The sequence below is a fragment of the Microplitis mediator genome, chromosome 1 (genome assembly GCF_029852145.1).
Source record: "Microplitis mediator isolate UGA2020A chromosome 1, iyMicMedi2.1, whole genome shotgun sequence".
Taxonomy (NCBI): domain Eukaryota; kingdom Metazoa; phylum Arthropoda; class Insecta; order Hymenoptera; family Braconidae; genus Microplitis; species Microplitis mediator.
Window position 1 is genome coordinate 9,118,328 of NC_079969.1, and position 144,179 is coordinate 9,262,506.

The 144,179-nt window shown below is 29.5% G+C and overlaps 15 protein-coding genes across 21 annotated transcripts in view; 7 read left to right on the forward strand and 8 right to left on the reverse strand.

The window, feature by feature from the left end:
• Positions 1-2,064, forward strand: part of LOC130677054 (protein lifeguard 2-like) — a 2,606-nt gene extending 542 nt beyond the window's left edge. The window contains exons 2-7 of the mRNA XM_057483628.1: positions 1-139; positions 212-265; positions 336-426; positions 1,428-1,553; positions 1,623-1,772; positions 1,849-2,064. The exon at positions 1-139 is cut by the window's left edge and continues 103 nt beyond it. Coding sequence (XP_057339611.1) covers positions 1-139; positions 212-265; positions 336-426; positions 1,428-1,553; positions 1,623-1,772; positions 1,849-2,001 — 713 coding nt within the window. The 3' untranslated portion in view covers positions 2,002-2,064. The remainder of the gene's footprint in view (positions 140-211; positions 266-335; positions 427-1,427; positions 1,554-1,622; positions 1,773-1,848) is intronic.
• A 1,738-nt stretch (positions 2,065-3,802) lies between these two features.
• On the forward strand, positions 3,803-9,309 carry LOC130677044 (3-hydroxyisobutyryl-CoA hydrolase, mitochondrial). Of its 2 annotated transcripts, none has more exons than XM_057483613.1 (6): positions 3,803-3,848; positions 4,555-4,648; positions 4,729-4,793; positions 6,974-7,215; positions 7,839-8,080; positions 8,681-9,309. In XM_057483613.1, the coding sequence occupies exons 2-6, from the start codon at positions 4,603-4,605 to the stop codon at positions 9,217-9,219; spliced, it is 1,134 nt and encodes a 377-aa protein (XP_057339596.1). In that variant the 5' UTR covers positions 3,803-3,848; positions 4,555-4,602; the 3' UTR covers positions 9,220-9,309. The 2 variants fall into 2 exon arrangements, with proteins under 2 accessions (XP_057339596.1, XP_057339589.1); XM_057483606.1 differs by lacking the exon at positions 3,803-3,848 and adding an exon at positions 4,005-4,482 and having other exon boundaries at positions 8,681-9,308.
• Positions 9,310-10,468: 1,159 nt separating this feature from the next.
• LOC130677105 (GTP-binding protein SAR1b) lies at positions 10,469-14,519 on the reverse strand. The gene is made up of 5 exons (XM_057483704.1): positions 14,210-14,519; positions 13,541-13,704; positions 11,925-12,044; positions 11,538-11,839; positions 10,469-10,727 (listed from the first exon to the last, which is right to left on the reverse strand). Exons 2-5 carry the CDS (start codon positions 13,581-13,583, stop codon positions 10,611-10,613), a joined length of 582 nt encoding a protein of 193 aa, XP_057339687.1. The 5' UTR covers positions 13,584-13,704; positions 14,210-14,519; the 3' UTR covers positions 10,469-10,610.
• Positions 14,520-20,005: 5,486 nt separating this feature from the next.
• Positions 20,006-36,043, forward strand: LOC130676948 (intermembrane lipid transfer protein Vps13). Of its 3 annotated transcripts, XM_057483459.1 has the most exons (8): positions 20,006-20,317; positions 21,401-21,487; positions 21,576-27,718; positions 28,924-29,148; positions 30,882-31,097; positions 31,408-31,446; positions 31,640-31,702; positions 32,296-36,043. In XM_057483459.1, exons 1-8 carry the CDS (start codon positions 20,218-20,220, stop codon positions 35,143-35,145), a joined length of 9,723 nt encoding a protein of 3,240 aa, XP_057339442.1. In that variant the 5' UTR covers positions 20,006-20,217; the 3' UTR covers positions 35,146-36,043. The 3 variants fall into 3 exon arrangements, with proteins under 3 accessions (XP_057339442.1, XP_057339447.1, XP_057339452.1); XM_057483464.1 differs by lacking the exon at positions 31,640-31,702; XM_057483469.1 differs by lacking the exons at positions 31,408-31,446; positions 31,640-31,702.
• LOC130677060 (carbonic anhydrase 9-like) lies at positions 36,040-40,006 on the reverse strand. 2 transcript variants are annotated; one of them, XM_057483644.1, is made up of 6 exons: positions 39,639-40,006; positions 39,091-39,129; positions 38,555-38,719; positions 38,322-38,484; positions 37,816-37,921; positions 36,040-37,756 (listed from the first exon to the last, which is right to left on the reverse strand). In XM_057483644.1, exons 2-6 carry the CDS (start codon positions 39,122-39,124, stop codon positions 37,355-37,357), a joined length of 870 nt encoding a protein of 289 aa, XP_057339627.1. In that variant the 5' UTR covers positions 39,125-39,129; positions 39,639-40,006; the 3' UTR covers positions 36,040-37,354. The 2 variants fall into 2 exon arrangements, with proteins under 2 accessions (XP_057339627.1, XP_057339623.1); XM_057483640.1 differs by lacking the exon at positions 39,639-40,006 and adding an exon at positions 39,196-39,554.
• A 554-nt stretch (positions 40,007-40,560) lies between these two features.
• LOC130676960 (unextended protein) lies at positions 40,561-60,327 on the forward strand. Its single transcript, XM_057483474.1, has 12 exons — positions 40,561-41,727; positions 48,248-48,518; positions 48,919-49,059; positions 49,136-49,480; positions 50,007-50,180; positions 50,907-51,078; positions 54,589-54,780; positions 55,161-55,307; positions 55,402-55,542; positions 56,221-56,493; positions 56,582-56,820; positions 57,584-60,327. The coding sequence occupies exons 1-12, from the start codon at positions 41,132-41,134 to the stop codon at positions 57,989-57,991; spliced, it is 3,099 nt and encodes a 1,032-aa protein (XP_057339457.1). The 5' UTR covers positions 40,561-41,131; the 3' UTR covers positions 57,992-60,327.
• A 3,479-nt stretch (positions 60,328-63,806) lies between these two features.
• On the forward strand, positions 63,807-75,563 carry LOC130677031 (free fatty acid receptor 4-like). Its single transcript, XM_057483563.1, has 6 exons — positions 63,807-63,973; positions 68,774-69,288; positions 70,920-71,147; positions 72,650-72,832; positions 72,910-73,104; positions 73,840-75,563. Exons 2-6 carry the CDS (start codon positions 69,172-69,174, stop codon positions 74,479-74,481), a joined length of 1,365 nt encoding a protein of 454 aa, XP_057339546.1. The 5' UTR covers positions 63,807-63,973; positions 68,774-69,171; the 3' UTR covers positions 74,482-75,563.
• Positions 75,564-75,647: 84 nt separating this feature from the next.
• Positions 75,648-78,161, reverse strand: LOC130677006 (uncharacterized). The gene has a single exon (XM_057483527.1). The coding sequence runs from the start codon at positions 78,159-78,161 to the stop codon at positions 76,263-76,265; it is 1,899 nt and encodes a 632-aa protein (XP_057339510.1). The 3' UTR covers positions 75,648-76,262.
• A 318-nt stretch (positions 78,162-78,479) lies between these two features.
• Positions 78,480-82,441, forward strand: LOC130677042 (protein farnesyltransferase subunit beta). Its single transcript, XM_057483591.1, has 7 exons — positions 78,480-78,611; positions 79,866-80,025; positions 80,109-80,228; positions 80,667-80,905; positions 80,979-81,279; positions 81,578-81,822; positions 82,120-82,441. Exons 2-7 carry the CDS (start codon positions 79,906-79,908, stop codon positions 82,307-82,309), a joined length of 1,215 nt encoding a protein of 404 aa, XP_057339574.1. The 5' UTR covers positions 78,480-78,611; positions 79,866-79,905; the 3' UTR covers positions 82,310-82,441.
• A 1,683-nt stretch (positions 82,442-84,124) lies between these two features.
• Positions 84,125-85,483, reverse strand: LOC130677119 (V-type proton ATPase subunit e 2-like). Its single transcript, XM_057483731.1, has 4 exons — positions 85,168-85,483; positions 84,960-85,007; positions 84,797-84,884; positions 84,125-84,336 (listed from the first exon to the last, which is right to left on the reverse strand). The coding sequence occupies exons 1-4, from the start codon at positions 85,263-85,265 to the stop codon at positions 84,313-84,315; spliced, it is 258 nt and encodes an 85-aa protein (XP_057339714.1). The 5' UTR covers positions 85,266-85,483; the 3' UTR covers positions 84,125-84,312.
• A 2,617-nt stretch (positions 85,484-88,100) lies between these two features.
• Positions 88,101-92,450, reverse strand: LOC130671256 (uncharacterized). Its single transcript, XM_057475035.1, has 2 exons — positions 91,100-92,450; positions 88,101-89,905 (listed from the first exon to the last, which is right to left on the reverse strand). Exons 1-2 carry the CDS (start codon positions 92,355-92,357, stop codon positions 88,290-88,292), a joined length of 2,874 nt encoding a protein of 957 aa, XP_057331018.1. The 5' UTR covers positions 92,358-92,450; the 3' UTR covers positions 88,101-88,289.
• Positions 92,451-93,290: 840 nt separating this feature from the next.
• LOC130665305 (neprilysin-2-like) lies at positions 93,291-96,722 on the reverse strand. The gene is made up of 7 exons (XM_057465637.1): positions 96,568-96,722; positions 96,170-96,309; positions 95,830-96,096; positions 95,108-95,313; positions 94,044-95,022; positions 93,729-93,976; positions 93,291-93,652 (listed from the first exon to the last, which is right to left on the reverse strand). Coding segments are annotated over exons 1-7 (2,175 nt in total). The 5' UTR covers positions 96,570-96,722; the 3' UTR covers positions 93,291-93,319.
• A 3,761-nt stretch (positions 96,723-100,483) lies between these two features.
• LOC130673824 (uncharacterized) lies at positions 100,484-120,202 on the forward strand. Of its 2 annotated transcripts, none has more exons than XM_057479036.1 (9): positions 100,484-101,102; positions 101,769-102,106; positions 103,616-103,738; positions 106,036-106,131; positions 107,867-107,969; positions 108,110-108,347; positions 113,401-113,482; positions 113,578-119,879; positions 119,959-120,202. In XM_057479036.1, exons 2-8 carry the CDS (start codon positions 101,933-101,935, stop codon positions 113,722-113,724), a joined length of 963 nt encoding a protein of 320 aa, XP_057335019.1. In that variant the 5' UTR covers positions 100,484-101,102; positions 101,769-101,932; the 3' UTR covers positions 113,725-119,879; positions 119,959-120,202. The 2 variants fall into 2 exon arrangements, with proteins under 2 accessions (XP_057335019.1, XP_057335026.1); XM_057479043.1 differs by having other exon boundaries at positions 100,484-100,919.
• Positions 116,180-117,230, reverse strand: LOC130673834 (uncharacterized). Its single transcript, XM_057479048.1, has 2 exons — positions 116,936-117,230; positions 116,180-116,522 (listed from the first exon to the last, which is right to left on the reverse strand). The coding sequence occupies exons 1-2, from the start codon at positions 117,038-117,040 to the stop codon at positions 116,241-116,243; spliced, it is 387 nt and encodes a 128-aa protein (XP_057335031.1). The 5' UTR covers positions 117,041-117,230; the 3' UTR covers positions 116,180-116,240.
• A 15,306-nt stretch (positions 120,203-135,508) lies between the features above and the next one.
• Positions 135,509-144,179, reverse strand: part of LOC130674671 (protein artichoke-like) — a 196,061-nt gene continuing 187,390 nt past the window's right edge. For both annotated transcript variants that reach the window (XM_057480082.1, XM_057480074.1), the window contains 3 exons: positions 139,120-142,236; positions 138,030-138,406; positions 135,509-137,712 (listed from right to left, as the gene is read on the reverse strand). In XM_057480082.1, coding sequence (XP_057336065.1) covers positions 136,999-137,712; positions 138,030-138,406; positions 139,120-142,236 — 4,208 coding nt within the window. In that variant the 3' untranslated portion in view covers positions 135,509-136,998. The remainder of the gene's footprint in view (positions 137,713-138,029; positions 138,407-139,119; positions 142,237-144,179) is intronic.

Here is a 144,179-nt window from a genome sequence, read left to right on the forward strand (position 1 = left end):
GAGGCACCCAAACTGACGAAGATTATTTTGCCGAATTTAAAAGTTCTAAAATACGCCGAAATTTTATAACTAAAGTTTTTTTTATATTATTTTTGCAATTTTTATTTACAGCACTCTATGTATCTTTTTTTTTATTCTAGTAAGTATAAGCCATTATTTACACATTAATTATCTAATTAATTGATTAATTGTTCAATTTATAATTTAAAAGTCCACCTGCACGTGATTTTATAAATCGTTACTGGTATTTATGGGTCATAGCAATGTAATTATTAATTTAAATTATTTATTTCGTAATAGTATTTTCTGCTTAATTAAACAATTTATTTTTTTAGGACGGTATTTATTTGCTCATATTGTAGTATTTCGATAACCGATTGCGGAAGAAGACAATCAGGATGGGGAATTACGTTATTGTTATTACTGGTAATTATTGCTCACCCTTTTCACGAAGTGTACCTCTATCGCAAAAGTCTATATAAGAATATAGTGGCATAGATTCTTCTGTGGATTTTCACATGACATTTTTTGGTAGAATTTTTACCAGAGAATTGGATCCTCACATGTCTAATTTTGTACTGTGAGTTCATAACGCGGTCCCACGATATCTCTCCCGATAAAATCTCTAGTGTTATCGCGAGACGAAACGAGACGAGAACACGTTTCCTCTAGTCTCGTCTCGTTTTTTGGATTTTTTGGACATTAAAAATCTTCACACGACGGAAATCGATGGAAATCTATGGCTGCAATTTGACGTCAGGTCAACGGCACGAACATGAAGTAAACTTTCTGTCAAGTTGATCGAAATCACTGAACGGCAACTTGTTGAAGAAAAAAAAAATATGACTATCAAAAATTTTACTATAAAAAATAATTTTGAAGAGATTTCATCATATGGAGATTTTGTCGGGGAGATAAAGTCGTGTTACCCTTAACATTTAAATCTCCATTGGAAACTTGGAAGCCCCTCAAAAGCGTTTTGATTGGAACCCAATAATTTCCTATCGGAAACAATCGGTTTCATAATCAGAATTTTTAATCAGGAAGACGCTGTATCTCATCTCAGCCACGTAAAATTTTTTTTGCTTTAAATTGTACTTTTTTTTTTACTTATTCTCACACTTAAGGTAAGAGACCCAATACCCGATCAGGGAACTAGTATTCGATTACTCATGTATTTGTATATCTGTACTTACTAAATATAAATATACAAATCGTATATTAGGTCTTTTACCTTAGGGATAATTCAAAATTTATAAGGTCAATTTATCTGCAAAAAAAAATTTTGTGCAGGGTCAGACCCTCATATATCTAGTTTTAAAAAGAGAAGATTAACAGCCAAGTTTACTTAGACTCATTAAAAACTCACAGTCTCCTGAAATTTACCAAATTATAAATAAATAGATATTATTAATTAATTATTTTAGACACTTGCTGAGTCGCATTTGGCTGCCTACATATCAATTCGCTTTCAAGTAGAAGTGGTCTTGATAACCGTTGGTACAACCGCGGCAGTAGCACTCTTAGTTTCGATCGCGGCGATTTTTTTCAAAGTAACCCATCACTTATTTGATCATAATTATCACTAATTTATAAATTATTAATTAATAATTTTCTTTTAGTTTGACTTCACCATGTGGGCTGGACTCTTAAGTATTCTAGGCGTCGTTTTATTAATGGCGGTCGTATTATTGACAGTGTTAATGATGTACACTAAAATTTCAGTTATTATCACAGTTTTTGGAGTAATCGGTGCTTTGATATTCTCATTGGTAATAATTATAAATAATAATATATTTTAGACACTTACAATAAACTACGGTACTTAAATTATTATATTTATTCCAGTATCTGTACTTTGATGTGCAGACAATAATGGGTGGTAGGAAAATTCAATTATCCCCGGATGAAGTTATATTTGCCACAACACAACTTTACGTCGATATTATTGGTCTTTATCGTTATTTATTGCTCCTAATTGGTGGTTCTACTAGAACTTGATCATTTATGAGTTTTTATAAACATTTTACACTATTTTTTATATCAATAAATGTTTTTTTTACAAAGATGAATTTCTGATGTTTACAATTTGAAATTTTTTAAGAACAAAAATAATCATTTATTATTTTGGTTACCATATTCGTGCAAACTAACTAATTTCCGTTAATTTGAGTACCCATATGACCAAATTTTGATTTCAAAAATTATTTATATAAAATTATCGATTTCTTTTATCAAAAAAAAAAGTTGATTAGAACTTTGGCTTGTGGGTACTCATTCAACGCGTTGTTTTGTTCTCTACGCGATGGACAGTTCAAAAATAATTTTTAATTACCCAATTTTCGAAAAAAAAGTCAAAAACATATAAATAGTCTTTTTTTCAAATTCTTTGACACCAACTTATTGACAATGAGCTTAGTAATTTGAATTTTGAATCATATTCAAATTTTATTCATTCATAATTTAGACCTCTAAATTATCCATCGATTCGAAAGGAACAGACAAAGAAATCGGTGGTTGTAAAATATGTCTATCCTTTTTATTTTATTCCGACTTATCTTTATATGTCCTTCGCATTTCGGGTTGCCGTTGCTACTAACACACCCACATATATAAATGTAAATATATGTAGTATATCAAATATCAGTGTGTGGTGGAGACTGTTAGAGGTCACAAACTTTATGTCATTCATGCAAATACACATAAAAGTTTTCAGCTGTGAAATCTCTTTCGATATTAAATGTGATGACTAATTGTGTTGTCTCTTTCGCTATCAACTAATCGATGGAAATTTTTCAAAAATAATTTTTTTTTAATCATTTCCCGTAAGCTATCAATAGCAGAGATTACTAATTTTTTTTTTATAAAATTTTCTTAATTTTTTTAAATTTCTCCAAAAGAAATTTTCTTTCACAAAAAAAACTTCTTACTATTCTCGTAAATTAAACTTCCATACTCTGATAGACTAGAATATTCTTTACCGAAATAAAAAATCTTAACATAAAATATCGCACCCCAGTTTTAGAGCGTAATTTATATTTCCGGTTTATTCTTCTATTCAAACTAAAACCGACCAATACAAGACAAAATGAATCAAAAACTTTTCCTATCGGAAAAATTTAAAGACCAGCAAATTATTTCCCACAAAAATTTAACTAAAATACAAATTTCAAATTTCTCTCTCATTACATTTAAAAATTTTCTTATATATTTATCATTTTCATTTCGTATTCATTTATACTCCAAAAATTTTTTCTTGATTCCAAAAAATATTTTACAAAAATTTTTAATATCTCCTGTAATTTTTATAAATTAGACCAACTTTTTTATTTAAAAAAAAAACAACAGCAGAAAAAAAGTTTTTTTTTTTTTATAAAAATAAAATAATATACCAGAGGTAAAAGATTTTAGTTGGTTTTATTTTTAGTTATATACCCTCAGTATATATATTTATATATATATATACATGCATATACATACATATATATACACATATATAATATATATATATATATATATATACATATATATAAATTCCTTTCTATATATGTAGATATATATTATTTCCCTCTCTATTTCTTTGTCTCTCTCTACTTCAATACTATATATATATATATGTATATATATATATATTCATATATATATATCTATATATATTATTGCGAGAGAGACCAAGAAATATATATATATATATATATATATATATATATATGTATATATGTATATATGTATATAAATGTGTATATATATATATATATATATATATATATATATATATATATATATATATATATATATATATATATTTATATTTATATATATATAAAATATATTCTAACAGTGAGAAAGTAAGTAATGAAAAATTTAACAAAATTTTGTTATCAATTAAAATAAATAAATTTTCAAATTTTCAAATTTAAAAAATTCGCTCGCGTCAAACACATGGTGCATTACATACACACAGAAAATAATAATAATAGTATTTAAATCAATACCCAACACAAGCTTATTTTAACGTCTTATATTTATCGTGACGCAGATACGTCACTGGGTGTTTTTTAAAAAATTCAAAAAAATATATATTTGATAAAAATATTGTGTTATTTATTGTGATAAATAAAATGATTTTTAAAATTACACTGGGGCTCGCAAAATCGAAATTTTTTTTTATTTAGAATTAAGAGATAAGATAACGAATATATAACCGTCCTTCTATCTGTATTTTCATACTTGTGTCTTACACATACATGTTTAAATATTAATATATGTATACATATATTTGTATGTGATAGATATATGTATGGGGGGCACATAATTTATTAAAACTCAAGGCTGTTAAGACTTTTTATATTTTTTTAAATTAATTTATAAGTGTTGACTTGCTTTAGATTTTTATAACCACAAATATCTGTTATATATTTGTATTTATATATATAATATATTTTTTTATATTGTTGTTATAGATAATAGTCATAAAAAATGGTAAATAATTGTCGGCTTTGGGTCATAAAAGTATTTTATTTTTTTATTAATAAATATTTTTATTTGTTGCAGTTTGAAAAAATAACCTTACAACCTTTAGCAACATTGTTTAAACAAACAATGAAACATGCTCATAAAAAACCTTCTTTGTTACCAAATAATTATGGTAAGTATTTAATTTATTAAAATTTGATTTATTTTTTTTAATAGTCCCAATTATGGATTTTATTCATTTTTTTGTTTCAGGATCTAAGATAATTAAAAAAAAATACAGCACATCGATTATTAATGATGATGTTTTATTTAAAGAGGTAATATTCATAAATATATCTATATCTGTATATAAATACATATACATATGTGTATATAGTATGGGAGCAACTATTTTTTAACTCCACCAAATTTCGTAAGAAGTAAAAGAAAAAAATTATCATACCTGTTTAAATGCTTTGGGCAAACCCTAAAGGAAAAACGAATTTTCTGATTGATTTTTATCAAATTTATTTAAAAATGAATCAGAATTTTATTTATTTTTTACAAGATTTTAAAAATTGTTGTTAATAAAAAAATGATTTTTGAGTTTGGATTAATGACAGCTAAATATTTAATTAAAAAAAAAAAAAAGTTGCTCCGAAATAACTTGTTATGATGTATATTTTATGTGGGAGTAGTGTTTGAATTAAATCGAATATTACTATACATAATTTGAATTGTATAATCTGTATTATTAAGAGAATAAGAAAAATTTTGTGTCCGGCATATCTATATGATAGAATTAGTTAATGTTATTGAAATCGGTATCATTAGATAAGTCTTGACTTGAAATTGTGCCTTTTCGTAGTTTAAACTCTTTTTAATTGCCAAGTATTGAGATAAATAGATTTATCTATATCATTCGAAATACATTTAAATTACGCGGGAAAAAAGACGATCGTATTTATTTTCTTTAAATAAATTAATACTTTAATTATTCTGTCACTAAATATGGCTGAATGTCACTGAATATATAGCTATATTATTTATATCGCGTTACTTATTCCAAAATGACAGATTTTTCTACTCCCTTTTGGTTTTGGGAAGCTTCTCAAAGCCAAAAAAGTCTGCATAGAAAAAAAAGGATTCATTGACACAAAAAATCTTTACTCGCCTAAAGAAAATTTTGACTTACCCCAAGAAATTTTTTTCATTGTGAATTGAAAACAAAAATTTATGTAGAACTAGAAAAAATTACTAGGTGCAAGGAATTATTTCTTGACCAAAAAAATCTTTCTCGTCCCGAGTCAATTTTTGTATTTAATTGATAACGCATAAAATTTCTTGGTGCAAATTAAAATTTTTTGCGGCAAGAAATCCTTTTTTCTGCGTATTCTATAAATTTAGTAGTGATATTTGGGCAGTCACGCAGTGACTGCAGGTGGCTCGTCCAAATTTTTCGTAAATTTTTGAATTTTTTGAAGTATTCGTAAAATTTTAAGACATTTGTTAATTTCCAAATAATCCGTGAATTTCAAAATATTCGTAAATTTTGAAATTCGTTAGTCTTTGAATTATTCGTAAAGATTCAAAGCATTAGTGAATTTTCAAATTATTTTTTAGTTTTTAAAATATTCGTGAATCTTCGAATTTTTTCAATATCTGTGACTTTTCGAATTATTGTGAGTCTTCAAATTATTCATGAATTTTCGAATTATTAAAATATCTGCCAGTTTTCGGATTATTCGTAAATTGTCAAAGTATTCGTGAATTTTTTAAATATTTGTGAATTTTCGAGTTATTCGTTGAGTTTCCAAATTATTCGTAAGTTTATAAATTCTTCACGGAGTTTGAAATTTTCGAAATCTTCATAAATCTTTGTATTATTAGATTGGAATTGCAATTTTTTATTCAAATTTAAAATGTAAAATTTTTTTCTAATCCGGTAGCACAGAGACAGCTTTAAGATGTTTTTTAAAAGGACAAGACAAATTTTTTTTGTCTCAAAGCCAAGTTCTTCTATATAAATAAGACATATAGATGTTGGTTCTAGGAGTCATAGAAAATTTGGGTTCTTTTTTCTGTCCCAAAAAAGTTATTTCAATTTAAAATTCGTTTAGATGATGACAATCATTTGTAATTTAATTTTTATCATCAGTTGTATTACGTCTTCTCAGCAGACACTTTTTCGGTGACATAAATTTTCGATCGCTTTGCCCACATTTTGGTGCCTCATCGATAAGTCAAAAGCCAGCCTCAAAACTTCAATCTTATAAATGTCACAAAGCCAAGTATGCTACTAGGGAACTTATAACTTTACTTATACTTTTACAAAATTTATGAATAATTCAAATATTTGAATAATTTGAAAATTTACTTCTTCAAAAATTCATGAATAATTCAAATTCTTTTAATAATTTTAAAACATGAGTATTTCGAATTATTCGATTCGAATTATTGGCACACTCATCATCAATATAAATGAGTATGGTACTAATTAAACATATATTTGATTTAGATTGATGATAAGGGAGTCGTGATATTAAATCGTCCAAAGCAATTGAATGCGTTGAATTTATCGATGGTAAATAAAATATATCCAAAATTAAAAAAGTGGGAGGATAGGAAGAATCTTGTTATCATCAAGGGCGCTGGAGACCGAGCATTCTGTGCTGGAGGAGATGTTAAATATTTGACAGTCGCATTGAATGAACCCAATGGTCACAAAGCTGGCCATGATTTTTTTCGAGCTGAGTATGCGTAAGTTTTCCTATACATAATTGAAACCGTATGTGAATTTTGAGAATGGGTAAAAAAAGTTGTGAAACTTATAGAAAATTTGATGATCTTTAAAACAGGTCCTGAGTAACGAAGTGATAAATTTAATATTTAAAAAGTAATGATCAATTGAAGATAATAAATGATAAACTAAAAAATTATTTTTTGACAGAATGTGAATTTCGTTAACTATTATTACTTGTATCTTGTAAAATAATAGATCTATGATAAAATTGACAAAGATCTTTTTTGTAGAGAATTTAATACTCTTCAAAAAAGTTCTTCTTGATTTTTTTAATAAACTTATTATTTAAAAAGTTACAGGTAATTAATAATTATAAAATTATTGAAAACGATTTTTTAAGAATATTCAACTCTATGTCTTATAATTGAGTGTAACTCTTTTAATTTTAAATTTATCGTTTAACTACTAAGGACCTTTTTTGTCGAGCGTTAAATTCTCTACAAATTTGTTCTGAAACTTTTTTGTATGGAGTCAAAATTTTAAGAGTTATGAGAGATTTTATTAAAAAATTTCTTAATACATAAACAAACATTTATTTGATATTTATTTAATAGTTTTTATTAATTTAATTAATTAATAGATTGGACCATTTAATTGGTACATATGAGAAGCCATTTGTCGCCATAATAAACGGTATAACGATGGGCGGTGGTGTTGGACTATCAGTTCATGGTAAATATCGAGTCGCCACTGAATCAACTTTATTTGCGATGCCAGAAACCGCGATTGGACTATTCCCCGATGTCGGCGGTACTTATTTCCTACCTCGATTAAAAGGCAAACTTGGTTTATACCTCGGACTCACTGGACAACGTCTCAAAGGTAACGAAACTAAAATAACTAATTAATTCATTTTTTCTTAATTTTAATAATTGTTAATTTTTTTTGCGTAAAATGGACTAAATATTTGAACAGCTGACGCGATTCCGCGTAAAATGAGTACCGACAACGATACTTTTGGACGAAGTCATTATTGTTAAATTATTTTTGATAATTAATAAGAATTTTTTCAAAAAAATTTTCTTTTAGTACAATTACTAGTAAATTCTGTTAGCTGATAAAATTCCACTTAAAATGAGTATCCACATCATTATATTACAACAAAAAGTTCATTCATTAATTTTACAAATATATGAGGCAGCCATTTTGAAAATTAAAATCAATTGATCAAAATATTGTCATGCGGGTACTCAAACGACCGGAAATTGAGCCAAGAATCCAACTGTAGCAATAAAATTTTCCAAAAAAAATTTTTAGTCACAATGATAATTTTAATCATGTAATTTTTTTTTTTTTTAACATATCGATGTGGGTACTTAAACTAGAGGAAAATGGTTAAAAAATATGACTATGAAATTTATTTTTATTTTAAATTGAGTAGAAAAAAAAAACAGTAAATAATTAGTAAATTTATTTTTATAGGCGAAGATGTAAAACATGCTGGAATAGCAACTCACTACGTGCCATCATCAAAACTCGAAGACCTGACACAGGTATTACTCGAGTCAGATGACCAAGATGTCGACGAAATACTCGAAAGTTTTGAGTCGACAGTAGAAACCGAATTTAGTCTTGACAAATTTTTGCCACGGATAGATAAATGTTTTTCTGCGGATACGATTGAAGGAATTATTGACAATTTAAAAGAAGACAATACGGAGTGGTCAAAAATAGTACTTGAAAATTTACAAAAAATGTCACCGTCGTCATTAAAAATCACGAAGGAAGCGCTGGACCGCGGAAAGAATTTAACTTTCGACGAGTGCCTAAAAATGGAGTATCGACTTGCCTGGCGAGCATGTGATCGTTCAAGCGATTTTTATGAAGGCGTACGTGCGCTATTAGTCGACAAAGATCTCAATCCCAAGTGGAACCCGCCGACTCTTCAGGAAGTTACTGATAAATACGTTAAGAGTAAATTTGAACCTTTAGCTCCTGAACATGAGTTACAACTCCGTTAAATATTTTAATCATTATAGTTATTAATATTTTTAATTTAATGTAATTATATATGAATGTACTGAACTTTTTTTTTTTTATTAGAAATAAAAATTTTAATTGAAAAAAAATTTTTTTTTCGAAATGTAATGATGTGGGTACTCATTCCAGAGGAAATTTCATGAATTACAAGACCCATTGATCAAAATTAAAAAGTTTTGAGTTTTATTTTTATAAAAAAATTAAAATTGTAGTCTTGTAAAGGACATAATTCTGCGTTTAATGAGTACACTAATCATTTATAGTAAGTTATTTTTTTTTTTTCTAAAATTTTTACTTTGAATTATGAAAAAAAATATTCTAGTCCTAATATACTGATGTGGGTACTCATTTAAACGGAAATTCATCTCACTGCATTAATAAAAACTTAAAATTTCAAATTTTTTAAATTATTATTTTTGATTTTTTTTTTATTAGCTCAGTAAATTTCTGATTACTATGGATATTATAAAATTCCACGTAGAAAGAGTACCCACATCCCTAGGTTTCAAAGCAAATATTTTTTTCAAAATTTTTATGTAAAATTTACAAAAAAAATTTCTAGTCTGAATACATCGGTGTGGGTACTCATTTTAACGGAAATTCAGCTCACAACAATAATATGAACTCAAAACTTCTAATTTCGTAATTTTTTAAATCATTATTTTTGATTTGCTCGGTAAATATCTGATTACTATAAATATTATAAAATTCCACGTGGAATGAGTACCCACATCCCTAGGTTTCAAAACAAACATTTTTTTCAAAATTTTTATATTAAATTTACAACAAAAATTTTCTAGTCCAAATATATCGATGTGGGTACGCATTTTGACGGAAATTTACCGTACGATTTGAATGTGAAGTCAAAAATATGAATTTAAAACTTTTATGTTCCACAACTCACGATTTTATTTAAATTAAAAATATTTTTCTTAAAAATTAATTGAAAACTCTAATAATTTTATCAAAATGTATTTTGTCATCGGCATTACACATGTTCTATTTTATCTTTATTTATAATAATTATCATTTTTTTTATTTTGTTTATTTTTTTTTTAAATAAAAAAACACAAATAGCATCTTTTAAAATATATATAAATTTACTTTTGAGTCTCATTAATAATCTAAGTTATTTTGTTTTTAAGAATAATAAAAATTAAGAAGACGAATTAAAATTGAATGAATAAAATCCTGATGCGATGCGATGGGATGCAATTAAATTAAATAAAATTAAATAATAACGTTCATTTATTTAATTATTTTTTTTTTGATGATGATAATTTTAATTGTCGAATCATCGAGTTATTGTTGAAATTTAATTTTAATAATGATAATAATTGTCATTATTATTATTATTAATAATTAAGTGCGTTCAGTCGATGTACTGGGCGAGCCAACGGAAGCCCTCGCCGTAGCCTTGTCTCTTTAACACTGAGCACATGAATAATTCTAAGGGACGACCGGGAATATCACTTCTTGGAATTTTTCCCTGTTAAACAAAATTTTAATTCATTATAAATAATATCAATAATTTTGGTAATAAACAGGACATTTTATGGTACAATTCAAAGATAGACACGAATAAATATTCTTATCTTGTAGAGCAGACGATTTCCAGTAAAATGAGTACCCACAAGCCTATATTCCAAATTCAATGATTTTTTCAAAAACCAAAATTATTAAATTTCGAAAAAAATTCATTTTTTTAAACATAAGGATGTGGGTACACCATAACTCGCAATGGTCTGCACCGTAACGTAAAAGTCGTTATTTTTCTCGTATTCAAAGTGACAAAAAACAAACAAGTATTTACCAAAATAATAATAATTTTTTTTTATTTATAATTATAACAGCAATAATAAAGTCTTATTATTTTTATTGAAAATTGACTGTTATTGATGTATTTATTGACGTAAGAGAAATTAGTAGTAAGCTGGTATAAAATAATTAATATATCGTATAATTGACACGGTTGTCGATTATTTTTAGTTGCAAGTTAAAAAGAAAATAATTTAAATATTCCTAGCTTGTAGAGCAGACGATTTCCGTTGAAATGAATACCCACAAGCCTATATTTAACATTCAATGATTTTTTGCAAAATCAAAATATCAAATTTTGAAAAAAACTCAATTCTTTTAAACATAACGATGTGGGTACTCATTTTACGCAGAATCTTGCGCTCTATAACTTGAAAATATCTTCATTTGTCCCACTTTAAACGGCAACCAAAAAAGTTTAATATACTTATTTCTTTTTTAATTTAAATATTTAAGTTACGATATAAATAATTGAAGTTACCTTGCCAGTCGTTTGACCGTATAAATTAAAGAAATTTCTTAATTCATCTTCAGACGCAGCACCAGGTTTATCAATTTTGTTTCCCAGCACAAGAACAGGACATGTGCTCAATTGTTCATCAGTAAGAAGGGCGTCAAGTTCAGCACGTGATTCTGGAAGTCGCGTACGATCACTAGCGTCTACGAGAAACACAATAGCATCGACTGCTGGGAAATAATCTTTCCATACACGACGTGCTTGCGTGTGACCACCGAGATCGAATGTCGTGAATCTTATGTTACCAATTGATAATTCTTCTGATGCTATTATTTTATAACAAATAATTATTATTAATGAATAATTAATTATGAATAAATAAATAAGTAATATCAAAAATAAATAAATTACTTGGATGTAATGTTGGCACATGTTGTGCTAGACGATCATCTTTGAGCATATGTAATAATGTTGTTTTACCAGCATTATCTAATCCGAGGAATAATAATTTACCAACTTTTTTCCAAAGGCCTATTAAAAACATAAATATACATATATACATATTAATTTTTAAATTTTTTAATCTTACTCTAGTGATGTGAGTATTCATTCAACGCAGAATTTCATAATCTATGGATCTATGGTATAGATTTTATAAAATTAATGACTCGAAAATAAAAATTTAACAAAATTCAAAATTTGTTAATTTTTAATTTTGACTTCGAAGTCTTATACAGCAGTTAATTTCCGGTGGAATGAGTACCCACATCAATATTTTTGGAATAAAATCATCTTTTCTTAATATATATGTACATATTTATACTTCGAAAAAATTCTTTTGATCAGAATCTAGTGATGTGGGTACTTATTTAACGCGAAATTTTATAATCTATAGATCCATGATATTTATTTTATCAAATTAATGAAAATCAAAAATACGAATTTAAAAAAATTCAAAATTTATTATTTTTGACTTTGAAGTCTTGAAAAGCAGTAAATTTCCGGGGGAATGAGTACCCATATCGATATTTTTTGAAAAAAATTATCTTTTTATAATATATATGTATATAATTTCGAAATAATTTTTTTGATCAGAACCTAGTGATGTGGGTACTCATACGACGCAGAATAGAATACACTGAGAAAAAAAAATACTTCTATCAAGAACATTTACTTGAGACAAAAATATATATTCTTGATAATTTTCAAGAATATAAAATTTTATCTCAAGAATTCGTAGAATTGAAGGAAATAATTTTTATTTAATTCAAGTAAAGCTATTCTTTTGTTTACTCATAATATAATATCAAATTCATATAATAATAAAAATAAATTTGATGTTCTTTTCTCAAGTAATTGATAATTAATAATAATATAATGAATATTTTGAACGGATTTCTTGAACCAAGAAATTCTTGTTTGGAAAATAGTATTTTTTTTTCTCAGTGTACACTGTAAAATTTTCATATTTTTATATATCTCAAATAATCAATGGACATAAAATTTATAAAAATAATGATAACCACCCAATACACGTAATTAAATTAACAAAAGATTGTTATATGAATCACCTAGTTCTACATATTTTATAATTTAGAATAAGTCTATAAAGAACATGATTCATATGTATTCCTAATAAAAATTTCTGTCATACTCCAAAGTTTTCATTAATCAAACTTTCATAAAAAAATATAATATCAAGTCAGATATAGTTCATATTTTTAGAATTCACCCCAACAATTTATTATTCCAACCCTTACTACACATTGAAAAATTCTAACCTTGTCTCTGATTATTTCCCCACAAATGTCAAATCAAATAAAAAAAAAGCAACAACGTCATACTTTCGAAAATAACTTCAATACATTTTTTTTGCGTCTTTAATTTATGGTATAAATATTCATCTATATATATCACTATCAACTTCAATCATCAAAAATATAAAAATAGCCAGCTGCCTGCTGTCACTTTAACTCCAAAGTCTTAATTCCCAAACAAAGAAAAAAATATAATAAATGAATACATACCCAAGTAGCCAAGTACTCCAGTAAACCAATCAAGAATAAACATATTTATTAATATCAATTATTATTACTAATATAAATTACAAATAATCTATATCCAGACTGCGATCTTTTTACAACAAAAATTGATATTTATTTTTTAAATTCTCCTTGATTTATAAATGACTCTGCAATAAAAATCAGTATCTATTATAATCTACAAGTCATACCACATACATATATATACATGCATACATACATATTTATATACATATACATATATCTTAAAATCTATTAAATTCTAAGTTAATTTTAAAATTAAATTTTCGTGCAACCTTGAAAATTTTAAGCCCAAAAAAAAAATTTTTGAAAAAATATATATACATATATATGTATATATTTTAAATATAAAACAGCTGGTAATTATAATTATATTTACTAAGTAATTGATTAATTAAATTTTAATTACCAAAAAAAATTTATGACAAAGTCAAAGTCTACATATTTATATATATATATATAACATATATCTATATATATATATGTATGTATCCATATATATATATATATATATATATATATATATATATATATACATATATATATATGCATAGATGTTTTTTTATATATATAAATTTGTATGAAAAAAAAAATATATGAAAAAATAAATATAACAAATATATAATTACTTACATATGAATATATAATTATCAAGTGTTTACGTATGTTTAATTTTTTTTTGTTTAACAATGATAATTAATTGTTGATCTAATAACGTCACAGCCTGGTAAAAAAAATTAATTTCTTTGTCAGATTTATTGTTATTGTTATTATTACTGTAGTTATTATTATTATTATTAATTGTTATTTATATTAAATGATGTTATAGTTTATTTAAAATAAAAATATAAAATAATTAGTGGCTAAACTTTCACTTTACAAAAGTATCGTAAACTTTGCTGAGACGAGAGCATGGACGAGCTAGCTGACGTTCGTGAAATAATTTGGTGGCAGTTGGCATTGATGACGTTTATTTCCGGTTTTGTTATTTATATATAGATATACAAGTGCATACTACTTCTTACAGGTTAGTTTTTTTTTATTACTGATAAACGATTTTGATAAGAGAGGGCAGGCTGGACTTCCGCTGATTTAAGTTTCGCGGGAATTTTTAAATTTTTATTGACAGCGCAAATTATTGAATGTAGCAGACGTACACAAATTTTTTAATAATATATAGAAAATATTAATTAAGTAAAATAATGAAATTTAAAAAAATGCGTGTACTGAATTTTGAATTTTAATTTTGTCTGATGTCTGCTACATTCACACTCATAAATAAAATGTCAACTTTAAATGTCACTTTGTCATCAAGATAACATTTGACCACTTATGGCATGAAGAATAGAGAATTTTTCGATAAATTTAATTTTTCGAAAGTTATTCGAGGTCAAAGTTGGATTCATAGTAAATTTTAGTATTAATTGACTTTTTCGGCGAAACTATCAGAATTATCTTAAAATGTGATAGTCTCTTATGTAAATCATTTTACTTCCTACAACTTATTTTTCACAAAGTAATACAGTTCACCAACCAAGAAATATAATCTTGATACAAGAAATTTTTTTTAACGATTCAGAAAATTAAAATTTTCTTGCACCTAGTAAATAATTATCTTGAATCTGAATTTTTGTTTCCTCAAGTCAACATATTTTTATGCTTAAACAAAAAAATTTTTACTTGTTTTAAGAGTTTTTTTTTCTAAATATGAGAGATATTTTTTTTTAAGAAAGATGTGCTAGTTTTTTGAAGGAATATTACATTTTTTTGTTTAAAGACAATAAATTTTCTCGGAATAAGTACTATTTTTTAAACGCAAAAATTTTTGTATGCTCTAACCAAGAAAAAAATGCTTAAACTAAGAGAAATATAACGTGGGAGTAGAGTTATATATGTATATATGTAGGAGAGGGAAGTCACCAGTGCTATAAGCAGCAGCGGAAGTAGTTCGATGCTTGCCACGAGATCGCGCCCACTAGTTGTAGTGTCCCTGGTAAGAAACTTATTTCAGAAGTGTCATATTCCATCGTTGGAAGCAATTTTGGCACAAGTACACCTCTCTTGTTTGACAGAGTGACAAGTTTCCTTCCGATAGTTACATAATATATTCTATTACACATTGTGGCATTAGTATTTTTTTTCACTGCTTCTATGAATGATTATTCATAGAAAGTGAACTTACACAAGAAAATTATTTCAATTAATTTCTCATTGTAAGTGGTAATTTTTTTTCAGCACGTATTTCTTTTATTAATTTGCTAAGGTCTGTTTCACCCATCTCCAAAACAACATAAATTTTTACACCAATCATTTCGTAATCATACATTTTAATGATATATGGAGCTTGAAGCTTCCGAAGCATGTTTGCTTCTTTTACTGCAGGAATTTCTTCTAAATCCTTCTTCCATTCGTGAAATGTCTACGATTTTAATTGCTCTTATTTTAAATGACTTGAGGTTTTGTGCATGATATACTTTCGCACTCATGCCTTCATCTACAAGACCTAAAATCGTAAACCTTTCATCGTTCACGGTACGCACTTGTCCATGCGGAATACTGTTTGTCCTTGAGGAAACTGATTCTTGATTTCCAATATTTTTTTTAATTTCTCGATTATCTGAATTTAGTTTTGTTATTGTAGATTCCGATTTGTCAAAAGTGCAATCAACCTTACTGCCGACCCATATAACAATTTGTTTCAATTCTTGAGCAAGTCTGCTCTCAAGATCGATAGGCGCTAGTGTCTTTTTCTGCGTATGTGTCTTGCTGCAGATACTTGTGACCAGATTTAAATTGAAAGTCTAGTACAAGCCTTACACAAGAAATTTGTGCCAGATTATAACTCAATTCTGGAGGAAGACTTTAGTTGAAAATAGTTGCGCATGGCTTGCTCAAGATCTGCTCAAGGCTCAAAATTGACCTTGACAAGCCTTGAGATCTTGAGCAAGCCATGCGGAAGTACCTACTGTAAGTTACTGGTGCAAGAAATGCGTCAGACACTGTTTCTTTACACGTGTTCAAGATATCTTTAATATTCTTGCGTACGTTACCATGAGCAAGAGGTACACAAATCTTGACATAGGTTTCTTGACACACGATCTTGCGAAAGACACATACGTAGAAAAAGACAATCGCAGCTAGGGGTCTTGCTCAAAATACTTACTCCAGAATCTTGCTCAAACACGTGTTACTAGGGGAATCGACTATCTCAACCGTCGTCACCAAATTAAGAAGACTAATATTGAGAAAGAAATTATTTATATTACAAATTGTAATGATAAATTATTTTATAACTTATTTAAAAGTGATTATTGTAAACATCTAAGTTGATTTTTAGATAGTTTGCATTGTATTTACAGTTTATTAAATATGAACAGTGTTGGTAGACGAGTGAAACATTAGTATTGTATCAGGGCCGTAAAATTATTGTACTTTCAGTAAAATTATTGTACATCTTAAATTTATTTCTTATTTTTTTTTAATTACGTTAGTTACGAAGGATATAGTATAACTATTACCCTAAATACTCACTCTCAATAAACTCTGAAATTAATTAGCGACATTTCTTAAAAAAGTTAGAAATTTTTTTTATTTAAACTTGACATCTTATTTGGCCAACATATGACGCGAAATTCAATTAAAAAATTGAAGTAAAATTAATGACATTACTTCTAATTAATTTGTTCTTATAGTAAAAATAAAGCAGATCGTTCAGATAATGTTAAAACAAGTGAAAATTTGATTTCATTTTTATTTTTAACATTTTAACATTTTATCATAGCCTGATGTCAAAAAAAACTACTGGTAGGCTATCTTACCATAATAAGAAATAATTACTATCGATACGTGGCGGGAAAATACATGGGACTTAATGAAGATTTTTTTGAAATAAGTTTATTATCGTATACGATATTAAAAATACTTCTTGAAATGAATATGAAGATCTTAAATTTTTAAATTAAAGTGAAATATTCTAAGTTAATTTAGTATAAACAAAAAAAACTATATTTTATTCATAACATATTGTAGAAACACTGATTATACTACTAACGCAATATATATGTCTAAAAATTATTGCTTTCATATTTTATGTATTATTTTTATTTTGTTTCTGTATTAAGCTTATTATTTTCTTAAATGTAGATTTCAACGTAGTGTCATAATTTAGTTATATGTATGAACCGACAGAAAGAAAAAAAAATTTCTTCATTATAATTATATTATTATTTTATAAACGATGAATCTAAGTTTAAATATAAGTTTATTCATACGTTTATAGAGGATGTACTTACAATGCAGAGAGTATTTGTTTCGTTTTCCTTATTTTTAGAATATCAATGAAACATAAAAGGTTATATAGCTTATTTTATATTGGTTATTTCTTGCTCATGAAAAATTTGATTCATATCAATGAATGAGAAAAATAAGAAATGCATAAAAACACAATTGATTTTCTAAAATATGATGCGAATAGTACTAAAAATCACGATACTATCAATTATACTTACCGGATTGTTATAATTTTTTTTTGCCATTAAAATGATTAAGTAGTTTGAATTATTCATTAGCACACCAAAATAAAATAATTATCATTTTGATAATTAAAACAGTTTTTCATTAATATCCTACCTATCCTTTTAATTTCTTAATTTATTCAAATGAGTAAATTATTTAATGTTAATTGTAATATAAAAAAATTTGAATAAATTATTTACTATTTTTCAAATTTTTCCAGAAATTTTTTTTCCAATTATTGTAATGAAATTCTTCATTTCAATAGATTTATCTGAATTATTCTAAAAAACATTTTGTATTGCCATATGAAAACTTTTGCTACGAGTTTTAATAGGTCTTGAAGAATTGCCAAATTTGACTAAATATTGGACTTTTCAGGACTTAATATAATTTTTTTTGACTTTCTACGAGTTTTTCAGAGTTTTAAAGAGAAAATAAGATTTTTAAAACTGTTATTTTCAATTTGTAAGAACCATTTTCACTTTCTGCAGAGAAAAATTTCCACAAGGGTAAGCATGGCGATCATTAGAAATTATTGTATTTCTCGTTGGATTGTACATTTAGGATTGAGGATTGTACAATTCATCAAATTATGGTACGTGTACAATAATTGTTGTACGTCTGCTCACACTGAATATGAACGATCCAAGTATGGAATATATAAACTCTGAAATAAGTATCCTACCAGGAACACTACAAGAGGGTGGGCGCCATCTCGTGGCGAGCATCGAACTATTCCCGCTACTACTGCCTAGCATCAGTGACCTCTCTCCTACATATATATCTTTTCTCCCAAGAAATTTTTTTCTTGGTTTAAGCAATTTTTTTTCTTGGTTGAAATATAAAAAAATTCTTACGTTGAAAGAATAGTACTTATACAGAAAAATTTTATTTTCTTTTAACAAAAAAATAAAATATTACTATAGTTTGCATGTATATTCGATATCAGAAAAATAAAAAAATTTTACAGAATATTAAGAAATTATTTTTAATGTTAAATTTTTGCGCGCCATCGAACGAGCTATGATGCTGCCCTCTGGTCCTAGTTTGACAAAAACGAAACCCCATTTGACCCGCAGTCGAATATTTGAACAATCGTTATTCTAAATTACCACTAGACAGCGGTAACAGTTAAAATTAAATTGGCGGGAAATTCAAATTTCAAAAATACAAAATATCTAAAATTTTTAAGTATTTTATTAAAAAATTATAATTTACCATTAATTACATCAAAGTTCTCTTACAAATTAAATTAATTCAATTTTATTCAAAATAATTTGACTAAAAAAATATATAAGTTAAATTTTTTTTTGCACAATTAAATTTTTATTTTTATCATTTATTTAATTATTCATAAATAATAAACATTACTATTTATTATTTATTGTCTTTATCGTAAAATATATGCAAAACTATTTATGTACACATATATACATATATATATAGGTATATATATATAGCGGCCTTGATAGAAACATGTGTCGCTATAAGAGTTTGTTATTGTATCAGTTTAAAAATTTTCTCATTCATTAAAATACGTATCGTTACAACATTATATATCTACAATTAAACATATATTTATATATCATTTAATTAATTAAATCTTAATATAAACATATATACATCTACATATAATTTAATAAAATTAATAAATTAAATAAATCAGTACAAATAAAAAAAAAATTTTAACAGTAAAATTAAAATTAACCTCAAAATTAAAATTAATTATCAAATATGTAAAAAAAAAACACAAACAATAAATAATAGTTATATATTTAAAAAAATATGAGTAAAGTTATAAAATATGTCAGTGGGTTATTAATTAATAACTTGAAAATGATTATTATTTAAAATATATAATAATAAAATTAAAATGACCATGATTACTCGATAATTAAATATACATATATAACAAGTACATTTAAATATATATATGTGTATAAATTTATAATTTTTTATTTTTTAAATGTCAATTAAAATATTTTGACACTTCGAGGTTATTAAAGTTTTTTTTTCTTATATATTTAAATAATTTTTATATTTTTATGTGATTACTGGTAAATTAAATGATGAAGTGATGAAATAAAATTAAAATTAATTTTTGAAAGTATAAATAAAAATATAAAATGGTTTTCGAATCGATAGTAACAGAATTATTGAATAAAATATTGGGAGAATATGTTGAAAATTTGGATTATAAACAATTGAAACTAAGCCTGTGGGGTGGTAAGTAAAAAAAAAAAAAAAAATTACTTAAATTTCTCAATACAAAAGGTAGATGATTATTCATATTTTATATTTATTATTTATAATGTCGGCTGGTCAGCAGTAATATCTGTAGGATGATGTCATCGCAATTATTGTCATGAGTTATTTATAGATTTAATATAACGGACTATATAATATTTATCAGATGACATAACTAGTATTGTTTTTTTTTTGTTAGCTCTTCATTTAATCTAATGGAAAATTAAGTCGTGTTGAGTAAACTTGTCGATAATTAACTGATTATTGTAAACTCGAAATTATTTATTACTTATGTTAAAATACGAGATAAAGTTAAGATTGTTTTTATTTTTTTATCACTTTGTAAGCTGACCTATTTCGCCTCACTTGAAAATTCGTTATGTTTGTTATCATTTTTTTTTTGTATTAAATGTTGTGATATTTTGTAATACAGATTAAACCAGTCTTTAGTTGGCCCATTTTACCCCGTTATGAAAAATAAACATAATTTTTATTAAATAATACTGTTAATTATATTTATATATCAAAAAATACAATAGTTTATTTTTTTTTTAATATTCATTATTTAGGCTACCCATCTTACCCCCTTTTCCCCCAATTTCATTTTAATTATCCTATTAAAAATTTCTACAAATTTAATTTTTAATACACATAAATTTTTGTATTTACACGCCCATTTTACCCCAATTATTATTTCACCTGACCCATCTCGCCCCATTAAGAAAACTTAAATTTCAATTTCCCATCAATATTTTCTAGAAATTTAATTTTTAATACCCAGAAATTTTTGTATTTTTACGCCCATTTTACCCCATTTATTATTTTACCTGACCCATCTTGCCCCATTAAAAAAATTTCATTATAATTATTATTATTTTTATAATTAATCAGAAATAACTGAAACAAAAATTTACCTCCCTCTGAATTTGATCATATGAGCAGCCCATCTTACCCCGCACTGTTAATTTTTTTTATAAATAAAAAAAAATCCCAATTAACTTATGGTTCAAATTCATAACAAAACTCCCCGATAATTATTTATAAAAAAAATAAATCTTACAGGCGATGTAGTCCTCAAAGATCTTCTGATAAAAGAAAGTGCTCTAGATGTATTAGATCTTCCAATAAAACTCGAGTACGGTCGACTAGGTAAGACCCCAGTAAATATTTAAAATTTTTCTAAATGTCCCTAGGAGTCCTTCATTTTATCGTTGACCCTTTCTGTCTATTTTTAAAGGGAAATTGATACTAAAAATCCCCTTCAAAGACATCTGGAATGGTCAAATCGACTGCATAATCGAGGAACTTTATCTCTTGATAGTACCCGCGAGCCAGGTTAAATATGATTCCGAAAAAGAAGTTAAAGCTTCGCTGGAAGCGAAGCGAGCGGAGCTTGCGCGTATTGAAAAGAACAAGCAGCTGCTCGAGCAATCGAAGCTCGCGGAAAAAATTGACGATTCAATGCTGGAAAAATTACTTGCACGTATGATTAAGAACATTCATGTTGAAATAAAGAGTATCCATGTCCGTTATGAAGACCATGTGACCTTCAAGCAGCATGAATTCGCAATCGGGCTGACGTTGAACCGGTTAGCGCTTGAGAGCTGCGATACCAACTGGACAGCCGCGGAAAATCAGAAAGACATGTACGCGATTCCTCAGATTTACAAACTTCTCACCATGGACGGGTTCTCAGTTTACTTGAACCCCAATCTAATGCAGTTTAGCAAGCAGTCATCGAGTAATTACTTAAGACTCTTTCATGATTCGATAGCGACCACCGAAAATATTCCTCCGGACTATCAGTACCTCCTGGGGCCGATAAATGTCAAAGCTAAATTGAAACTAAACCCGAAACCAGAAACAGATGGAAGCAATTATCAGATTCCCAAAGTGTGGCTGGATCTAGAAATGGAGAAACTGAGAATTGGGTTGACAAAACGTCAGTATGCGACCTTGCTACAATTGGGAGAGGGTCTAGATCGTGCTAAAAAGGCAGCCCCGTTTCGTAAATATCGTCCGGATGTCCCAAGTTACCGCGGATTTTATCGCCAGTGGTGGCAGTTTGCTTACAAATGTGTCCTGGAGGAACACGTGCTAAGATGTAGACGGAATTGGAACTGGGTGCACATGAAAGAGCACCGAGATCTCTGTCGTGAATACGCGGAAGTTTATCAAACAAAACTTACCTGCAAAAAAACAGCTCCCGCCATTGAAGAACGGATTACCCACTGCGAGCAAAACTTGGATCTTTTTAATCTGGTGGTGATTCGTCAGCAAATTGAGTTAGAAGTCGAGAGACTCGCGGAGAAAGAAAAGAGTTTGAAAGCTAAGCGTGGGTGGTTTGGGTTCCTTTGGGGGTCTACTCAGCAAGAGGAAGCTGAAGATTTGAATTCTGCGGCTGCTATAATGAAGCGATTTCAGGACGCGATGACCCCCGCGGAAAAAGAAAAATTGTATCGAGCGATAGATTATCAGGAGAACAGCGCGCCTGCGCATTACCCTGAATCCTACGAAATGATTGACATGGTTTTCTATCTGCATGGTTTGCATATCATCATTTCGGACACGGACAAAGAGGACCCAAATGTTCTAGACATTTCACTGAACGGCGTTCGCAGCGCGTTTAAATTACGACCAGCTGCCAATTCAATCTACACAACCCTTTCCCTCAATGAAATAAAAGTTCTAGGAGTCAAGCAGAACAATGAGATCCCTTCGCTTATTCAAAATGACGTAGAACGTCAAGATGTTCTTTTTAGCGTGAGCTATGAAAAGAACCCTCTTGATAAATCTTGCGGTGACAGGATTATTGTTAAGTCCAAGTCGGTCCACTTTGTTTACGACGCGCAGACAATTATCCAATTGGTAAAACTTTTTAAAGTATCCAACCAATCTGCGTTTAATCAGATCCAGCAGGCAGCTGCTGAACAGCTTGAAGGTCTCAAAGAAATGTCGGCTCTAGGACTTGAATACGCGATTCAAAAACACTCTCAGCTAGACATCCAAGTTGATTTGGAAGCTTCCCAATTGATTGTTCCGCGAAATGGTTTCTATCGCGCGCGAGAGTCTATGATTGTTATTAATTTGGGTAGCTTGAAAGTGCACACCCTGGAGAAACCGCGAGATGAAATGTCATCGCAGACAGTGCGTCAGTTGGTCAGTATGGGTAAAAGCGAGGAAGATATCATGATGCATTTGCGTGAGCATTCTTACGACCGGTTCGCATTGAAGATCGTAAACTTCCAGGCACTTGTTGCTACCAAAACTGAAGACTGGAGACTCGGGTTGTCTATGTCATCAAGTCCGATGGTGATTTTACAACCTACTACCCTAGAAATCCAGTTCCACAAGTGTCTGGTCACTGATGATCCGGTTCTACCCAAGATGCGTATTATTGGACAGTTACCATCTTTGGCACTTTGTATCCCGGATTCAAGGCTCCTAGAAGCCGTGTCTATAATCCAGAGTATTCCGTTTCCTGAGGACGAGTCCGAGCTCCAAGCGACTCCATTATCTAAGTCCTTGTCTCAGTTATCACTAAATTACGTAAAAGAAATTTCCAAGCCTGTCCCTGAAGTTTCTGAGGACGGGGTCGTCCAAACTACTGATCTAGAAGCTAACTTTGTCATGAACGAATTCACATTGACTGTTTTTAAAGCATCCGATGAAGACATGCGTCCATTTATGAAAGTTGAAGTACTGAAAGTCGAAGCGGAAATGACGACACGAAGCTACGAGCAAGATATCAAGTTGCGGTTGGGTGGAATCCAAGTCACCCAGTATCATAAAGACGAAGAAATTTTTATGATAAACACGCCGATGACTTCTGGACATCAGGTTTACTTGATAGTGGTTCACTTTGTTAGTGTTAGCAAGCGCTCACCAGAATTTACGACGCGGCATGGATCGGTGGTCAAACTACTGCAGCTAGAATTCACTACCCTAGATGTTCTGCTGCACCAAGAAGCGTTAATCAATGTTATGCGCTACGTAAATGAAGTCCAGGATAAAGTAACGCCACGCAGTTCGTTAGATTCTAGAGTAGCGACCACCAGAGGATTTTCTCAGCTATCCACGATCCAGGAGGATACTTCGACGTTTTTCAAAGATCAGCTACAGAAAAAGACTAAGAACCGTAAGAAAGTTGTTGTCGAGTGTATTGATTTGAAGATAAAGGCAAAAATTGGGACGATAAGTTTAAAAATAGCTAACGAGCAGCAAGAGATCAGTGCATTCTTCATTCAGGGGATCACTGCTGGTTATATTATGAAAGTGTCTTACTCACAGGCTAACGTCAATTTGACGTCGATTCACATCCAGGATTTGAATCCTAAGACTATTTATCAGAGCATTGTTTCTGTGGAGAGCGGAGAGTCGCTCCAGGTACAAGCTGTTATTTATAATGTGGAAGCGCATGAAAATAAGAACAACATGTCAGTTAAAATAAGCATGGGTTGTCACCGGGTTGTATTTCTCAATGATTTCGTGTCTAGAGTGATGAAATTCTTGAATAATTTCCAAGCAGCGCAGCAGGCAATAGCTGAAGCCTCAGCCGCAGCAGCAGAAGCCGCCAAGACCAATATCAAGGACGCGCAGGCTTCGGCCGCACGAATTGAGCTCTCGATAAAATTAAAAGCCCCAGTGATTTATGTTCCCATGAATTCTAAATCCGAGCACTGTTTGATGCTTGACATGGGACAACTTACTATTTACAATAATTTGAAAACTTTGAATACATCTGAGGATGGAGAGTCTCCGATTGTTGATGAAATGAAAATCGAATTAGCTAATTTGAAATTATCGCGCGTTAGGTTGACTGATAACTTCCAGACAGAAAACGAAATTTTGCTGTTGCAACCGGTCAGCTTTGGGCTGCTCATAAAACGCAACTTATCTTCCTGGTTCACTTCAATTCCGGACGTTGACATGTACGGGCGACTTAAACAGATTGAAGTTCTGATGAGCAAACAGGATTACGCGATGATTTTGAAAGTCTTAGAAGAGAACCTGAATGAGTCTGATGACCCGCAGGTTCAACCTGCCCGCGAAAAAAAGCTCGAGAACCAGAGGCCCAGTGTCAAAGAAGTTGATGTCCAGGTGACTGAACGTCAAACTTCAGAAGTACAAAAGTCAGCACGCGCGTCAGTAAAATTTGAATTTATCATGGACAGTTTTATGATAAATTTATTCACAGGTGGCTCTAAACTGCTGCAAAGCAAAACTTCTCCGCTACATTTACCAGAAAACGGCCTCGCGCAATTCGGTCTCACACATTTTGCAGTCAAAGGCACAGTTTTCGCAGATGGATTACTAGCAACTTCAATTTTGCTGATGAACTGCACATTGGATGACAAGCGACAAAGTCGTCAAGGCCAGTTGACACGAATCATGGAACGGACCACTCCCGTGCCTGTTTTGGAAGCCACCGAAGATGACCAGAACTCAGAAAGACGTAGCATGCTAGACGTAACCATCCGTCAAAGTGTCAATGATATTTTTGTAGATGTCCGCGTCTTTTCTTTTAGTATCATCGTGTCAATTGATTACCTTATGAAGATCAAAGACTTCTTCAATGTCCAAACGGCTCAGCCAGCCCAGCCACAAGTTACAGTGCAGAAGTACAGCGAAGTAAAGAAAAAAGCTGCTGCCCAAAGCCAAGCGATGATAACCTTGAATCTTCATGTAGAGAAACCAGATATCATTCTGATAGAAGACATGGACAATATTGACTGCAACTGTGTTGTTATGAACACCGAATTAGTGATGAAAGTACGATTGATTGGTGAGCATCAAGTGATAACTGGTTCCGTCAAAGACTTGTCAGTTTTAACAGGGATTTACAACCCTGCAAAACGCGCTGACAGCGTGTACCAGGTCCTAAAGCCTTTTAGTGTCAGCATTGCTGGTTCGACGCCCGAAAATAAGGGCCTGCATGTCGACGTCTGTTGCACGGACATCCATGTATCGGTATCACCTGGAGTTATTGAAATTCTGAATCGCGTATTACGTGGAGTCTCTTTGAGTGACCCGGAAACAGACCATGAGGTCAAGGCTGATCCTAACCATCAAGGGCTTTGGCTCATAACACCGTACGAGGAAACAGACTACTGGTTCCTCAAAACTGAGGTCGCTATGGAAGCTGTTGAAGACATTGCTTTCGTGGATGACAGCGTAGTAGCTTACAAACCGGAACTAGCGATTATTTCAGCTCCAACTATTCTATTGACATTGGAAGCAGGCGTAGGAAATAAAACCCTGCCAATGTTGCTGCTAAACGTCGGGTTCCAGAGCAGTATTAATGACTGGAGTACCAGAACAATGAGCATCGACGCCACCATGTCTGTAATAATGGCTTACTATAACAGCCGACTCGCGCTTTGGGAGCCGCTGATCGAGCCAGTTGAGGTTATTCAAAATGGCGAACGGTCTTCGAATTCTTGGGAGCTCAAGACCAAAATTCAGTTCCATGATCTGGCACCCGATTCCCGAGGCGCTAGTGCCATTTCCCCGGGGTCGGAGAGCGAGCCCGAAGATTTCAACCAGTCCCGCATGTCGATTGACATCGACTCTGTTGATAATTTAGAAATAACGGTGACGAAAACTTGTGTTGAGGTTATGGAGCAGCTCAGCAAAGCGTTTACCAGCGCAATGGATGCTACGGACTCAGTTCCGAGGCTCGCGCCCTATGTCCTAAAGAATGAAACCGGTTTGAAACTGACCTTAGACTTGGAGGCAAGTAATTTCGTGATTCTTGATAAAAATCTAGAACCCGCGGAACGGGAGACTGGTAATGATGGTAAATACAAAGAAGTAGTTCTAGAAACAGGCGCCGGGATCCAACTAGCGCCATTAATCGACAAAAGAGATTCTATTATGCTCGAGCAAATGAGAACTTCCGTACAGCAGGACAGTGATTACAAATTTATAATAAATTTCCATGGGATCAGTAACCAGCTAATGATTCCCGTCCTCAGGGCGGACAAGAGGTTCTTTTCGTTGAAGTACCGCAAGGAGAGCTCAGAAGAGTGGGGAATAATTTCTGATATTATCGTTGAAAATGGCAGCACTATTGTCACCTTGAGAAGTATTCTACAAGTCCACAATCACTTCACAGAACCCGTTTCCGTTTATTATATGACCAAGCGCGGGAATGAAGTCGAATGTGTGGGAACTGTAAAACCGGATGAGAAACTCTGCTTACCGCTAGATGCCGTCTATACACCGACTAATATCTACTGGCTGTTCTTCAGCGTCGATGAGTATATGGTTTCCGTTGAGCCCTTCATCTGGAAGGATTTGCAGAAAACTCTGAGTATGACCAAATTGCTAAAATGTGAACCAAGGAATAAACAGTCCAAGGAGCCATTTTATATACAGGTTTGTTTTTTTAAATCCAATCAGAAAATTGACCCACGGAAAAAGTAGTCAGGGGCCATTCATAAAATACGTCACGCTATGTTACATTTTCTATGATCCCCTTATCAATATTGCGTCACAAATGATAGACCCTCCCCCCCCCTCCGTACGATGAAAATTTATATACAGTTAAGTCTGCAAAAGAACAGGTTTTTCTCCCACCATTTTTCTACAATCAAGTCATTACTGCGCATGCGCATTAGTGTAAATTCATGAACCATTATAGCGAAGTAGTGGGAGGAAAGCCCATTCTTCCGCAGATTTAACTATAAATAGAAATATTTATATACTTATAAATATGAAACGAATGATTTTCTAATGATCCTGAAGTTAGCAGACAATTAATAATTTGCGGATTTTTTTTTCTAACAAATTAATGAATTATAAAAAAAAAAAAAAAAAATTCACATGTAGAAAAGTAAAAAATCTATAGGTGCAATTTTTTAAAATATTTTTTTATTATAATTTACCCTTTTTAAAAAAAATCAAAAAGTTATTAGACGTTGGTTAACTTGCGTATCGCGACTTTTTATCGTAACAAAAAAATTAAATTAAAAAAAATCGAGAGTAAAATTTTTAAAATTGTTTGATGAGCTGCGAACGTCACGTTTCCTTAGACCCTCGACCCGCCTTGTCACAGTAAACGACACCCCCTTCTCCCCCATAAGTGCGAACGTATTTTATGAACGGACCCTCATGTGGGTACTCATTTGAACGAGAATCACATCAGTTCCACAATGCGCCTACTAAAAAATCTGTGGGTTAATTTTATTCTATTGTAACTGTCTACAAAACAATAAAAATAGCACGCGAATATTTTAGATTCTTTACACAACGATTGCAATTGCTTGTATCCTCTACAATAACAATAATGTCTCTTTGCTCTATAACTCTATCGATTGGCCTTCGAAATTAAGTAATTATTTATTTAATTTTAATAATAAAACTTTTAATAAAAATGTTAATTCATCGAAATACTTCAAATCTCCACTTCAGGTATCGACTAAATGCTAGGCCTTAAAATAGTCGCTTAGAAGTACAAGTTATTATTTTTTAGAGTAAAAAAATAGTTTGCATGTATTTTTTATTGTTTTTGCTTAAAATAATTTGTCTATTTTTAATTACTTATTTAGTAATTAAATAAATTAACGAAATTTCTTTTGCAGACTGTAGGTGAAATAGAACAAGTTTATTTTGAAAATACAACACGTCATACTATGTCGAGTACTATATATAATATACATTTGTATCCGTCTGTTTATTTGAAAAATTTCTTACCAATTGATATTGTTATAATATTACCTGGTATGATTGAAGAAAAAGTCGTTAAAGCAAGTACAACGATACAATTACCAACGGTCGACTCCAATAATTCTAATATTATTATTAAGGTAATTATATATATGTATGTATGTTTTTTATGTCGTTAAACGACGAGGTTGTGCTCATTTTAAAACGAGAAAGGGTCAATAATATGCGAAATAGAATTAGAGTTTATTTGGGAGGTTTTGATTTTTTTTCGCCGTAAGATGGAAAGGGAAAATAAAGAAAATGATGAGTGAACCAGTACTTGTGGTCGAGTGGATAACACTCTTGTCTTCGAACTCAAGTATTGGCCAGGCTCAGGTTCGAATCCCACCGAGAGCAAATGAATTATTTTTCACAAGTTGATATAATGCATTGACCTGTGGGATTCGTTCCATATAGCTGCCAGACTGCAGCCTGTCTGCAATATTGCCCACTAAAAACACTTCGTGATTGCAAAAAAAATATGGAAACAGAAATGGGAACAAGATAGCTAACAATGCACACACGCACACATTCGAACACCCGTACACATTTGTACACACGAACACATTTGCACACACGCACACATTTGCACACACACACAAATTTGCACACACGCAAACATTTGCACACACTCACATATTTGCACACACGTACACATTTGTACACACGCACACATTTGCACACACGCACACATTTGCACACACGCACACATTTTCACACACGCACAAATTTGCACACACGCACACAAACACCTGCACACACTCAAACACACACATGCACGCAAACACACACTCGCACACACACACACACACACATATTGTTTAGCAGTTTCATATAAATTAATATAAATTTATTTAAGTATTAAAACTCCGGACCGGAGTGAATTGGGAGTGAAATAAAATCCGCGTCACTCCGAGATCACTCCGCTAAAAAAAAACTCCCAATTCACTCCGCATGCGGAGTGATTTTCTTTAAACCTCCGGAACTCCGAGTGGCGGAGTGGATCCGGAGTGAACTCGGATTTTATTTCACTCCCAATTCACTCCGGATTCACTCCGGATTTTTTACAGTGTAAAGACTATGTAATGTAAAATATGTAAAGAATAAAAACTGTAAAAAACGAGAGTATTTTTTAATGGGCACTTGTGAAAGTAAGATACAGCTTTTGTCGCCGTAAGATGGAAGGGTGGGGTACATGGTGGCTAGTAAGTTAGTATTTTTGGGATAAAAATGTATTTTTTATAGGTGTCTGATGTAAAAGTCGGATATCTATTTGTTTCCGCCGTAAGATGGAAGAGTGAAATTAGAAAATAGTGGGTCGTATCTTTGGGATTATTTGGGATAAAAAAGAAAGAATATTTTAATGAGAGCTTGCCGTAATAGTAAGATATAGTTCTTGTCACCGTAAGATGGAAAAAAAAAGTAGAAAAAATGGTGGGTAGTATAGCGAGAATTATTTGGGATAGAAAATGTCTTTTTAAAGAATGACGGATGTGAAATTAAGGAATATTTATATGTCACAGTAAGATGGGATGAAAAAGGTTAAGCATTAGTGGGTTAAATTTGAGCGAGCAAATAAAAAACAATTGGAATTGATACATAGTAAGCCGGAGCCATTAAATAAATTAGCCGCCGTAAGATGGATTGGAGTATAGAAAATTTGCAAAAATGGTCATTGGTAGAATTTTTGTAGAAATACATTTTCAAATTCATTATATAAATTTAAAATATTATTTTTTGTAGCTGTAAGATGAACGGGTGGTTGTAATTCTGCATCCGACTGCAATAAGCAGTAAAAAACTTCACAAAATATTAAAAAAAAAAATTTTTATAGCTTTCGCAGTATTTAGAAAAAGACTGGTCCTGCAAAGGCGACATCGTCGCCAATCCTCCTGAGTTTTCCGTCTGGTCTTTCGAGTCTTTCGACAGTTCTTCGAAGGTCGTAATGGACCTAGGGATGCACTGCTCTTTCAAACATGGCTCCGTAACGATGGCGCTCTACTGCCCCTTCTGGATGCTTAACAAAACAGGATTGATGCTCGCCTACCGTGTAAGTATTCGATTATTAATCACATTTACATATTTAAAAAAAAAATTATCTCATTAATTAGTAAAATAATTTTTTTTTTTCTCTAATTAAATATTTTTATTTACAGCCGCTTTATATTTATTTACTACCTATCGCATTTTATTTTCTTCCTACCAATTAATTAACTATTTTAAAAATTAATAATTAGCAAAAAAATAAAAGTGTAATCGTGATTTTTTTTTGCACGAATTTAAAAAAATAAAAAAAATGCATGAAAAATATTTTGTATGATAAAACTACGGGGGTTTTTTTATAAATAATTTTATTGCAGAAATCGAGTAAAGGTGGCAAAGAGACGAGTCCATTTAAGGTAGATTGAATAATTAATTTTTTAAAATGAAAACAAAAAATAAATTAATCAAAATTATTAATTTATAAAAAAAAATATAAATGCTTAGCATAAAAATTAGCGAGAAAAACTGTTGGTTTATTTTGTTATGTGATTAGTTATTATAAATATTTATTGAACGTGGCTGTGTACTGGAGCTTGCGATGTATTTCAGAAATTATGTCACTTACGGCGACGGGGACGGCGGGGCGAGTACGGAAGGCGTAAAGGGAAATCGGTGATTTTACTGTTTATTTAGATTTATTGTTTATTTATTTGCTAATTTACTCACTGCTGTTATTTAATACAGGACGTTTCCAGAGGATTGGTGTTGGGTTTAAATTAACACACGACTACTTATTTTAATTTATGCTGATCAATAGTAAATATTTTTTTTTTAATGACATAGTTGGGTTCAGAAGAAAATTTCCTTTGAAACGAGTACCCACATCGTTATATTTTGGATAAAAAAAATTTTCAAAAAAATCAAAATTTTTTTAAATTTATAACTGAATTATTGACAAGGTCTCAATTTCTTCTCGAATGAATACCCATATCGATATACTGAAAAAATCCTTTTTAGTAATTTTCAAAAAGTACTAAATTTTCAAAAATTGATTATTCAGTATTTTAAAGGATCAAATTCCCTCTGAATCAAATACCCACATCGCTATAAAAAAAAAAAAAAATATTTGCTATCTCTATCAATTCTTAATCTTAAAAATCTGCTTCATCTATTTCTGCATGGCTTAAAATCAAGAGAAGTCTACGCGTTCTCGTAAAAAAAATTTCCATAATCTGATACTCACAAAATGAATTTCCATTTTACAGAATACCGATGACTACCTGAACGTGATTTATCACCCGGAGACCTACAAAGGGCCCATAATGTTTTCCTTCCGTTCGAAAGCGTTCTTTGGTAAGAAAAAAGCAATGGTCCGCATCGAGGACGGCGACTGGTCCGAGAAGTTCCCGATAGATGTCGCCGGTAGCAAGGGAATGGTAGTCTGCCGGTACAATGGAATCGACCACCGCCTGGGAGTTCACAACCAGCTGACCTACAATTCCCTGACCAAGCAAATAACCTTCACCCCCTACTTTGTCCTGATAAACAACATGGATTTCCTGATCGAGTGTCAAGAAGCCTATCGACCAGCCAGTCCCATCACCCGCGTTCCCGCCCGCGAAGTTAAAGCTCTCTGGCCCGAGTCCGACCAAGACCGCAAGATGTTGATTGCCATGGTCGCGGGAAGTCCTGAAAAAACGGCTCCATTTGTTTACACCGAAGTCCACACGACCCTCCTGAAGCTGGACAATAAGTACGGTGGCATCAACGTCGACATCCAGATAAACGAAGGCGGTATCTACATTTCCCTCTCCGCGTACTCTCTAGGAAATGCCCCTGCGTTGATAATCAACCACACGTCGCATACTATTGACCTCTGGGAGAAAGGCTCCATGAATGTCCGGTCTCTCCAGTCATTCAATCGCATGTTCTACACCTGGGAAAATCCCTCGGGACCGCGAAAACTCCTCTGGGAAGATAACAACAAAAAGGAAATCGAGAACGACCTTCGCAAGGACAATTTGGGCGCCTTCACTTTACCTGAAGTTGAAGAAGAAGTTTACTACGTTTCATTTCTCGACGGATTCCAGCGGGTTCTGCTTTTCACCACGAGCCTTAAAGTCGCGGAAGACTGTCAGCTAGTCGGAGACCTGGAGGTTATCGACCAGGAAATCACTTTGAACATCCATGGAGTCGGATTGTCGTTAGTTAACAACGCGAGCAGGGTAGAGCTGCTGTACTTGAGAATTGCGAGCTCGGGTATCATCTGGGAAACGCGGAAGACAATCGGTAGCCGGTGGAAGCCACTGACTGCCTCAGAGGTACTGGTAATTGAGGAAGGCTACCAAAAATACGTAAGAGAAGTTCAAGTTGGCAGTGACCCCCCTTACCGAGTGATGCTGGAGCCTAAATTGTTGGTTGACTTCCAGAATATGGAAATGCTACGCCCTCATCGGCGGTACATGCGTCGCACCTTCCAAACTGGACTCTGGATTCAGTATCGAACTTCTGTTCACCAAGTCCAGCTTCACGCCAAGATAAACAGGCTGCAAATTGACAATCAATTGGCAGAATGTGTTTTTCCAGTTATACTGGCACCGGTTCCACCGCCAAAGAGTGTCGCCAGTTCGGTAATGAAACCATTCGCGGAACTGAGTTTAGTCAAGCGACTTCTGGAACACAGTACGGTCCAGCAGTTCAGGTACTTTAAGGTCCTGATTCAGGAATTCCATGTCAAGGTAGACATTGGGTTCATCAACGCGCTGATGACCTTCTTTGAAGCCAACGAGGTGAGTGACGCCGAAGAAACTCGGCTCTTTGCTGAAGACATGAAACTGGTCGACGAGCCTCTGATCTATCACGTCGCTATGATAACAACCGCTGAGCAAAAGAACTTTTTTGACCTCCTTCACTTCTCGCCGCTAAAGATCCACATCAGCTTCTCCATGACTGGCGGGGGCGGTGGACCCTCTGCAGTACCTCAGTTCCTTAACGTTCTGCTGCAAGGAATTGGCGTGACCTTGACTGATATCAACGACATAGTTTTCAAACTGGCCTACTTTGAACGCGACTACATCTTCATGACCAACAAGCAGCTCATCAGCGAGGCGACTAGTCACTACACAGGACAGGCCATCAAACAACTCTACGTCCTAGTCCTCGGGCTTGACGTGATCGGGAACCCTTACGGTCTGGTCGTAGGAACTATGAAAGGAATCGAGGACCTGTTCTACGAGCCCTTCCAAGGAGCCATCCAAGGACCCGGGGAGTTCGCCGAAGGCCTACTTCTGGGAGTTCGCAGCATGCTGGGGCACACTGTCGGTGGAATGGCTGGTGCGGTTTCCAAGATAACCGGCGCCATGGGCAAGGGATTGGCAGCTTTGACCTTCGACAAAGACTACCAACGGAAGCGTCAAGAAGGTCTTAATAAACAGCCGGCTAATTTGCAAGAAGGCCTGGCGAGGAGTGGGAAAGGTCTCGTCATGGGATTCGTCGACGGTGTTACCGGTGTAGTGATGAAACCCATTTCCGGGGCCAAGGAAGAAGGAGTAGAAGGTTTCTTCAAAGGCTTCGGCAAGGGAATGGTCGGACTGGTAACCAGACCCACCGCTGGGGCCATTGATTTCGCCAGTGGCTCCTTTGGGGCAGTACGTCGGGCAACGGAACTCTCCGAAGAGGTAAAACGTGTAAGGCCGCCCCGGTTTCTTCAGCCTGACAGTCTTGTCCGGCCGTATGTCCATGCAGAGGCCGAAGGCAACAAGATTTTACTTGATCTAGAAAAGGGCAAGTACGCAAATACCGACGTCTACTCTTACCACACGTTCGTCGGTAAAGACGTTTTACTCATGACCGACAAGAGGATCGCGTACTTAGAGCACAGCGACCTCTTTGGAGGCTGGAAAGTAGACTGGGGATACACATGGGCAGAAATTACCGAGCCGAGGATCATCGAAAAGGGGGTACAGATTGCGGTCAAGGAGGCCAAGAAAAAGAAACTCGGCGGGTTATTCGGGTCAGATACTACGGGTAAGATTATTCTGATCAATGACCTCGCGGTAAGGCATCAAGTTTTTAATATGATTAGGCAGCAAATTGAGAGATTGGAGACGCAGTAAGCTTGCAAATGTCAAGTCATTATTAAACTGCCATTTTTTAAATTTTTTTTGTTTTCTTGTTTTTTTACGAATTTTTATGCACAATAAAGTTTACGCGCACATTTTTTATCATTGATCATGTTTTTTTATTTATTTATTTTTTTTTTATTATGAAAAAAAATAGCCGGGAATATAAGCGGCCATTTTATGCGCCGGCCATTTTGTCGAAGTCTAGTTTTGTCTCAGGAAATGAATACAAAGAAAAATATTAATAAACAATCATCACAAGGCCTGTATAATAATAAAAAATATATTATTATTAAAAAAATAGATATTAATATATATATAAATATAAAATAGAAAGGGTTGAAAAAGTTTTTAGGTTACAGTTACAGAAAACTATAAATCAACTTTACATCCGGAATTATCATTTGTACAAAAAAAAGTTGTAAAAAGATTTTGTAAAAAATTTAATGCTCGACAAAAAAGTTTCTATGACATTTAGTCAAAAATTTGAAAAATTTTGACTTATTTTCAAAATTATAAATTCTGAGAATAATATGCTCTAATGAAGCTTACTTAAAATATATATAACTCAAAAACTATTGGATTTATATGAAAATTTATAAGGACCATTATTGTAGAGAATTAAATTCCCTACAAAAATTATTTGAAACTTTTTTTTATAAACTCAATAGTTTCGCTGAGAAATTAAATTTAAATTAAATCTTTACAAAATACTTCATTTTTCGCGGCAAAGTTTTTAAAATTTTTTTCAAAAAAAAATTTAAGTCTTAAAAAGACTTAAGTCAGAGAAAGTACGTGAACTTTTCCGTAACTGCAATCAAATTGCTTTTTTTTCCTGATATTAATTTGTTTAAAAAAAAAACGCTTCCACTGTTTTGTAACTAAATATTATTATTATTATTGTCTACAAAAAAAATTAACAAATTATTATAATTACATTGTTTACTTATTAATAAACGATTTAAATAGTTATGTATTACGTTTAATTCAGAACCTAAAATTTCCTACCCTAACGCGTTTATTATAAACCTTGAGTCCACAGTTTGAATCCGCTTTATGATAATTGAATCCTTTATTTGAGAAACCCCATAAGTCAAGAAAACAAAATTTTTCAGGAAACACAAAAAACATTTTTTTGGAAAAACTTGACATTAAAATAATAAATAAATAATTGAATACAACAATGTTAGCGTCTCTGAAAAATATTCCAACAAAAAAAAATTAATTTTTTAACTGAAACTACTTAAAAAATTATTTAAAGTTGATTGACTTATGGGGTTTCTCAACCAAACGGAAAAAAAAAGTTATAAAATCATTGTTTTTTTAAATGTTTCTACTCAAATCATTTATTATCACTGATAAAATGAAGTATTAAATATGTATTTGAACTCTGAAACTCAGAAATTACAAAAAATTATAATTAATTTAAACATTTTAATTAGTCATATAACAGTCAACAATAAAACAACATTTGAAATTAAATTCCCAAAAAAGCGCGAATTTTAAATAAAAAAAAAAAAAAATGATTTCTGTAAAACTAAAACTGCATATGTTTATTTGAGTCATTGACTTATGGGGTTTCTCAATTAAATGAAATTGCTTTCACCTCGTTCACTTTTTTTTAAACGCTGATTTGATGCATATTTTGATTGATTTCTATGGAGGGACATCCAAAGAATCAAAAAATGCAAAAAACCCAATTTCGTAAAAAACACGACTTATGGGGTTTCTCAAATAAACGATTCACTTAAGTTAGCCGACGTCTGATAATTTTTTAATTTTTTTAGAAACGATATATTATAAAAAAAAAAAATATTTCGAAAAATTGCACCTATTGCTTTTTCATTTTTCTACATGTGCATATTTTTAGTTTTTTTTTTTTTTGTCATTAATTTGTAGAAAAAGAAAATCCAAAAATTGTTGATTGTCTTCTAAGTATGATACTGAATTTAGCAAACGTCAAATAATTCTTGGATTTTTTTAAAAACAATAAATTCCAAAAAAAAAAAACTTTAAAAAATTTCACCTACAGTTTTTTGAATTTTCTACACATGCATATTTTTTGATTTTTTTTTTTTTTTATAATTAATTGGTTGAAAAAAAATCTCAAAAATTTTTAATTGTCCGCTATCTTCAGAATCACTTCTAACTTCAGGATCATATCCACTTCCCGGTTTTTTAGTTCAACTTTTTTTTTTTTTATTCATTCATAAATCCACTCTAAGTCACTGATATTAAAATTACCAGAGTCATATTTTTTAGCAAAGTCATCATTTAATTTTCTTAAATAAAGTTTTCGTTTACCCAAATCTTGTAATTTTCTAAAATTATCACCAAGACTATCTTCACCATTGGATAGGAACCTAAATTTATTTAATTGCCTAAAAGAAATGGGGATGGGGTTGGTGAAAATAATCCACGTGACAGCTTCACTGCATGGTGGAGTTGTAAGTGACCCTCTGTATGTATAGTAAGTGTCAATATCAGAGGGTAGTAATGACTTCAAAGTTATTGATAAATTCATTTTGAGATCACTGTCGATCCATTTTAATGATTGAAAATTTTTTAATATTGGGTTCAAATTATTATTGTCCTCATCTTGCAGCTAAATTATTCAAAACATTAATTAATTAATTAATTGTAATTAACTATATAATTAATTACCTGGAAAAATATTCCGAGGACAACTAGACCATTTTTGTGTTCCTGAGCTTCTTTGATATCGAGATACAATTTATTTTTGTGAATTATATGCATTTCCATGGGATACCTATTAATTACGAAGGAGATAATTAATTAGTTTTTTTAATGCTGCATACAGTTTTTATAAAAAATTGTTGTGAATTCAAGTAGAGTGTAAGATGTCGAGTAGAATGAGTACCCACATGCCTATGTTTTGATGACAAAAAAAAATTTTGAAAATTTTGGTTTTCGAAAAAAAATAGAAAAATCAGAAAGTAATGATGTGAGTACTCATTTTACTAGGAATTTTATAAACTTTGAAACTAGATAATTTTTTTTTTACAAATACAAATTTTTGAGAACAAAATTTTCAAAAATACTAAAAAAAAAAAATTGATAACACCATAATATTAAACGGTAAATTCCCGCTTGTTCGAGTACCCACATTAATATATTTCGTTGTCATAAAATTTATATAGAATCAATACCTGATACCATTGACAACATGTTCAGATCCCCGGTAATTTTTTAATCCCCAATGAAAATGCAAACCACTAAATTCGTATCCTTCATTATCCTCTAACGTTGCACCAAAAATATAAGGCAGTTTTCTGTTCAATTTTAAATTGTTATTGTCAACATTCAATGCCACTAAAAAATTAATTATATTTTAAAAATTAACTCAAAAAATTTATTTAAAAATCAAAAAAATTAAAATTACCAGAATGCCCGTTATTTTTTATTGTCAAACGTGGCAGATAATTATGATAACCCAGTAATTCTAATGATGGTAATGGCAAAATAATTGATTTCGATGGCGATAATTCAATTGGTGATTGAAATTTACCCCCGCAATCTTTAAATTCTCTTGGCCAATTATGTTGCTCTATAAATTTATACATCTGTTAATCTAATAGCTTTAGACAAAAATTGATAAGAATCTTTTTTATAGAGAATTTCATTCTCTACAAATTTATCCTTTGTCAATTTTATCATATCTTTGATCCTTAAGCCATAAATTTAATTTCAAGCTCAGTTTAGAATTCAAATTTTTAATCAATATTTTTTATGGTTGACTTTAAATAATTATTACGTCGAAAGTATTGACTTTAGGGAAAAGTTGAAAAGAAGCTTTTTTGTAGAAAATGAATTTTACTAAAAAATTGTATCCTTAACATTTTATCGTATCTTTGATATTTTAGTCATAATTTTGAATAAATCCTAAATTTATTGATATGTGGGTTAAAAATTACTTACGACGTCGCGAATATCCAAAAGATCCGAGGGACATTTGAACTAAAAAAATTAAATAATTAGTTAATTATTTAATAATCAATGATGTAAAAGTAAAAATAAACGTACATGTAAGTACTAAAATAATAAAAAAATAAAAAATAAAATAAAACATTATTGAAATTAAAACTCCGCTCGAGTTAAAAATTGAAACTGTCGATTGAAGGATCGAGTTGAGACTAAAGATGTCAGATGTATATGATAATTATGGTTGTAGTATATAATTTTAATAATAACATTGATGCATTTTTAGTCATGAAACAGTTGGTGCTAAATAATGGATCAATAGATCAATAAATTAGCATATTAAATAAACATCTAAATTTAACTGACATGTGTTTCCTTTTTTTGTTTTTCATTCAGAAGATATGCGATAATTTACTCAAGAAGATTCTGTCTAAGGTAAAATTTTTGTTTCTGTTGAAAATTCAAAAAAAAAAAAAAATTTTCATAGCAATAATAATTACACCGGCCCACAAAAAAAAGTGGTCTGTACTTTTGACCGGACCTACCTATCTTTATGTATTTCGACGCGCTGAATCCGAATCTGAAGTCAGTTTTGCCTGTAAACCCTCAAAATTTTAAGTAAATTGCAAAAAACCATAAAAATCGCCAAAAATTAGCAGTTTTGGTAAGAAAAAATTTATGGAACTATAGACCAAGTATGATTCTTATGTATTTTGGTCCGCTGAATCCAAATCTGAATTTTATTCAACCATAAGCCTTTTAAAATTTAAGTAAATTGCAAAAAAACCCCTGAAAATTGCGGAAAATAGCAAAAAATTGCATTTTTGCAATCATTTATTTAAAATTTCCATAACAAAATAAAACTCGAGAATTTGTTCTTCAAAATCTTAAAATCCCCATATCTAAAATCAAAATGAAAATTCTTCAAAATCCTCATAAACAAAGAAAATTATCCAAAAATCTCTGCAAATAATCCTTCAAAATCTCCATTTCGAAAATTAAACTAAAAATTTCCCAAAAATCTCCATATTTCAAAAATATTCATAAAAAAAAATTGTCAAAATTCCCATAAAAAACAATCATTTATTTAAAATTTCCATAACAAAATAAAACTCGAGAACTTTTTCTTCAAAATCTTAAAAAACCCCCATTTCTAAAATCAAAATAGAAATTCTTCAAAATCCTCATAAACAAAAAAAATTATCCAAAATTCCCATAACAAATGCAAATCAAAAATTTTCTCTTCAGAATCTTTAAAAAAATAATCTTTCAAAATCTCCAGTTCCAAAATCAAACATTTCCCAAAAATCCCCATAAATAAAAACAAAAAAATCCCCATACAAAAATATTTTTAAAATCCCCATTAAAATAAAACCTCAGAACTTCCTCTTGAAAATACACATCCCTAAACATTACCACGATAACTTCCAAAATTCAAATTTTCCCGCCATGCGCCACCAAATTTAAACTTCTCCCGCGTTTGCGCTCCAAGTAATCCCGCCCCCTAAAAATTCGAGGTCACCACAAACTATAGATTCTCATCTTTACTACCCACCTCTTTTCCCTCTTTCTCACTCTCTTAAAACGAAAATAATAATAAAACTACCATCCAATTCATCCAAGCCACTAAAAATAAAAAATAAACCGCCACCACCACAAAAATTTTCTATTACCAAACTGTACACAACAAAGATCTAAAGCAAAGCAAAGCAACAAATTACAAAATCAAATAAAACCCTGAATTCCTGAGTCTGAGTAAAAGTTAAAACTACAAGAGGAAAAAGGAAATAAGACAAGACACTTATTGTAGAGTGGAGAGTAAACGCACAGTATCCAATACCGCCAATAATCAGAATCAGACACTCAGACTTAGAGTAGAGACAACAGAAAACAGACAGTGACAGAGGTAGTGGTAGAAACGTAGATAAGTATAAATATAAATAAAAAAAACATTTAAAATAATAATAATAACAATAATAATAATAACATATGTCTCGTTCCCGTTAAATTTACCACACGGCAATCGGCATTCAGTCGCATGATGGCGCAACATGTAGGTCGTTCAGGTAAATCGCCGGCTTTTTTATTAATTATAATATTAATTTACATCGAATCATCAGTTATTAATTCATTTAAACTACCATATAACAATAAAGTATTTAATAAACCAGTTATAAGTGAAATAAAATTGATAACAAGTGATTATTATTATTTATATAAATTATTAAACAACAATAATAATATCAATAGTAACACAACAACTACGAGTGATAGTTATAGTTTTGGTGCAAGTACTGGTGCTGGTGATGGTGATGATGATGATGGTGTTGGTGATCATGATGAAACTTGTGGTGATGATAAAAATAAATACGTTTTAGTTAATGGAGTTAATATTAATTATTTAAAATATTTAAGGTGGACTATTGATAAAAGTACTTGTGATATTAATAATAATAATAATTATATTAAAAATATATTGAGTAACAGTGAGGGTACAAGTGGTATTTTTTTATTTAAAAATTGTTTTGAGGTTACTGATGTATATTTTTGTCAGTATGATCAGCGGGGAGATAAAAAAGTTGATTATGATGAGGAACAAGGATGGAGGATTATTGATAATTTTGTGGTTAATTTGTGAGTATTGATTTTTTATTTATTTTGTTTATTTATTTATTTTTATTCAAGGAAAAATGTCTTGTAAGAAACTGGTATTTTTATGAGGTTTTTATTTTAAATTATTTTGGCGGGAAATTTAAATTTTGGTAAATTTGGTTATAGGAAATTATAATTTAAATTAGAGGGATTTATTTTTAGAAAATTTAATAATGTGGAGAAAAACTTGGTATTTATTTTTATATGAGTTTCATATTTATTTATGAAAAAATATTTTAGAAATTTATTTTTACTAATAATTTTGTTTTTGTTGATTTGTATTTAAATTGTGGGTAAAGGAGAAGAGATAGAAAAAAAGTATAAGAAAAGAATCTGTAGGGAATTTAATTATGAATAAAAAAGGTCATTATAAATTTGGATGTAAATTTAATTGATAGGAAGATTTTAAAGTTAATTAAAATAAGTGGAAAAAATTATTTGGAGTATGACTAGGATTTTTTTTATTTTGAATTTAAATTGTGGGTAAAGAAAGGGAGATATCAAAAAAATTATAAGAAATGAATTTGTGGGGAATTTAATTCTGGATAAAAAAAGTCATCATGAATTTTGATGTAAATCTGATAGTTTAATTGATAGGAAGATTTTAAAGTTAATTAAAACAAGTGGAAAAAATTATTTGGAGTATGACTAGGATTTTTTTTTTATTTTGAATTTAAATTGTGGGTAAAGAAATGGAGATACAAAAAAATTATGAGAAATGAATTTGTAGGGAATTTAATTCTGGATAAAAAAGGTCATCATGAATTTTTATGTGAATTTGATATTTTGGTCACAAGGAATTATGAAAAATAAAATTCCAAATTATGTCAAAATTTATATTTAATTTTAAATTAAAATTGTGGATAAATTATGAAAGATATGATAAAAATAATAATAGACATTTTTATAGAGAATTTGATTCTCTACAAAAGTCTTAATTGATTTTTCAATTGACCTAGAATTTTAATTTCTGGAGTTTGATATCAAAATATGTATTTAAAAAATTATTCTGATTTAAAGCTGAGATAATTCTATTGAAGTTACCGATCGAACGGTTGATAAAACATTGATTATTTAATAGGTATACTAATTTTTGACGTCATAAAAAAAAAATGATGATTATTAATAAGATACTTAATTTAGTAAAAATAATTTAGTTTCGAGTATCGGGAATAGCCGTTAAGATGTAGGCCATGATATCTATTTTTACATATCTGAGACGTCGCTTTTTCTGTTTGGACCATTCTAATACAAATTTACTAACTAACTTACTTAAATTATATATTTACATACATAAATTAAATTTATATAAAACACATCTTTATTTACGATTCCAAAAATATAATCTTGTGATTTAACGTAAACAATTTTAATTATAAACTATTTTTTTTTTCCAAATAGATTTTTCATACATTTCATAATATATAAAAAATTATATAACAATAATAAAAATTAATTCCCATTAATAAAAAATTATTTTATCTCTTCAGTGGATAATTAATTATTTTTTAAATTAATTCCTAAACTACTGGACTTACATTAAAATTGATGATGACCTTTTTTATAGAGAATTTAATTCTCTACAAATTTGTTCTCCACAATTTTTATCATATCTCCCATAGATTCGTCACAATTTTAATTTTAAATTTTAAAAATAAATTTTACTCAAATTAATATTTTTCATTTTTTAAATTTAAATTGTGGGCAAACTATTAGATGTACATTGAAAATTTATATAAATAAATTTTTAGATAATGAAATTTAAAAAAAAAAATTTTTATGAAAATTTTCACTTGAATCAGTCGTTTACGAGTTATGTAATTAAATAGATAATTAAAAAGAAACAATTATTAAAATAATTACATTTAATTACATACAAAGAAAAATTATTTATTGTATATAAATTTATAAATACAGGGATAATTGTATTCATAGAAATTAAAAATTTTTTTTATTTATTAACTACAGGAATTAATTTTTTTTCTCTGCGTTATTAAATTATCAAATTAACATGTGACTCATTTTATCTGGTCGACGACCTTATGTCCAGTATCATTAACATTAAATGTAATTAATATAAATAATATAAAATATCCGAGTCAACTTAAAAAATTATAAATTATTTTAAAAATCCTCAGAGCCGATAGCTAACAGCAGCTTTAAGTTTAAATCTTAAATAAAATATTTGAATACTAATAGAACAAGAGCTTAAACCTCTAAGTTTATTAAAACCACAAAAAAAAATTCTTAAATATATATAACTACTCTGGTTTATATTTGACGAGAAATAAATAAAATAAACAGCGACAACTATTTTATAACCGCACTAATAAATATTTACAAATAAAAGTATTTAAATAATATAACGTTTGTTTTACGTTAATAAACCGTTTTATTAATCATCGAGTCTGACGCGGTGTCGGCTGTTTTAGTTCACGATAAAACTTTGCACCGGAAGTGAGCACGCGGGTGTTTTATTAAATTAAAACATTAATAATAATTTATTCTAATAATTACTAATTTAACCAGTTATTCATAATTATATTATATAGGATCATTTTACCTCAGTATTCATTTTTTTATCTATTTCATCACCAGTTTCCCTTACTATTAATAGTTGATTTTTACATGAACATTTTACTCCACTATTAATAATCTATTTATATGTGTCCATTTTACCCCGATATTAATAACTTTCTTCATCCATAACCATTTTACCCCGCTATTAATAAGTTTCTACACGTGACTATAAATAACTTTTTTTTTAATACGACCACCTTACCCCACTATTAATAATTTCATTATGTGTGACCGTTTTATCCCACTATTAATAAATTTTTTACCCATGCCCATTAGGGTGTTTCAGAAAAAACAAATTTATTTTGGTATTCAAAAATTGAAAGTATACCTGAAAATAAAAATTTTGGTGCCAATCCGAGCTCTTAATAATAATATTAAGGTTTGCCTCAATCCAATTTTCTATTTTCCGATTAAATAACGTAGGAAAAAAATTTTTTTTTTTTTAGAATTTTCTAGCTTACAGACCACTCAACGGATTTCTATGCGCAATGAAACTTTGTGTAGGAAATTGAACGCTCTACAAAAAAAGTCTCTTATCATTTTTTGATAAATCCCACTGTTCAAAAGTTATTTAAGTTTCAAGTCAAATTTATAGTAAATTTTGAGATCTTTTCACTTTTCCGGCGAAACTATCAGTCTTATTACAAAATGTCATAGAAACTTATTTGTAGGTAATTTTATTCCTTACAAATTATTACAAATAAAATTTTTCGAAATTCCGCATTGTTTTCAATTTATTTTCATTTCAATGTCAAGCTCTTAAAATTAATCAAAAATCATATTTTTTTTAAGAGCTTGGCATTGAAATGGATATAACTTAAAAACAACGCAGAATTTCGAAAAACTTTATTTCTAATGATTTGTAAGGAATAAAATTATCTACAAAAAAGTGTCTATGATATTTTTTGATAAGACATAGATTCGCCGGAAAAATAAAAAAATCTCAAAATTTACTATAAATTTGACTTGAAGCTTAAATAACTTTTGAACAGTGGGATTTGTCAAAAAATGATAAGAGACTTTTTTTGGTAGAGCGTTCAATTTCCTACAAAAACATTTGTTGTACATAAAAATCCGTTGATTGGTTTATGAGCTGAAAAATTCTAAAAAAAAAAAAATTTTTCCCGTGTTATTTAAATGGAAAATAGAAAAATGGAGTGAGGCAAACCTTAATATCATTATTAAGAACTCGGAATGGTACCAAAATTTTTATTTTTAGTTATACTTTCAATTTTTGGATACCATAAAAAAAAAAAATGTTTTTTTTTTTTAAACACCCTAATGCCCATTATACCCGTCTATAAGCAATTTTTTTTTTATATACGACCACTTTACCCCAATGTTCATAGTTTATTTTTATAGGACCATTTTTCCCACCATTAATAAGTTTTTTTATGTATGACCATTATACCCTGCTAGTAATAACTTTTTCACACATTTTTACTATACCTCACTTGAAATAATTTTTTTTTTATATATGACTACTTTACCCCTCTATCAATAATTTATCTAAAGGCATGAGAACTAACGGAATGTAAGTGACTAAAAAAATTTTTTTTTTAAAAAGTAAAATTTTATGAACCCTTGGTCTATAATTTATTAACATATATCTATTTTACCTCATAATCAATAATTTATTGACACGGCAATTTTACTCCAAAATTAATTTTTTTGTTTTTCAATGACCAATTTGGTGATACGCGCCTTGTTCCCCGGACAAAAAATCCCTGACAAAATATCCTCAGACAAAAAATCCTTAGTCAAAAAAAAATCCCCAGAAAAAAGATCTTTGTGACAAAATATTGTTGCATTCCTGGAGAAATCGTTTTATTTTTTATCATTTTTTAATGTATATCAGTTATTTCAATTACAAAAAATTTTAATATATTACAGCACTATCTTGCGACTATTTATAAATATGTGTAAGCACAGTACTATTTCAAGGGTATAGATTTATAAATTTTATAATTTAATACACATAAAATATATGAAAAATGGTCACAGTACTATTTCCCGGTATTGGTTAATATGTTTTATAATTGGATACACACAAAAGATGTGAAAAATGGACACAGTACTATTTCAAGCGTATAGGTTAATATATTTTATATCAATGATGAATTTTTTTTATGCCGTAAGATGGACGGTGGTCAAATTTAATAGTTTTTTTATATTTTCGACGTGAGAAAGCAATAAATAATCATAAAAATGGATAGCCAAGTCCATGATTATTCTCTTCTATCATCATCCATTCAATGTAATTGGTTTAAGTTTTCATACTTGATAATAGTAAATTTTCATATCCATTGTGTTTAAAATATTATTTATTTTTTATTATTTTCATTCTTGATTCGGAGTTTTTTTGTCGGGGATATTTTGTCACGAGGATATTTTGACCAATGATTATTTGTCTGGGGATACTTTGTCCGGGGACTAAGACGCAGACGACCAACCAATTTACCCACTATTAAAAATTTTTTTTTATCCACGATTATTTCCCCTACAGTAAATAATTTTCTTTTTTTTTTTTATATATGACTACTTTACCCCGCTATCAATAATTTATCTAAAGGCATTAGAACTAACAGAGTATAAGTGACAAAAAATTTTTATTTCCCTTTTTTTTTTTTTTAAATCAAAATTTTATGAGCCCAATTCTACTTTCAGTTAAAAAAAATTTTTCGTCATTTTCACCATTTAATTTTAACCCCATCATTCCCGTCATGTATATGACTATTTTACCCCAATGTCTATAATTTATTTATATGTCCATTTTACCGCATAATCAATAATTTATCGCTATCGCAACTTTACTCCAAAATTAATTTTTTTTTTAATGACCAATTTACCCCACTAAAAAACTCTTTTTACCCACAATTATTTACCCCACAATAAATATTATTATTTTTTTGTTTACGATTATTTCCCTTATTTACTTTAATTAAAAACATTAACTCTCTCCCACAACATACTCCCACACTGACGAAAAAAATACGTCGTAATGAACAAACATTTTCATCTCAGTAATTTCTTTAGCCCCGAAATTATCGTATTTTAATTAAACATCCTTCTTTACTAATTATCGTCATAAAAATAAATGTCAACCTTCTTCTAATAACAATTTTTTTAAGTAAATAAATTTCCTCTAAATCAATCACAAAAAAAAATAAATAAAAATATGCACATGTAGAAAATTTTAAAAACTATAGGTGCAATTTTTTCAAATATTTTTTTTTATAATTTATCGTTTAAAAAAAAAATCTAAAAACTATTAGATGTCCGCTAACTTTAGTATCATTTCTCAATGCAGTAAACAATTTTTTTTTCATACTTCGTAATAGTTTTTTTTTAAATATTTTTTTTCAGCTCAGTATATCTACTCATATTTATTTTTATTTTCTCATTAATTAAAATTACACGCCCTTAATTTTATTTTATAATTACATATATTAATTAATTACTCAATTAATGACCTCATTTATTTATTTATTTATTTACTACTTTAAAATTTTAATGAATACTTTAAATAATCAATACCCTTAAGCATTCTCGGCCATATATATATATACATATATATATATAAAGAAATAAAAGAATAAGAAATGAAGATAAAACGGGAATGTAGAAAAAAGAATAAAAAAAAGAAAAAAAAAATTCATCTTTTTATAAAATCTCCGTAGTGACCTTGACCTAGTACCAAAGACCTTAATTCTCAACTAAAATAAAAATTTATTTATACCCTTTATTATATAAATTAAAAAGAAAAAAAAATTTATATCAATTATTGTAAATAAAATAAAAATAAATATTTACTGAGATATTATGTAATTAGATAAAATTCTTTGTATTAAACTGAGTATTGACTTAAATTAAAAAAAAAAAAAAAAAAATGAATTAATTTATAATTTATTTATTTTTATAGACAAAGAGAAAAACGTGATCTATCGGATATGGGACTGTCATTAAAAATACCGGACATTGATGCTGGTGGATTACGTATTGAGGGATTAAGACTGGAAGGCGATCAAGAAGAGCACGAGTTTGATTATGGAATACCTAAAGTTGTGGGTGAAACTTTTGTAACGATACGTATTTTCGGCGTTGGTATTACTAATGATACTGTTATCAGTTTTACTGATATTAAACTAAATCGTGGTGAGATTTGCGACAAGATTAAGTCACAGGAATTTATTGTAAGTTTGATAATAATAATCTTTTATTCTTAAATCTGTTTTTCTTTGTCGATTACTTTATTGATTTTTATATACCCTACTTAAATTGAACTTGTAATTCCGCGTTGAATGAGTACCCGCTTATCAAGTTTTTCAATTTATCATTTTTTTCAAAAACTTAATTTTTCAAAAAATTTTTTTGTAAGTATTTATATTACCGAGGTTTCAAGCAACAAATTTCCGCTAGTTTGAATACCCACATCAATATATTTAGTTACATATAAAAATTTTGGAAATGAAAATTTTTTCAAGTGTTAAAAAAAATAAAATTCAAAATATATCGATGTGGGTACTCATTCAACAGGGAATTTGAAAATATATACGACGAAAATATCCATTTAATTTTTATGTTACTTTACAGGTAGAAAATGTCGAAGAATTCACAGCTACGATATCAGGAGAACTTCCACTAGGATCACCGTTTTATATGTGCGCGAAATATAAATCGACTGCTGATAAAAATACATTGTTTCGTCATCAAGGGACGGAAATGTATAAGCAGGTAAATGAAAAAAAAATTTTTTTAAAAAAAGTATTTTAAGAAAATTAATTTTCATTTTTGTTTATTTGAATTAAAGATCATATCGTACAAAAAAACTCTACCACTGTGGCTTCAAATAGTGGTCATATTAACATGTTTATCATTCTCGGCATTATTTTCTGGTCTTAATCTCGGATTAATGTCAATGGACCGCACGGAATTAAAAATTTTATGTAACACTGGTACGGAAAAAGAACGGAAATACGCACGTACTATTCAACCAGTACGAAATTATGGAAATTATCTTCTGTGTTCAATATTATTTTCCAATGTACTTGTTAATTCTATTTTTACAATTCTACTGGATGATTTAACTTCCGGTACTGTAACTGTCATCGGTGCTACTTTGGCAATCGTTATTTTTGGCGAAATTTCACCGCAGGTGAGTTTTTAAATATTTTATTATTTAATTCGACTTGCGTAATTTTTATTATTATTTTTTTCAATCTACTGTATAATATATATTATGAGGTATATCTTCTTCTTAAGCACACGATTTCGCGTAGAATGAGTACCCACATCAATATTTTTTGACTATTTTTTATTTTTGAATTCTACATGATTTTTCGAAAAAAATTTATTATTCTAAATATTTACCTGTGGGTACTCATTCGATAGCAAATTTCAATCTTTTAACCGTCAATTAAAAATTAAAAAAAAAAATTGAATTTTGAAAAAATCAAAAAATTTTATATATATCATATACTTTATTAAATTCCCTGTCGAATGAATACCCACAACCTTATATTTGAAAAAAATTACAAAAATCCAATTTTAAAAAAATTATTTTTGAAAATTTCAAAAAAATTTAAACCTAGTCATGTGGGTACTCTTTTTTTCGTAAATTTTCTCGGGAATTCAAAAATCACATTCGTTTTTGAAAAAAATTTACTCTTATTTCTTTACAGGCATTTTGTAGCAGACACGGATTATGTGTCGGCGCGAAAACAATCTACATAACAAAGTTAACAATGTTTATAACATTTCCCTTGAGTTATCCGATAAGTAAATTTTTGGATTACATGCTAGGAGAGGAAATAGGAAATGTCTACAATCGAGAGCGCCTTAAAGAACTAGTTAAGGTAAAAGTATCAATACCATAATCATTGTGAGAGTTAGAAAGTATTTTAAATTAAAATATCGTAGAAAGTTTAATAACTAATATATTTACTTATTATATATTAATTATTTAAATGACTTTATTTTATTTTTGATAAAAATTGACGAAGCTATTAAACTAAAATATTTTTATCGGGTATTAAATAACAGAAATATAAATAACAGTAGCCAAAAGTAATAATATAATAATAATTATTATGGTAAATAAAATATGACACGCAATTTCTTTACAAATACGCTCTACTTTTATTTCGAAGAAAGATCATGATTAAATTTGTAATTTAATTCTACGCATGTTAACGTTGTAATAAAAACTTTTTTTTTTATTTATTTTTTATAACGCAGTCGTAAAATATAAATAAATAATTTTAATTAATTCGAATTAATAACAAAAAAATTTTTAATAAAAAAAAAAAAAAATTCAAATTTCGAACAATTTTTTTTTTTTGAGAATTCGCAATTAAAAAAAAAAAATATTAGCAGATTATTTTAATTAGACTGAAAAATTAAAAAAAAATTGGTCTCATTATTATAAAAAATCAAGGAATTAATTTTTTAAAATTTAATTAATCAGATTTTGATTTACAATTTGAAAAAAAAATTAATTTTTTTAATATTCCAATAATTTTTATAATTTTTAATTAATTTATTTGAGTAATTAATCTAATTATTTAAAATTATTTATTTAGGTAACGACTGGTTATAATGATCTAGAGAAAGACGAAGTAAATATAATAGCCGGTGCCTTGGAATTGAGAAAAAAAACAGTCGCTGATGTGATGACACGTATCGAAGATGTCTATATGCTCGACTACAATGCGGTGCTTGATTTCGAAACCGTTTCTGAGATTATGAAATCAGGTAATTAATTATTATTATCATTATTGATACAATAAAATTTAATGAACAAAAAAGAAAATAATAGTAACGATAATAATAAAATTGGGCTTCATATTTTTTTTTTATCTTAAAAGTATTTTATTGGTACAGTAATCGATAATCGTTTAATGAATTGATAAATTTAAGTTTTTTATTATTGTTATTATTAATATTATTATCTAATTAGTTCGTGTGATACCGGAAAATAATCATCGATTGACGTTAATCAAGTCCAATGAAATTTATCATCACGGGTATATATATATTAGGGTGACCCAAAAAAACCGACTATTTTTTTTTTCGAGTCTCTTACGAAAATTTGGTTGCTTACAATGTTTTAAGAAGCCTCTCCAAAAATCAGCTCGATAAAAAATTTTCAGGAGGTCGCTCACGAATTTTGAAAATATCAAAAATGATCGAAATTCGAATTTTTTACTTCTAAATTTTTTCTTTCTCGTGGCAGCAATAGTTTATATTTGTAAAATCATGACTATGCTGAAAACTTCAGCCAAAAATTTGAATATTTAAACGGTGCTCAAGAATTTTGAATATTAACTGATAATATGTAATTAATACTTTGAATTAGTTTTTGTATTTTTTTATAACTTAATTATTGTCATTTCACTAAATATAACTTTTGCATTACCATAAATATACAGGACAGTCTCAAACAATAAAATTTGGTAAGTTTTGAATGAGCGAAAAAACCTAAAAATTGAATTAAAAAATAAAAAAGTATGTAAATAACTTATTATTTCTATTTCTCGGGTTATATTTTCATTCATTGTCATGCAAATTGATGGTGAAAAAATCGAGAAGCTTTAGTATTAATATTTAAGGGTCGCTCGAAAACGTCCAAAAGACAGCACTCGGAAACATTCAAAATTCTTGAGCGAGGTTTAAATATTCAAATTTTGGGTTTAAATTTTCAGCGTAGTCATGATTTCACAAATATAAACTATTGCTGCCACGAGAAAGAAAAAAATTTGAAATAAAAAATTTGAATTTCGATCATTTTTTATATTTTTAAAATTCGTGAGCGACCTCTTGAAAATTTTTTATCGAGCTGATTTTTAGAGAGGCTTCTTAAAACATTGTAAGCCACCAAATTTTCATAAGAGACTCGAAAAAAAAAAAATCGTCGGTTTTTTTGGGTCACCCTAATATCTATATATATCATGTCACTAATTCAAAAAGGACTTATATCTTATATGCCCTTTTACCTATAGTCATTATGTCATTAAGTTTAAAACCAAAAAAGCGTAGGGTGAGAGCACCAGTACCCAGCCCCAAACCAGAAGCCAGCCACCTCATGTTAAATTATATCTATATATATTTTGATCCAATGTTAAAGTATATGACCGGCTGGCCACTGGTTAGGGGCTGGGTACTGGTGCTCTTACCCTATATTTTTTTTTTACTTCTTAATCATAGTGTAGACTTATTCTGAAACTGAAAATTTTGAAAAAAAATTTTGAAAGCTAAAAGGGCGTATAATTTAAGTTACACTGTAAAAAATTTGAAGAGTGACTCTGGAGTAAACGTGGAGTGAAATTCACTTCACTTTCACGAATGGGAGTTATTGCGGAGTAGATGATTTTTTATTTATTTAATTCCCTCAGAGTGAATTTCACTCCAAAGAGAAGTTTCGGAAAATATTAATTATAAAAAAAAATATTAATACATAGTGAGCTTAGGTCTTTGATATTTTGACATTTATATTGAGTACGGAAATAATTACGAGCTTTCTTTCTATAAATTCACGTGAAATAATTTTTAAAAATTATAAGCAGCTGATAATAAAACTTGAACGAATATAATTCCACTGAGTCACAAACTGTCACATGATTTACATCAACCAAACCACGAGATAACATTTCATATTGTACTGAAATATCAAATATTCCCATATAAACTATGGCACTATAGCTATTCAATAATTTAATATTTTCACTATGTGAATCGTTTATTTGAGAAACCCCATAAGTCATGTTTTTGACGAAATTGGGTTTTTTGCATTTTTGGATTCTTTGGATGTCCCTCCATAGAAATCAATCAAAATATGCATCAAATCAGCGTTTAAAAAAAAGTGAACGAGGTGACAGCAATTTCATTTAATTGAGAAACCCCATAAGTCAATGACTCAAATAAACATATGCAGTTTTGGTTTTACAGAAATCATTTTTTTTTTTTTTATTTAAAATTCGCGCTTTTTTGGGAAATTAATTTCAAATGGTGTTTTATTGTTGACTGTTATATGACTAATTAAAGTGTTAAAATTAATTTTAATTTTTTGTGATTTTTGAGTTTCAGAGTTCAAATACATATTTGATACTTCATTTTATCAATGTAATAAATGATTTGAGTGGAAACATTCAAAAAAACAATGATTTTATAACTTTTTTTTCCCGTTTGGTTGAGAAACCCCATAAGTCAATCAACTTTAAATAATTTTTTTAAGTAGTTTCAGTTAAAAAATGAAATTTTTCTTGTTGAAATCTTTTTCAGAGACGCTAACATTATTGTATTCAATTATTTATTTATTATTTTAATGTCAAGTTTTTCCAAAAAAATGTTTTTTGTGTTTCCTGAAAAATTTTGTTTTCTTGACTTATGTGGTTTCTCAAATAAATGATTCATGTAATATATATATGAAACTATAATTTAGTGAGTTACTAAAACATTTTATAAATTAAAAACATAACAATTTAAGTTGAATTATTAGTATCAGAATCAATTATTTATTGAAATAATTATGTTTCTAATTAACAGATGTTTCTATTAAATATAAATCTATTTAAGTATTAAAACTCCGGATCGGAGTGAATGTAGATTGAAATAAAATCCGCGTCACTCCGAAATTACTCCCATAAAAAAATCCCTATACACTCCGCATGTAAATTTATCGTTTTTTTTTTTTACTTTTCTAGCAAAACTATCAGTCGTATCGCAAAATGTCATATGACTTTTTTGTAGATCTTTTTTTTTTTGCCATTAAAATATTTTATTTTATAATTTTTTAATCCATAGTTCAAAAATTACAGGTTTTATAAATTAATTATTTGGGAAAAAAAATGAAATTTTCGTAAAGAAATAATAAGAATTCTATAAATTCAAATCAGACCTCGAAGAACTTTTGAAAAATTGAATTTATCAAAAAATTATAAGACACCTTTTCTGTAGAGCATTCGATTCTCTATAAAAATATGCTATAGTCGTTTCAATTAATTGATACGTTAATGAGTTAGGAAATTTCAAAGTTAAAAAAAATTTTCCCTTGTTATTTAAATGGAAATTTGATTGAACCGAGCGCGCGTTTTTTAATTAGGAGGGCCCGGTACATAATTTTTTAAAATTTACATTCAATGTAATTCTCATAAGGAACCGAAAAAAAAACGGATTTTATTTTCTAAAGTCTAATATGTATTTTTTTATAGAAATGAATTATTAAAAAAAAAAAATTTTAATGGTAAAATATGTATTTATTTACAGGATTTTCAAGAATTCCTGTTTTTGAAGGATCAAGAAATAATATTGTTACAATGTTATATATAAAAGACTTAGCATTTGTTGATCCTGATGATAATACTCCACTAAAAACTCTCTGTCAATTTTATCAAAATCCATGTAATTTTGTCTTTGAAGATGTAACACTTGATATTATGTTCAAACAATTTAAAGAAGGTAATTTATATTTTAATTATATCATTTTTTAAAGTGACTACAACATGGGGATGTGGGTACTCTTTCGAAAGGAAATTTAATTTTATATAAAATTACTCTAATTATTTTTTTTTCTTTTACCATAAATTTTTGAAATTCATAAAAGTTTAATTTTTTTCGTGTCAAAGTGCATAAAAAATATTGATGTGGGTACTATTCAAAAAGAAAATTTAAATTACTATAAATGTCACAAAAAAAAAAATTTTTGAAAATAAAAAATAAAAGTTTATCATTTCGAGTGCGTGAGTACTAACTAAATATATCGATGTGGGTACTCATTCCACCTGGAATTTTATTCTCTAGCTCATAAAACTATAAACTAATAAAAAAAATTTTTTTAGGTCACAAAGGACACATGGCGTTCGTGCAGCGTGTCAATAACGAAGGTGAGGGTGATCCATTTTACGAAGTAATAGGCTTAATAACTTTAGAAGACGTTATCGAGGAATTAATTCAAGCTGAAATAATGGACGAGACTGATGTTTTTAGTAAGTCTTTCTTCTTTTGTGGCTTTTATCTCTTAATCTACTGACACCCTTAAAATTTTGTATTTAACAAAAAATAAAAATATTTTAATTACAGCTGATAATAGAAGCAAACGTAGGAGATTAAATAATCGTCCAAAATTACCAGATTTTACAGTATTTGCTGAGAAAAAAGATAGTCAACGTATACATATTTCACCCCAATTAATGTTAGCAATGTTTCAATATTTATCAACAAGTAAGTATTTTAATTTTTATAAAATTACATATTTTTATTTATTAATAATAATAATATTTTTTTAATTTATATAACTAATATTTAAAATAAAAATTAAAGCCAAGCTATCAAAGATACGTTAAAAATTTATATAACCAAATTTATATAGCATGAAATTATCTATAAAAAAGTATTGTGTATATTTTCACTTAAACTCAATAATTACCAAGTTATGATTAAAAATTAAACAACAATAAAATAAAAATAAATATTAATAGTAATTAGACTTTGCTTTTAATTATAATATCTCACAAACTATTGAGTTTATGTTTTAAGTCATAGTGACGTTTTTTCGATAATTTAATTGTCTATAAAATTTATTATAAATAATTTTGTCGTATCTGTATTAGTTTAGTCATTATTTTAATTTAAACATTTTATAAATTTTTATTACACTCAATTATTTATTATATTGGATACATTTTATTTAAATTAAAGCTAAACTATCAGAGATACGATAAAAATTTATATAAATAAATTTATAGGAAATTAAATTTTCTAAAAGAAAGTATTCTTTATATTTTTATGTAAACTTTATAGTTTCAGAGTTATCTTTAGTTAAATATAAATTTTTCATTTATTTTATTAGATTTTAATAATAATAATATATATCTATATATATATATTTTTTGTTTACAGCTGTGGCGCCATTTAAACCAGATACAATATCAGAAACAATTTTACGTCGTTTATTAAAACAAGATATAATTCATCATATTAAAGTAAAATCCCGCGAAAAAGCGCGAAATGATCCCGCGGCATTAATATATACGCAGGGTAAAGCTGTTGATTATTTTGTATTAATATTAGAAGGACGTGTTGAAGTAACTGTTGGTAAAGAAAATTTAACATTTGAAAGTGGGCCATTTACTTATTTTGGTTGCCAAGCACTTGCTACTAATATTGGAGTTGGTAAGAAATTTAAAGAGAAAAAATTTTTTCTTCATTATTATTGTTGTTAAGTATTCTAAGTGATTCAATGCTGGTATTGTGTTTTTAGTCGAGTCGCCGACGACAAATGTTAATCCACAGACATTAGGAAGTATACAGTCTATTAATTTAGATGCGATACTTCGGCATACATTTGTACCTGATTATTCAGTACGTGCTGTTACTGAAGTATTTTATCTAAAGGTCAAAAGATCATTGTATTTAGCTGCTAAGAGGGCGACGTTACTTGAAAGAAGTCAGAAAGATCCGTCGCCTAGTAATGATCAGTTTGATGATGAAGTTGAAAAGGTATTTATACGTTTCTTAAATTTATCAAAAGCCTATTTTGATAAGTTTACTGTAGAGACAATCAAAAGACGCGTAGAACGAGTACCCACAAGCTTAGCATTTGCAAAGTTCATATTTTCAAATTTTGGATTTAAAATATTTCAAATTTATTTTTTGAAATTTTAATATAAACATGTGGGTACTCAAACTAACGGAAATCGGTTACTTTCCATATTCCTACTGTTCATTTTTCATAAAGTTGAAATTTTGAAAATGTTAAAATTACATTTTTTAAATTTTTAAAACTAAAAATTTAATTTATATACAAACAATATACTAGAGTCTATTCAATTTTTAATTACGTATCGATAGAGTACCCACAAGCCGAGCATTTGAAAAATTGATATTTTCAAATTTTGGAATTTAAATATTCTAAATTTTTTTTTTGAAATTTAAATATAAGCATGTGGGTACTCAAACTAACGGAAATCGGTTACTTTACATATTCCTATTGTTTATTTTTCAAAAAGTGAAATTTCTAAAAATATTAAAATTAAATTTTCAAAATTTTTAAAACTAAAAATTAAATTTATATACAAATAATCTACTAGGGTCTATTCAATTTTAAATTACGTGTCGAAAGAGTACCCACACTTCTATTTTATAAATTTAAAAATATTTTTCAAAAAAAAAAAAAAAATTACCTAAACTCCATCATGTGGGTACTCCTTCCACCGTAAATTATCTTCCCTACACTATAATAATTTAAAAAATAATTTTCCAGTTGCTGCACTCGCTCGACGAAGACGATCGCAGCATCCAGTCATCACCGATCTTAAGTCGTTGCGATGATTTTAAATCAACAGAGCCAACTTCGCCAGTGAAAAGCGCAACAATTCCCACATCACCTACACCAGTAAGCGCCTCTCCTGTAACAAATTCAAAATTTTTACCTCAAAATAGACCGAGCGAACCTAACGGCCAAATTCGTAATTCATCTCCTAGTAAAACTGATGACTCAATAACAACTCCCATAAATTCATTACCAGTAAACACATCAAATAATCAAGAAAATCAAAATAATTTAGATTTAGATGCAGAAATAGCCTCGCGTTTATCAAATAAAAAAAGTAATAATGATGATAATAATGATGAGTTAACAAATTTATTATCTAAACAAGATCGTTCTTAACATTTACAAAATGGCCATACGAATAATAGTAAAATCGTCATGGCTTCCATCAACGAATCCGATAGTAAAAGATGAGAAAAAAAAACTTTTTTTTTTTTTTATAAAAGTAAAAATTTTTTTTTATGACAAAAAAAAAATTGAAATATTTTTAGATACTTAGTCGTGTGTAAAAAAAATAATTGAGCATGCTTACTTAAAATTAACTATTTAATTTGAGTAATTAATTAATGAATTAAGTAATTATAGAAAAAAAAAAATTTGATTTCCGCTCAGGGAATAAAAATGCCAAAATTAATTTTTTTCATCGACACTTCCAATAATAATTGTTATTAAATTGTTAATTACAGTAATTAATTTACAATAGAACTGATTAATCATGTATCCATATTTTATTATTATTATTATTATTATTACTATTATTTGTAGCTAATTTTTTTTTTAATCATTTTTTGAGTAATGAAAATTAAGTTGAGCTTTTGAAGAGGCGATGGAATTTTTAAAAGTGTGTTATTTGCTAACTATATTGGGAAAGGAATTTAAGTGAAAAATATAAATTTCGAATTTTTTAATTTGAGAAGACAAGGAAATATATATTTTCATAACGGAGAGAATGTAATTACGCGTCGAATGAGTACCCACATCAATAGGTTTTAAAAAGTTGCTTTTTTTTATGAAATTTGAAATTTTGGTTTTGGAAAAAATTTTATAACTTTAAATATAGGCTTGTGAGTACTCATTCTTCTGGAAATTACAAACTGTACACGATAGATACGTCAGTTTTTGATAACAAGAAATTTTTTTGGGTTTAGGTATATTTAAAAAAAAATTCTTGTTAAAAAAATGAGCTTGCGATTATTGCTACTCGTTTAAAAATAATTTTATTTTCTTATCATATTTATGCTTTATTTTAAAAATCTCACACAATGAATTATAAAAAAAATAAAAAAATATCGTGATTTTATTTGACAATTTTTTTTGCCACTTGGAGTGAGACGGAAATAAATACGCGGATTTTTCAGAGCATATGATATCTGGTAGTTTGAGTATCCTGAAGCCTATTTAAAAAAATTCAAAATTTTAATTTTTAAAGCAAAATTGGCCGAATTTAAATATAGGTATGTGGGTACTTATTCTACTGGGAATCGTTTGCTCTGCAAGCTGAGACTATTTATTTGCGTCTTCTTTCAACTGAGAGCCAAAGAGATGCTTAATTTACCATTACGCGTATTTAATAATTTTTTTTTTTAATTCCAAATCTACTTCAAAAGCTCTGTACGAATCATAGATACAATTGAATTTTATTATGTATTTATTCATTAAGTAAATGAGTCGATTTTTTTGTTTTTTAGTAGTTATTACTTTTGTCAGTTACTTATATCAATTAAATGTCAATAATTAAATGAAAAAAAAAAAAAAATTGTCTTTTTTTATACAGTTGATAATTAAATATATGTGTAAAATAGGTAAAACAGATTTTTTATATATGGCATCATTATTGAATATTCTTTAGATCAATAAAAATTTTAAAAACTAAAATTAAAAATTAGACACTAGGTTAATATATTTATAAAAAAAAAAAATTTAATAACAAATAATTGCCTTTTTGTCTCTTTGAATAAAAAATAATTTATATATTCTGATTATCAAAAACAATTTATTATAAATTATAAAACAAATTTACTTAATGTAAAAATCGATCATTAGAAAACAAAATTTTCAAAATTCTGTTCTTGTTACATAATTGTGTAAAACATTTTCGGATAGAGAACGAAAAATCTCGTCGAATGAGTACCCACAACTCTAGGTTTCGACGAGTTTTATTTTTTTTGAAAATTTAATATGGAAATTTTGTAATAAATTTTTGAAAACTAAATATAGTGATGTGAGTACTTAAATTAACGGAAATAGGTTACTTAAGACGATGATAAGATTGTTTTTGAAGAAAATTTTATTTGCGGGCTGTAATGGAACGGAATAATGAGTTTTGGTAAATCGATCGATTTTTAAATTTTATAAATTTGAAATACATAAAGTTATTGTTTAGTAGCAAATTACTGCCATTTAAATATTCGGTGGAAATTTATTAAAAATTCTTGTTCATAAATTAACTGATTAATTAATATATTTTTTAATTAATAAATTTAATAATGCAGATGATAATAAATAGAAACAATAAATAATTAAGTATCAAAAGGATTGAAAATAATAATGAACAGAATCTAAGTCAAATTTGCATTTTTTTTTTTTAGGTTTAAATTATTGTTAATAAGAGATTGATAATTAATACTTAATGATTAATGATTTATAATTATATTTAATAAGAGAGATTATAAAATTATTATATTATTATTATAATTAAATAATTTGATTGAATGTTATGTACTTATAATTATAATTGAGAGTAATAAAAAAGAATTATAATAATTTTCTATTTTCATAATTTATTATAGCATATACATCATTAGGTATTTAGATCGATTCGGAAAATAAAAATTTACTTGCACCAAGTAAACAAATCTTCATATTTTTATCTTGAATCAAAATTTTTTTTCTTACGTCAACATATTTTTATGCTTAAATAAAAAAATTTTCACTTGCTTCAAAAGTTTACATTTCTTAAAGTAAGTGATATTTTTTTTTGAGCAAGATACATTATTTTCTTGTAGCAATAATGCATTTTTTTGGTTAAAGAAAATAAAATTTCTCGGAACAAGTATTATTCTTTTCACACAAATATTTTTTTATTCTCCGACCAAAATAACAAAAGTTGTTTAAGGGGTAACGGTAACCGATTTTCAATTCAATTTAATTTACGGACAAACACTAGAAACCTAAAATAGAGAGTCTTTAGCGTTTTTTAAAACCTTAACAGAGTGCTAGAAATTTCGTATTTTCAAAAATTCTAATACGTCTCCGAGAAAAATTGTTTTAAAATTCTCATTTACTCAACGAGTGCAACAAAGACAGTCCCGTTTATTTTTCTGAGTGTGAGAAAGAGATCCGGTAGCGTATCCCCTTAAGCCAAGAGAATAAATTTCTTGGGAGAAAAGATCGATATGGAGAAGGGGAAAGTCACCGGTGCTAGGCAGCAGCAGCGGAAGTAGTTCGGTGCTCGCCACAAGATCGCGCCTACCACTTGTAGTGTCCCTGGTAAGAAAGATATTATAGAAGTGTTATATTCCAAATTTCTGTACGTTCTTGATCGAGTATTCATCTAACGTTTGACAGAGCGACAAGTCACTTTCTGGATTGCACTAGAGTATATCCCATAATACATCATGACTTTAATATATAATATTAATGTTTGCTTGAATAATTTTCTCGAAATAAAATAAAAACAAATTATGTTTCAGATAAAGAAAAGATAAAATTTACATTTCGTAGTGGATTCTATCACTATTTAAACTAGATTATTGAAAAAAATAAACACAAATATTACTAACTGAAAATGTAAAATTTACAGTTTATAGTGGAAATATCGTTATTTTGAGAACGAAGTTTTAAAAATTTTCACGTAAAACTTGCTGAGAAAAAATGTAAGTTTTAAAGCTTATCGAATGATACTTTGATAATTTTCATTAAATATTACAGTGTGAGAAAGTAAACTTAATACATTTTCGAAGTGTAATATTTCATACTTAAAATGTAAAACTTACTTCGCGGCGCCAAACTGTAACTTTTACAGTTTCGTTTATGAAGCGCGTTACTATTTGAAAATGTAATAAATGCTCGTTCGAACAACAATTATTCCTGTTTTCTTTTTTCCGTGTGGGAGTAGAACTTGCAGTCAGATCATCGATAGAAGTCGATTGATCTTTTACTTGGATCCCGATATTTGACTTCACGACATTACATTTCTTTGATTTTCAAGCTTGCTCTTCTAGTTCTTTTATTCTGAAAGTGTGTTGATCTATTTGGTTGACATTAATATTTCTCTCTCTAAGATAATAAAATCATTTGGTAAAGTTAAGAAAATATTTATTTTATAGACAACTAAATTATTTAATAGTGCCAACAAACCCAAATATTAAAGCAAACTTTCATTATAGTAATTCTAATAATTATTACTTAGATACAAAAAAATGTATTCATTTAGAATAAATATATATGGGGCATTCCACGCCAAATCGGACGGTTTCGAAAATTGATTTTTCCGATTTTCTTAATTTTTTCTCAATCCATCAGGGAAAAATGCGAAAAACTTAACTGGAAAACCGGGAAATAACAGGGAATTTTGAAATCATTTCTTTGTGGCCACCCTGAATTTAATGATGCAGATGATAATAAATAGAAACAATAAATAAATAAATAATTAAGTATCAAAAGGATTGAAAATAATAATAAACAGAATCTAAGTCAAATTTGCATTTTTTTTTTTGGTTTAAATTATTGTTAATAAGAGATTGATAATTAATATTTAATGATTAATGATTTATAATTATATTTAATAAGAGATATTACAAAATTATTATTATTATTATTATTATTATTATTATTATTATTATTATTATTATTATTATTATTATTATTATTATTATTATTATTATTATTATTATTATTATTATTATTATTATTATTATTATTATTATTATTATTATTATTATTATTATTATTATTATTATTAAATAATTTGAATGAATGTTATGTACTTATAATCATAACTGAGAGTAATAAAAAAGAATTATAATAATTTTCTATTTTCATAATTTATTTATTAACTTTAACAATTATAATTTTAAAAAAGTAAAAATTTTACATAAATTATTAGTTGGTTCATCAAATTTCCGCTGGAATGAGTACCCACATCGATATGTTCTGAATAAATGAAATCCACATATTGTCATTTATTATTTTTTGAAAATTTACATTTGGTTAAAATTTTATTGTAAACTCAAATTATTGATGAGTTAATTGTTTGGAAAATTGCGAGACGTTTAAAATGAGTACCCACAACCATAGATTCTGATTGCTTATTTTCATAATAATTCAAATTTAAAATTTTTGAAAAAAATTTTAAAATTTGAATAGCGGCTTCTGGGTACTCAAACATACGGAAATCACTTCCTCCATCTCTCTCTGCTATTTATTTTACTATAAAAAAAGTTTTCCAAAAACTTTCAATTTGATTTTAAAAATTCCAAAAATATCTATAGTAAAAATCAAAATTTCATCTAGCAATCCACATTATTACATATCAAATTTAAAATAATATTTCAAAAATACCCATAATCTGATATTCCAATTCCAAAAGAATTTTCCAAAAATCCTTTTCAAAATTACCTTACCCAAACCCTATCATGTGAGTACTCTTTCCACCGGAAATCACCTTCTCTACCCTAGAGTAACCCCAATAATTCTCTCCCAGCAACTCTACGCTCCAGACCAACGACCTTAGCCTCCATCCATTCTCGATCTTAAGCCCCAACGATGACTTTAAATCCACCAAATAAAATTTAAATAAATATAGATTTAAAACCACTTAAAGTAAAATCTTTTTTAATTTGATTTTTTTGCAACCCTATTTTCCCCAGTCCTCATATATACGTATACATATACACATACATGTATAAATAAATATATACACATATTTATATTAAGTGTTAAGGACTTTAGATCCAGAGTGTATACTTTGTGAATTAACCCTCGATGGTATGAATGCAACGGGCAATAACGAGGGGTTGATTCTATATCCGTGACTACTTGACATCTATATATATATATATATATGTATATGTGTAGTTGTATACAAAGGTATAACGGTTAACTTTAACGTACAATTCGCTGTGCTTTGGAGTCAGTTTGCGTTAAACTCTTGCGCGAGACGCTTCTTAAACTTTTGTGTCCACTAATAAAATTGATTAATTAATTTATTTTATTAATTAAAGACTTGAAAATTAGGCTGTGAATAAATTTAATTAAATTTTTTTCGAATAAACATTTTTTTTTTTTTTTTTTTTCTGAAGCAAAGAGAAAATTTTTGAGGTGAGTGAAAAAATTTTTTTGAAAATTTATTCGATTTTTTTTTTAATTTGAAAAAATATTAAGAGAAGTTTGTTTATATTTTAAGGATACTGGGGGTAGAAGAGTTAATAGATTTAATTTTCAGTTTTTTGTTGTTGGTTTTATTTTTATTTTTTTTTTTTGTGAGTGGATGTGGTTTGTCGAGTATAAATATGATTTATTTAATGAGCTCATAATTAGAGTTATGATAAATGAAATTATTTTTTTTTAAGAGAAAGATTTATTATGAGCGAAAATAAAAAAGTTGTTTATTATGCAGGGAGTAATATTGTGAGGAAGTTTAAGAGGGAGGAAGCCAGAGGGTTTTTTATTTGAAAATTATAATTTATTTACTGAAGTTTGAGTTCCCCCAGACTATATTTAGGGATGATAATTTTTTGAATTTAAAATTTTTGATTTAGAAAAAAAAAATTTGTGCGGGTTAAATGGACACTTGGGTCGGGTTCAGAATGTAATTTCCTCTCGATTGAGTACTCACACAACTAAGTTTTGAATAGAATTAAAAATTCTGATTTTTTAAATATTTTTCGAAAATTCTAATTTTTCCCAAAGTAAAAAAAAATCAATCTAATAGTGAAGGGGGGACAAGAGTCTGACATACAAAAAAAAGAGCATATTTTCGTGATTTTTTTTGCAGAGTACCTTCTTTATTAAAATTCTTAAAATTTGTGACATTATTAAGCATCATTACAAAAATATTCTGATCAATTTTCGTAAAAAAATATTGAAAAATGTGCCAGTGGTAGTGGGGAGAGACGAGTCACTTAAAAAAAAGTCTCCATGCCGTAGGCAGGATAACTCATGACTGCCTCATCTGAAACCAAAAAACTAAAAAGATTTCTTTAGTACATAAGTTTATCTTGGATTTGAACGAAGGAATAAACAAAATATTTATTTTTGAATTTTTGGTAAAAGTGCAATAAAAAAACTCTGATTTTTGCCAGAAATTGCTTTTTTTTTTAACTAAAAAATAAATAGTTATTGAAAAAAAAATTTTTCGTTCAAATCTAAGATAAACTTATGTACTAAAGAAATCTTTTTATTGAGGTGACTCGGCTCTCCCCACTACCACTGGCTTATTTTTCAATATTTTTATACGAAAATTTAGCAGAATATTTTTGGAAAGATGCTTAATAATGTCACAAATTTTAAGAATTTTAATAAAGAAAGTACTCTGAAAAAAAAATCACAAAAATATACTGTTTCTTTTGTATCTCAGACCCTTTTCCCCCTTAACTTACTTGATTATCACTGATTACTAAAAAAATTTTAACAGACTTTTACTTTTTTTTTTAGTCAAATTCAAACTTTTCAAATTTTATTATTTATGCACAAAATTAAATATTCTTAGCCAAAATTTTATTTCCTCTAGAATGAGTACCCACATGCTATATTTAATTTCAAAATAAATTATCTATATTATTAAGAGAATAAGGAAAATTTTGTTCCCGCCATATCTATATGATAGAATTAGTTAATGTTATTGAAATTGGAATCATTAGATAGGTCTTGACTTGAATTTGTGCCTTTTATCACTTTAAACTCTTTTTAATTGCCAAGTATTGAGATAAATAAATTTATCTATATCATTCGAATTACATTTAAATTACGCGGGAAAAAAGACGATCGTATTTATTTTCTTTATATAAATTAATACTTTAATTATTCTGTCACTAAATATGACTGAATGTCACTGAATATATAGCTATATTATTTATATCGCGTTACTTATTCCAAAATGACAGATTTTTATGCTCCCTTTTGTTTTTAGAAAGCTTCTCAAAGCCAAAAAAAGTGTGCATACAAAAAAAAAGGATTCATTGACACAAAAATCATCACTCGCCTAAAGAAAATTTTGACTTACCCCAAAAAATTTGTTGCATTGTGAATTGAAAACAAAAATTTATTTAGAACTAGAAAAAATTAGTTGGTGCAAGGAATTATTTCTTGACCAAAAAAATCTTTTCTCGCCCCAAGACAGTTTTTGTATTTAATTGATGATGCATAAAATTTCTTAGTGCGAATTAAAATTTTTTGCGGCAAGAAATCCTTTTTTTCTGTGTATTTTATAAATTTACTAGAGATATTTTGACAGTCACACAGTGACTGCAGGTTGTTCGTTATTATTATTTTCCAAAAAAAAAAAAAGTTTTGTCTCATAAAATCTATGAAATATTCTACCAAAAATAAAATAAAAAATTTAAAAAAATTACTATAATTTTTCTCTATAGAGTTTACTAAATACTAGGTAGTAAAGTACAGAGACCTTTCGAACTGCATTTGTAATATAGATGAATAATATGTTAATAAAATGAGATAGATTAATAGCAGTAGCAGTAGGAGGTAGAGATAGAGGTAGAAGTAGAAGTAGAGATAAAATACACAGAAGTGGTAGCAGAGGTATGAAGATGACTGGATAAATTATAAAGGGTAAAATATGATGAAAAACCGTCGAGTGTCTGATCTTTGAACAAAGAAACGACTTGTAGACCGGTGAGGGTTGAAGGAACCTTCGAGAGGAGGAACGACCAGTCTACAATTTCCCTTATACTTTTACTTCCCTGCTACTGGTACTAATACTTGTACTGTGAATCTATTGCTCTAAGAACTGAAAAAGTAAAAATAAAAACAAAATAAAGCACAACGACGAGTCGTTGGCTTAACGATAACCGGAAATAACCATAGGTGAGTGCCCTGTGACGAAAGCTGAAAAGTGAAAAGATAAAAAACTTGGATACTTGTTTCCTTACTCTTGGGGCTTTTTAGTGATTAAAGTTTTGAGCTTTTAAATGAAAGAGATTTTTTTGAAAATATTTTTATGGTTGACTTAACAATTGAGTAAATTTGGGAGGGGGGGGGAATTGAATTTTCTTTGTAATGAGTACTCACAAGAAGGGATTTTGAAATTTGAAAAATATGGAATTTTTTATTTTTTTTATTTAAAGTAAAATTTTTTTGAAAATGAATATTTTAGTGAAATGAAATTTTATGAAGATTAAGTACCCACAAGACGATGTTTAAGTTAAAAAAAAAAAGTTTTCAAAATTTTTTAAATATGAAAAAACAAAATATTTTTCATTCTACTGATTATAGGATTCGATTCCTTTAAAATTAAAAATTTGAATGGCAACCAAAGTGAAAAAAAATTTTTGTAAACTTTAATTTTGTCAAAACTCAAAAATTTGGATTTCCAGCAAAAAAAACCTCATAATTGTCTTCAGAATTCAATTTCCTCTGGAATGAATACCCACAACCCCATAACCAGACCCAAAAAATTTCTACTACCCCCTCCCCTTTACATATATGTCAATTTCGATCATTATATAATCAATGTAAATTTTACTCGACTTGTCCTACTCCTCTGAAAATTCGACACTCGCCATATTGATAATTACCATAATTATTTAATTTACAAATGAAAATTTATCTTTCTAATTATTATAATAGTTATTGTTACAATTATTAATAAAGTAAAGTGTTCGGTAATTGAATTAGTTGTCAGTCATTATGTGTCTACACTAAACAAATATTCGCATTTAACTTGAGGGTTGGGATAGGACAGTGAGGACTTGACTAATCAAGATAATTCATGACACGTAAAGTTAATATACTTTACGTACTCATTACTCACTCAGTACTTACAATTACAACAAACTACTTACTTACTCTCTATATATATATATGAAGAAGAGTTAAAAATAAAATTACCTGTAGAATGAGTACGAACATGACGGAATTTTAATTTAAAAAAAAAAATTTTTTAATCTCGATTTTTTTTTACTTTAATAAAATAATTTTTTTTTTATTTTCGTTGGAATTAAAATAAAATTTCGTAAAAATGGAATACCCACAAGACGATATTTTGAAACTAATAAAATTTTTTGAAATTTATATAGATATATACATGTCATATATAACTTTATTAATTAATATACGAAAGTAAATAAATAATAATAATCATTTTGAAAACAATTTTTGTCGATTTTAATTTTAGAAATAAAATTGATCCTGATAGATAAAAATAAAAAAAAAAAATGTTATAATTGAATTTTATCTTTTGCGATTATTGTATAGACAATACAGTGTCACTGTGAGAGATAAACTTGTCCGTAATATAACAACGATAGGTAGACAACTTGTACAAAGGCTATAGTAATAGAAAGTAAGAGACAGAGAAAGAGAGAGAGAGAGTAGGAGTTGGAGCTTTCAATGAAATATACAAGCTTTGCGAAATAGATATATAGATAAGTGAACTAGTTCACATGGTAATTAAAACTTGTGTTTATGTCTGTTAATAAAATTTGTATACATTAAATGTATGAATTTTTAGTTATTTCAGAGACTAATGAAATCTGAGGATTAATTAAATTACTTGAGGGAGTAGAGAGGTAAATTTCCGTTAGTTTAAGTACCCACATGTCTACTTTTAAATTTTGAAAAAAACAAATTTTTTTAATTTTTGGAAAATTAATTTTTGACAATTAATCAAAACCAATGTGAGTCATAACAAGCCTGAAATTTTGAATTCTACAAGTAGTCACAAGCCTATATTTTGAATTTGAAATTTGGAAAAAAATTTTTAATCTAGATTTTTGAAAAATTTTTTTTTTGAAATTTAGTCATGTGGGTACTCAATCAACGGGGAATCGTGAGAAATTTGAGATAATGATATTGATTTTTGTGTGATGTCAATAGTTATGAGAATAAATAGAAAAATCCATTTGTAGAGAGGTCTAATTAAAGTTTATATTTTTGTTTCAGATATAAATATTTGTGTAAGCAATAACTAGTGTTAAAGGTGTTGGAACAACGAATAAACACGTTTTTATCCTCTTAGTCTCAAGAAGTCAAGGATAAAAGCATTGACGTACTCTTGTGACATTAAACTCCCCAGATGTTAAACTCTTACTTGATAAAAATCCCTCTAGTTAAAATCTCTCGAGTAAAAGGTTTAAATCAAGAGTATAAAAGAAAGCCATTATTTTTATTACAACACCCACAGTAGAATTAAAATTTTATTTTATTGTCATGATGTTTTAATAAGTCATTTTAAAATGATCGGTTGCAATTTATTTGTTATTTGACATTAAAAATGAATTTTTGAAGATATTGAATTAAAAAAAAAATCTATTGATATTGAAAATAATTTAAATTTAACAATGGATAATGATGTTAATTCATCTTATTTATTTGGTCACGATGATACTTGGGGTGAAAGAGAATTTTTCACGTATTACAGTGAATTTGGTGATAGGAATGGATCAAGTGCTGTGGAGGTGAGTTAATTAGTTAATAAATTAATTTCTTTTAATCAGTTATTTTGGGGTAAAATGGGGATAGTTAATTTTCATGAAGTTTAGAGATGACATTATTGTAGTTGAGGAAATTTCACGTTGAATGAGTACCCACATCGATGTACTTAGCGCCATAATTTGTTTTTTGAAAATATTCAAATTTTGAATTTTGATTTTTTGGTAGGAGTAAATATAGTGATGTGGGTACTCATTTGATGCAGAATTTTGTCCAGAGAAAGGAAATGGGAACGAATCTAATGGAAAATGTATTTAGGAAATAAAAAAATTGAAAATATAATTTTGAGCGGGAAAATTGTAATTTAATTTTTTTAAATTAAAAAATTATTTGTTATCTGTTGACAAGACGGGAAAAAATTATTTTTTATCTTTTAAATACCAATGACCTTATATTTATAATTAAATATGGAAGAATTTTCGAAATTGTAGATTTAAATTTTGATTTTTTGATAAAATAAAATATATTGATGTGGGTACTCATTTAACGCAGAATTTTATCGCAAATAAAATTCCACATCTAAATTTGGACTAAAAATAAGTCGACATGCGATAAATAAAAAAATCCATTTCATTGTTTCCAAAAATAAAAACAATCTATTTGTAAATTAAAAATTAAAAATTTTTATTTTTATTTTCTTGTCAGATAGATAATTTCTATTATTTGAGTACCAACATCCTTGTATCAAATAACAATACCCAGCAAATTTTCCCGAGCGACCTAGATCATTTTTTTCATAAACAAATTCTCAATGAAATGATAATCATAAAAATAAAAAGTAGAGCTAATTATAAACTGATAAAATACTTATAGTTGAGATAAAAATAATCAGAACAAGCGAAAAAAAAAATATTGATTAATTTAATATCAACGTTAACTTGTCTTTTACTTGAATTCTCAATACAGCAGCCAATTAATCGATCGCACGTAGGAAATAACTTCTCGTTTGCTATTTGCGGAAACGTTTAATCGAGTTTCACAGTTTGCGTCTATATACGTCATATAAACTCAAATCAGGCGGATTTATATATATATAGATATTTTCTAATAATTTATAAATGTCTGGGGATACATCAAATCATATTTGTTCATTTTTTTTAATCTAATAATTTGTTAACTTTCACATTTTTTATTTATATTTATATTTTTTTTTATTAAATTACATTGATCCAGTTTTTTTTTTTTTAACGTATAAATACTGATATTTATTAGCATTTTTCATTCCCTACTGAATGAATACACACAAGAGTATTTTTTTGAATTTTTAAATACATTAAAATATATATATTTTCGAATACTCTACATATTTCATAAATTTATATAAAATTGAAATTCTCATATAAATCTTCTCTGAAATGAGTACCCACAACCCTACATTTGCATAAAAAAAAAATTTCGAAAAAAATTTTCAAAATTTCCAGTCAAAATTTTTATTTTCGAACCCTATTGATGTGGGTACTCATTTTACTCGTAACGACAATCTCTTTTAAATTGTATGATGAGTTTTGCTTAATTAGTGAGTGTGTAATAAATAAATAGAAAAATGTCATTTGAAATGGATGAATGAGTGAAATTAAAATATTTTTTTAATTTCCAGGTAATTATACTTGCAATAACATTTGTTGTAGCAGTTATAGCAAATTTTGGAATAGCAGTATGTGTGTTATCGTACAAGGAAATGCGAACACCGACAAATTTATGTCTTGTTAATTTGGCTGCTGCTGATTTACTGTTCGCTCTGGGAGTACCAGCCGTCGCTTACACACGTCTCACACAGTCATGGCGTCTTGGTGATATCGTTTGTCGTCTACTCCCTTATTCACAGGTATGATAATTATGATAATAGTAATAATGGAATTTTATCAACTGTCATTTTAAAAATTTATGAATAAATAAAAGTTTTTACAAAAATAATACTTGACCTCAATATATTTTTTTTTTTATAAATTTTCAATCATACTTAAAAGTATTTTACTCGAGCATCAATATATTTGTAGCTCGAAATACTTTACCAATATTTTTCTATTCAAATAGTCACGAAACTTTCTTATCACTTTTATATAATAAACAAGCCTTTGTTAATAATATCACGTTATACAATCTACAATATCTTACTGCTAATTGGATCTATAAATAAACAGTCTATTTACATTGTTAAATATCATCTATATAAAGTTTTACTATTTTAATTAAAGTATCGATTATATTGTAGGTCATTTGTTTTGATATTATTAATTACGTTATAAATATTACAAAGTCCATATTTTTGTTGTATGAGACATTAAATTTCCTGTAAAATGAGTACCCACATCGATATATTTGGAATATGTTATATGTCTGATATATATATATATATATATAAAATATATGACAAGACATATTTGTAAACTTTTGAATATAGACTTGTGGGTACTCGTTTGAAAGGAAATTTTAATGTCTATGTCACTATAATAACAGAAATTGATCATCTGTATATTTTATATGCAATATTAAATTAACTATGCATAGATTTATAACATACTCACGTGATGATTGAAATTTTATACATTTTCTTTCTCAAAAGTACGTGAAATTTCCTGTGAAATGAGTACCCACATCGATATATTTAGAATATGTCATATATTATATATGTATGAAAAATATATGACAAACCATTTTTGTAAATTTTTGAATATAAGCTTGTGGGTACTCGTTCGAAAAGAAATTTTAATGTCTATGTCACTATGATAACGGAAATTGATCATCTGTTTATTTTCTCCGCAATGTTAAATTAGTTATTCATTAATTTATGACTGAGTCGCGCGATGATTGAAACTTCATACATTTCTTTCTCAAAAGTACGTGAAATTTCTTGTAAAATGAGTACCCACATCGATATATTTGGAATATGTCATATAATTTCATATATATGAAAAATATATGACAAGCCATTTTTGTAAATTTTTGAATATAAGCTTGTGGGTACTCGTTCGAAAAGAAATTTTAATGTCTATGTCACTATGATAACGGAAATTGATCATCTGTTTATTTTCTCCGCAATGTTAAATTAGTTATTCATGAATTTATAACTGACTCGCGCGATGATTGAAACTTCATACATTTTTTTTTCAAAATAACGTAAAATTTCCTGTAAAATGAGTACCCACACCGATATATTTCGGATACATTCTATGTTTGATATATATAAAAAATATATAACACGACATTTTTTTAGTATTTTTGAATATAGGCTTGTGGGTACTCGTTTAAAAGGGCATAAGAAACTCTGAAAATATAATATCAATTTGTTGAAAAAACTAAAAATTTATATAGAATAATTACTTTTAGTTTGTATGTGGTTTCGTATTATTATGGACATTGACACTGATATCAATGGATCGACATCGATGTTTAGCGGTAGCCCCTTACAGAAGTGCTTTGACGACAACTAGAGTATTGGTGGCAAGTTTGATGACATGGTTTATTGGTTCATTGATATTTTTACCAGTGGTATTTTGGTTTCAAATAAAGGTAATCGATATACGATGTGGTGAATAATCACTTAGTGTGATGAAATAATAATTTCAAATGGTTTTTTTATGTTTCAGCTCATAGATGACTTAACTATCTGCACGCTGATATTTCCGATAAATGAAATTATAAACGTATCACTCTGTTTCACCATTCCAATAATAATTATCGCGTGTTTATTGCCGATGTGCTTATTGGTTTATCATTACCAGAGAATATTTCAAAAAATTATTGACACGCGGAGTAGGTGGGCCGTTTCATGTGTCACTCAGGTGAGGATTATTGATTTATTGATCATGTTTAATTTGTAGATATTCTGTTTCCTCTTGTTTGAGTTGAAAATTTTTCCTTTATATTTTTTGGAAAATAATAAAAAATTACTAAAGTGAAAATTAGAAAGTATGGTAGGTTTAGTCGTGTAAAAAATTTGATTCTCTTTTATTTGAGTACCCAGATCACTAGATTTTGACTTTAAAAAAATTTTGAAATTTTCGATTTAAAAATAAAAATTGGAGTTTATGCTCAGTAATGACTAATTTTGTATTGATGAGTAAATGTCCTCTAGTTTAAGTACCCACATCACTATATTTCAACTTCAAAAAAAATTTGAAAATTAAAAATTGTTTTTTTTTTTAAAGTTGAAATTTATGGTTATGAATATTTTTGTGTTATTCGATAAATTTCCTGTAGTTTGAGGTCCTATTTTAATATATTTTTACAAAAAATCAAAACTTAAAAATTTTTTGATTTTTGTAATTAACATATCAAAACAAAAATTCATATTCAGTATGCATTAATTAAGATAATTCACAAAATTTCCTCTTGTTTGAGTACCCTCATGCCCATAATTAGTTTCCAAAAAAAAAGCTGAATTTTTCAAAAATTTTTTTTTTTTCCAAAACCATTTTTTTTGCATTTTACGCCTAATTTCCTCTCGTTTGAATACCGACACCCCTATGTAAAAAAAATTTTTCAAAATTACTAAGTTATCAAAAATTTTTTTACAGGCTCAAGATCCAACGAGACGTGACTCTGAGCTATCAGTAGTAGGAACACTGGTACCATGGGCCGGAAGAAAATCGTCTGCAGCCTCAGTATCAAGCCGACAAGGACGCGCCGGTAGTTTATCACAACACGAAGAAATACGTTTGCATAAACATTTAAGAGTTGTTAGAATTTTATTGCTCAATGTGTTTGCGGTATTATTAATGTGGTTACCAATAACAATAATAATGTTATTGATATATTTAGACGGTCGTCGACCACCAGCGAATACCAATGATTATTTTTTACGATCACATCATTTTATATGGACATTAATTATTGCCCAATTTAATACAGTAATAAATCCATTACTGTACGGAGTATTATCAGAAAATTTTCGTTCGTGTTTTGTTAAAATGTGTCGACGTAATAATACGAGTGGAAGTGAAAGACCAAGTGGTGGTTGTGTCACAGGTGGTAATTATCCTTGTGCAAATCCAAACTCAAAATCACGTAAAAATTCAAAATCACTTGAAATAATCCAAAATCGTTTACGTAGAAGTACACGTAGAAATAATAGTTTTAAGAATATTAATAAAATACAATCGAAAAAAAGTTCTAGTAGCATTGGCAGTATTATTGAAGTACCCGCCGAAAAAATTTAATGTGATCATTTTTATATTTGTTGTTATTTGAATTTTTTTTGTTTTATTTTTGAATTGGTTGTGATTTATCAAAAATTGAAGGTAAATTATTGTAACTGACATTATTCCACGTAGTTTGAGTACCCACATCAATATATTTAGAAGCAAAAATTTATTTTGAAAAATTTAAATTAAGAATTTTGAAAAAATTTTCGTTGAAGGGAATATGGTGATGTGGGTATTCAAACAACGTGGAATTGCGCCAGGAAAAAAATCTCAGTATTTATTTTTGTAAAAAAAGTTAATTAGTGCCGAATCAATGGAAAAATTAATTTATATAAATTTTAAATATTTAAATTACTTTGTAAATTAAGTATAAATTATTTTTAACCCTAGGGCCTGCAAAAGAAATTGATTTCCTCTAGTTCAAGTACCCACATGTTGATATTTCAGAAAAAAAAATTTTTTTTTAATTTTTACCTGTAGTTTTTTGAAAAAAATTTTTTTTTCAAACTTATTGCTGTGGGTACTCATTCTTCGCGGAAGGACATTTGTAATCATTCTCTAGGGTTTATTTCATGGAAAAATGTCATTTTAGTGCAATAATTTGAAAATTTTATTTTATACAGACGAAAATGTCCAATTAATAATTATAAATTAACTAAATAATAAGTTATTATGTAAAATTTTGTACACTAATCAGTAGTAATAAAGGTGTTTTATAAATAAAAGAAATGAAATAATTAATAAATTAAAAAAAAATTAAGGTAAAGATTGAAAAGACTGTTTAATCTCGTTTGTTTACGTCTCTGTGTATATCTTAAAATAGATATGCATTGTTATTGTTAATTTACTGACGCAATTTAGCCTTCTACTGGGTTACATTGATTTGACGTTTTGTTTACGGGAAATGCTATAAAATTAATGTTAAAATACTGAAGTTAATGCTCAAGTTCGAGTTTTACTATACAGGCCTACGTGTAGACATAATCTATTTATACGTAAAAACGTCCTTTGGCCAAATGTGCCGCGTCTCACTTTGACATAAAAGTCAAAAAATCTCTTTGTAATATTCTTGAAAATTCGAAACTTAAATAAATAAATAACTCACTAAATAGACTTCTAAGATTTTATTTTTACTTATATATTCATATGTTTATATTTGTTATACTGCGTTTTATTGTTATATTTTTTGGAATCCATTTTTAAAATTATGAGTATATAAATATTACAGCTGATTCATGTCCCTGTAGAATGAATACCCACATCACTACTTTTTAGAATCCAAAATTTATAATAACAATTTTTGATTTTGTTTTTTTGAAAATTCATATTTATTCTAATATATCGATGTGGGTATTCAATCAACACAGAATCGTATCAGAAACTCGAGTCTGCTGTTTAATTTTATATAAAAAAAAATTGGAAACTTTATATATATTTATTTATTTTTTATAAAAATTTTACAATCTAAATATTTTTACTCTTAATTATAATTAACTGCAAAAAAATAATTATAGTATTATATCTAAATTTTTGATTTTCATATATTTCTTTTTATTAGTCAATTTTTTTTTAATTTTGATGCTACATTCGAATAACTGGGACAATTTCCTGTAGAAAGAGTACCCACATCACTATGTTTCAAAATCAAAAATTTATTCAAAAATTTTATCGACTCGAAATATATCCATGTGAGTACTCAATCAACTCGTCATCGCACAACCGTAAAAAATATCAGCTTCTTTCAAACCCAAAACCTCAACACAAAAAAATAAATCACCTTTTCTCCAGCTCCGAAATCAAAAATCTTTAATTTCACGTCTCAAACTCTTCTTAACACCGCAGATTTTATTAAAATTTTTATCTTCATCTCGAAAACTTCTTAAGGTTCCCAATTTGGTGTTTAAAAAATTTTTTTTTTTCTCCATTAATCCCTTGATATTTTCTTTTTCTTTCGCACTTGTTTTCTTCACACAATTCTTGACTATAAACCAGGGATCATTTTCTTCAACGAGTGTAACCAAATCCACAGTAATGTCCGCAGTCGCATCGAAATAATCAACTGGCAGCGGAATTTCAGCTCCAACTTCTCCATCCTCAATGATTTGCATACTAAAAAATTCCTGGCCCTTACAATCAACAGCGACATGAATCCAACAATCTCTAGGTAACGCGCACTCAAAACAAGCTTTCAAAAAAATACAACAACTTGTTCTTTCAACCCAAATTTTTTTCACTCCCACCAATTTACTTTTGTGCGCATAAATATTTATTCTCTTCAATTTATCCTGTTCTATTAATAACTTATCATTATGTTCCTTCAATTGCTTCGATAAATCACAAATATTATCAACAATAACTGTCGTTCCACTGCACATACTCGCTCTTAATTCAAAAAATTCATCTTCTGAATTTCCCGCCATTTTTTCAAATTTAAATTTAAATTCTGTTTCAATTACCGCCAATTCACCTGCGCTTTTGAGACCATAAATTTTATTGTCATATATTTTAACGTCGTTTAATTGATCATTAATGCAACTCACGTAATTAATTACACCGGTACTTATTTTTAAAGTAACAAAATATATTTTGTCACTACCAATAACCAAATTTATAAAATCCTCATTACCGTCGATAAAACCCGCGCAATTATTAACATCGTAATTAAAAAAAATTTTTTTAAAAATATAATTACCGGTAATTAAAATCAGCAATTTTTTATTTGTTGTTTTTAATAATAAATTATTTATTTTATTATTATTATTTTTAATTAAAATAAAATCAGTTAATGAGTAATTAGATGTAAAAATTAATTGCGTTTTATTATTTATTAATTTAAATAATAAATTATTAAAAGTAATTAAACAAATTTCATTATCATCAAAAATATTTTTTAAATTATTTGTTATTTCATTTGAATCGATTTTTATACAATTTATATCGATTGTTGATAAATTCGATATATTAATTATTTGTTGAGTCGATTGATCGATTAATTGTGAACTCGATGGATCGTTTCCTTGTGATTTCGATAAATCGATATTTTGCGATTTCGATATATCGATTTTTGGTAAATTTGAATTTTGAATTTTTGAAAAATTTTTTTTCTGGGATTGCGACAAATCGATCTTCGATTTCGATGTATCGAATATTGATGGTTTCGATGTATTGATTGTTGATAATTTTGATGTATCGATAGTAGAATTCGATATATCGATTGTTGTATCAAATGAATCGATATTATTTTTATTATTATTTAAATAAAATAATTCAGTTGAATATTTTTGTTGTTTGTCTTGCAAATATAAGTAATTATTTTTAATAATTAATATTTTATAAAATTCTGTCGTAATATCGAGTGCTGTTGTACTTAACGATGCAAATATATTACTATTATTATTTACAAATTTATAAATACCTCGAGGCCTACAAATAATAAATATTCTTCCGTTAAAACTTTCTATTTTTTTAATTTCATTTGGCGCCCTTATTATTTTGTAATTTGAATTTGAATTTTTATCTGCTGGAGTCGCTGCTGACGTTGAAGTTGAAGCTGTTGTTGATGTCGAAGTTAAAGATGATAAAGGAAAATAAATAAAATCATCATTTTCCCAAATGAAAACTGTCAGTTCATTTTTGTAATCAAGAATTTCAAAATATTTTCCTTGGAAATTCGGACATGTCGTTTTTATAATCATTATTTATTTATTAATTTCAACTGTCCATAGTATTAACTAATTATTAAACACTTATTTTTCACACGTAATTATTAATGATGTTAATTAAATATTCACTTGTGAAAATTAAATTTTTTTCCTTGACAAATGCGCTGAATTTTTTTCTTTTTTAACAACCGGTTAATTTTAATTTCAGGTTAGGAATGAATCGATACCCGGTTTTAAAGTCCACAAGAAGTTTGATTTTATATATCGAGATATGAGTATCGATATTTTAACCTTATTTGGAAACAATAATAAGATATTTAATAATAACCATAACTTATGTGATAAACAATTGTTGTAATTTTTTTATTTATACGAATAAATTTTTAAAAAATTCAATTCTTCAGTAATTGAATAGTTTTTATTTTTGATTTTAGTTGTAATAATAATAATAACCAGTGTTTTAAAAAAGTGTTGATAAATATTGTAAGTAAAGAAATTGTTTAATAATTTTTGTTTTTTATTAATTATAAAAATAATTATTACAATGGCTTTTAATTATGAATTAAAGAATTTTCAATTAATTATGAAATTTAATTTCTTATCAAATTTTGTAGGTTACAAATTTTAATTATTTTTATTATTGTAATAATTTTTTTAAAATGATAATAATAAAAAGAATTGATCATTACTATGATTATTATTAGTATTATTATTGCTATTATTGTTATTATTCAAATCTAATAAAATAAATGAAAAATTTATATTTAACTAAAGATAACTCTGAAACTATAAAGTTTACATAAAAATATAAAGAATACTTTTTTTTAGAAAATTTAATTTCCTATAAATTTATTCATATAAATTTTTATCGTATCTCTGATAGTTTAGCTTTAATTTAAATAAAATGTATCCAATATAATAAATAATTGAGTGTAATAGAAATTTATAAAATGTTTAAATTAAAATAATGACTAAACTAATACAGATACGACAAAAATATTTATAATAAATTTTATAGACAATCACATTATCGAAAAAAAAGTCACTATGACTTTAAACATAAACTCAATAGTTTGTGAGATATTATAATTAAAAGCAAAGTCTAATTGCTATTAATATTTATTTTTATTTTATTGTTGTTTAATTTTTAATCATAACTTGGTAATTATTGAGTTTAAGTGAAAATATACATAATACTTTTTTATAGATAATTTAATGCTATATAAATTTGGTTATATAAATTTTTAACGTATCTTTGATAGCTTGGCTTTAATTTTTATTTTAAGTATTAGTTAAATAAATTAAAAAATTATTATTATTATTAATAAAAAAAAATATGTAATTTTATAAAAATTAAAATACTTACTTGTTGATAAATATTGAAACATTGTTAACATTAATTGGGGTGAAATATGTATACGTTGACTATCTTTTTTCTCAGCAAATACTGTAAAATCTGGTAATTTTGGACGATTATTTAATCTCCTACGTTTGCTTCTATTATCAGCTGTAATTAAAATATTTTTATTTTTTGTTAAATACAAAATTTTAAGGGTGTCAGTAGATTAAGAGATAAAAGCCACAAAAGAAGAAAGACTCACTAAAAACATTAGTATAAATTTGGCTATATAAATTTTTAACATATCTTTGATTGCTTAAATTTAATTTTTATTTTAAATACTAATTATTATCATTTTTGATAAAAAAACATATTAATAATTATTCAAATTTTTCTAGATCAATAAAGTATAAAATAAAAAGTAATCATTGAATTAAAATGTATGAAATTGATAGCGATAATAATATAAATAATGAAGAAACATTACGAACATTCAAAGAATTGTTATTAATAACTCAGGATGATGAAGATTTTGAAACAACGTCATCTGTAGAACAAGTAATATTATTTATTTTATTATTCTGACTTCAATAAATAATATTTATATATGTAAGTATATTATTATTTGATTATTATTCAAGGAAGCTGTTGAAGAAAGTTGTTTACAATTATATAAGGTCGCTGAGGACCCAAAATTATTACGTGGCCGTCATTTGTCCTGGTTAAAAAAATCATTAAACAAATTATCTGAAGGCTACGAGGTAAATTTATTTCTAGTGAACTTCATTTTTCTTATGAACTATCAAGTTGATCGAAAAAATCAATCAATACTTTTTTGTAGCCAATTAAATTTCCTAAAAATTTTTTCTTATAAGTTTTTTTCATATCTCTGCTAATTAATCCACAATTTCTAATTAAACTTAAAAAAATTACTGGATTAAAACATTCAATGTATGAATCCAATATTAAAAATTAAAATTTCATGTAAACTATCAAAGTTTTCAAAAAAAGTAATCAGTACTTTTTTGTAGCTAATTAAATTTCCTAAAAAATCTTTCCTATACATTTTTTTCATATCTCTACTAACTAATGCACTACAGTCATTCAAAGTAAAAATTAAAAAAAATTAAACTTGAATATCCGATTCATTATTAAAAAAAAATTTATTTTAACAAAAATTATATATATATTTTTTCTAGTGTTTAGATTGCAGTAGACCATGGTTATGTTATTGGTCATTACATGCATTAAATCTATTAGGGGAACAATTACATGAAGAAGATAATAAAAAAGTTATTAATTTTTTATCTAAATGTCAAGATCCTTTGGGAGGTTTTGGGGGTGGGCCGAGTCAATTTCCTCATTTAGCATCAACTTATGCTGCTGTTTGTGCATTATGTACTATTACAAGTAAAGAAGCATATGATGCTATTGATAGGTAAGTAATTTAAGTTAATTAATAAATTACTAAATCAGTAAATTAATTTTTTTTACTTTTTTTTTTTTTTTAGGAAAGGATTAGTCCGTTTTTTTCGTACGTTAAAATTTGCAGATGGAAGTTTTTCGATGCATAGAGACGGCGAGCTTGATATCAGAGGAGTTTATTGTGCGATTGCTGTCGCTAAATTAACAAATGTTTACACGGAAGAGCTTTTTAAGGGCACAGATGACTGGATTTCGAGGTGCCAGACCTGGGAAGGCGGGTTTGGAGGTTGTCCAGGCATGGAGGCGCATGGTGGTTACACTTACTGTGGTCTCGCGTCGTTAGTTTTGATGGGAAAAGTTGATAAATGTGATCTATCATCGTTACTGGTGAGATTAATCAGTATTTCTTTATATTACGTGAGCTGAGAATATTTTTTAATATAATTGACTGTAGGAAAGTGTAGAGATCGCTGAGACAAGTAGAATGAGTACCCACATCAAAAGGTTTGGGTCAAGTTTTTTTTTTGAAAATTAGAAATTTCAAAAAAATTTTTTTTTGAAACATAGTGGTGTGGGTACTCTTTAGAGAGGGAATTGTACTGGGAATGTTATTTTGATGGATTTGGAGATGGAAAGTAAGTGTGAGAATTATTATTATGATTATTTATGATATTCAATTTTTCAGAGATGGTTAGTAAATAAACAAATGAAATTAGAAGGAGGTTTTCAAGGGCGTACAAATAAATTAGTTGATGGCTGTTACTCATTTTGGCAAGGAGCTTCATTTCCTTTAATAAGTGCTATTTTATCTAAGGAAAAAAATTATTTTAATTCAAATAATTACTGGCTGTTCGATCAAAAAGCACTGCAAGAATATATTCTTGTTTGCTGTCAAAATCCTTACGGTGGATTTTTAGACAAACCCAAAAAGTACGTAAGCCTACAAAAATAATTACCCTAATTATTGCTATTATTATTTTTTTTTATCAACATTAATTACGTCATAAAAATAAATATGAGTATCTTTCTACTGAGGTAATTTCCTCTCATTTGAGTACCCACATGACCATATTTCCTCGCAAAAAATTTTCAAATTTTTTTTTTTGGTTTTATCACAATTTTGAATGTTACTCAAAATATAGTCATGTGGGTACTCAAAAAAGAGGAAATTTAACCCTCAATACAAAAAAATTATTTATTTTAATAAAAAAAGAAATTGTGTTACAGAAATCGTGATATTTATCATACATGTTATGTACTAAGTGGTCTCTCGATAGCTCAGAATTCACCTACCCCAACTATTCTAGGCCAACGGTACATAAATTTGGTTGAATCGACTCATCCACTCTACAATCTAGTATCTCCTTGTGTCACCAAGGCTATAAATTATTTTGATAAACTGCCAATACCTGACTAAAATAAATTTTTAAAAAAAGTTTATTAAAGAGTTTATTAAAATCCTTATGATGGACCAACAATTAAATGAGCAACATTCAAAATGCCAATTGTATTGAATTTAAAATTTTCACTATTTAATTATTATTGATGTATTGATATTAATTAAGTATTTGTTGATAAATAAATAAATAAAAATTTTATATTTATTATATTTTTACAATATCACCTTAGTTATCAAAATAATAGATCTAGACGTTTTGGTCCCTGGACAAAATATCCCCAGGGCAAAATATCCTCAGGACAAAATGTATTTAGATAAATTTTTACAACATTTTTTTTTTCATTTTTTTCAAAATTTTTTTGTTATTTTCGTTTTATATAAAAAATACTTGTCTGGGTATTTAAATAAAAAGAAATTTGATATTCAGTGATAAAAAACCGATAAAATTTTTTTCCAAAATCAAAATATGAGTCCGTCAGTACTTAAACTAAAGGAAATTACCTTTTTTACAAAGATATCATAATATGGTGGCCACAGATTTTTGAGATTGAAATTCCTTGACTTTTCCAGGTATTCTAGTCAAACAATTCAAAAATTCCCTGACTATGTGTAGTAATATTAAATCATTACAAATATTTATTTAATTTAAAATAAAATGATATAAGTCAGTTTAATCAGTTATTAATCATTGTCATCAAATGAACGTAGTGTCTAAAGATACAGAAGAAAAACCTGTGTTCGGAATAGCCTACCGTATGACACGTTATCGTGCTGCATGCTTATCCCTTAATCAATCCCACCTATTTCTGTACACTTATCCGCGTCGTTAAATGAAACTTTTTTTTATTACATGTCAATTGTTTTTTTTTTTATTTATTAAAAGAATAATTTTTTATTTTTGATTTTAAATCCATGTTTTCATATAACTTACTCTATAATAAAATATAAATAAATTTTTCATTTTCACTAGAATAAATTTCATAAATAAGAATATTTCATAGAATATTAATAAAGTATTAATGAAGTACGCGAATAATAAATATATTGAAACTTATTAGTTCATTAATTATATATACATTTAATGTTTTTAGTTTTTTAACTTGTCAATGTAGATGTTAATAGCTTGAAGATCCTGGCGATTAGTTGCTACTAAGACTTTTTTTTTCTAACAGCCTTGGTAATTCTAACTGCTTCATATTTTCGCTATTGGAATCAATTTTTAATAATTTTTTTTTCAAGATAGATTTACAACCGCATTCACGCCGCGTCACTTTTTGAACAGTTTCAAAGAAAACTAAATTTATCGGATTTTTTCATTGAAAAGAAAGTGAAAATTTTTTCAGCTTTGTGACGAAATTCCCTGACTTTTCCAGTATATTTATAATTCCCTGACTTTTCCAGGTTTTCCAGAAATGTGGCCACCATGTCTTTGGACGGAATGTATTTGAATAAATTTTTACAGTATTTTTTTTTTTCATTTTTTTGTTATTTTCGTTTCACATAAAAAATACTTGTCTGGGTATTCAAATAAAAAGATATTTGATATTCAGTAATAAAAAACCGATAAAAATTTTTTTTTCCAAAATCAAAATATGAGCCCGTCAGTATTTAAACTAACGGAAATTACCTTCCTTACAAAGATATCATAATTTAATTTAATTTTGAATCCAGAATAAGTAACAGTAAATAGTAATAGACTTTTTACTTTATAGTTTAAATTATTTATTTTAACATTCTACAATTTTAATATTTATTATTTATACACTTAAGACAACACGAACATTTTTTTAAAATTTAACTTAAACGAAAAAAATTTTTTTGTTTATTAACAAAAAAAAAAAAAAAAAAATAAATTGTACAATTCATTATTGTTCATTAACGGAATGATATTTAATATATTATTTTTAACTTTGCTATCTTAAATTATTTACACGAAAATACTTCATAATAATAATAATTGTTATTATCATTAGATTAAATATATCTTATAATTTTTTTAAATTATATTTTTATTAAAACATTCAAATCTCGATGGTTTTCCCATTCTGCAACAAAAAAATAATTAAATTAAATTTCCAATTTTCCCAACTGACATAACTATAAAAAAAATTTTTTTTATGAATTTAAATAAATATCATATGGTTACTGATCAAAAAATTTCCTAATAAATGAGTACCCACATCACTATGCTTCGTTTCCAAAAAAAATTCAAAAATTTTTTTGAAAACTCAAAAATCGTTTTTTTTAAAAACATGCGTGTGACCACTCAATCGACTCAGAACCTAATTATGAGTCTAAAAATAAGTGTAAAATAATTATATTAATAATTTTCAAAATTGGAGTTTCCAAAATTTTTTTGTTTTTGAGTATAATCATGTGGGTACTCAAACTAGAGGAAATCGTCTCTGGGACGAAAAAATCGAGGTATATTTTTATAAAAATTTATCTGTAAATGATGATAACAAAATATAATCTCGTGGAGAAAAACAATCAATAGCGTCTTACCCATTCACGTGACATAAGCAATAATGTGGCATTAGACAATTTGGGACCAATTAGTGGATTCATCTGAGCCATGTAGCAGCATAACCAGCTAAATTAACACAACAATTAAATAGTTTATAAATAAATTTTTAAAAATTATTTAAATTTTGAATAATTAACTTACAATAACCAGCATGAAAATGCAGTCAGCATTAAAATAACTTGTAGAATCCTAAAATAGATTAATTAATCAATAAATTATTTAATTTTTTGTATTAAAAGAACAAAATAATTTTTTAACCTTCAAAAATATTTTTTTTATTTACAAATTAAAAATTATTCACATAAATGAATATTTAACTAAATTATTTATAATCATTTATTCAACTTACCCACGATTAGGACCTTTGGGTACAAAGAATGGTAACACGATTCCAATTACACCCCAAAATAAAGTAAAAATACAAACGGGAAGAGCTGAGGCACCCATTTTAGATTTTTGTATTATTTATTATATATATTATTGTTTAATTGATAAATTAGATAATTTATACTGTAGAGTATTAATTTTGTGTAAAGTTTATTTTTCAATTTTATTGATTTTATTATGGACAAATTTAAGTGAATGGAGTAAAAGGTGTAAGTTAAAAAATAATTGGGCGTTTTTGTCAATGTGTAGATAAAATGACGTATGACCACTAGTCACATGAGACGTCAGATAATTTTGTTGGATAGTATCTACACGGAGCGCTGGAGTATGAAAATTAACTGGATCTAGATGATTTTCAGCAGATGAACATATGGGTGCATTCCGAAATTTTTTTTTTAAATATTTTAAATATTTTATCATAATCTGCTGCCATTTTATTTTGATTTACGATTTCTTATTTTTCTCCCATTTCGAATAAGTTATTTTTCAAATATTTAAATTTACCGCGCAAGTAATTAGAATAATTAAAAAATTATTGATGAAAACAAAAATTTTCGAGTATATTTATTAGTCTAATTAATATAATTATTGATACAAATAAATTTTAATAAAATTATTAAATTTTAATTTTGAATTTTCGCGCCAAGGTGGCGCCACCGCGCGTTGCTGCGTTCAACGTTCAATTTTTTGCTAAAGTGGGGGGCGAGAGAATCGCAAAATCGATTGTTTTGTATCAACTGGCGGTCCAATAGCGGAAGTCAGTATCATCGAAAATGGCAGTAGTAGTCCAGATCCTTCTTTACGTTTGAATTGGAACACAGTATTGCAGTTAATTCGCGGAATTATTCATAAAATTTATTGCTCGTAGTCAGTGTTTAATTAAAATGTGCAGTGATTGTGAAATTTAAATTGTGCAAAGTGTTTGTGGTGTCGTTAAGAGTTGAGTGTTCAGTGCTAGTGTAAAGTGTTGCGAATTGCTGATGCTGATAACTTCCAAATTCCTGAGCAAAATCATCTGGCATCGTCTGGTGGGAAATAGCAGTTAAGTGACGTTTTTTTAGCTGCAATGCACTTGGAGAAATTTAAATTAAATCTCCAAGTGTATTAGGACTCCCTTCTGCATATTATTTCCCCACCAAGGTTTGTTCAAACACTTGCGTGTTTTTTTTTTAAATTTTTTAAATATTTTTCTATCTTATTCTGCCGCCATTTTATTTATGGAAAAAAGATTTTTAGTTTTCTCCAATTTCTGAAAATGCATTTTTCAAATATTTAATTTTACCGCGCAAGTAATAAGAATAATTAAAAAGGGTCCATTCCGAAATGCGCTACACTACAGCTGCTCGCAGCGTATTTCGGAATGCAACCTATGATTTGTAGCGCGTGAAATTTGAATTTTTTAAATCTGGGCATAATATTTTTTTTTTTTTTTAATTTATATTATAGAGTACGAGCAACCTGCAGTCACTACGTGACTGCCGAAATATCACTAGTAAATTTATAATATAAAATACGCAGAAAAAAAGGATTTCTTGACGCAACAAAATTTTAATTTGCACCAAGATATTTTATGCATTATCAATTAAATACAAAAATTATCTTGGGGCGAGAAAAGATCTCTTTGGCCAAGAAATAATTATTTGCACCAACTAATTTTCTCTAGTTCTAAATAAATTTTTGGTTTCAATTCACAATACAAAAAATTTATTGGGGTAAGTAAAAATTTTCTTTAGGCGAGTAAAGATTTTTTGTGTCAATGAATCTTTTTTTTTTCTATGCAGACTTTTTTGGCTTTGAGAAGCTTCCTAAAATCAAAAGGGAGTATAAAAATCTGTCATTTTAGAATAAGTAACGCGATATAAATAATATAGCTATATATTCAGTGAAATTCAGCCATATTTAGTGACAGAATGATTAAAGTATTAATTTATTTAAAGAAAATACATACGATCGTTTTTTTCCCGCGTAATTTAAATGTAATTCGAATGATATAGATATAGTATATTTTACACCTCGGGCAGTAAAGTAAGAAATGTCTCAGATCTCATGTAATTGTTGGCCGAGGCGAAGCCGAGGTCAACAAACATGTGATCTGAGGCTTTCTTATTTACTGCTCAAGGTGTAAATACTATTTTTCGCCTCGACGGAGGCGAAAAGCGGAAACTTCGTTTCGCACAGCGGGAGAAAAGTTGACGCTTTTCGCCCGGAGGGGCGAAAAATCTATTTATCTCAATACTTGGCAATTAAAAAGAGTTTAAAGTATGAAAAGGCACAAATTCAAGTCAAGACCTATTTAATGATACCAATTTCAATAACATTAACTAATTCTATCATATAGATATGGCGGGAACAAAATTTTCCTTATTCTCTTAATAATATAGATGAAGATATTTGTAATCAATTATTGAAATTAATTATTTAGTGGCACATGGGTAAAAATTTAAAGTTTTTAAAATAAGGCGCAAAAATTTTGAAATTCGAATTTTGAGTTTAACGAGTGATATACTGATTGCATTCAATTTTGGGTTATTTTTTATTTATTGCTGGGTTGCTTGTGGTCAATCTTGTAGTTCTTGTAATTCTTGTTGTTGTGAAATTATTGTTATAGTTGTTGATAAATTAGTCGTTTTTGTTGTTGTTGGTGACCTCGTAGTTGTAGTTCTTGATATTTTTGGCCTTGTTGTAGTTGTCGTTGGTAAAATTGTTGTTCTTGTTGTTGTGGGTCTTGTATTTTTTGGTAAAGTTTTTGTTTATGTTGTTGTTGGTGTAATTGTAGTTTTTGTAAATAATTTTATCTCTCGTATGAACATGAAAAAATTTTAACTTGAGAAAATTAGACTAAAAAAAATAACTTAAATTTTTTAAATTAAACTTTTTTTAGCGGCAGATTTAAAATTATTAAATAATTTTTTTTTATTTCAATAATTCTTATGTGAAAAAGTACAAAATACATATTTTAATATATTAATATTGAAATTAACTATAAACATAATTACTAACATTATATAATAATAATTATTAAGTGCAAACTCGATAAACTTTTAAATAATTAACCGATTTTCGAAAATGCAGAAAATTGTTAAATTACTTCGAGTTAACGCGTCGCTGTAAAATTTCAATTTTCTTGTCAATTTTCTTGATGCCTTTGATCCTCTCCGGTGTGTCGATGCTACTGATTCCGCTGATGCTTCCCGCGTCACCAGCACCATCATTAGCGAAATTGCTGTCACCAGAGTCTCTAGTCTCTCTACAATAGTCCATTTCTTTATCAATAACCGAACTTACATCTTGACCTCCAATACTCTTGGTCCCGTTACTTGTTTCACTATCTGCCATTGAAATACCAGAAATGTTTTCTAATATTCCGGTCAAGTCTAAACTTATTTCTTTAAATTCTTCTTCATTACTGTCATTATTTATACTATTAATAGAAAAGTCATCACGATTAAATAAATGAAGTCTTATATTATTTAAATTACGTCTTAGTTTTAATTTAGATTTATTATTTGCAGAGGTAAAAATTTCTTTATTATTTTTACTTAAATTTTTATTTTCATGATTTTTTTCTTTATAATTTTTATCAAAATTTTCATCTTTAATTTTTTCTTCAAAATTATCTTCGTGTCTTCCTTTTTCAAAATTTTCATTTTTTAATTTTTCAATTCCATTATTATCAAAATTTTCTACTTTAATTTTTTCTTTTCCGTCGTTTATTAAAATTTTTTCTTTAAATTCTTTTTCAAAATTTTCCAAGCCGTCTTCTGGATTTTTTTTTTCATTTTTTTCCAATAAATTTTCATCAAAATTTTTAGATACAATTTTTTTTCGACTTCTTCTTTTACTTTCCCCTCCCCATCTTCTTGCCAGACTTTTAAAAAAAATTTTTCCTCTTCCCTCACCATCGCAATCTTCAAAATCATCATCATCAGCCCAATTATTTTTATATAACACAGAAAATTCCGATCTCATGGTCTTCCCACGTTCAATATACGGAATCAAACAACTTAAATCACAAGGATCTATTTTATCTTGATCATCAAATTGAATAGTGACAGTAGACTTGTAATTTTTAACAGTATAAGGAGTTTTAATAAATGACTTGCTATCATTACTCAAAGAATTGTCACTGTTACTCATCAAAGAGCTCGTTATTTTAGAATTTATTATTTCAAGAGCAGGCTGGAGCCGTTTTATGACACTCAGTAGTAACTCGCATCGTTTAATTACTCGCAATTGCTGAGGCAAAGTTGAAGTGGGGGTCAAAAGAGTTTTTGAAGCTGCGTCAGTTTCATAGATCGCGGCTTTGAGCTCGCGAATAGTCATTACCGTCTGTTTATCGATGACGTTGCTACCGATGTCATCAATGGCGGTGGTAATTTGAGAAGCGAGGGCGCAAGCCCGGTAGACAATTATTTTTATTTGGGACTGAGTTACTGTCTGGTGATTCTCAAAGCCATCGGAGATGGACTGAACCCGCTCTTGCAAATCTTCTAAAACCACTTGGCAGTAGGCCGAGGGATCCAGGATCAGGTCAACTGATTTGTGGAGATTGTTCATTTCATTCTGCCATTGCGTTGTCAAAAGTTTTACTGCTGACCGTAATTCTGATGAAGGCTCGAGGTAAAAAGAAGTTATCGCCGCTACGAGCTCGAGATCCAAGGACTCGAGTGATGCCATGTGGTTACGGATTCTTAGAGCGCCTGAAATAAAAAAAAATTGAAGATATTGAGATTTTGTTGCTCGAGAAATTTTTTATAGGATTTGGGGCAGTGGAGATTATGAGAAAATGCGGTGACGAGTTGACTTTTTTTTCTGAACTTATCAATGTTGGCGTACCATTTTAGGACAACTTTTTTTTCAACGCACTAACAGCTTCTATACTTGCAGGAAGACAAAATAATATGCCTGTTAAATATTAATATTAACAGGTGTCTCATTACGATTTTTTTTTTTCCATTGAAATAACATGGGAAAAAAAAATTTTACGTTTGGAATTTTAAACCTCGGCAATGACTCATTGTACAGATAAGTTCAGGATATAATTTTGTAGGGAATGAAACGCTCTACAAAAAAAGACTCTTATCATTTTTTGATAAATTCATCTGTTCAAAAGTTATTGGAGTTTGAAGTTAAATTTATAGTAAATTTCAAGATCTTTTTACTTTTTCGGCGAAACCATCAGACTTATCGTAAAATGTTATGAAATCTTTTTTGTAGACAATTTCATTCCCTACAAATTATTTTTGATAAAGTTTTTTCAAATTTCGCATGACTTCCTAGTTATTTCTATTTTAATATCAAGCTCTTAAAAAAATAGTGTTCTGATCGATTTCAAGAGCTTGACATTAAAATGAAAATAACTAGAAAACAATAGGGAATTTGAAAAAAATTTATCAGAGATAATTTGTAGAAAATAAAATTGTCTACAAAAAAGGTTCTATGACACTTTGTGATAAGTTTGATAGTTTCGTCGGAAAAGTAAAAAGATTTCGAAATTTACTAAAAATTTGAGTTCAAGCTCCAATAACTTTTGAACAGATGGATTTATCAAAAAACGATAAGAGACTTTTTTTGTAGAGCGTTCAATTGCCTACAAAATTTTATCCTGGACTTATCTGTACAATGAGCTATTGCCGAGGTATAAAATTCCAAACTTAAAATTTTTTTTTCCCATGCTATTTAAATGGAAAATAAAAAATTGCGATAAGACACCTGTTAATATTAATACTTAACAGACGTCTTATTTTACCTTTCTGCAAGTATAGAAGCTGTTAGTGCTTTAAAAAAAAAACGTTGCCCTAAAATGGCACGCCCTAGTGGGTACATTTTATCGAAAAGTTACCGCTCTACTCACCACCTTCACTCTCATTCTCCAAAAAAATAAAAATACTCACGAGTGGTATTTCCACAGGAAGCAGCAGCATACAACCCAATCTGGAGCGCTTTATCAGTAATCAAATCAAACTCCTCAATAGCCTTTTCTAGATCCTCTTTTCTCCTGCACTCCTTTTTCAAACTATTCCCGCAAATCTTAACGAGTTTCTTCAGCGCACTAAAAGGTTCGCTGAATACCTCCATCACCAACTGAAGCATCGCGACATTAACAGCCCTCTCAAGTCTATACATCGCGTCCATAAAAGTGTTACCAAACAAACTAAACAATGCCCTGTCTCTTTTTTCTTTCAAAAACTCCCTCTTCCAATTATCAAATTCACAAATTACCGTTTTGCTGATTCCTGTCATCAAATTAAACTGCTCTGGCGAGCAAACTTGGGCGATAGCCATCGTATGACTGAATATATCTTCTAAAACACTCCACAATTCTTCAATAAGTTCATTTTTCTCTTTACAATAATTTAAATTCAAATCTCCAGGCTTATCATTCGGCTCGGCCATTTCGTGTTTCATATCCGCCATCTTGTTGACCAAATCCAGAGCCAGGTCCATTTTATGAATAAAATGATTCTCTTCTTCATCAATTTCCTCATCATCAGCAGAATAATCTCCTTCAATTGTATCAATAATTATCTGCAAACAAACGCTAAAACAATTAAACAAATAAATTCTTGTTCCGCAAATCTGCGTCCCAATTTCCGTCTGCTCATTAATTAAATCAATTAGTAATTTAAAGGTAACAATTAATTGCGTCGCACATAAATAAATTTTTTCTCTCATTCCAGGAGATAATAAATCACTCAAATATTTTTTTAATTCCTCAATTATTTCAATTAAAGAAGTTTCGATTTTTCTGACTTCGTAAATATTGAGCTCAAAATTATCATTAATTCCATCAAAATAACTCAGTAAATCTCTAGATTTTTTAATTAAATCTCTAGACTCATTAGTCTCAATTATTTTAAATTCCGTCTTTAAATTATTTTTAAACTCCTCCATATTAAGTGATAAATTTTTTTTTGAATTTTCCCGGGATTTTGTTTCATAAATAAAATCATCAAATAATTCAATTAATTTTATTTTATCGTTATTATTTTTTAATAAAACTGATTTTAATTCCTGTGATAATTTACTTAAATTATTTACTAAATTAATTAGTTCATCATCATTATTATTGTCAGTTAATAACAAGTCAATATTATTTAATTTTTCTGACAAATTATCCCAGATTTTTTTATATTTCTTTGTCTTAAACATTTTTTTCACTCACTTATTTTAAATTTATTTTAGTTAATTAATTTATTGAACTGTCACTTAATTTATATTATTTAAGATAACGCCATTTTTTATTTACTGTTTACTGTAAACAAAATACTAACGTTTGTTTTTTTTTTCCATTTTAATATGGCGCCATCTTTAGTTTTAAATTTGAATCACTTTAGCGCGCGAATGCTAGTGCGCAGTTTCGCCGCGCTGATATCAGTTGCGAGTTTCGCGGTAACGAGAGTTAGTTTTAGCAGGAATAAAATTTAATTTTTTTTATATTAATTAATAGTAATTAATGTTTTGTTGGTTTTAATTACGAACATTTAAGTGAAATGTATTAATTATTGTTAATTTTTATTATTTAAAGTGATTGTTTAGTAGTAAAGTGTTTCAAAGTGTAAATGACGAGTGACAAGTGACTGTGATAACAATCAAACATAAGTGTGAATGTAGCAGATCAGACAATTTTTAAATTTCAAATAAATAAATTAATTAATTAAAATAATGAAATTTAAAAAACTGCGCGTACTCATTTTTAAATTATTTAAGTACGAATATTTTTATTTTTATTCTGCTTACGTTTCATAAAATGTATTTCAAAATTCAAAAAATTGCAGACTGTCAGCTATATTCACACTCAAACTAATTTTTTCCGGAACGACCAAGATATTATTTATGTAAATATATATATAAATACATGCTGTTATCGAGTACTAGTTTCCTGATCGGGTACTAGGTCTTTTACCTTATTTTTTTTATTGGAGATTTGTTTTGTGTCGATAAAAAAAAAAACGATATTTTTGCTTTTACATTTGCTTTAATTAATTTTTTTAGTTAACGATATTGAATGAAAGCTGGTCAAAAATTACAGTAAATTGATTATCTAGTAATGTAGCCCGGAAACTTAAGAATTTCCACAGCGAGTGAAGAAAAGTGACGACTGATAATTTTAATCAGAACACAATACATTTTTTCACTGGATTCATGTTAGATCCCAAGGGACAATTGAAATCTTTTGAAAACTCTGGGCTATTGAAAAGTGGTATAATAACACGATGAGCATCCGGAGGATGCTCATCAGTTGGTTTCCAGTTTTGTAATCTTGATTTCGGCGAGCACCATTGATTAGCGAATGACAGCCAAAACAATTGATTCGAGTTGTACGGCAAGCTAGAGAAAGTTGGTTGAGGTCCATGTGTTTTGACCCAATCTTGATAGGCTGAATAAGCAACTTGGACGCCAATATTGTCAGCGAGGTTTTCTTTAAGATAGAATTCACCATCCACCTATGAGCAAGTAAATAAAGCATCAGAAATGTTCATTATAAGCTACATACTTTTTAAGTACAATATTAGGACCTACTTCTTTTCCAGTTACTTTTCGAGAATAATTGCTGTACTGCTGGGCGATACACTCTCGTATATCATGATACACTTGCTTTGACGATTCACTCCATTTGCTATCATTTGCTGTGGATTCGTAAAAATCGTAAGAATTGTCAATAGAATGCCCTATTTCGTGAGCAAGTTTGTCGCCGAGTACGGCAAGATTAACGTAATTCGGACGATGGATACTGAAGAACAAATTCCTCAGCAATTCGACACCTAGGACTTGAAATTTTTTAAAATTAGTATAACATGTTGAATCGTGAGATGAGTAGATAAAAAAATTGAATACCTATCGAATTCGTATCATGTTTGGCAACAGCATCAGCTATAAAGAATTTCAGCTCGTTAAAATTGTCCATAAAGCCAATTGAGTTTTGTGGTCTATGATTTAAAGTAAAAAGTTTTTTTTTATTAAATATTTTTTGATTTACTACATTTTCCAGAAAATCATCTTGAGTTATATTGAGTCCTTGGAAGAATTCTTCTAATTTTCTATCATCCATAATTTCGTCAGGGTAGCCAGTAATAATTTTCAAAGATTTTAATTGCTTGAATAGTTCATCTCTTGTCTTCATATCTAACCACTTTGTCCTATTCAGAGTATCGAAGAATTGTTGTTTTATGAATGAAATAATCTGATGAATGTGAATTTTAGCAAGTCTGTCAATTGGGTAGTTTCGCCCGTAAAGAGCGATCATGAGTTCTGGAAAATTCTCTTCAAGTTTCTTAGAACATTTAACTGGCTCATAAACATATGATGAGTTCTTAACTTTATTATAATCTTGCCACAATCGAGATAAGGACGCAGACTCGACCATTGGAATCAATTTTTGGATCGTCTTCCACATTGCATAATTTGCTCGCACTCTTGCTGGAGTATTTTTTACTAGATTCTCTAAATTTGTTACCTCATCATAATTTCCTATAAAAATTATTGTTTCATTTGTTAAATTACTGGGCAAATCAGATTGTGTGTTTAACAATTTAACCCAATCAATGTCTGGCCACTTTTCTATTATTTTCTTTACTGGGAATCCAGGCAAATAATCATCATTACTCGATTGTGATGAACTATTTTTCGTGCTTACATGAGCAAGTTCGACTTCAAACATCAGTGATCTCAAGAGTTCTATTTTAGCTTGTGTCTTATTATTCGCCCCCAAAATATTTGCTACATTGACCATAAAATTGCGGTAAGAGCTTATCGTTCGAATGTATGTGTGATTTCTTATATTTTCCCTTGAAAATTCAAGGTCCATAGGCTCAAACTGTCGAACAGAACAGAAAAATGAAAACAAGACCGATCGAAAGATTTTAAAGATTCCCTCTCGTCGAGTCGCGATTGATACTTACAAATATCCCTGTATAGTTGTCTGCTGATTCACTACGTAATCCATAGAAATGATGATTAATAAAATCAGTGTTCGTTGCTTCATCGATAAAATTAGTCCAGTTGTCATTAGTTTCGTTCCATTTATCGCCTTCTACCACTGGCCAACCACCAAATTTAAAAATAATTTCTTTCAAATAATCCAGATTCTCTTTCTTTATTCCGGGGTCTAAAAAAATGAAATATTTCAAATAATAACTATTAGGGCTGAACATCTAAGCCGGCTCAACCGGTTAAAAAAGTTAATCAGGTTAAATAGCAGACTAGCTGATTTAACCGGTTAACTTAATCAGCTTAGCTAATTAGCAAAAGGTTTATTGTCGATCAAGTCAAATTAGTTTAGCTAATTAGATAAAGGTGAAAACCGTTAAGGGTTGATTTAATTTTTCATTCATTTGCCATTAAATGTTTGGAGACAAGTAAGAATTATCAAACTCATTAAAATCTTATGCTAATGAGCAATTGCAATATAAATAAAAAAAAAACAATTTTCTAACAGGATAATTACAAATGATAGATTGTTTAGATAAAAGTATGGCTTTGTCTACAACTTAAAGTTAGTAAATCACTGCCCTTCACTAATATCTATATTTGGATGGAAAAATATTAATAGATTCGCATTTTATACCAAAAAACTGATTTTTTAAAAGTAGAAATAACAGTAGAGTAAATAATTAATAATTACGGGATAAATTATTATTGATGTTCAATCTTTTACAAGAGGCCAAATAATCATTGAGGAAATTGAACGGTTTGAATGACTCTGACGAATGGCTTTCTATTACGACATTTTTCATTTTCGGAAACATATCTGTCATTGCTTGTAAAAATCTTGTGTGTTTAGTGCCCTGAACAATATCATCAGAAACGTTGTCGAAATTTCCACAAGCGAATTCATAAAAATCATCACAAGGATTCACGCTTGCGTTGATGTTATTTAACATAGTCAGTTCTAAAACAATCAAACAACAACTGATTAATATTTGCTGCAACAAATTTATCTGAAAATCTTTATCAAGTCTCACCGAATTCTAAATTATCCTTCACACATTCGCGAGTCGTACAATTTAATTCATTGCCAGTTAGATTTCCTATTGTATCGTTTGATTTTTCGGCTGTTGCCATTGAAATAAGGAGTAAGAGCCAGTTCACCCATAACTTCTTCCTGCAATGAAGCATAATTATCCATAGATTATAATCTAATAATATGATGTTGGTGATTCTTATTGGATGCATAATAATTCATTAATTCAATAAATCAATTATTTCAACGGTCATAAAATTCAAATAACTCCGCATAACAAATCTATTATTTGCATTCAAATATTTGATTTATATGCTGAATTTATCCTCAAAACTTTATATGTCGGCATCTGTCACACAATAATTAAAAAAAAGGTTTACTATTTGCATAAACACTTACATGTCTGAAACGTCTTCTTCAGTCGATAGAAAATGAGATATTCTTTGAGGTATAATTACAGAAACATCCGGTCGATATAGATTTACCGAAGCATTGATTACTAATGTTTTTTTTTATTTTTTTGTATTTAATTTTTGTTTTTATCAGTATCTGTAATGTATAAGAAAATTAACCAGTAATTATATTCCATTAGGCATTTATTTCAGAATGTATGTTCATGAGCTAGCGTATAACTGATGACACTGATAGATAAATATCATTGTCCGTAAAAAATTTGATGTTTTTTGTTTTAATGCTGCTTTACATTATCAAGCCTCTAGATAGACTAAAAGAAAAAAAAATAAGGAAAATTCTAACAAGTATAACTTGAACACTCACGATAAAATGAAAATTTCATTTAATTTTAATTTATTTTAGTGATTTTTTTATACTGTCTATTGGCGTTACTGAGACATAAATATTATGGTCCATGAACATTTTATGATCTTTTGTTAAAAGGTTGCCTTATGTTTTTAAGTTCGAAATAAATTTTAAGAAATGAAATTTAGATCAAATTATATCTTAAATTTAAGTTTGACAATTATTTATATATATATCTTTCTCACAATTAAATATTTATTTGACCATATCCAAATATACGATATCTTTGGCTCAAATAAATCTTGGTTGGCTCAAATAAATCTTTTTTTCAGTGTGAGGTATCAATTCTCGGTTTTTGGTTTATGTATAATTAGACTTTTAATATGACAAAAGTAATAGACATCCGAAAATTTTAGTGTTTTCATTACCGAGTTACTTGTCATATAATAAATTTTTTTAATTTCTTTAGATACATTTTTGATAATTTTTTTCTGTTAGTACTTAATTTTTTTTATTAAAAAAAAAAAAAAAATTTTTAATGTCTGCTATCTGTAGCATCGTTTTTTACTTGAGAAAAAAAATTTTCAAAATCAATTTACAATTGACGGGCAACCTGCAGTCTCTCTAGTGACGAAGTGAATTGAATTTAAATCCGTAATCACTCCGCATTCACTCCCAATTTTTGACAGTGTAACGATTCAAAAATATGAATGTGTAAAATAAAATCTACTATATTTTTATATAAATATAAATACATATTTTTTGAAGTTCATAAAGTTCTGTGGCGGTCATTTATTTGCATTTATTCTTAAGCGGTAAGACAGTATTCTATTTAACCGGTTCTAAATTTAAAACAGGGCAACCGCTCAATTTTAATTCTTCTAAATCAAACTTTTAAAAAAATTTCAAGTGTAAAATGTCCCTAAATTACATGAAATTAAAAATTGTTCTCTTTATTTATTTATTTTATATCTTTTTCTGCTTTTTTTAACTCTTGTTTGAATTTCACCCTTTCCCTTCTTACTAATGTCCTTTAATTTTTATAAATTTTTTTCATTTCTTGAAATTGAATTTTTATAGACGCAGATAATTTTTGAGTAAAAATTACCCATAAAGTTTGGTACTGTAAGAACATCTACACGGAAAGAAAATTATGGGAAGTTTTCCTATGCATTATGGGAATGGTTCCCATAATGATATGGGAATGGTTCCCATATTAGTATGGGAACTATTCCCATAATGTTATGGGAACCATCCCTATAATATCATAAAATTTTTTTTTTGCGCAATAGTGTAGAAATTTCCCTCGTGATATCGGGAGATTCAAATGAAGCTTCTTCGACGCTATATTTCTATGGAAACACAAAATTTTTTTTGTGTTTCCGGCTAATCAGCACATTGAATTTATAACGTATACACTATACTTGAATATGATTGGTTGCAGCATCTACGAGCATGCGCAACGAACCGCGAAGAAATTTAAAATTTGAAATTTTTACACATAAAGCATGAAGATAAAGTGTGAACTGCTTTTGATTAAATGTTAAAAATGATAATATTAATAAACTGTAAATAATTATGATCCTGAAGTTAGCAGGCAATTAAAGATTTTTGGATTTTTTTTTTTTTCAACAAATCAATCACAAAAAAATAAAAAATAATAATATGCACATGTAGAAAATTTAAAAAACTACAGGTGCAATGTTTTAAAATATTTTTTTTTTTATAATTTATTGTTTAAAAAAAAAATCCAAAAATTATTAGACGTCGGCTAACTTCAGTATCATGTCAAATTAAAATTAATGTAAACTTTTTGAGAATTTATACAAAAAATTTCAATTTTTGAAAATTTGAGATTTTATCAAAATTTAAATTTTTATTTCCAAAATTTGAATTTTTGTTTTTATGTTTAATAATATTTCTGTGTATTGTAGAAGTGATTACCACACTTTTCTTTAAATTAATTTTTTCATGATAATATGGGAACCATTCCCATAATATTATAGGAATGGTTCCCATAATGGTATGGGAACCATTCCAATTGCATTATGGGAATCATTCCCATAATATTATGGGAATCATTCCCATAATATTATGGGAATAGTTCCCATACTATTATAGGAACCATTCCCATAATATTATGGGAATAGTTCCCATACTATTATAGGAACCATTCCCATAATATTATGGGAATAGTTCCCATACTATTATAGGAACCATTCCCATAATATTATGGGAATGGTTCCTATAATTTATGGGAATGGTTCCTATAAATTATAGGAACCATTCCCATAAATTATAGGAATGATTTCCATAATATTATAGAAAGTATTCCTATAAATTATAGGAACCATTCCTATAATTATAGGAACCATTCCTATAATTATAGGAACCATTCCTATAGTGTTATGGGTATCATTCCCATAATTATAGGAACTGTTCCTATAATTATGGGAAACATTCCTATAATTATAGGAACCGCTCCCATAATTTATGGTCGTAATTCCTATGATGGTATAGGAAAAAATTTCACAAAATTATGGGAACCGCTGCCATAATTTTCTTTCCGTGTAGCCAGTAATTAAATTTTTACTATATGTTGTTATAACTATAGTAGAAATTGCACTTGATTTAGGGGAGGGTGGGGCAGAGCGGCCCCCCTGAAATTTTGACCAAAAAAAAAATTTTTTTTTTTTCGACTAATTACTATAAATCCGATATGTTTGCGCATTTTTACCCCTACGCACGATATTTGGGGCAAAATGGACAAGCCCAAAATTTTGAAAAAGTGATTTTTTCATATTTTTATCGTCAAATTAAAAAAAAATTATTATTATTCCACATTTCTAGCCCTACGCATAACACCTGGGGCAAAATGGACCAGCCGAAACTTCCGAAAAAATTATTTTTTCATATTTTTCGGCCGTTTCTCTATGTAAGAGGCAAATTTGGTCACTAAAAATTTATAAAAATTAATTTTTTTTTTTTAGTTGATAAATTTTTGAAATAAAGTAAAATTATAGAATTGATTTTTTTTTTTTATTAAATAACAATTAGTAATTAAGGTAATCGAGAGTGAACGATTTTTTACGCTTAAAAAAATTTTTTTCGAGTAATATAAAACCAAAAATAGTTGTCAAGAGAAAGAAATACATTCTTAATGATGAAAACAATTTAAAAAAAAAAAAAACGAAAAAAAAAATTTTTTTTATTACTTTTTGAAGGGGGGCCGCTCTGCCCCACAAAAAAAAAAAAAAAATTTTCAGAATTTTGGCAAAATGTCCATAAATTTGTTCGAAATAGGACAAAAGTAAAGTGATCTTATGGTTGAAAGCCACAAAAAATAATAATTGGCTTAGGGGGGCCGCTCTGCCCCACCCTCCCCTATATGCTATCGAGTAGTATATTTTACAATGTGCATGTGAGAAATTTAGATATTTACCACATGCCCTCACAGTATAAAAGTTTTTGAGTAATTTTTACTAAAAATTTCTCTGTGGAAAGGAAAAAAAAAAAATCGATCTAAATGTCGTACTTGCAATTTTTTGGCTGAAGGTCAGGATGCACGTGGATTTTATCGAATATATGTTATATAATAAATTTATCGACGATCATTCTACTCCGAAAACGTAAACAAAAAATAAAAATACAATTTAGGTTTATCAGTATAAATATTATGATATAGAGAGAAATAAGACTGCGATATCGCGAATAGGCTCCTATACCCTGTTTTCGCAAACTATTTAGACTTGGACGACCCTCTAGCCGAGTTACATCAACATTCATGAGTTGAACCGTCAATATTATCTACATACATTCGATCTAGTTACTCTACACTACGAGGAGTTAGACAAAGCTGATAAGAGAGTGAGAGAGAGATAGTAGGAGAGAGAGAGAGCGTGCAAAAGAGGACGAAGACGAGGATAGAAGGAAGCAGGTTAGATTGAAAGAGTACCCAAGGGGAATTGCCAGTCGCGTGTTTTCGTCCTCAGGTGAGCACTAAAGCCTACATCCAGCACATTCTTATTCGTACTAACTGAGGAATTTTTCACCAATTCAGCTAAATTTTCACTGCATTTTTATTTTATTTTATCACTAAACTTTTCACATTTACTTCCTACTGACCCTTTTTGCGAGATAGATAAATTTTTGTGGTGTGCACTGAGTGCTAGAAGGTAAGAGATACGATTGTGGTCTGGAGAGGATAAGTGGAGGATTTTTGAGGTTTTAGGGAGTGAAGGAATTTTCTGGGAATAAATTGACTCGGGTAACTGAACCACTGATGAAATTCCGAGTTAAATGAGTACCAACAACGATATGTTCTCGTAAAGTGCTCAGAGTTAGTTTTTTTTTGAAAATTTTATATTTTCAAAATGTGACTTTGGCAATGATTTTTAAATATGGCTTGTGGGTACTCATTTTACTCGCCATCACATTCCTGATCATTGCCTATAATTAATTTAAAAAAAAAATAGTTTTTTTGAAAAAATATAAATTTTGACATCTAAATTTTTTGTCTCCCATATATAGAGATGTGGGTACTCAAACTCTCGGAAATTCACTCACGAACTCAGTCCTGCTTTCTATTTTTCTCATAAATTGAGTTCTATTTTAGTAACGGATCACTTCGTGTGGTTAGTTTTTAAAAATATTTGTAATCTGCTTATTATTATTTGAGAAATGGATAAAATAGATAAAAGTATTTGCTGAAATATTGTCAAGCCGGTCTATACTAGGTGTTAAAATAAGTGGACTGATAAGTTGTCGAGTTTATTGTCTGTATATTCGAGCTAAGGGGTTATCTGACTAGAGGGTATAACGTTGAAACTATTATTGTTCAGGAATTTTATTGGCCACTAGAATTGTATACAAGTGGCTGGTACACTAGCAGAAGCAAAAGCAGGACTTGCAGGAGGAAGAGAAGGATAAGAAGAAGGAGTTGGAAATAGAAGCTGAAGTAGGAGTTTAAGGAACTGTAGGGCCATAACGACAGTACATTGAGATAATGGGTATGGAGTATGGTGATACGGACAAGACAACAGCGGTAACAACGTACAATCCAAATGTTGAACAGTTTGTACGTCGGGAACAAGATCGTCGAGTGGTACAAGAAGGTACTGCCATGTGGAGGCGACGTAAAGAAGAAATTTTACGTCAAAAACATCATGAGCAACGTCAAGTATGTTTATGTATTGACATTTTCATATTTATTTAGCTCTTGACTGGGTAAAATGGGCATTGGAATGGAAAAAATCAATGGTATTTGTTTGTAAATTTTTTGTGGCCCATTTTACCTCAGTATAATTTCAAAATTAGTTAAAAGTTAGAGGGATACGTGCTCAGGAAAATGAGTCTTTGATGGTGAGGATCGGGCGAGTAGTTTTCGAGACTGAGGCAGGGTAAAATTTTGAATCTGAGGCCGGAAGTTCGATTCTAAATTTGACTTTTTTTTTTGAAATTACTTCAAATTTTCTCCAAATAAAAAATTTTAAAAACATTTTTTTTTCCAAACCATGTCATGAGTACTCATTATTCAGGAAATTTCAAATTTCACCCTCTCTTTTAATTTTATCCCCTTCCCCAAACTGGTTTCTTCAACAACTCACACACTTTTCTCAAAGTTAAGCTTACAATCACTTCTCCAGTAACTAATATACTACCCAAGTCAATGCAAACTAATCGGCTTTCATTTCATCCGTCTCTCAATAGATCTTTAGTTATATAATAATAATTATGATGATAATTCTGCAAACTCAAACAATACAATTCGTTAAGCTTATCATTAATTAGACAAGTTATACGTCAGTGAGACTACTTCAGGCGTTATTTAATAAATAGTATTACTTACCTTTACCAAAGTTATCTATTCATTCATTCATATATTTATATATATATATATATAAAACTAAAGTTTTCGCATAAAACCAAGTACAAACCAACAAACTCGTCATATATACATAAATATATATATATATATATATATATATATATATATATATATATATATATATATTGATTTGCATAATCTTAGAAAGAGGATGGAGCAAATTACTGAAGACAAATTTTGCCCTATGGCCAGTAAATATATATATACATATATAGATATATAAATTGCTAAGGCGTAAAATTTGGTAAATTTGATATACGTAATAGTGTACTGTGATAACACTGATAATATTGAATTAGCATACAAATCGATGGATATTTTGTATGTATATATATATATATGTGTTTGTGTGGGTGTGTGTTTATGTATAACTTGTGAATTTATATCCCGATTAATAGAGGATTTCCTTGAGAAAATTTGTCAAGGATAGTAGAATAACTTGAGAGTAATGCATTAAAGTATTGATTGCGATAAATAAATATTAATACAGAGGTGAATTTTCTGTTTTTTGAGTCCCTAAAATTTTTTAGAACAAAATGACTAGGGTAGGCGAGTAGCTATCGTGGAGACGCGTTGAATGAGTACCCGGAAGGATATGTTCTGAGAAAGTGGTCGGTGGGTAATTTAACTGGTAATTAAATATGTGAAAAAGTACTTTGAGTATTTGTGGGAGAAATATAGTGATGTGGGGACTCAAACTAGAGGAAATCGGCTCAGAAATTTAATACTGGCATTAATTTTACGTTTAAGTTTGAATAGAAGAAGAAATTTACAAAAAAAATAAATTTTGTAATTTTTCAGTTGAGACATCTGCAGGCGACTTACTCGCCGTGGGGAAAGCCGGGAGGTGGTGCTTTCTGTGAGAGTGCACTCAAGAAAAAGAATGTTGTACTCGAGCCAATATCGCCACCGCGTTCTTATCAGGTATACATTATTCATATTTAATATCAATAATCAAAAATTTAAATACCAAGTTCCGACCCTTCATCATCTGTGTCCTTGTTGATTACAAAATTCGAGGTCACAGTATTATATTCATTTTCATGCATCCAATATACATGCACTCGATGTATGCGTGATTAAGAGCGATCTTGAGATTGCAGATCCTTGAGTTGTCGATCGATTTGTTTATTTCCTGAATTATTCACGATAAATTATTGATACCACTCAATCCATATATTATTCATATTTCCATCGGTATGTAATCATACTCAAAGGAATTTATTTGATAGCATCGGCCATGGAAACTATTGAGATCAATTCAATATTTTTATTGATTCCATAAACTCACTTAATATTTTATATCCCGACAAAATAGACATAGCTTATTTTTCATATAATAATTTCGTAGATTTTTTCATTTCCTCTGGAACGAGTACCCACAAGCATACATTCAAAAAATACCGAAACATAGTTTTAATATATTTATGATAAAATTCCTCATATTTATAAATTTATAAAAATAACAATGAAGGTATTCATTTTACAGGAAATTTAACGTGGAATTCAATAAAGTTATCCATTTTTTTTTCGTCTTGAATGTAGGTCATACAGTACTTTCATAAATCATGATTTTTATATTTAACTGGGGTAAATGAACAGTCATCGAATTTTTTACTCTTTTGTCTTATAGGTTTTAAAATTCCCTCTTGACTGAGTACCGACAACCCTAGGTTCAGACAATAAAAAAATAAAATTTTTATATAAGTTTCATATATATAACCTTTTTAAAATATATTGATGTGGGTACTCATTTTATAGGAAATTTGATGTACAATAGGATTAAAATAATAATAATGAGCAATCTCTAACCCAGATAATAATAAATTAAAAAAATCTAAGAGTAAATACATAAATTAACTCATTATTTATCTATAATCAGACCGAGGGCATTTGCAGTTCTGAATTAACAAGGGGAGGGACTGATTTTATCGCTACATATGCTGATAATTTGTAGATCTAATTTCAATGATTATCGTCTTATTAGAGAGCGTTATTATTCATCAGTCATTAGTCAACTAACGTGGTATCTCGTCACGCAACCTGCCAAGGTTTTTACCTATCATTCAAACATTTCGTGACTCTGTACTTTGTGACTTCGCTGTTTACTGAACACACTATTAAATTATCTTATTCTATTCCATTTTATTTTCCTTTATCAAAATTTGTAATAAGAAATTGAATTTTCTCATTAAGTTTCTGTTCTTAAAAATTTTTATTTCGAACCTCACAATTCAGAAGAAACTAAAAAAAGTTTGTGAAAACTCGTTTTTCTTTAAACTTAAAAAATACTGTAAGAAATTTTTTTTTTACTTAATTTTGGCATTATTTTACTTATCACTGTCTAACTTACCTCCTCGAAGCTCGAATAACAAATTTTCACCCCCTTGGAATAGTCTTCAAGCTTATCACCAAAATTGATCATGCCTATGAAAAATTTCCTTCATTCTAGCCCTAAGAACTCATCAGTGATCAAATTATTACTGATAAACATCAGTGATCGATTTATCCCTGATGAACTCATCAGTGATCGATTTGTAACTGCCTGACTCATCATAACTAATTTTTTATCCCCATAAACATCTCCCTTATTTTAACACAAATGACTCATTACTGACCCACCCATCACTGATACACTTATCAGTGATCGATTTATCCCTGATGAACTCATCAGTGATCGATTTGTCACTGACTGACTCATCACAACTAGTTTTTTATCCCCATAAACATCTCCCTTATTTTAACACAAATGACTCATTACTGATCCACCCATCAGTGATAAGCTCATCAGTGATCGATTTATCACTGGCTGACTCGTCACAACTAATTTTTCATGCTCATAAGCAATCTTTCTTATTATAACACAAAATACTCATTACTGATTCCCTCATCACTGATAAACTCATCAGTGATCGATTTATCACTTACTGAGTCATCACAACTAATTTTTCATCCCCATAAATAATCTCTATTGTTCTAACACAAATAACTTATCACTGATTAACTTATCACTGACTGACTCATCACTGTCATTCTTATTCTCTAACTCATCGTCAAATTAAAAATTCTTATTCCTTTGAAAAAATTGTAATTTCCTTCCTCTTTATCACTGACCGACTCATCTCCATTTAACTCAGCTGCGTCTCTCTCTACAAACTCCCTCTTTCCACTAAAAAGGCTCATTACTGATTTATCGGAATTGTAATGAAATATTTGCTCAGTTGGCGACGCACTCGTTGGAGTGGGGGCGACCTGGTCCCGGTGGCACTCCATGGAGGGATCCAAGGTTACTCGGAGTCCGTTTTATGGAGTCGATGGTACGCTAATTTATTAAAGGCGCCACATTCAAACTTTCCACCAGTCATTTTAATTATAAATTAAATAAATAAATAATTACCAAATTAATTACAAAGTTAATTTAAACCCAGTATTTTAAATTGAAAAGTTAACTTTACCGAGTTTGTAAAAATCGAAATAATAATAATTATAAATTAGTTAAAGTCTGAGAAAATAACTCGGGTATTTCTGACTTATCTTGACTCTTAATTCCTAATTAAGCACGGCTTCTCGCGCATTTCCGGTATCTGTACAGGTTTATATATATTTATATGAGCAAGAGAAGGGCGGTGGTTGGGGGTGGGGGTGTTTGCCTGGAGGGTTAAAATGATGGTTTAAGTTGTGAGAGAAAGGGATTATAAAACTAAATACGCGGCAAGCTCGGGATATACCGAATACGTAAGCGCGGATAATTGAACGCAATCTTGAAATATTAGCTTATGTTATTATTATTATGAATTACTTTCTAATGGCTCTGATTATTATTATCATTATTATTTGGGGAAGGGGGAAAGTGTTTGGAGAGTTGAATTAATACTTTGGTTTAGTAATTAATTGTTAATTTCAGAGGAGAGGGGGTAATACAGTTGGATTAAAATTTGTGGGGTAAAATGGCTATTTCAATACTGTTGAGCTAAAATTTTCAAGTTATATATTTATTTTTTTTTTGTTTCTGGACTAAAATAGTCAATTAAAACTTTTTTAAGTTTATAAATGGGGTGAGATAGTCATTTAAAATTCTATTAATTATTTCATGGGATAATCTGGTCAGGCAAAAATTTTTTTTCACTTTTTGGAGTAAAATAGTCAATTTATGTATTTTTTAATCTTTACTAGGGTAAAATGGTCAGTTTAATTCACTTTCTTACAATTATTGAGGTCAAATGGTCATTGAAAATTCGACTAATTAATACATGGGGTAATTTGGTCAGGCAAAAAATATTTTTTTACTTGGAGTAAATGGTCAATTTATATACTTTATAATCTTACTAGGGTAAAACGGTCAGTTTAATTTATTTCCTTACAATTATTGGGGTAAACTGACCATTGAAAATTTCTTAATTATTTTATAGGGTAAAATGGTCATTTAAAATTCTATTAATTATTTCATGAGGTAATCTGGTCAGGCAAAAATTTTTTTTTGCTTTTTGGAGTAAAATGATCAGTTTAAATTACTTTCTTAAAATTATAGGGGTAAAATGGCAATTTAAAATTTCTCAATTTTTTGACGAGGTAGTATCCAATGGGGTTTACTGGCCATTCTAAATTTTTTTTTAGTTCCTGGAATAAAATGGTCCATTAAAAATTTATTCAATTAATAAATGGGCTAAAATGGTCATTTAATTTTCTTTTATACTCCTAGGGTTAAAATGGTCATTTTAAATATTTTGTCAGAACATGAGGGTAGAATGGTAACGATATATTTGTTTTTATTAAGAAATGGGATAAAATGGCCAGTTCAGAATTTCGTAAATAAATGAATGGGATTAATAAGAGCCTTATAATTTTTTTTCAACATCTTTGGGTGAAATATTTATCTAAAAATTAGTCTCTATTTTCAGAACAAGTAATTTAAAAAAAATATTCAAATAATACCCGAGTAAAAACTTTAGCAATGTCCATTAATTTTTTAATTATTCAAAAAAATTCTAGCCCATCCATAATTCTTCTACTTCAAGCAATACCAACAATCTATAAATAAAAAACCATTTCCAGGGTTGGACAACCAAGTCATTTATCACCCGCATGTGCAACAACGAAATAGACCCACTGGCACTGACCAGCCCCGAGAAATTATTCGACTCAAAGTCTAGACCAGGTACGATAACAAATTAAACACTCCAAAAATACACTCAACTGACTGATCTGATGAATTACTAACGATAAATTACCTCTTGCTCATCAATAATTTTCTACTCAAATTTTACTTTCGTTTTATTTATTTCTATATTTGAACAGGAATCATACGTTCTCCGCGATCTTCACCTCCACCTCTGGCTCTTCCTTCAACCAGACAGACTTACTCCAGACCATACACGTCAATAGACGTACAGAGTGATGGCAATAAAAATACTCAGGCTTATAAATTAACCGGCGGAGTCGAATTAGTCCCGTTACTTACAGCACGTAAATGTCATTCACACCCAATTAAATATATAACCACCGATGTAACACGACCTGGATACACAATAGACAGGTAAAGTTAATTCAATTATTCATTTATTCATTCACTTGACGATATATTTTTTTTTTAAATTAAAAATTAAAACAAAAGCTTCTGATACTAATTGTTAAACTTTTAATGAGTGTAATTTTTATTTATATGTATTTGTTTGATGAACACACCTACAACTGCGTACAAGAGTGTGTACGTATGTGTGTGTGTGTGCGTGTACTGTTTGTAAAAGAGCCTAGAGGAAAATTAATTAAAATAAGACCGGGAGGAAATTAATTTTCTAATTACTGATTAAATTATAACTGAACTGTGTGAGTTTAAGAAAAAGGACTGCGAGTGATAGGTTTTGAGGACAAGTTAATTTTTTAAAATATAAGTTTTGGGTTTGATTTTTAAATTAAAATTTTATCATATTTTACAATTTCATTTGAAAGTGAGTACTCAAAAGTCTACATTTTTATTTCTCCCATCTGTACAACTTTTCAGTCTTTTACAGTTTATGTATTCCTTAAAAAAATAGATAATTAATATTGCCACTGTTTTTATTTTTTATTTTTTTTTTTATTAGAATTTATGATTTTTCTTATTAATGACATCTGACGTCTACGTTCTGACACGCTTATATCACTGCTTTACCCAAAAGTTTTTATTGAAAAGTAATAATTTTCATATATTTCATATATTTATAATCAATTCTTTATATATATAACATTTACAGAAAATATAGTACCCACAACCGTAGATTCAAAAAAGAATACAATAAAATTTATATATGTTACAGTAAATCATGCTTTATATATTTAATTGGGGTAAATGAACAGTCATCGAATTTTTTTTTCTCTTGTCATGTAGATTTTAAAATTCCCTCTTGAATGAGTACCCACAACCCTAGATTCCAAAAAGGAAATTTTTATATACAGTCACAACACATCAATATATATATATTACCTTTACAGAAAATATAGACGCGGTTGTTAATTTGATAGGAAGTTTAGCGTACAGTACGATAGAAATGTTTATTTTTACTTACCGTGAACGTGGGTTATAATAAATCATATTACGGTCATTACTTAAAATTGGGGTAAAGTGGTCAGTTATCAAATTTTGATTTAACTACTTTATAGACTGTGAAATTCCCTCTCGAATGAGTACCCACAACCCTAGATTCAAAAAACAATAAAATAAAGTTTTTATATATGTGACAGTAGATCAATATATATTACATACATGACCTACTCCAAATATATCGATGTGGCCACTCATTTTCTAGTAAATTTTACGTCGGATCTAATTAAAATAACAATTATTACCCATTTCTAATGTAGATAAAAACAAATTAAAAATACCTATCAGCCATTTTTTGAAAAATGGTCAAAAAAAAATTTGCTCTTTCCCTGTATCCGCATTGAAAGCAACACACCCCAAGCACTAGAATTTTCGATTATTTGTTTTTTAAATCCGCGGGTTCAATTTGCATTTTTTTCTTTTTTTAAATAATTAAATGTTCGAATATCATGTATTTTATTATGATATTAAACGACTGTTTGATAAATTAATATATAGTAAACAAGGCTAAAATGAATAAATTTAAAGCAAAAAGATAAAAGAGATTAAAAAGAGCGGAATTGCGGGGGCTGTTAGCATTGAGGTGCTATATTGCATCCGTTGTACACATAGAGGCGAATAACAGAGCTGAGAGCCGAGTGAGTCGATATCATATAACAAAGCATGTCTCTGTTGTGACAAATTGCTTGGGGTTAGTATTGCACTCAAGGGACACAACTACATTACTGGTAATCAACACATTGATCCAGATGCATTGAGCCGCGGTCAGTTCACCTGCCCCTCAGCTCACTCCTACTCCACCCTTCCGCCCTTCCTTTCAATCCATTGGGAAATGATATTCCATTTGGCTAAATAATATAATCCCACTTGTGTGCTACCCCTAAGTCCGCCCAAACAACTTAGTGACCAATATAAATAACAACTTTTATTTATTACTTTTGAACCGAGAGATTCTCCATATGTAATTACACTTTCGAGAATTCGCTCTCTTGTTATTCGGATAAAATTGTCGGAAAAAATTTACATTCAAGCTAAAACTACTGGCTTTTATTTTTATAAATTTATTTACTATTTTTACAGAGCCTCAAAATGAAATTTTTTCTTTCGATATTGGGTTCAAAAAATTTTTATTGAACGTGGGGTTAAAATTAAACAATTAAAACTTTATAATAAATTTTTTATTGTTAGGAAATTTAAAAACAAAATTTTTTTTTTCAGAAATAGGCTACAAAAATTTTTTTTTAATTTTTATTGAACGCGGGAATGAAATAAGATATTTGAAACTGAAATAAAATTTCTATTGATAGGAAATTTTTTTTAATTTTCATTGAACGTGGGTTTGAAAGTTGACGTGTAAAGTATTGAAATGAAATTTGTGTTGATAGAAAATATTTTTTTTTGCACACTTCGAATGCGAAGGTTTACTGTCGAAATGTCAAAGTCACCCTCTTTTCTTTCATTGAATCGAGTTTATTATTTTTAATATCGCATTAACACGTTATAAAAATCACATTAATATTAAGAGGAAACACTAATTAATAAGTCTGGGCTTTTTTGAAGTGAAAAACCCGTATTATTATAAAAAGTTTTTATTGTCACCGTCCGTTACACTGTAAAAAAATTGCAAAGTGAACCCGGATTAAATCTGGAGAGAAAGCGAAGCGGATGACTATTTATTTATTTGATCCCCTTGGAGTGAAATTCACTTCGAAAGGGAGTTTATTTTAATATCAAAATTCCAAGTCGGAGTGAATGCGGATTTAAATAAAATCCAAATCACTCCGAATTTACTCCCAATTTTTTACAGTGTAGTTTGTGGTTCAAAATTTTTTTTTGAAAAATGGGCTAAAAAAAAGTTATTTAAACATTTCTATTGATAAAAAATTTTAAACGATATTTTTTCTCCAAACTTGGGGTTTAAAAAAATTTTTTTTTAATTTTTATTGAACGCGGGGATTAAATTAGAAATTTAAAGCTTTAAAAAAAAAATTTTAATTACGATCGAAGCACTAGCGGGAAATGTAATGAAACGTATAATTTTTAGGATCGCTAGTTAATTAAAATCTATGGGATATGCAAATTGATTCAACGTTAGACAATTAGCAGATGATTAATAGTATTACCCAGCTGTAATTCAGTCTCAACTCTCTATAGACATGTCCGACCATATCATAAACAATGTGGTGGCGCATCTGAGTAACGATACACAGCCCGGAATATTCCATTAACGGTACTATCAAAGTGTCTCATTAATACACTCTCAATAGATCCCTTCTATCCTGATGCCAGCCTCCTATCCTTACAGCCTTCTGTGCCTCTATATTATATATATATATATATATGTATACTCTATCTATAACAACATCCTTTCTAGTTCACTTACACTCTCGTTTAAATTAACTCCTTCGTGATCCCTCACCCATGATAATAGTTTATCATCAACTCAGCTATTACACGGACGGAATTCAGTCACCGACCGTGACCATTTCAGTAATCATTTAATACCTTCCCGAAAAATTAAAAAAGAGAAAAAAGAATTTGATGAAAATTTTTTTCTATTTTATTTTCATGAAAAAAAAATTTTCTATGAAAAAAATAGTTTTTAGACTCAGGCAAAGTTGTAAATTAATTTCAAAGACTAAAGTTATGATAATATTCTAAAAGCGGGTAAATTTAGTTTCAATGTTCTTTTTTTTTTTTAATTTTTCAGTAATTTGATCACGAGTTGTCGGATTTTAAAGCGCGAGCAATTTTTTCAGAATCATTGAATATTTTTTTGAATTTTTTAAAAACTGCGAAAAAAATAGTCGTAACGTAATAAAAAAAAATTATTTTAAATCTTTCAATGGCTGCCTTAAGTCCCGCCTTTAATAAAAATTTGGAAAATTTTAAAAAAATTTTATTTTCACAACAAAAAATTTTTCATAAATAAAATTTTTTTTTGAGACTAGAAAAATTGTAAATAAATTTTCCAGACTAAACTCATGTTAATATTCTGATTTTAGCTTCAATTTTCTGTTTTTTTTTTTATTTTTCCTATGATTCGTTCGCGAGCTATCGAATTTTTAACGCGTGTCAATTTTTGCAGAATCGCTGACTATTTTTTTTTTTTTAATTTTTTAAAATTCTCCGCGAAAAATAGTCGCAGCGTAATGAAAAAAAATTATTTTAAAGCTTTCAATGTCTGTTTTCTATAAAAATTCTATTCCTATAGTCCTTAAAATAAAATAAATCAAAAAAATTGGGAAATCCCTTTTTTAACTTCCCGCTAAGATTATTGTAAATTTTCAAAAATTCGGCAAATTATTGTTTTCACCTCGATATTCAAAAATCGAGTTTTCATCAGATGTCGACGTTTTGAGTTCCTAGGAAGCTATTCTGACTATTTCCAGATTGATGTCCGAGTGTCTGTATGGATGTGTGTGTGTGTATATGTATGAATGAATCGATTTGGATGGTTGAGGCGGCAATCGAAAGAACTTGTTGGCCATCAACTTTTCTGAAAATTTCAGATCATTTGATCGAGTAGACTCGAAAATATTAGCGAATTACGAAAAAAAAATTTTTTTTTTAGTTTTTTATTAATTTCTCAAAAACGACTTAAACGATCGACTCCAAATCTGATCAGGTCTAGAACTCACTAAAACACGTCGATTGCCGCCTCAACCATCGAAATCGGTTGATTCATTCGCGAGATATCATGGGAGAAAGAAATACTATAAAACGGTTTTTTTCGAAAACAATGGCATACAAAAGTATTTTCGAGCTCGAAAACAGCGGGAAGTTTTAGGGCTGGCCCGCAGGGTCAATCGATAGACAGACTTTTTTGTTTAACTTAACTTGAAATACATGAGCTCTTAATTATTTTTAATTATTATCAAATAAAATCTTTATATAATTCAAAACCCTTTCTCTTAAGGTTGAAAAAAAAAGAATAATAATAATAATAAAACTAAATATTAAAACTCGACTTTTATAAAGTCCGGATGTTTTTTTTTTTTTTTTCCAGATACCGTTCATTGAATATCGAGAATCGTGATTACACAGCAGCCCTGTCAGAGCAGATATCCCGGAAGCGACAGCGCATACTCGTAAGTCCAAGCAACAAAAAACCTAAACCAGTAACAAAAAAAAAATTGACAAATGGCATAAAATGTGAGTGTTTTTTTTTGCGATCCTATTTCAGGAGGAAAAACGTTTGGAACAAGAGAGCTGTCGTAGGCATTTTGACACATGGAGAAAATTCTGGGGGCGACCAGGTCATGGAGCGCCAATAGATCACGCTTATAGAAATGATCTCCATGCGATATTATATCGTCCTGCGGTGTATTGATCACAGTGTTGCAATAAATTAGATTTAGACTTCGCTACTCCGCTAATTATAATGTTTGATAAGTCGCGGCAGTAACTCGATAATTGAATCGGAGTGATGATTAAATGAAAACTAAATTTAGTTGAGGTCTAGTTTTGGAGTTTGGACCAGACCTAAACCTGAAACTGGTCCTAGACCTGGAGCTGGTCCTGGTTCTGGATTTAGATCTAGATTCAGATTTTAGGGAAACATGAATTACGTAGATGTAGTCGTAGGACTGATGCTAATTCACGAACAATTTGCATAATGATCCATTGGAAACAGATTGACCACGTAGAAGCGTGAAAGCTGTCAAGAGGATATAATGGACCCAGTCACATTAATTAATGACCGTAACAGTCTAGTCGTGATGTTTGTGGCGGTGATCCACCAGTCGATGAATACGTTGCACTCTATTCACTTGCCGAGACGTATAAATACCCCAGCTTCTGCTTTGTTAGATTCGCTCGAGTTTCACGGTGGCTGCAGCAGAAACGATTTTGACCCCTTCCGTTTAAAAGTCGATTCTGTTTGCCTAGGGCTTTGTTTCAAAGATCAACGAGGTGATTGCTGTTTTTCCAACGTGTTTTATTGTCAGTAGTCGGGCAGAAGCTATTCCGAGCTCGAATAGTCGACAGCCTTTTAATTATGTCAAAAAAACACCAAATCCGAATTACGAATTTAAAGCATATTTTAATTTTTTTTTAACATTTTTGGGTTATTTGACTTTGATTATTTTCTGTGATCGCGTCAATTACTCTCTTAATTTCAATCCGTGGAATTCCACTGGTTTGCCAGTGAAAACTCACTAGTTTACTAGTAAAACTCACTGATTCGACCAGCGGTCTTGGCGGCCATTTAATCCCACTGGTTACTCAGTGAACTTCACTGGTTACTCAGTGAATTTTAATGGCGGACGTAGTCACTGATTTAAAAGTGAGAATTTCCACTGATTCAACAGTGAGCTGATATAATTGTCATCATAACCCAACTTATATAAATAGGGCATGATTATTTACCCAAAATAAATAAATTAAAAACATATTTACGCAAATTTATTTCATTCAACTTCTATTACATCGACTGTATTAAAATTATTCAAAGTAATGTGGAAGAAGGAGACTGCACTTAGATCTTTTTTCGAAATTTTACAAATATAATGGTCGATTAAACTATAAAAATTATCGAGGCATGGAGGATAGCTTAAATTAAAAACATAATATAATTTATGTAAAATAGAAAATGAAATAATAGGGTCACAATTTGACTTAAAATCTATTAATTAATTCGATTGTCATTAACAAACAAACATCAGGTTATGTATAACTTATTATAACCGGTATAACTACCTTAGCAGATCCGAATTACGGTATCCACCCATACAGGAGCTGCCAGAGTTGAACAACGGGCCCCTACTTGGCCCAGCACTGGGGAACCTAGCTTTGACACACCTATATTGGCCTAGGCTTGGGCCAGGACTTGGTAACCTAGCCTTGGCCGTTACAATGATTACCCGGGCTTGGGCCAAGACTGGGTAACCTAGCCTTGGCCGTCCAATGGCAACCCAGACTTGGGCTAAGGTAGGATTACCCAAGTTTGGATATACCTATGGTTTATATAAGTAGATCATATAAATGTACCAGTTCAACGTTAGTAGGTTCGTCCAGTAGCTACCGTTCGGACCCAGTAATCAGAAGGACGGCAGTTCGCGCCCAGAGTCCAGCAGAATTTCCACCGAGTTTTTTTCACATCATTTACCTCCCTTAGATAATTAAAACGTTAATGATCATGAATTCTACGAGGTTAATAATAATAAATTTTTTTAAATTAAATTTATTCGTTTCCTGGAAGCACGAAGCCTAGATAGAAGGAGAACGATCGCAGTGTTAGGAATGTGTATACGAATATGAAGCATGATCAGATGATTTATACTGCCACTAGAGAGCGCAACGGTTTGACAATTCAGATTTTTTAAATAAATGTATTACTGATTTTAATCGGAAAAAATTGACAATTATATCTATTAATTAAATAATAATTTGTAAACTGATGGAAATGGAATGACAAATTATGATGTCAGAAAATTAAATATTGAGAAGAATGACACGAAAAAATATAAAAAAATCAACCTATTTACTTATGAAATAAAATGGTAAATGATCAATATGGAATTAATAAGATTTTTAATTCAGCAATTAAGTTAAAAAATCATCTAAAAATTAAATTGATATTTAAAAGAAGCTGAAAAATGTATAATTGTAGATTACCTGATGAGCTGTAAGGATATAAATCGATTAATTAACGTAAAATCATTAAATAGTTGAATAATAGCAAAAAAAATACGACTTATAAAATTATGTAAATTTTATTTTTGAGATAAACATTAGAAAAATAATAAAATAACATAATATTGATTAGTTACATTAACTTTGCAGTTTTACGATATTTTCTTGTTCAATGACATTTAAAATTATTACTTGATAGTAGTTATTTGAAATTTAAATTAATAAAATTTTGACAGCAGCTCTCACATTTACAGTTTCATCAACCGGCACATTAATTAAAGGTGACGTCTCGTTGATATTTTTATATAATGTAGGAATGGCACCAGGTTTGAGAGTTATTTTTTTCCTCTCTGATACGTACGGTTCTTGACCAGGGATATTTATCACATCTTTTCTTAAAATATATTCCTCATCAACATGCTTATCACAAATGAATGAACTAAAAACTAAATCTTGTTCTAATATTTGACTCCAATTTCGGACAATCTCAGGATCCTACAGAAAATATGTAAATTTTTCAATTAGTTCAACATATATAAGCTTCATTGTATGAAATTATTTATAACTAAAATTAATATACAAAATAAATGTAGAAATGACTGACAACTGGGTACTAGAAGTTATGAACTTCCTAATTTTTTTTAAAAGCGGAAAAAGTAGAGATTTAAAATTTTTTTATCTTCTTCTTATACATGAATAATTTTTTCATAACAAAATTCAAAGACATTTGCTATTTATGCTTTCGGGGGAATTAATTATTTTTATAACCTTATGCATCATAAGACTTTTAAATATTTATTTGGATTTTTAATATAGTTTAATTGTATGAAAATTAATAAATAATATTATTTAATTATCAAATTAATATTTTTACATGGAGTAAATTGAAGCTTTAAGGTTATACTTACTTTAGGTACTGTAAACATAGAATTTTTCTGTAGTTGTAATTCTTTTTTTACTTTTTTATTGTTTTTGCTATTCGTACAACTCACCACAGTGCAATATTTAACCATATCTCACTTTTATTTATAACTAATAACAGAATAAATATTAAACAACACTACTTGTGAGTACAAAAACACATATACAAAAATCTGAACTCCCGAACAGTACCGCCGCCCTTGTGGAGAATTATTGTACCCGATATTGCCTCATTTTTTAGGACACATATACGGCGAGGAAACCTATAGCGATCGTTCTCCTTCTATCTAGGCTTCGTGCCTGGAAGCCTGGGCCAGGTCTGGCAACCAAGCATGTGCCAGGTCTGGCAACCAGGCTTGGCCCGAGATTATCATTCCAGGCTTCTACCAAGGCTGGGCCAAGACTGGCTTACAAGCCTGGCCCAAGGTTCTACAAAGTTGGGCCAAGTCTGGGCCAAGCCTGGGCCCGTGGTACTTTCCTCTCTGGGCAGCAGAATTACCGTAATTTACGGTATTCTACTGCAATTTGCGGTATTTTTACCGTAATTTGTGGGATTTTATCGTGGTTTACGGCAAATTGCGGTAGATTACGGTAATTACCGTAATTCGGATCTGCTAGGGCAATCATAGGTCGCTGTTGATAACGGACACTAGAGGCACTTAAATTTCGCACTAGTTTGAATCAGTGAACCCAATACTCACTGATTTACAAGTGCGCAACTTTGAGTCTTACTGATTCATCAGTGATTTTTTTACTCACTGAATAAACCAGTGGATTTCTCACTGATTTAAATTTAGAGAGTACTTAATGCGAAGTATTTACTTAGTATATAAGTCATAGGTTAATTTCCAATGACCTCTTCCGTAAAAAGTGGATCCCGTTCGGCCAAGTTTCTATTTTCGGAAGGCGGTTGACATTTTAAATTCTCCTGACATTTTTCTCTATCGCGAATCGAGCAGATGCTATTTCAAGACGTAATAATTACTACGAAAAAAAGTAACAGCAAAATTCGTTAATTTTGAATAGAGAATCAGGTAATTATTCAGTTATTCTAACAGCCGGTCTATTTAGCCCTTGAATTAAAAAGTTTCTTAAAATGAATTCCACCGAAAAAACGGCATTTATAATTATGATAGTTATATAAAACGAATTACAGTATTTTTAGTGGCAGCTACTTGAATATTTAAGTGGCGACCTCGGTAATTATCATAAGTTAGTGCTCATTATGTCTCACAAAAAAAAAATGGTAAATAAATTAAGCATGTAACAATAGTAAATTCTGAAGTAAAAACAAACGTAGCGGCATAATAATTCTAGAAATACTCTTTAAAGAGGTCTCTGGTATTTTGCTTCATATAAAGAGGGTATGGGTAAGAGAAAGGGAGAGCGGAAGAGTAAGAGAGAGAGAAAGAGGAGTCAGTGTATTCCAGGATACAGGAACTGATATTTTGTGAGAGAAAATGAATCACCTTCATACAAACGTGCTTTACTACAACTACCCCAACCGCGAGCCTTTACAACCTCCCGATCCTACCCCTGGTGGCCCGCGTACACTGACACTGGTAACGGGAACACAATGGTCAGACAATGGAGCCAACCATGAAGTTGTGGATGTTGGTTTCTACACGGTGATTGTGTCTCGTTTCTCGTTTCTCGTGTCCCTTCCGCTTGGATCCGGTTGTGGTTGGCGTGTGCGAGAAATTTTCGCGGTTCGAAGCTTCGGATCTACAAGCTTTAACTCTGTCCGTATCTGCAGCAATATAATTCATGGGTCAAGGATAAGTGGCTAAAATTCACTTTTTCTTTACTATTTTTTAACAAAGAAACTTTTTTTTTATTGCAGGTCCATTTGAGTCAAGATTAAAAAATCACCTCCCTCTCAAAATTTTCGCGTCCATTTTTACTCTCAAAATATTTTTAAAGCCACAAAAAATTTTTTTTTTTTGCGCCTTTTAGCAATTTTCCTATGCAGTAAAAATACAATATTAATTCTTTACAAAATCACTTCTGGTCTTAAAGAATTAATTGACCTCTGAATTGAGTTCAAGATCGACTCAATCGGTCAATAAGTTTTCGAGATATCGTCAGTATAAAAAAAAAACTAAAACCCGAGGTCGCGGGTTCGAATCCACTTCAAGTTGTTTTTTGTAAAAAAAAAAAAAAAAAATGTACATTTGACCCTTTCAATCCTCGCTAACCACTTCCCGACTTATTTACTTTTTAAAAAGACTTTTTTTTTTGGTAAAAAGAAGACAAATGAAATTTAAAAATAATTGAAAAAATAAATAAATAAATAAATAAAAATTTCAATGTCTCCGGTATCTCCGTAATTGTTATCGCTCGCAATTTAAATCACTAAAAATATTCAGTTCCTGTCTCTATTAAAAAGTATCCTGTTTCTCGAAACTTTTAACCTCGCCTTTGATTAAAAAAATTCATGTTTCATGTCTATTTCATTTGTACGTTTGATTGTTCGTTTGTTTGTTTGTTTGTCTATTTGTCGAAAACTTTTTTCACAAAATAAAAATAAAAAAATACACATTTCCGTGATATACGATAAAGTAATTGTTACTTGTACACAATTTTACTTCTATTCAATTTACAAAAGTAAAAAAAAAAAAATTAATCGCGGGAAATTTGAATTTGAGATAATTATCAAATATTTGGCGACTGTAAATAATTACGCGCAATGCAAATGTATAAAATAATTTATGTATACGATTGTATTGTAAATAATGTACAGAAAAAATAGAGGCGTTGTAACATAAAAAAAAAAAAAAATTGAAAATAAAAATGCTGCGGTACCTTTTTAGTTTTTAATGAAAAGGTTTTACCGTGAGCTTTTAATAGAAAAAAAAAATTATTTTGTGGAGTTGGATGTTTGGGGTAAAATGGTCATGGGTATAGGCATGGTCAGGAATTAAAATGGCGGTAAGTATAAATGAATGAATGGATAAAATACTTAAAATTTAAAAGTATAAGTTTGTTAAGTAGTTAAATATCCCGGCAGTGTTTCGTCAACTTGAGAGGTGAGGAGTGAAGAGAGTGAAAATACCGGGATTTAAAAATAAGAGAAAGAGGAAGTGAAAGAGGAAGAGAGTTTTAGTTGAATAAAATTTAGAGAAACGAGGAAGCAAGTCTGGTATCGATTACGAAAAGTTTTATAATACATTTGAGTAGAGAGGACTTAGCCAAGTTTTTGTGCATACGCGGTCTTTGTGTTTTGGAAAATACTTTTTTTTAGTTTGAAAAGTCGCCGGGATTACAAGGATGGTAAGTAAAGAGATTTTTTTTTCTTTTTTTGTTTAAATTGAAAATTTTTTATATTGATTTTAAATATTTCGATGCATTAATTTTCAATTAGGGAACATATTAATTGAAAAATTGAATTATCGATAATTGATTTCGGAATATTGACTACTTAAATATTTATGATAAAATTTCAATATAGAGAGAACGGGTAGAATGAAATTAAAAATTTTTTTTTTCAAGAAGGGGTAAAATTGCTACTCTAGATTTTTTTTTCAAGTCTGGTAAAATCGACTTAGAAATTTAATTTTTGAAAATTTTTCCCAAGAGTTCTCATTAGAGTTGAAAAATGTTCATAATTAGTTCCAATCACTAATTTTTTGAACTATTTTCGAACAAGAAAAAATGTTTCGAACGAATTTTATTCTGAAAAGCCAAAAGACGTTCATAGATCAGATCAAATTGCTGCAACAGGAGGCATTCATGTTGCAGCAACAGGAAAAAATCCTGTTTCATTAACAGGATTAATACTGTTGTCGCGACTTAATAGAAAAATATAGTTACACAGTAAAAATTTTTGTGTCATTGCGTCAAAAAACTTAGTGTTAAAAATTTTTGTGTTAAATATTTAACACTTTTATGTGTACATTTAACATTTATTCTGTTAAATCAACACAAAGAAGTGTTAAATATTTAACATAAAAATTTCTAACACAAGTTTTTTGACGCAATGACACAAAATTTTTTACTGTGTAACTATATTAACTCTCAAATCTTTAATTTTAAAACAACTAAAAAAATACAAAAACAAAAATTTTTTATCGTCAGACCTGAAAAATTCTGGCAATACATCGTCCTTATAATTTTTATAATCCTCAAGTAAGTATAATTTTTATAAGTTCTTTAAAACCATAAAATTGTCAATCTAAATTATTTTCGCTCAAAAATATTTACATCCTGTAAGAAAAATACGCCGTTGTTAAAAATTTTTCACACTTCTTATTTTTTCAAAGTTTCAAAAATTTTTATTTTGAAGTTCCGAATCGTCCCAATTTTGTAATATTCACTGTCATGAACGTTTTTGGAACGGATTTTTTTTTCATACGAGAAATCATAAAAATAGAATCGTTTTAATTAAAGTAAAAAAAAATAAAAAAGCAAAAATGAAAATAACAATAATTTATAATGCATATTAAAGTTAAGATGAGAAATATGAATTTTCCTGTGCTCTCTACACTCCACATTGCACATTGCACATGGACACTGCAGTATTATGTGTGGGTATATGGCTCTAGAGTAGAGTAGAGTAAAGTAGAGTAGAGTGTTGATGGTTATACGAGATTCCATTTTACCTGTCTCGTATACAAGAGTTGCCTTGAAATAAACTCGGCATAACTAGGCAAACGCAAACGCAAACGCAACATGGGCGGTCCTTTTGCTGCCTTTGCCCTCCATAATCACTTGAATTATGACAGTCTGTGCGCGACCTTTTTATACTGTAATTTATTTTTAAAATACTTCATTGTAATTAAATTTAGTTTTTTTCTTCTTTTTTTTTTTATTATAGAGCGTTAGGTGTCCCTTTGGCAGACTAACAACAAATAAGCAAGCTTCGAAAAAGTTTTAATGATTTTTTTTTGCGCGTATTGCTTTGATGTGTGTAGTTTGATAAATATTTAGAATTTTTCTCTACTCATTCGTAACGGAAAATACCGGTGGGTACGATTCGGGAAGCTTTGACCGCACAACCGGGAACAATTTAAATAGTACATATTTGCAGTGATGCTGGATAAAATATTTATATCTATGCGTGTTCCTATAAATTTATAGTTAACTTAGCGCGGTTACGTATTTTTATTTATATTTTTTGTCGAAAATTCCGAGCACTATTGACAACTGAATTTTTTTACTGAAATTTTTTAAATCGGTCGATTTTTAATTTTTGTCATTTATTTTGTAAAACGGCCCCTTGAGAACTTTTTTTTTTACCAATGACGGGTAAATGGTGACTAGCGTTTTTTTTTTTTTTTTTTTTCAGAGGTAAAATGGTCCGCCTAGAATTTTTTTTATTAATGAGGGGTAAAGTGGCCACTGTTAAATATTTAAAATAAAAAATAATGTTTAATTAAAGAATAGTAATTATGTGGGTACTAAAGTATATTCATAAACAATTGGACAAATTTGTCAAAGATAAATTTTTTATAAAATAATGGGTTTAAAGCAATAGCTACAGTATAATAGTGTAGAATGCATATTTCATAACTACACAATCCCCTATTGTTCCATCTCTTGTTCTGTACTCGTATTTCGACGTGTACCCAGTCATATACATCTACATATCATATATATACATATATACAAATACAATAGTGATAAAGGTATTTGTAGAAGCAGTACACGTAGCTGCTGTCAAGCTATATGCCATTGCCACGAGCTTACTCTTCCACCCTCTTATATATATATATATATTTCTATATATGCATCCGAATATTCTTTGCTTTTTATACTTTTCCCATCTGATTAATGATAATGCTCGTGAATAAACGCGTATTTTATATTCTTCTGCATCAATTAATTGTTTCTATCTCTTCCGGTCTATATAGATATTTATATATACTTAATATTCATCAATGGAATATATTAATTTATGAACAAAAAGAGTTGGATAAATTTTATTCACTAAATTATTTGTCATTACATTTATTTAAAAAATAAGTTTTCTCAGTTTAATGAGAAAATTTAAGAAATGTTATTCTAATTCATCTCTACATCATTGAATTAATAACTGTCCATTTTACCCCATTTGAGAAAAGAAAATCAAGAGTGACCATTTATCTAATCTTAGAAAAAAAATTATAATACTGGCTTTTATCTCCCAGTTTTAAAATCAAATATTCAAGTGTCTTTTCTACCCTACTTAAGAAAAAAAGCCCTTCGGCATCGGAAGTGGATGTAAATTTCTTATCATTTACTTATTTTGAAGTTTTGAGAAAAAATTAAACCAAAAATAAACTTTTTTTTGACATTTTTAATGAGTTCGAACGTCAAAATATTTGCAACTCGAAAATTTTAAATTGCCACCATTTCCCAAGTACTAAACCGATTTTCAAAATTTTAGATCTTGACCAAGATACCCGTGTAAAAAAATTTTTTGTTCATAATGAATTTCAATTTGAATTTCATAACGAAACTCAGATCGTGACACAAATATGACTTTCATCATGAGTTTACTCCAAATTTTCGTCTAGTAAACCCGAATCAATTCTACATTAATTTATTCTGTCTTCGAATTGGACTTGGGATGATTAGATAGAAACTTGACTGAATTTTTACCTTTTGTCAAATTCTTCGATTCAAAAATCGCCAATAAATTTCTCCTATAAAGTATTTGATTTACGTAAATCAGTTTCGATTATGAAATTAATTTAGTGAATAAACTTTGGATCACTTGGATAAAAATTAGACTGAGTCATAATTTTGTCGTGATTAAAGTTGTTGATACAAAATCATGATGAAACTCATATTTGTGTCACGATCTGAGTTTCGGGATGAAATTCAGATATAAATTAATTATGAATAAAATTTTTTTACGCGGGTAATTGCCTAAAGAATAAATATACAAAATGTTGTAATCGTTCCTTGAAAACTTTCAAAGATATAATACTGAAACTTTTATTATAACATATGAAAATCAATCATAAAACTTTCAACCTTTATTAAATTTGAAAAAATTATTGTAAAACAAAAAACTAAAAAAAAAAAATATAGCTTTTTTTAGCAGTCTAATGTTCTTCCGGCACAATAAGGCTGGATGCTTCCATTAAAAAGTTATTTACAGAAAAAGCAACATAAGTAGCATTTTTCGTTATTTTTGGAATTTAAAATTCCACCATTTCTGAATTAGCTGACCAATTTTGTTCATCTTCGAACTTGACCGAGATAATTGTTGATAGAATAAGTGTGTCAATAAGTTTTATTAAGATCCGACTGGAATTGTAAGTGCTATTGTCGCAACAAAGCTCGTTATATATATATATGTATTAGGGTGTCCGTTATTTCCCAAATCGATTTTTATTTACCGATCGCCCCCTGAATCTTTAGTTTATGAACTAAAAAAAAATATCCAACACAAACAGGCTCTTAATTTTCACATTAAACCGTGCCGAAATCATTTTATATTTCCCATTTAAATAACATGGGATTTTTAGACTTTTTACTCTTAATTTTTTTTCTCAGAAACAAATGAGAGTAAAAATTTGATCGGAGCATATTCTAATAGGAAATTGAACGCTCTACAAAAAAGTTCTCTTATGGATTTTCGATAAAATAACTCCTTCAAAAGTTATTTAATGTTAAACTTGTGATTGTTATCAATCCTATAATATTTTTAATTATATTTTCATTTTTACCGTTTTTGACTATAAAATCGTTGAAATAAAAGATAATTCGTAAGTAAATTCAGATTCCTGACAATTTTTTGAAAGATTTAACATTGATAGAAATTTTTTGAAATTAGTTGTGAAACGTGGGCGAGCAATAACGACTATTTAGAAGGCTTACGAAAGAAAGCAAAAATGATAATAAATCTGCTTATAACATTATAGACAAAGAAGTTATTACATTTTTATTCCACCACTTTCCATTAATTCATTTTAAAGTTCGTCTGTATGAAGAAAGGTATGTTATTTCTATTACTTCTCATAAAACAATTTTTTTTTCCCTTGATTTTCTGTTTCGGCCATGAAATCTACATAAATGATCATCGGTACTCTAGTGATAATAATAATTATCTTTTATTTCAACGATTTTATAGTCAAAAACAGTAAAAATAGAAATATAATTAAAAATATTATAGAATTGATAACAAACACAAGTTTAACGTTAAATAACTTTTGAAGGAGTTATTTTATCGAAAATCCATAAGAGAACTTTTTTGTAGAGCGTTCAATTTCCTATCAGAATATGCTTCGATCAAATTTTTACTCTCATTTGTTTCTGAGAAAAAAAATTAAGAGTAAAAAGTCTAAAAATCCCATGTTATTTAAATGGGAAATATAAAATGATTTCGGCACGGTTTAATGTGAAAATTAAGAGCCTGTTTGTGTTGGATATTTTTTTTTAGGTCATAAACTAAAGATTCAGGGGGCGATTGGTCAATAAAAATCGATTTGGGAAATAACGGACACCCTAATATGTATACATACTAGACTGGGCCAAAACAATCGACTATTTTTTTTTTTTCGATACTGTGAAAATATTATTCCTGACGACCAAAACAAATTATTGTGCAAGTTTGAGCCCTTAATATTGATATTAAGAAGTGTATCGTTACGACTATTAGTTTTTAGACAGAAATTTCATTTTTTACCCAAAACTTGTAGATCATCTATCTAAAAAATTTAAGCAATGTATATTCTTAAAGGAAATTGAATTCCCTACAAAAAATCTCTCTTAGTAAATTGACGTAAAACGAGCCGTTTCCTCGTAACCGTGCCTTAAACATTGATTTGTTTTTTAAATTCTTTATTTTTATTTTGGATTTTTGTAACTACTAGAATTTTTTTTAGTCAAGACACATATTCATGAAGGAAATTTAATGCTCTACAAAAAAGGTCTCCTAACATTTTTTGCTAAATTCACTCCTTCGAAAGTTATTCAGGTTATTGAAGTCGTTTTGACTCAACTTCAACCTTCAAACTCTTCCAAATAATTAATAAAAAATTCCTGTCAAGTTGTACTTCTTAATTCAAAAATTATCCTGGCTCCACGACGGTGGAAGTTTTGAATGGGAAAACACATGAATTTTTTTAAATTAAATTTTGAATATTTATATCTCTGGTTACAATTGATTAAAAAATATGAAACTTGGCAAGAACTTAGTTACTAAAACTTTTCGATTAGATCCTTTCGAATACCAGACAAGTAATCAAGTTCTTGCCAAGTTTCATATTTTTTAATCAATTGTAACCAGAGATATGAATATTCAAAGTTTAATTGTAAAAAATACATGTGATTTCCCATTTAAAACTTTCGCTGTCTTGAAGACCGAGTTAATTTTAAAATTAAGAGCTACAACTTTACAGCAATTTTTTTTTTAAATATTTGAACGAGTTTGAGGGGGCGTAAGGATTAAAATTCAAAAGTGACCTTCAAAAAGACCACCCTAATGTATACATACATATATAAACTTTTGAATCAATGCTATTTTTGGAACTTACTTGAGGAATTATGATAGACTATGGCGAAATTCTTTAAAAATTTCATCATGGAAAATACAATAGATAGATTTTTATCAAATCTACTAAAATTGAAGAGTGTTCATTAGGGTGTTTCAGAAAAAACAAATTTTTTTTTGGTATTCAAAAATTGAAAGTATACCTGAAAATAAAAATTTTAGTGCCAATCCGAGCTCTTAATAATAATATTAAGGTTTGCCACAATCAATTTTTCTATTTTCCATTTAAATAACACGGAAAAAACTTTTTTTTTTTTAGAATTTTCTGGCTCTCAGACCACCGAACGGATTTTTATGCGCAATGAATTTTTGTGTAGGAAATTGAACGCTCTACGAAAAAAGTCTCTTATCATTTTTTGATAAATCCCACTGTTCAAAAGTTATTTAAGCTTCAAGTAAAATTTATAGTAAATTTTGAGATCTTTTCACTTTTCCGGCGAAACTATCAGTCTTATCACAAAATATCACAGGAACTTTTTTGTAGATAATTTTATTCCTTACAAATTATTACGAATAAAGTTTTTTTCATTTCAATGTCGAGCTCTTAAAAAAATAGATTTCTGATTGATTTTAAGAGCTCGACATTGAAATGAAAAAAACTTGAAAACAACGCAGAATTTCGAAAAACTTTATTCGTAATAATTTGTAAGGAATAAAATTATATACAAAAAAGTTCCTGTGTGATATTTTTTGATAAGACTGATAGTTTTGCCGGAAAAGTAAAAAAATCTCAAAATTTACTATAAATTTGACTTGAAGCTTAAATAACTTTTGAACAGTGGGATTTATCAAAAAATGATACGAAACTTTTTTTGTAGAGCGTTCAATTTTCTACAAAAACATTTATTGTGCATAAAAATCCGATGATTGGTTTATAAGCTAGAAAATTCTAAAAAAAAAAAATTTTTTTTCCCGTGTTATTTTAATGGAAAATAGAAAAATGGATTGAGGCAAACCTTAATATCATTATTAAGAGCTCGGAATGGTACCAAAATTTTTATTTTTAGTTATACTTTCAATTTTTGGATACCATAATAAAAAAAAAATTGTGTTTTTTTTTTTTGAAACACCCTAGTGTCCATTTTAGCCAGTTTAATAAATAACTTCTGAAGTCACTCTTTTAACCGTCTTTTAAACTATAAATTCCAAAGGGACCATTTCACTCGATGTTTAAATAAAAATCAAAGAATTACCATTTTCTCCCTCGGTGCACCGACAAAAAGTACTCATTTCCATTTCTACCCTCTCAAAATAAAATTCCCCTCATCTTCAATAAAAAAAAAATAATAATTTGATTCCACTCGGCAGAACTACTCCTCAATGCCCTCAACTCGCTAAAAATAAAAACAACCGAGTATAAGCAGATGATACCTATCACCTCACATTACACCTTTAATTCATCTCAATTTTATTCTCCATCCATTCGTAGAACCGTTTCACCAATTTATTACATTCTTCCTGTCCTCCCTCACTCACTTCCTGCCTCTTTTTCTCCCTCTCCCGGGATCGGGAGCCCCGAGTTCCGAGTTTCATTCCCTCGGTATCGAAGTTAAGCTCAAACCACTCTTCAATATCATTGATGCTTTCCTCCCTCCATCGTCTCCCCTACCTCAGCTATTTCTTTTACCTCTCACCCTCTTTGTACTCCACCCTCTCTCTGTACTTCAGCACTTACTCCTTAAAACTCCCCGCAAAGCACATCGTTATTCTCAGGCATTTGAGGTATTTGACGTGGATTAATACAACGAATATAAACGTAATCCTCTTGTGATTTCCACACCCTCACTCCACATTTTATACAGATCATACACATTTTATTTTTTATTCCCTCTTTTACTCCCCTGCCTTCAGGATTTCAATCTCTTTTTTTTTTGTTTTAAATTTCTACTCCTACGTGTGGTGAATTTTTTTTTTATCGTTACCTTTTTTCTTATATACCCTCTCAACTCCTCCCCCTTCTCGAACATAAAAATAATAATAATAAATATAATAATTATTTTTTTTAATTTTTAAATTTCGCGCGAAATTTAAATTTCCCATTTTTTTCTGTTATTACTTGGGTTCTAATGATACGATTTAAAATTTTTTTTTTAAAATCGAAACATTAGTTCAAGAATAAGATCCTGGGGTCAATAAACTTTCAAAATTTTTTTTTCATTTAAAAAATAATAACATAAAAAAAATTTTAGAAAACCGATAAATGAACTCCTTTTTTTACGAATTACTCCGGCTCTAATTACCCGATTCCATTAAACTTTTTTTAAACTAATACGCCAGAGGCTGAAAGATAAATTCCACTTACTCTCTAACCTCCCACTCTTCTCGATTACTTAAAAAAAAAAAAAAAATTCCTCCTCCCGATTTCCTTGACTTTTTTTCTTTAACCCCTTCGTATCCGTTCCGAGTACCCAATAACCTCAATGTAACCCCATGGCCCACTTTTCTAACCTCCGGCGTATCGATTTAAAAAAAATTTCATCAAATTCCGATAACTAGAGTCCAAATAGTTGCGGAAATAAAAGTTCGGTTAAAAAAATTCTGTCTGATTTATTCAATTAGCGGAATTTAATTAAGCTCTCGAGTAATTAGCGATCGATATTAATTAGCCAGTATTATTAGGAATAAATATATATACATGTATATTAATATAATGAGTAATTAGGCGTATGTAATAATTATTGGGTTTTTGGAAAGCGTATAATTAACGATTGCGGACATTTGATGGCCGTGGTGATGATAATTGTGATTTGCTGTATATTTTGAGGGAGATAGTTAACTAGAAGGTCACTCAGTAATTTCTCCTATCAATTATGCAAATTTGTATCAAGCTTGTCTAGTTGTCAATCGTCTATAGACCATTCGAGTCAGAGGTAGGGGATGGAAAGGGGGGGGGGGCAAGAGTTGTGGGAGTAAACTGGGAAGAGAGACTGGGAATTGTTGAAAATGGTGGCTCTGTTGATTGGATTGCATTGATTGTCGTCTAGCTCGACGTTTTCCCGGTCCCGTATACTACCGATCTGTTTTAACTGACGGCCAGATTTAACGATTTACTCTTTTATCAAGTTTCAATACTTATCATTAAAATTACGATTACTACATTTAAATGCTAGTAAAGTATTTTAGTTTATCGGTTTCAGAGGATCGATTGAGATTTTAGATCAAGATTAGCTATGGTACAAACAGGGATATCGTATCGATCAGGGTCACTTGTAATAAATTTCGTAAGATTTTCCTACACTTTAAAAAAAACTGGTGTAAGCCCAGGCGGTGTAAGTGTTAAAATTTTTGATGTTAAATTTCAAGACCGAAAGCGGTGTTAAAATAACACCGCTGCCGGTGTGAATATTCTTTAACGGTGTTAAAAAATTCCCGATGTTTAAATATTTTACACTGGGTTATTGATTATTATAGGGGAGGGTGGGGCAGAGCGGCCCCCCTGAAATTTTGATCAAAAAAATTTTTTTTTTTTTTTTGATTAATTATTATAAATCCGATATGTTTGCGCATTTTTACCCCTACGCATGACATTTGGGGCAAAATGGACAAGTCCAAAATTTCGAAAAGTGATTTTTTCATATTTTTATCATCAAATTAAAAAAAAATTAGTATAATTCCACATTTCTAGCCCTACGCATAACACCTGGGGCAATATGGACCAACCGAAACTTCAAAAAAAACTTTTTTTTCATATTTTTCGGCCGTTTCTCTATGTAAGAGGCAAATTTGGTCACTAAAAATTTATAAAAATTAAATTTTTTTTTTTCGTTGATAAATTTTTGAAATAAAGTAAAACTATAGAATTTATTTTTTTTTTTTATTAAATAACAATTATTAATTAAGGTAATCGAGAGTGAACGATTTATTACACTTTAAAAAATTTTTTTCGAGTAATATAAAACCAAAAATAGTTGTCAAGAGGAAGAAATACATTCTTAATGATGAAAATAATTTAAAAAAAAAAAAAAACGAAAAAAAAAAAATTTTTTTATCACTTTTTGGAGGGGGGCCGCTCTGCCCCACAAAAAAAAATTTTTTTTTTCAGAATTTTGGCAAAATGTCCATAAATTTGTTCGAAATAGGACAAAAGTAAAGTGATCTTATGGTTGAAAGCCACAAAAAATAATAATTGGCTTAGGGGGGCCGCTCTGCCCCACCCTCCCCTACACTACACGGAGAGAAATTTATGGTAACCGTTCCTAGTACGTTTATGAAATATCATCCCATACCGTTATGGTAATGATTACTTGGAATTATGGGATATAGGCCCATACTTTCTAGGAAAAGTTCCCATAAGTATGGGAACAATTTCCATTATTATGGTAACAGTTCCCATATCGCATGGTAATAGAATTATGGTAATAATTACCATACTCATAGGAATAGTTCCCATGAGCAAATAGGAACCAATCCTATAACCACATTGTAACGATACCTAAGTGCATATGGGAATAAATCCTATATATTATGGTAACTATTCCCATACTGTACGGGAATTATTACCATAATATTATGGTAATGGTTACCATAATATTATAGTAATGATAACTACAATATATGGATGCCGTTCCTATAATCAACACGGAGAGAAATTTATGGTAACAATTACAATACATTATGGTAATGGTTCCCATAATGCGTGGTAACTGGTTTTTTTGAAATGTTGATTACAGGAACGGCACCCATATATTGTAGTTATCATTACACGGAACGAAAAAAATGGGAATTTTTCCAATTTTACTTGGGCAAAATTCCTTTGTTGGCATTGTAAATTTTACCATGTCAACATGTGAATTGTAACAATGTCACATGGTAAATTTTGCTTTGTTACATTGGAATTATTCCTATATTGACAATGTAAATTTTCCTATGTCAACATTGGAAAAATAACTATGTAATATAGGAACAATTCCAATGTTAACATGGGAATTTTTACCATGTTTACATGGGAAAAATTCCCATGTCGACATTGAAAAGATTCCTATATTAACATTGTTGGAATTCCTCTAATGCCATGGAAAATTCTCCAATGTCAACATGGGAAAATTTCCCATGTAAACGTGGGGAAAATTCCCATGTTAACAAAGTAGAAATTCCCATGTATATAAAAGTGAAATATTTGTAAACTGATGTTTTTTTTACGTAATTTATTAAGTAAATCAAAAAAATTCAATTGAATTGATGATTATATACTGTCGGAAACACGATGTAGGTAATTGATTTTTATGTACTCGTTTATATTAATCGAATTTATAAAGACATTTGTTCATTGGTAGGTGCTACAAAAAAATTTTTAATTAAATTACACAAAATTTTTTCGGAAACTTTGAAATTCTATTTTCGTAAATCTTAAAACCTTCACACATCCCTATTTTATCGCTTTAAAGCCTAAATGATACAATTGACCAAAATATTTCGTATTTTAGTGATTCTAGCTTCTTGTGGACTTTTCCCATGCAACATAGCAATTTTTCCCATGCCAACATGGATATTTTTACTATGTCAACATGGGAATATTTACCATGTTAACAAAGGAATTTTTTCTTTGTCAACATGGGAAAAATTCCCATGTCAATAAAGGAATTTCAGCAATGTTAACAGAGGAATTTTACCATGTCTACATGGAAATTTTTCCAATGGCAACATGGAAGATATTCCTATAATATATGGGTACAATTCCCATAAAATATGGGTATATTCCCATTTTTTCCTAGTGAAATTTCCCATGTTGATAAAGCAAAATGTGCCATGTCAACAAGGGAATTTCTCCTAAGTAAAATTGGTAAAATTCCCATGTTTTTCTCTCCGTGTACTATAATATTATAGTAATTGTTACCATACTATTATGGTAACCGTTGCCATAATATTATGGTAACCATTACCATAGTTACATAGTAACGATTACCATAATTCTATAGGAACTATTCCGATACCATATAGGAATTATACCCATAATTATGGGAATAATTACCATAATATATATGGTTGCCGTTCTTATAATCAAAATTTCAAAAAAATCGATTACCATGCATAATGGGAACCATTACCATAATATATTGTAATTGTTACCATAAATTTCTCTCCATGTAGTTGAGAGTATATGTATTGAGTGTCACATGAATTGGAGTTTATCTTTATTTCATTGTTTTTTTATTTATTTATTGTAATTAAAATATTAAAAAATGCTAATTATTTTTATATCATTAAACAAAATGACGTATGTCTCAAAAACATCGAGTAGACAATAGAATTTATATGATCAAGGTAGGATGTGATCATGTTTGTGATTGGTTATGTTGTACCATGTGATTGTGTAATTAATTGTATATTCATTTATACAATTTTTGTGAATCTTTTATAATGACTTGTTTTAGTTGCTGAGGAAGTCCCAATATAGGGACGAAACGTCCAATATATGGTCAAAATTAAATTCTAATTTTGTATTATTGTCCACCTCCCTATGATTTTACCATTTTATTAAGTTGATCTGAATACGATTTTAAATTAATATATTAAATACTTTTACTCGCGCGATCACTACAATTAATTAGTGTTTTTATTAATTAATTAAATTATTGGTAATTGAAATTGTGGGCGTAAAATTGTGTAGTTTTTAAATAGATTATAAAATAATTATTTAAGTAGATATTGGAAATTTATTAATCTTCTAATTAACTAACAATATTCAATAATTCTCTTTATTTAGAAGAATAATAAAATAAAGTATTACCGATTTTATAAATCAATACGCACTGAAAAATGACGCGTCATTAAAATATCTATTATCAACCTTCCGAGAATGATAATAATAATAATGAAAAGTGTAACGAAAGTCGAAAAAAATCGCTGACGAAAGTAATCAATGTAAGCTTGTTCAATAATTTAATATATAACTTAAAAAACTTTTTTATCTTCTCATTTACTTTTTTTTTTTTTTTTTTTTTTTAATTTTTCCCCTCTTTTTCTTATGACATTTTTCAATATCACGGGGATTCTATAGCAGCGATATCTCATTGAAAATTAACCGTCCGGATATCTCAACTCATTTCTCCGGATTCCTGCTCCACACTATCTTTGCTCTTCTCTACTCTACTTAACTCAACTATGGCGAGACCGGTCTGGTATATTAAACTCTCCTATTTCCAAGTTAAGTCTATAGTCTACATCTATATCTATGCCCAATGCCAATACTTTTTCCATATTAAAAATTTACTTGGAATATTTTATCCCAAACGGAAGCAATTATTTACTATATTTTTATTTTTCGTATTTGAAACTCAAATATTGGGGATTTACAAACTACTGTAGACCTTCAAAAATTACTAGCATCTAAACTACTGGAATTGGATGAAAAGTCCATAGGATTTTTGAACTTCCCGCCAAGAAAATTCAAAATTTTTTTAAATTTGGGAAGTTATTTTTTCCACCCGATATTTAAAAATCGAATTTTCACCAGATGTCGATGTTTTGATGTCCTATGAAGGATATTTTTTTCGTAGCAAATTAAATTTCCTGCATAAAACCATTGCGATATTTTTATCATAACTCACATTTTTTATCCATATCTTAAATACCCAAAGTCATTAAACCGAAAAATTCAGTGAAATTCTTAAAAAAATTATAGATCACTAGGATCTTAACTACTGGATTTAGACACAACCTCCCCAGGACCTTTTTCGTAGCAAATTAACTTTTCTACAAAAAAAGATTCATTTACTTTTTACCTAAACCCTCCGGTAACGATTTAACAAAATAAAAATTATTTAAAAAAATATTACACAGTAAGAAATCTGGAGCAAATTCAGAGTGATTATGGTTTTTATTTAAATCCGACTTCACTCCTTAACTCGTTCCGGAGTTTTTAAAAAGATCACTCCGAATACGCAGTAAAGAGGGAGTCTATTTTTTCAGCAGACTAATTTGAATTTTATTGCACTTCGATTCGGAGTTTTAATATTTAAATAAATGAATTTCACTCCGAGATAAAATAAAAAAACAGTCATCCGTTCCGCATTCACTACGGATTTAATCCGCTTTCACTCCGTAAATTTTTTACACGGACAAAAATGATTGACAATAATTGTAGTTCAACTTCTAATTATTTATATTATGTTCAATAACTAATGTCGTTTCAATCAATAAAATTATGATTTAATGTTTAAACTGCTATAATTAACAGTCAATCGTTGAAATATACTGCTTGACTATTTAAAATTACTACTTAAACCTTCACAAACTACAAGACACCTGTCAAAAAAATACATCTGTTATTAATTTCTTACGTTCTACTCCATAACATTTACTAATATTCGGTCTAGGCGCGCTGTTGATGAGAATCTGAGTATTATTTACTGATATTTTTTTCCGTGTACACCCGTACAAAAATGGATTGATCACTCATTGATCACTGACTGATCAATCATCGATCACGGATTGATCAACAACTCATCGTTAATTGATCAATAATTGATCAGTCAGTAATCAACCACAGATCAATAAGAGATCACTTAAAGATCAATAACTGATCACTCTGAGGAGAATAATCTGATAGTGATCAATCAGAGATCAGTTAGAGATCACCCGGTGATCAATCAGCGACAATCTATAGATCACTCGGAGATATCATAAAAATTGTCCAGTGATGGGATAAAAATTGTCGATGATTCCTTAAAGATCCTTTCTTGATAATTAAAAGGCCATTGTGTGATTTTCATTTGAACACTGGACGATTTTTATGCGATTTCCGAATGATCTATAGGTTGTCGCTGATTGATCACTGGGTGATCTCTAACTGATCTCTGATTTATCACTATCAGATTACTCTCCTCAGAGTGATCAGTTATTGATCTTCAAGTGATCTCTTATTGATCTGTGGTTGATTACTGACTGATCAATTATTGATCAATTAACGATGAGTTGTTGATCAATCCGTGATCAATCCATTTTTGTACGGGCAGTGTAGAATTACAAAAACAAAAGAATTAAATAAGCAAGTAATTAAAAAAAAAGTTACAATAATTTATTAATTATTATTACATATCATTTTTTTATAATTATTTATAAATAATAATTTACATAATCATTGTTTTATTTCTTTATACTTATAATACATTTTTTTTTCTATCATCACATATTTTTTATATACTTACACGTATTTATATTATATATATATATAAATAATTCGCGATTTATATGTAACAGTATATTAAATATAAATGAATAGACAAAAATAACTAGGCCAGCTTTTGCCTGCGAAATGTACAAATTAATAAATTCAAATACGCTTTCATCCCTTCCTACTCCCACCCACTCGCTGACACTCACACCCACACACACGAATGCTTTAAAACAGTTTCATTTACCGCGGATCATATGGTTTTACAATTTAATATGTAATACACGAAATCTGTTACAAAACCGCTAAGCAGTTGTTAATGGTCACCCATGATCGCTAACAATTATATTATAAACTGCTTATACAAATTTCATGTAAATGTTTAATGCATAAAATTTTTTTAATTAAAACAAAAAAAAAAATTTAACTGTCAATTAATTTTTTAATTGCGCTAAAAATATATATAAAAATTTTTATTTTTATTACTATAAAAAATTGGAACACTTATTGTTTAATAATTTGAAAAAATGGCGCCCACTCTGACGTTTATCAATCGAAATATTTTACAATTATTTTTTATTTACTCATAATATGATTATTGTTTTTTTTTAATTTGGCGCCCCCTACCTTCAGTAAAATTTGAGTATTTAAATTCCCAGCGGAAATTTTTTTTTGGCGCCAAATTGTAGTGCCGCTGGCTCTGATGGCATCCAACAATTTTATTTACCATGAAAATGAAACATTACAATTTTTTGTAGCGGCATCTCTAGTGATAACGATCAGATTTTAAGTAGAAATCAAATGTTAGTATTTTTGGGCGCCATCTTTGGTAACCTCCAACACTAAAAATCGTGTTAAAATTGAATTAATTACGAAGATAAAAATATTCAAGTGGTGGCAATAATTTTATTTCTCTAATAAAATTTAGGATCATATTGATAGCGTCCATTTAATTTAATTTTTTTCATCCCAATTCCATATTTTTAATAATACTTCAATAATATGGCAGCAAGTCGCTATGACGAAAAATATTTTATTCACTATCTTACAATTGTTCATATCCTATTTATTTCACTTCCCTACGACACCCAGTGGCGCCCATTAAAAAATAACTGCGATCATTTTCAAACTTTTATTCGACGCCAACCAAAATCTTCACAGCGCGGACGTATCCCGCTAGGGTGCCAGCTAAAATTAGTGGCACCGAGTTTTCAAAACTTGCCTCACACTTAATAGTATCCCCAACGAAATTGTGGTATAAAAAATCGGCTACACTAAATAAATTGGTCATTTGCCTAAACCGTTTTCAGTTCCCTTTGCCAAAATAATTATAAAATCTGGAGGGCAACGTGATTTGTCCATGGTAATAACTCTTCTCGATGATTCCGGCTAAAAGCTCAAACATTTGTGATAGCAGTCCGCGTATCACTGGCACCGGAACCATTAACTTGACGTTATACATTAAGATTAGTAGCACCAGTAATAACATTATTTACGTACCCAGAATGTGTCATATCTTTATTATTCGTCACTGTCGTGGTAGTTATCGTCGCAGTCACAGCAGTTACGTCTGTTGAGGTCGAGGTCACGTTGGCGCCCACTCCACCCATCGCATTATTAGCAGCCGCGGTGCGTGCAGTGGCGCCAGCGTCACCACTCTGTATACTAAAATGCCGATAAGAAATATATTCTGGTGGCAGAGGTTGCTGATCCCGCTTCACCGCCTCTCTCTGTTTTTTGACCTTCAAGTAGCCCAAAACGGAGACGAGGAGTATGAAGACTATAAAACCCATGCAACAGCCAACTATAAGACCCAACCGACGGGTCAGGATATTTGTAACACTGCTGGGGTCACTTATGGGAGCACTACCGTCATTATTTATGATGATTGCAGCTGGCAATTCAAGAGTTTTTACTTTTGCGCAACGACTTACAGTCGAATCCGCCATTTCGGGGGGTAGGGAACTTAAATTGTCAAAGAAAACGTCATCCTGGGAGCTATTAACCGGCTTTCTTGTAGAAACTGAAGAGGATAAAGACGCTGAGGATGAGTATTCTTCTGGCGCCCAATTTCCCAGTCCGCGTATGCAGATGAGATACCGCGTATTGGCAATTAATTTTGACAGCCGTAACTGTCGTGCTGTTGGTCCTAGTATTTTCCCGCGGACCTGAAAAGAGATAGCTGGGTGAGATAGTTTTGTTGTGAATATATATGGTTATGGATTATGACAGAGAGTGGGGCAAAGAGGAAAGAGAAGAGAGTGGGATTTACGGCGCGTGATTTTTATTTGTGAAATATGTCACTGCGTGACTGGAAATTATTTTTTGGATTGATACATGGAGGTTAGGATGTAAAAAAATTTTTTGATATTGAAAATAAATATGGAAATGGGTATTGATACTGTTTTTATTATTCGAGATATCGATCTGGTTAATTTTTAGATTAATTTGAATTAAAAATAATAATAAATTTAACGAAAATTACCTCATTGAGGGCATCTAAATTTCTGTAGACGATTTGATAACCATGTAATCCAGTATGATTACGACTTTGCCAAATAACAACAACTGAGAACGGCTGTATCTCTTGTATCGTGATTTCGAGAACAAGAGGAGTTGAACAAAAGGCATGAGGATCTAAATCCAAGAATACGAGCCCCCGTAATTCAGATGGCTGTTCACATCGCAACAATCCAGGCGATTCAACATCATTGACACCCATCCCACGACGTCCGACAGTATTACCTCCTCCAGCACCCACTCCACCTTCTCGACCGCCTCCGGTGCCGACAACAAGTTTCTGATGATCCCTAAGCCATTCCCAAAGCTCCTGAGATTCACAGCCACAATGAAGTGGATTTTCTGCAATTGTACAAAATGTTAACACATTATTCCCCAAGTAATATACACTACAAACTTTATGTTCTACTAAAACCGGAAGCTATTTTTTTATACTTTTAAATTTGGCGCCCAATTTGAAAACTTCGATTCAAGCGAAAATTTTTAAAGTCGTGTAACTGCAAAAAATAAACTGATCGAGAAGAAAAAAAATGTATTCTATAGCTCATGATCTCTATAAATATTTTCATGCCAATCTTATTCATAATAACTGTTTATGATACAAGTCTGATAAGTTACAGATTTGTCACTTATCAGACTAATAACATACAATATTTTATGCAATCCATGATTCAGAAGGTCAATTGATGGAGAAAATCATCACCAAAGCGCCATACTTACTACTGGCAAGTCCTCACGAGTCCCCACTTCTGAGGCAGGGACTGCATAAAAACTTTTTTTAACCCTCAAAAAAAACCATTGAAACTTGAAAAAATTTTTCCCGTTATATTTGTACTGACAACTCACTAATTCATACCCCAAACAAATTTTGATATCACGGATTTCAAAAATACAGAACCTAAGCTGTAAATCAATTTTTTTTTCTTTTAAATCGGATTATTTTTAACAGAGTTACAAAATTTTGAAACTAGGCGTTTACTCACTCATTTAAAATTTTCCCGTTTCCTGGATTCAAATCCATAATTAATAATTTTACTGTTCCCAAATTGACTTACCTTCAGCTCTAAGAATTCGTATCTGAGTTTCCAGCGGCCTGAGAGCGTTGAGAGGCAAGTTGGACAGATAATTTCTGCTCAAATCTAAAAGCCTTAGCTTCTTCATCATTTTGAAAGCATCTCCTGCAATCCTGGTGACCCAATTCCCATGCAAGTGTAGTTCCTCTAAACTCCCCAAGTACCTGAAGGTATCGCCGCCAATATAGGTAATCTGATTGAAGGAGAGGTCAAGAATCTGCAGACCTTTTGAGTCTATCGGAAAGTCTTCTAACTCCTTGAGCTTATTGCGAGTTAAATTAAGCAGCTTAAGATGTTCTAATCCCCTCAGCCGTTCCTGAGGCAGTACTTCAAGTTCATTAGCACTCAAATCCAGCGTCATTAACAACAATAAATTCCTAAAAGCTCCTTGTCCAATTCTAGCCACCGCATTAGCGGTCACGAACAAGTGCAGCAATGCCGGAAAGGCTTCAAAATCCTGACTGCTTATTATGGTCAAGTTAGTCCTCGAGATATGAATCTCTTGGAGTGCTGGGTAGTGAGTTTCCAACGAAGGAAACTCGTGGATTCTCGTTAACGGATTGCTGGTCATATTTAACCAATTTAAGTTGGGAATATTCCTCTCACCCAACGCGGTACTGGGGATCTGCCGGAATTTATTACCCGCGAGCTCGATTTTACGTAACTGGACCGAGTGCACGAAGAAGTTGGCAGGCAGGGCCGTCAAATGGTTGTAGCTGAGATCAACAGAGATGAGTCGCGAGAAATTTGCCGTCGCGAATCCAGAAAGTGTCATGATGTGGTTGTTGCGAAGATCTAACTCCCTGAGGCTACTAAGTCCACTTAGACGGGTGGCGTCTACATGGGAAATGACGTTGTGAGCCAGGGATAAGAACTCAATAGAGGTGGCGTTCAGAAAGACTTCATAAGGAGGCTCTTGGAAACGGTTTCCATCTAGTTTTACTTCTCTCAGAGACTCTAAACCTAAAAACAAATTCCCAGGGAGGGAACGCAGTAGATTGTTACCTAGAAGTAACTTGATTAAGTTCTTATTCTTAGTGAACAGTTCTGTGGGTATTCGGTGGATGGAGGCTGATTCCATGGACAGCTGTTGCAAAGAAGGCAGTCCGTCGAGGGACTCCCCGTTGACTTGACTGAAGTTATTGTTGGAGATCTTGAGAACTCGCAGACCAGGAATGTCCAGACGATCTAGAGCATTCGCGGTGAGATGGTTGTACTCAAGATTGAGCTCATATAAGTTATTGAGTCCGCGAAATGTGCCAGATTCGATGAGACTGACAGAGCAGTTCCTGAGATTGAGGGTCCGGATGGGCAGTCCTTCTTGAAAGATCATACTGTGCAGGACATTGAGATGATTGTTGGCGAGGTCCAAGATTCTGAGCCGCTTTAACGCAGTTAAAGCAAAAGGATCAAAGCGTCTGAGTCCATTGTCTTGCAGGTAGAGCTCTTCCAGTTCATGGAGTTCTGAGAAAGTCTTGACGGTCACGTGGCTCAGGCGGTTCATACTGAGCTCCAGAAATTTTAGGGCCTGCATAGGCTGGAAAGTCGTGTCCTCAATCCTGGAGATTGAGTTGTTGGTCAGGTAGAGCCGCTCCACGAGCAATAAGTCTCTAAATAATGGGGCTTGAAGCCGTGTGAGTCTATTGTGTCCCAGCCACATGATCCTTACTGAAGATTGTCCGCGAAGTGAGTCATTGTGCAGCACACCCAGTCCGTTATTGTCTAGCTGGATTGAGATCAGCGAGCTACCTGCTCGCTCATCTTCTGAAAACCCGGACCCTCTGACTTCAGAAGATTCCGATATCTGGAACACGTCTCCCAAGACCGCCAGAAGGTTTCCTTGCAAATTGACATGCTGCAAATTGTGCAGTGTCTTCAATGCCCCAGTTTCCATATCAGTGATCGCATTGTTCTGAAGATGAAGCTCCTGTAGCTCAGGTAGTGGCGCAAAAACTCCTCTTTTGACCTCAGTGATCTGATTATCCTGCAGCCTGAGTTCTCTCAAATGCTTAGTTCGTATGAAAGTCCCAATTTCTAGCTCTCGGATATTGTTTTCATCCAGCGAGAGCGTAAGCAAGTTCTCCGTGTGCTGAAGAAAGTCTTGGGGTACTCGACTGATGAAGTTCGCTGTAAGATGAAGTTGTGTAAGCTGCTTCAAACTCGCGAGACTCCGGGAGTCAACTCGACGGATGGCGTTGTGCTGCAGATAGATCACCTGGAGGTTGACACTGCCGGAGAATGTATCTGCTGATATTTCCAGAATGTTATTGTCAGCCAGGAATAATTCTTTGAGTTCAGGCAGCCGGGAGAAGACTCCGTGGATGTAGTGAATGTGATTGTGGCTGAGGTCAATAGAACGGAGCTTCTGGTTGGCACGGAAGGTGGCTATGTCCAGAAAGACTATTTTGTTGTGAGATATGTCTATTGATTCCAAGTCTATCAGGGATATGAAGGCATCCTTGTCAACCTGTTCGATCGCGTTCAAATAAAGCGAGAGGGTTCGTAGCACTGGACAGCAACGGAAACAGTTGAGAGGAATTTTATCAAAGTTATTGCTACTGAGGTCCAGGAAGTTCAGAGCGTCTAGTCGGGAGTATCCATCTTCAGGCAGTTGGGACACTTCGTTCCATGACAGCCGTAGAGATACCAGATGTTCTAGGTTGCGGAGGGCCGTCATTGGAAAAATGCGGATTTTGTTTTCAGCGAGGTCTAGGTCGGTCAGGTAGGCCTCCAGACCAGAGAAGGCGTGCTCGGCGATCTTTTGGATCTGGTTGCCTTTAAGGTTGAGCTTCTTGAGCTTGAGTTTGGTGAACGAATGCGTGGACAGATCGTGGATGTGATTCGACTCTAGGTCCAGAGCCGTCAGGTGCGTGAGGGTAGCCAGGGCTTTGTGAGGGACCTGCTGCAGACGGCCGGAGACCAGACCCAGTGACGAGAGCGAGGAACTGAATTTCGCGAAAGCATCTTCAGAGATTTCACGGATGCTGGAGTGAGAGATCTGCAGGTGCCGGATTTGCGTCCCATGGGGAAAGACGCTGGATTTCAGCTCGTCTATCTTGCGATCCAGCTCGTAGATACTCAGCGACTGGACTACAGCTTCTAGACAAAAAGAATTGATGGATATAATCTAGAAAAATTTTTAGTCTTTTGCTGTAGTGAATCTTCAGAGAGCGTGTTTAAAGCGTTGAAGTAAATTTTTTTGTATCGATAAGATAGTTTACTTTGGACCAACAGCAATTTGAATATCACTAATTTTTGGGGAGTGGCCAAATTTAAATTAGAGATTTTACTTTTAGTGATGTTCTGAATGAGAAAGTAAAGATAATTTTATTTATCGATTCAGCGTTGACAGAGTAAATAAAAGAGCGTATGACAATAGTAAAGAGTGAGAAGAGTATAAAAGGGTGGATAGAAGTGGGAGGAGCAGCGGTTACGGTGGCTTGAGGTTTAACGTTAAGGAAGAGAAGGTTTAAGTTGTGTGGGTTTTAGATGCTTGTGGACTGTGGGTATAGCTTTGCCGAGAGCTTTGAAAGCAGGTGGATTAGAATTGTCGGCTTAGTGATGTGACCCAAGTGTGTGAAAGCCACGTCCCCTTTGATGCTCTAGGTTCTTAAACTTTATATTTTTTTACTCAGAATTTAAATAAAAGTTGACCTAGATTTGAGTTAACATGATAACGGCCTGCGATTATTAACAACGTATCCGCGTACGAGACACCGATGATTGACGGCCTATTTCATATTTTTTTTATCTGTAATTCCTTTAATGCGTCCATCAATAAAATTACCATAATTCCAAAAGCTGTAGCTTTGGTGAGGATTAACATATCGTGATGAAAAAAAAATCATTTCAAAGCTTTAAATGTGTACTATGTAATCTGCCCATAATTAAACCACTGAAAATAATAAATTTACATCTCGTTTTTCGTCAAAAACTCAAAAATTGATTCTTTTTAAATCCCGTAAATTTTTTGGTGCTCGGTAAGTATTGACAAAACATTTTTACATCAATTTTAATTCGTGCACTCAAAAGCTTAGTCCATAAGCTCCAATTTTCTTTTTTTGGTTTTTAAGCAAATTTAACTACAAACTATCGAAAGTTAAAGCAAAAATTTATTTTATACTTCAATTGATGATAACTCGGTACCTAAATTTTTTTGATCTTTTGATAACCACACGGAGAGAGAAATATCGCCAGAATGACTATCCAATGTATCCTCAATTGGCGTATCGTCAGAATAACGATTCGTATATCTAATTTAGGAATACTCTCATATTAATTTAATAATCTATACACGGAAAGAAAATTATGGAAACTGTTCCCATAATTTTGTGAAATTTTTTCCTATATCATCATAGGAATTACAACCATAAATTAAGGGAGCAGTTCCTATAATTATAGGAATGTTTCCCATAACTATAGGAATAGTTCCTATAATTATGGGAATGATACCCATAACGTTATGGGAATGGTTCCTCTAATTATAGGAATGGTTCCTATAATTTATAGGAATACTTTCAATAATATTATGGTAATGGTAGTTCCATATACCATTATGGGAATCATTCCCATAATATTATGGGAAAAGTTCCCATGCCATTATAGGAACCATTACTATAATATTATGGGAATGGTTCCCATACTATCATGAGAAAATTAATTTAAAGAAAAGTATGGCAATCACTTTTACAATACACAGAAATTTGATTAAGTATAGAAACAAAAATTCAAACATTGAAAAAAAATCAATATTTAGCAAAAATATTAAAATTAAAAAAAAAAAAATTTTTTTCAACAAATTGAGCGTCGAAGAAGCTTCATTTCGATCTCTCCATATTATTCGGGAAATTTCTACACTGTTTCGCAAAAAAAAAAAGTTTTTATGATATTATTGGAGTGGTTCCCATAACATAATGGGAATAGTTCCCATAATATTATAGGAATAGATTCTATACCAATATGGGAACCATTCCCATAATATTATGGGAACGATTCCCATACCATTATGGGAATGGTCCCCATAATGATATGAGAATAGTTCC

Excerpts from the sequence above, each read along its gene's own strand:
- LOC130673824 (XM_057479036.1), top strand. The coding sequence starts at position 101,933 with ATGGGTATGGAGTATGGTGATACGGACAAGACAACAGCGGTAACAACG. Across the intron at positions 103,739-106,035 it reads CGCCACCGCGTTCTTATCAG|TTGGCGACGCACTCGTTGGA; the intron begins GTATACATTATT and ends ATATTTGCTCAG. Across the intron at positions 106,132-107,866 it reads TCCGTTTTATGGAGTCGATG|GGTTGGACAACCAAGTCATT; the intron begins GTACGCTAATTT and ends AACCATTTCCAG.
- LOC130676948 (XM_057483459.1), top strand. The coding sequence starts at position 20,218 with ATGGTTTTCGAATCGATAGTAACAGAATTATTGAATAAAATATTGGGA. Across the intron at positions 27,719-28,923 it reads AGGAGCCATTTTATATACAG|ACTGTAGGTGAAATAGAACA; the intron begins GTTTGTTTTTTT and ends TTTCTTTTGCAG. Across the intron at positions 31,703-32,295 it reads GAAGGCGTAAAGGGAAATCG|AATACCGATGACTACCTGAA; the intron begins GTGATTTTACTG and ends TCCATTTTACAG.
- LOC130677119 (XM_057483731.1), bottom strand. The coding sequence starts at position 85,265 with ATGGGTGCCTCAGCTCTTCCCGTTTGTATTTTTACTTTATTTTGGGGT. Across the intron at positions 85,008-85,167 it reads CCCAAAGGTCCTAATCGTGG|GATTCTACAAGTTATTTTAA; the intron begins GTAAGTTGAATA and ends AATCTATTTTAG. Across the intron at positions 84,337-84,796 it reads TGCTTATGTCACGTGAATGG|AATGGGAAAACCATCGAGAT; the intron begins GTAAGACGCTAT and ends TTTTTGTTGCAG.
- LOC130671256 (XM_057475035.1), bottom strand. The coding sequence starts at position 92,357 with ATGTTTAAGACAAAGAAATATAAAAAAATCTGGGATAATTTGTCAGAA. Across the intron at positions 89,906-91,099 it reads TTCCTGTGGAAATACCACTC|GCGCTCTAAGAATCCGTAAC; the intron begins GTGAGTATTTTT and ends TTTTTATTTCAG.
- LOC130677042 (XM_057483591.1), top strand. The coding sequence starts at position 79,906 with ATGTATGAAATTGATAGCGATAATAATATAAATAATGAAGAAACATTA. Across the intron at positions 80,026-80,108 it reads CAACGTCATCTGTAGAACAA|GAAGCTGTTGAAGAAAGTTG; the intron begins GTAATATTATTT and ends TTATTATTCAAG. Across the intron at positions 80,229-80,666 it reads AATTATCTGAAGGCTACGAG|TGTTTAGATTGCAGTAGACC; the intron begins GTAAATTTATTT and ends TATTTTTTCTAG.
- LOC130677006 (XM_057483527.1), bottom strand. The coding sequence starts at position 78,161 with ATGATTATAAAAACGACATGTCCGAATTTCCAAGGAAAATATTTTGAA.
- LOC130677044 (XM_057483606.1), top strand. Across the intron at positions 4,649-4,728 it reads TTTGTTACCAAATAATTATG|GATCTAAGATAATTAAAAAA; the intron begins GTAAGTATTTAA and ends TTTTTGTTTCAG. Across the intron at positions 7,216-7,838 it reads TTTTTTCGAGCTGAGTATGC|ATTGGACCATTTAATTGGTA; the intron begins GTAAGTTTTCCT and ends ATTAATTAATAG.
- LOC130676960 (XM_057483474.1), top strand. The coding sequence starts at position 41,132 with ATGATGGCGCAACATGTAGGTCGTTCAGGTAAATCGCCGGCTTTTTTA. Across the intron at positions 48,519-48,918 it reads TTAAGTCACAGGAATTTATT|GTAGAAAATGTCGAAGAATT; the intron begins GTAAGTTTGATA and ends GTTACTTTACAG. Across the intron at positions 49,060-49,135 it reads GGACGGAAATGTATAAGCAG|ATCATATCGTACAAAAAAAC; the intron begins GTAAATGAAAAA and ends TTTGAATTAAAG.
- LOC130677031 (XM_057483563.1), top strand. The coding sequence starts at position 69,172 with ATGGATAATGATGTTAATTCATCTTATTTATTTGGTCACGATGATACT. Across the intron at positions 69,289-70,919 it reads ATGGATCAAGTGCTGTGGAG|GTAATTATACTTGCAATAAC; the intron begins GTGAGTTAATTA and ends TTTAATTTCCAG. Across the intron at positions 71,148-72,649 it reads GTCTACTCCCTTATTCACAG|TTTGTATGTGGTTTCGTATT; the intron begins GTATGATAATTA and ends AATTACTTTTAG.
- LOC130673834 (XM_057479048.1), bottom strand. The coding sequence starts at position 117,040 with ATGGTTAAATATTGCACTGTGGTGAGTTGTACGAATAGCAAAAACAAT. Across the intron at positions 116,523-116,935 it reads CTATGTTTACAGTACCTAAA|GATCCTGAGATTGTCCGAAA; the intron begins GTAAGTATAACC and ends TATTTTCTGTAG.
- LOC130677060 (XM_057483640.1), bottom strand. The coding sequence starts at position 39,241 with ATGTTTTATTTTATTTTTTATTTTTTTATTATTTTAGTACTTACAT. Across the intron at positions 39,130-39,195 it reads TATTATTTTAGTACTTACAT|TTCAAATGTCCCTCGGATCT; the intron begins GTACGTTTATTT and ends TAATTTTTTTAG. Across the intron at positions 37,922-38,321 it reads CATGTTGTCAATGGTATCAG|GTATCCCATGGAAATGCATA; the intron begins GTATTGATTCTA and ends CGTAATTAATAG.
- LOC130665305 (XM_057465637.1), bottom strand. Across the intron at positions 95,314-95,829 it reads CATCAATAATAATTTATCCC|ACCCCGGAATAAAGAAAGAG; the intron begins GTAATTATTAAT and ends TCATTTTTTTAG. Across the intron at positions 95,023-95,107 it reads ACAACTATACAGGGATATTT|TTTGAGCCTATGGACCTTGA; the intron begins GTAAGTATCAAT and ends TCTGTTCGACAG.
- LOC130677105 (XM_057483704.1), bottom strand. The coding sequence starts at position 13,583 with ATGTTTATTCTTGATTGGTTTACTGGAGTACTTGGCTACTTGG. Across the intron at positions 11,840-11,924 it reads TGTGCCAACATTACATCCAA|CATCAGAAGAATTATCAATT; the intron begins GTAATTTATTTA and ends ATAAAATAATAG. Across the intron at positions 10,728-11,537 it reads ACGGTCAAACGACTGGCAAG|GGAAAAATTCCAAGAAGTGA; the intron begins GTAACTTCAATT and ends TTTGTTTAACAG.